Source organism: Capricornis sumatraensis, chromosome 19, assembly GCF_032405125.1.
Source record: "Capricornis sumatraensis isolate serow.1 chromosome 19, serow.2, whole genome shotgun sequence".
Lineage (NCBI taxonomy): Eukaryota > Metazoa > Chordata > Mammalia > Artiodactyla > Bovidae > Capricornis > Capricornis sumatraensis.
The window spans coordinates 592181-731480 of NC_091087.1; positions in this window are offsets into that span (position 1 = coordinate 592181).

Here is a 139300-nt window from a genome sequence, read left to right on the forward strand (position 1 = left end):
GCTCTGCTCAGAGGCCCGATCTGGCAGAGGGCTGGCGTGAGGCTGCTCTGCCCTGGGCGAGTCTTGCCCAGACTTGCCTCGCGGCTAGGCTTCCACTCCAGAAAGGAGCGGGCTGCGCGAGACTGGGAGATGCTACTGGCGCCTTCCTGGCCTCAGCTCCACTCCTGCCTTGCCTTTGCACCTAGTCCCCCGGCGTTCTTGTGGAGGGCTTAGTTGCCGGTGGGTTGCACACTGCCAAGCGCTCCAGCTTGAGGGCTCTAGTAGAGGCAAAGTGAGGGCAACTGAAAGTCTATTCTTACGGTTGCTTGACCGCCCAGACTCAGCACAGCACGGAGAGCACAAGGCTCACAGGGCCTCTGGCAGTGGTCTGCAGCCCCACACACGCGGAGGCTGACTCGGTGAGCGCCCAGAAGGTGCCTGACAGACGTCATTTCCCTAGTGCTCTCCTCCCCAGCAGAGACGTGTGCAGGTGGTTGGGGCCTGCCCCTGCGTGTCTGGGCTCCCGTCCACAGCCCCAGCTCAGGGAAGCAGCTCCTCAGCCAAGACCTGTAGGAGGCGCGGGGCGCCCCCGCCTGGAAGCCTAGTGCACAGCATGAGGGAATCGTGCCTCCTCGGGATAAGAGAAGGCAGCCCTGCTGTGTGCGGCTGCATTCACTGCTTTGGCGGAGCCGAGTGCGCCTCCAGTACGGCAGAGCTCCAGCTCTGCTCAGAGGCCCGATCTGGCAGAGTTGCTGGCGTGAGGCTGCTCTGCCCTGGGCGAGCCTTGCCCAGACTTGCCTCGCGGCTAGGCTTCCAGTCCAGAAAGGAGCGGGCTGCGCGAGACTGGGAGATGCTACTGGCGCCTTCCTGGCCTCAGCACCACTCCTGCCTTACCTTTGCACTTAGTCCTCAGGCGTTCTTGTGGAGGGCTTAGTTGCCGGTGGGTTGCACACTGCCAAGCGCTCCAGCAGAGAGGGCTCTATTAGAGGCAATGGGAGGGCAACTGCAGGGCTCCTCCAGCGGTTGCTTGACCGCCCAAACTCAGCACAGCACGGAGAGCCCAAGGCTCACAGGGCCTCTGGCTGTGGTCTGCAGCCCCACACACGCTGAGGCTGACTCGGTGAGCGCCCAGAAGGTGCCTGACAGACGTCATTTCCCTAGTGCTCTCCTCCCCAGCAGAGCCGTGTGCAGGTGGTTGGGGCCTGGCCCTGCGTGTCTGGGCTCCCGTTCACAGCCCCAGCTCAGGGAAGCAGCTCCTCAGCCAAGACCTGTAGGAGGCGCGGGGCGCCCCCGCCTGGAAGCCTAGTGCACAGCATGAGGGAAGCGAGCCTCCTTGGGAGAAGAGGAGGCAGCCCAGATGCGTGGGGCTGCAATCACTGCTTGGGCGGAGCCGAGTGCGCCTCCAGTACGGCAGAGCTCCAGCTCTGCTCAGAGGCCCGATCTGGCAGAGGGCTGGCGGGAGGCTGCTCTGCCCTGGGCGAGCCTTGCCCAGACTTGCCTCGCGGCTAGGCTTCCAGTCCAGAAAGGAGCGGGCTGCGCGAGACTGGGAGATGCTACTGGCGCCTTCCTGGCCTCAGCTCCACTCCTGCCTTGCCTTTGCACCTAGTCCCCAGGCGTTCTTGTGGAGGGCTTAGTTGCCGGTGGGTTGCACACTGCCAAGCGCTCCAGCTTGAGGGCTCTAGTAGAGGCAAAGTGAGGGCAACTGGAAGTCTATTCTTACGGTTGCTTGACCGCCCAGACTCAGCACAGCACGGAGAGCACAAGGCTCACAGGGCCTCTGGCTGTGGTCTGCAGCCCCACACACTCGGAGGCTGACTCGGTGAGCGCCCAGAAGGTGCCTGACAGACGTCTTTTCCCTAGTGCTCTCCTCCCCAGCAGAGACGTGTGCAGGTGGTTGGGGCCTGCCCCTGCGTGTCTGGGCTCCCGTCCACAGCCCCAGCTCAGGGAAGCAGCTCCTGATCCAAGACCTGTGGGAGGCGCAGGGGGCCCCGACTGGAAGCCTAGTTTCCAGCATGCGGGAAGCGAGCCTCCTCGGGAGAGGAGAAGGCAGCCCTGCTGTTTGCGGCTGCATTCACTGCTTTGGCGGAGCCGAGTGCGCCTCCAGTACGGCAGAGCTCCAGCTCTGCTCAGAGGCCCGATCTGGCAGAGTTGCTGGCGTGAGGCTGCTCTGCCCTGGGCGAGCCTTGCCCAGACTTGCCTCGCGGCTAGGCTTCCAATCCAGGAAGGAGCGGGCTGCGCGAGACTGGGAGATGGTACTGGCTCCTTCCTGGCCTCAGCTCCACTCCTGCCTTGCCTTTGCACCTAGTCCCCAGGCGTTCTTGTGGAGGGCTTAGTTGCCGGTGGGTTGCACACTGCCAAGCGCTCCAGCAGAGAGGGCTCTATTAGAGGCAATGGGAGGGCAACTGCAGGGCTCCTCCAGCGGTTGCTTGACCGCCCAGACTCAGCACAGCACGGAGAGCACAAGGCTCACAGGGCCTCTGGCTGTGGTCTGCAGCCCCACACACGCTGAGGCTGACTCGGTGAGCGCCCAGAAGGTGCCTGACAGACGTCTTTTCCCTAGTGCTCTCCTCCCCAGCAGAGACGTGTGCAGGTGGTTGGGGCCTGCCCCTGCGTGTCTGGGCTCCCGTCCACAGCCCCAGCTCAGGGAAGCAGCTCCTCAGCCAAGACCTGTAGGAGGCGCGGGGCGCCCCGCCTGGAAGCCTTGTGCACAGCAATAGGGAAGCGAGCCTCCTTGGGAGAAGAGGAGGCAGCCCAGATGCGTGGGGCTGCAATCACTGCTTGGGCGGAGCCGAGTGCGCCTCCAGTACGGCAGAGCTCCAGCTCTGCTCAGAGGCCCGATCTGGCAGAGGGCTGGCGTGAGGCTGCTCTGCCCTGGGCGAGCCTTGCCCAGACTTGCCTCGCGGCTAGGCTTCCAGTCCAGAAAGGAGCGGGCTGCGCGAGACTGGGAGATGCTACTGGCGCCTTCCTGGCCTCAGCTCCACTCCTGCCTTGCCTTTGCACCTAGTCCCCAGGCGTTCTTGTGGAGGGCTTAGTTGCCGGTGGGTTGCACACTGCCAAGCGCTCCAGCTTGAGGGCTCTAGTAGAGGCAAAGTGAGGGCAACTGGAAATCTATTCTTACGGTTGCTTGACCGCCCAGACTCAGCACAGCACGGAGAGCACAAGGCTCACAGGGCCCCTGGCTAGGGTCTGCAGCCCCACACAAGCGGAGGCTGACTCGGTGAGCGCCCAGAAGGTGCCTGACAGACGTCATTTCCCGAGTGCTCTCCTCCCCAGCAGAGACGTGTGCAGGTGGTTGGGGCCTGCCCCTGCGTGTCTGGGCTCCCGTCCACAGCCCCAGCTCAGGGAAGCAGCTCCTCAGCCAAGAACTGTAGGAGGCGCGGGGCGCCCCCGCCTGGAAGCCTAGTGCACAGCATGAGGGAAGCGAGCCTCCTTGGGAGAAGAGGAAGCAGCCCAGATGCGTGGGGCTGCAATCACTGCTTGGGCGGAGCCGAGTGCGCCTCCAGTACGGCAGAGCTCCAGCTCTGCTCAGAGGCCCGATCTGGCAGAGGGCTGGCGTGAGGCTGCTCTGCCCTGGGCGAGCCTTGCCCAGACTTGCCTCGCGGCTAGGCTTCCAGTCCAGAAAGGAGCGGGCTGCGCGAGACTGGGAGATGCTACTGGCGCCTTCCTGGCCTCAGCTCCACTCCTGCCTTGCCTTTGCACCTAGTCCCCAGGCGTTCTTGTGGAGGGCTTAGTTGCCGGTGGGTTGCACACTGCCAAGCGCTCCAGCTTGAGGGCTCTAGTAGAGGCAAAGTGAGGGCAACTGGAAGTCTATTCTTATGGTTGCTTGACCGCCCAGACTCAGCACAGCACGGAGAGCACAAGGCTCACAGGGCCCCTGGCTGGGGTCTGCAGCCCCACACACCCAGAGGCTGACTCGGTGAGCGCCCAGAAGGTGCCTGACAGACGTCATTTCCCTAGTGCTCTCCTCCCCAGCAGAGACGTGTGCAGGTGGTTGGGGCCTGCCCCTGCGTGTCTGGGCTCCCGTCCACAGCCCCAGCTCAGGGATGCAGCTCCTGAGCCAAGACCTGAGGAGGGCGCAGGGGGCCCCGCCTGAAAGCTTAGTTTACAGCATGCGGGAAGTGAGCCTCCTCGGGAGAGGAGAAGGCAGCCCTGCTGTTTGCGGCTGCATTCACTGCTTTGGCGGAGCCGAGTGCGCCTCCAGTACGGCAGAGCTCCAGCTCTGCTCAGAGGCCCGATCTGGCAGAGTTGCTGGCGTGAGGCTGCTCTGCCCTGGGCGAGCCTTGCCCAGACTTGCCTCGCGGCTAGGCTTCCAATCCAGGAAGGAGCGGGCTGCGCGAGACTGGGAGATGGTACTGGCTCCTTCCTGGCCTCAGCTCCACTCCTGCCTTGCCTTTGCACCTAGTCCCCAGGCGTTCTTGTGGAGGGCTTAGTTGCCGGTGGGTTGCACACTGCCAAGCGCTCCAGCAGAGAGGGCTCTATTAGAGGCAATGGGAGGGCAACTGCAGGGCTCCTCCAGCGGTTGCTTGACCGCCCAGACTCAGCACAGCACGGAGAGCACAAGGCTCACAGGGCCTCTGGCTGTGGTCTGCAGCCCCACACACGCTGAGGCTGACTCGGTGAGCGCCCAGAAGGTGCCTGACAGACGTCTTTTCCCTAGTGCTCTCCTCCCCAGCAGAGACGTGTGCAGGTGGTTGGGGCCTGCCCCTGCGTGTCTGGGCTCCCGTCCACAGCCCCAGCTCAGGGAAGCAGCTCCTGAGCCAAGACCTGTGGAGGGCGCAGGGGGCCCCGCCTGGAAGCCTAGTTTACAGCATGCGGGATGTGAGCCTCCTCGGGAGAAGAGAAGGCAGCCCTGCTGTGTGCGGCTGCATTCACTGCTTTGGCGGAGCCGAGTGCGCCTCCAGTACGGCAGAGCTCCAGCTCTGCTCACAGGCCCGATCTGGCAGAGTTGCTGGCGTGAGGCTGCACTGCCCTGGGCGAGCCTTGCCCAGACTTGCCTCGCGGCTAGGCTTCCAGTCCAGAAAGGAGCGGGCTGCGCGAGACTGGGAGATGCTACTGGCGCCTTCCTGGCCTCAGCACCACTCCTGCCTTACCTTTGCACCTAGTCCTCAGGCGTTCTTGTGGAGGGCTTAGTTTCCGGTGGGTTGCACACTGCCAAGCGCTCCAGCAGAGAGGGCTCTATTAGAGGCAATGGGAGGGCAACTGCAGGGCTCCTCCAGCGGTTGCTTGACCGCCCAGACTCAGCACAGCACGGAGAGCACAAGGCTCACAGGGCCTCTGGCTGTGGTCTGCAGCCCCACACACGCTGAGGCTGACTCGGTGAGCGCCCAGAAGGTGCCTGACAGACGTCATTTCCCTAGTGCTCTCCACCCCAGCAGAGACGTGTGCAGGTGGTTGTGGCCTGGCCATGCGTGTCTGGGCTCCCGTCCACAGCCCCAGCTCAGGGAAGCAGCTCCTCAGCCAAGACCTGTAGGAGGCGCGGGGCGCCCCCGCCTGGAAGCCTAGTGCACAGCATGAGGGAAGCGAGCCTCCTTGGGAGAAGAGGAGGCAGCCCAGATGCGTGGGGCTGCAATCACTGCTTGGGCGGAGCCGAGTGCGCCTCCAGTACGGCAGAGCTCCAGCTCTGCTCAGAGGCCCGATCTGGCAGAGGGCTGGCGTGAGGCTGCTCTGCCCTGGGCGAGTCTTGCCCAGACTTGCCTCGCGGCTAGGCTTCCACTCCAGAAAGGAGCGGGCTGCGCGAGACTGGGAGATGCTACTGGCGCCTTCCTGGCCTCAGCTCCACTCCTGCCTTGCCTTTGCACCTAGTCCCCCGGCGTTCTTGTGGAGGGCTTAGTTGCCGGTGGGTTGCACACTGCCAAGCGCTCCAGCTTGAGGGCTCTAGTAGAGGCAAAGTGAGGGCAACTGAAAGTCTATTCTTACGGTTGCTTGACCGCCCAGACTCAGCACAGCACGGAGAGCACAAGGCTCACAGGGACTCTGGCAGTGGTCTGCAGCCCCACACACGCGGAGGCTGACTCGGTGAGCGCCCAGAAGGTGCCTGACAGACGTCATTTCCCTAGTGCTCTCCTCCCCAGCAGAGACGTGTGCAGGTGGTTGGGGCCTGCCCCTGCGTGTCTGGGCTCCCGTCCACAGCCCCAGCTCAGGGAAGCAGCTCCTCAGCCAAGACCTCTAGGAGGCGCGGGGCGCCCCCGCCTGGAAGCCTAGTGCACAGCATGAGGGAATCGTGCCTCCTCGGGATAAGAGAAGGCAGCCCTGCTGTGTGCGGCTGCATTCACTGCTTTGGCGGAGCCGAGTGCGCCTCCAGTACGGCAGAGCTCCAGCTCTGCTCAGAGGCCCGATCTGGCAGAGTTGCTGGCGTGAGGCTGCTCTGCCCTGGGCGAGCCTTGCCCAGACTTGCCTCGCGGCTAGGCTTCCAGTCCAGAAAGGAGCGGGCTGCGCGAGACTGGGAGATGCTACTGGCGCCTTCCTGGCCTCAGCACCACTCCTGCCTTACCTTTGCACTTAGTCCTCAGGCGTTCTTGTGGAGGGCTTAGTTGCCGGTGGGTTGCACACTGCCAAGCGCTCCAGCAGAGAGGGCTCTATTAGAGGCAATGGGAGGGCAACTGCAGGGCTTCTCCAGCGGTTGCTTGACCGCCCAAACTCAGCACAGCACGGAGAGCCCAAGGCTCACAGGGCCTCTGGCTGTGGTCTGCAGCCCCACACACGCTGAGGCTGACTCGGTGAGCGCCCAGAAGGTGCCTGACAGACGTCATTTCCCTAGTGCTCTCCTCCCCAGCAGAGACGTGTGCAGGTGTTTGGGGACTGGCCCTGCGTGTCTGGGCTCCCGTTCACAGCCCCAGCTCAGGGAAGCAGCTCCTCAGCCAAGACCTGTAGGAGGCGCGGGGCGCCCCCTCCTGGAAGCCTAGTGCACAGCATGAGGGAAGCGAGCCTCCTTGGGAGAAGAGGAGGCAGCCCAGATGCGTGGGGCTGCAATCACTGCTTGGGCGGAGCCGAGTGCGCCTCCAGTACGGCAGAGCTCCAGCTCTGCTCAGAGGCCCGATCTGGCAGAGGGCTGGCGTGAGGCTGCTCTGCCCTGGGCGAGCCTTGCCCAGACTTGCCTCGCGGCTAGGCTTCCAGTCCAGAAAGGAGCGGGCTGCGCGAGACTGGGAGATGCTACTGGCGCCTTCCTGGCCTCAGCTCCACTCCTGCCTTGCCTTTGCACCTAGTCCCCAGGCGTTCTTGTGGAGGGCTTAGTTGCCGGTGGGTTGCACACTGCCAAGCGCTCCAGCTTGAGGGCTCTAGTAGAGGCAAAGTGAGGGCAACTGGAAGTCTATTCTTACGGTTGCTTGACCGCCCAGACTCAGCACAGCACGGAGAGCACAAGGCTCACAGGGCCCCTGGCTGGGGTCTGCAGCCCCACACACCCGGAGGCTGACTCGGTGAGCGCCCAGAAGGTGCCTGACAGACGTCATTTCCCTAGTGCTCTCCTCCCCAGCAGAGACGTGTGCAGGTGGTTGGGGCCTGCCCCTGCGTGTCTGGGCTCCCGTCCACAGCCCCAGCTCAGGGATGCAGCTCCTGAGCCAAGACCTGAGGAGGGCGCAGGGGGCCCCGCCTGAAAGCCTAGTTTACAGCATGCGGGAAGTGAGCCTCCTCGGGAGAAGAGAAGGCAGCCCTGCTGTGTGCGGCTGCATTCACTGCTTTGGCGGAGCCGAGTGCGCCTCCAGTACGGCAGAGCTCCAGCTCTGCTCAGAGGCCCGATCTGGCAGAGTTGCTGGCGTGAGGCTGCACTGCCCTGGGCGAGCCTTGCCCAGACTTGCCTCGCGGCTAGGCTTCCAGTCCAGAAAGGAGCGGGCTGCGCGAGACTGGGAGATGCTACTGGCGCCTTCCTGGCCTCAGCACCACTCCTGCCTTACCTTTGCACCTAGTCCTCAGGCGTTCTTGTGGAGGGCTTAGTTGCCGGTGGGTTGCACACTGCCAAGCGATCCAGCAGAGAGGGCTCTATTAGAGGCAATGGGAGGGCAACTGCAGGGCTCCTCCAGCGGTTGCTTGACCGCCCAGACTCAGCACAGCACGGAGAGCACAAGGCTCACAGGGCCTCTGGCTGTGGTCTGCAGCCCCACACACGCTGAGGCTGACTCGGTGAGCGCCCAGAAGGTGCTTGACAGACGTCATTTCCCTAGTGCTCTCCTCCCCAGCAGAGACGTGTGCAGGTGGTTGGGGCCTGGCCCTGCGTGTCTGGGCTCCCGTCCACAGCCCCAGCTCAGGGAAGCAGCTCCTCAGCCAAGACCTGTAGGAGGCGCGGGGCGCCCCCGCCTGGAAGCCTAGTGCACAGCATGAGGGAAGCGAGCCTCCTTGGGAGAAGAGGAGGCAGCCCAGATGCGTGGGGCTGCAATCACTGCTTGGGCGGAGCCTAGTGCGCCTCCAGTACGGCAGAGCTCCAGCTCTGCTCAGAGGCCCGATCTGGCAGAGGGCTGGCGTGAGGCTGCTCTGCCCTGGGCGAGCCTTGCCCAGACTTGCCTCGCGGCTAGGCTTCCAGTCCAGAAAGGAGCGGGCTGCGCGAGACTGGGAGATGCTACTGGCGCCTTCCTGGCCTCAGCTCCACTTCTGCCTTGCCTTTGCACCTAGTCCCCAGGCGTTCTTGTGGAGGGCTTAGTTGCCGGTGGGTTGCACACTGCCAAGCGCTCCAGCTTGAGGGCTCTAGTAGAGGCAAAGTGAGGGCAACTGAAAGTCTATTCTTACGGTTGCTTGACCGCCCAGACTCAGCACAGCACGGAGAGCACAAGGCTCACAGGGCCCCTGGCTGGGGTCTGCAGCCCCACACACGCGGAGGCTGACTCGGTGAGTGCCCAGAAGGTGCCTGACCGACGTCATTTCCCTAGTGCTCTCCTCCCAAGCAGAGACGTGTGCAGGTGGTTGGGGCCTGCCCCTGCGTGTCTGGGCTCCCGTCCACAGCCCAGCTCAGGGACGCAGCTCCTCAGCCAAGACCTGTGGGAGGCGAAGGGGGCCCCGCCTGGAAGCCTAGTTTCCAGCATGCGGGAAGCGAGCCTCCTCGGGAGAACAGAAGGCAGCCCTGCTGTGTGCGGCTGCATTCACTGCTTTGGCGGAGCCGAGTGCGCCTCCAGTACGGCAGAGCTCCAGCTCTGCTCAGAGGCCCGATCTGGCAGAGTTGCTGGCGTGAGGCTGCTCTGCCCTGGGCAAGCCTTGCCCAGACTTGCCTCGCGGCTAGGCTTCCAGCCCAGAAAGGAGCGGGCTGCGCGAGACTGGGAGATGCTACTGGCGCCTTCCTGGCCTCAGCACCACTCCTGCCTTACCTTTGCACCTAGTCCTCAGGAGTTCTTGTGGAGGGCTTAGTTGCCGGTGGGTTGCACACTGCCAAGCGCTCCAGCAGAGAGGGCTCTATTAGAGGCAATGGGAGGGCAACTGCAGGGCTCCTCCAGCGGTTGCTTGACCGCCCAGACTCAGCACAGCACGGAGAGCACAAGGCTCACAGGGCCTCTGGCTGTGGTCTGTAGCCCCACACACGCTGAGGCTGACTCGGTGAGCGCCCAGAAGGTGCCTGACAGACGTCATTTCCCTAGTTCTCTCCTCCCCAGCAGAGACGTGTGCAGGTGGTTGGGGCCTGCCCCTGCGTGTCTGGGCTCCCTTCCACAGCCCCAGCTCAGGGAAGCAGCTCCTCAGCCAAGACCTGTAGGAGGCGCGGGGCGCCCCCGCCTGGAAGCCTAGTGCACAGCATGAGGGAAGCGAGCCTCCTTGGGAGAAGAGGAGGCAGCCCAGATGCGTGGGGCTGCAATCACTGCTTGGGTGGAGCCGGGTGCTCCTCCAGTACGGCAGAGCTCCAGCTCTGCTCAGAGGCCCGATCTGGCAGAGGGCTGGCGTGAGGCTGCTCTGCCCTTGGCGAGCCTTGCCCAGACTTGCCTCGCGGCTAGGCTTCCAGTCCAGAAAGGAGCGGGCTGCGCGAGACTGGGAGATGCTACTGGCGCCTTCCTGGCCTCAGCTCCACTCCTGCCTTGCCTTTGCACCTACTCCCCAGGCGTTCTTGTGGAGGGCTTAGTTGCCGGTGGGTTGCACACTGCCAAGCGCTAAAGCAGAGAGGGCTCTATTAGAGGCAATGGGAGGGCAACTGCAGGGCTCCTCCAGCGGTTGCTTGACCGCCCAGACTCAGCACAGCACGGAGAGCACAAGGCTCACAGGGCCTCTGGCTGTGGTCTGCAGCCCCACACACGCTGAGGCTGACTCGGTGAGCGCCCAGAAGGTGCCTGACAGACGTCATTTCCCTAGTGCTCTCCTCCCCAGCAGAGACGTGTGCAGGTGGTTGGGGCCTGGCCCTGCGTGTCTGGGCTCCCGTCCACAGCCCCAGCTCAGGGAAGCAGCTCCTCAGCCAAGACCTGTAGGAGGCGCGGGGCGCCCCCGCCTGGAAGCCTAGTGCACAGCATGAAGGAAGCGAGCCTCCTTAGGAGAAGAGGAGGCAGCCCAGATGCGTGGGGCTGCAATCACTGCTTGGGCGGAGCCGAGTGCGCCTCCAGTACGGCAGAGCTCCAGCTCTGCTCAGAGGCCCGATCTGGCAGAGGGCTGGCGTGAGGCTGCTCTGCCCTGGGCGAGCCTTGCCCAGACTTGCCTCGCGGCTAGGCTTCTAGTCCAGAAAGGAGCGGGCTGCGCGAGACAGGGAGATGCTACTGGCGCCTTCCTGGCCTCAGCTCCACTCCTGCCTTGCCTTTGCACCTAGTCCCCAGGCGTTCTTTTGGAGGGGTTAGTTGCCGGTGGGTTGCACACTGCCAAGCGCTCCAGCTTGAGGGCTCTAGTAGAGGCCAAGTGAGGGCAACTGAAAGTCTAATCTTACGGTTGCTTGACCGCCCAGACTCAGCACAGCACGGAGAGCACAAGGCTCACAGGGCCCCTGGCTGGGGTCTGCAGCCCCACACACGCGGAGGCTGACTCGGTGAGCGCCCAGAAGGTGCCTGACAGACGTCATTTCCCTAGTGCTCTCCTCCCCAGCAGAGACGTGTGCAGGTGGTTGGGGCCTGCCCCTGCGTGTCTGGGCTCCCGACCACAGCCCCAGCTCAGGGAAGCAGCTCCTGAGCCAAGACCTGTGGAGGGCGCAGGGGGCCCCGCCTGGAAGCCTAGTTTACAGCATGCGGGATGTGAGCCTCCTCGGGAGAAGAGAAGGCAGCCCTGCTGTGTGCGGCTGCATTCACTGCTTTGGCGGAGCCGAGTGCGCCTCCAGTACGGCAGAGCTCCAGCTCTGCTCACAGGCCCGATCTGGCAGAGTTGCTGGCGTGAGGCTGCACTGCCCTGGGCGAGCCTTGCCCAGACTTGCCTCGCGGCTAGGCTTCCAGTCCAGAAAGGAGCGGGCTGCGCGAGACTGGGAGATGCTACTGGCGCCTTCCTGGCCTCAGCACCACTCCTGCCTTACCTTTGCACCTAGTCCTCAGGCGTTCTTGTGGAGGGCTTAGTTTCCGGTGGGTTGCACACTGCCAAGCGCTCCAGCAGAGAGGGCTCTATTAGAGGCAATGGGAGGGCAACTGCAGGGCTCCTCCAGCGGTTGCTTGACCGCCCAGACTCAGCACAGCACGGAGAGCACAAGGCTCACAGGGCCTCTGGCTGTGGTCTGCAGCCCCACACACGCTGAGGCTGACTCGGTGAGCGCCCAGAAGGTGCCTGACAGACGTCATTTCCCTAGTGCTCTCCACCCCAGCAGAGACGTGTGCAGGTGGTTGTGGCCTGGCCATGCGTGTCTGGGCTCCCGTCCACAGCCCCAGCTCAGGGAAGCAGCTCCTCAGCCAAGACCTGTAGGAGGCGGGGGGCGCCCCCGCCTGGAAGCCTAGTGCACAGCATGAGGGAAGCGAGCCTCCTTGGGAGAAGAGGAGGCAGCCCAGATGCGTGGGGCTGCAATCACTGCTTGGGCGGAGCCGAGTGCGCCTCCAGTACGGCAGAGCTCCAGCTCTGCTCAGAGGCCCGATCTGGCAGAGGGCTGGCGTGAGGCTGCTCTGCCCTGGGCGAGTCTTGCCCAGACTTGCCTCGCGGCTAGGCTTCCACTCCAGAAAGGAGCGGGCTGCGCGAGACTGGGAGATGCTACTGGCGCCTTCCTGGCCTCAGCTCCACTCCTGCCTTGCCTTTGCACCTAGTCCCCAGGCGTTCTTGTGGAGGGCTTAGTTGCCGGTGGGTTGCACACTGCCAAGCGCTCCAGCTTGAGGGCTCTAGTAGAGGCAAAGTGAGGGCAACTGAAAGTCTATTCTTACTGTTGCTTGACCGCCCAGACTCAGCACAGCACGGAGAGCACAAGGCTCACAGGGCCTCTGGCAGTGGTCTGCAGCCCCACACACGCGGAGGCTGACTCGTTGAGCGCCCAGAAGGTGCCTGACAGACGTCATTTCCCTAGTGCTCTCCTCCCCAGCAGAGACGTGTGCAGGTGGTTGGGGCCTGCCCCTGCGTGTCTGGGCTCCCGTCCACAGCCCCAGCTCAGGGAAGCAGCTCCTCAGCCAAGACCTGTAGGAGGCGCGGGGCGCCCCCGCCTGGAAGCCTAGTGCACAGCATGAGGGAATCGTGCCTCCTCGGGATAAGAGAAGGCAGCCCTGCTGTGTGCGGCTGCATTCACTGCTTTGGCGGAGCCGAGTGCGCCTCCAGTACGGCAGAGCTCCAGCTCTGCTCAGAGGCCCGATCTGGCAGAGTTGCTGGCGTGAGGCTGCTCTGCCCTGGGCGAGCCTTGCCCAGACATGCCTCGCGGCTAGGCTTCCAGTCCAGAAAGGAGCGGGCTGCGCGAGACTGGGAGATGCTACTGGCGCCTTCCTGGCCTCAGCACCACTCCTGCCTTACCTTTGCACTTAGTCCTCAGGCGTTCTTGTGGAGGGCTTAGTTGCCGGTGGGTTGCACACTGCCAAGCGCTCCAGCAGAGAGGGCTCTATTAGAGGCAATGGGAGGGCAACTGCAGGGCTCCTCCAGCGGTTGCTTGACCGCCCAAACTCAGCACAGCACGGAGAGCCCAAGGCTCACAGGGCCTCTGGCTGTGGTCTGCAGCCCCACACACGCTGAGGCTGACTCGGTGAGCGCCCAGAAGGTGCCTGACAGACGTCATTTCCCTAGTGCTCTCCTCCCCAGCAGAGCCGTGTGCAGGTGGTTGGGGCCTGGCCCTGCGTGTCTGGGCTCCCGTTCACAGCCCCAGCTCAGGGAAGCAGCTCCTCAGCCAAGACCTGTAGGAGGCGCGGGGCGCCCCCGCCTGGAAGCCTAGTGCACAGCATGAGGGAAGCGAGCCTCCTTGGGAGAAGAGGAGGCAGCCCAGATGCGTGGGGCTGCAATCACTGCTTGGGCGGAGCCGAGTGCGCCTCCAGTACGGCAGAGCTCCAGCTCTGCTCAGAGGCCCGATCTGGCAGAGGGCTGGCGTGAGGCTGCTCTGCCCTGGGCGAGCCTTGCCCAGACTTGCCTCGCGGCTAGGCTTCCAGTCCAGAAAGGAGCGGGCTGCGCGAGACTGGGAGATGCTACTGGCGCCTTCCTGGCCTCAGCTCCACTCCTGCCTTGCCTTTGCACCTAGTCCCCAGGCGTTCTTGTGGAGGGCTTAGTTGCCGGTGGGTTGCACACTGCCAAGCGCTCCAGCTTGAGGGCTCTAGTAGAGGCAAAGTGAGGGCAACTGAAAGTCTATTCTTACGGTTGCTTGACCGCCCAGACTCAGCACAGCACGGAGAGCACAAGGCTCACAGGGCCTCTGGCTGTGGTCTGCAGCCCCACACACGCGGAGGCTGACTCGGTGAGCGCCCAGAAGGTGCCTGACAGACGTCTTTTCCCTAGTGCTCTCCTCCCCAGCAGAGACGTGTGCAGGTGGTTGGGGCCTGCCCCTGCGTGTCTGGGCTCCCGTCCACAGCCCCAGCTCAGGGAAGCAGCTCCTGATCCAAGACCTGTGGGAGGCGCAGGGGGCCCCGACTGGAAGCCTAGTTTCCAGCATGCGGGAAGCGAGCCTCCTCGGGAGAGGAGAAGGCAGCCCTGCTGTGTGCGGCTGCATTCACTGCTTTGGCGGAGCCGAGTGCGCCTCCAGTACGGCAGAGCTCCAGCTCTGCTCACAGGCCCGATCTGGCAGAGTTGCTGGCGTGAGGCTGCACTGCCCTGGGCGAGCCTTGCCCAGACTTGCCTCGCGGCTAGGCTTCCAGTCCAGAAAGGAGCGGGCTGCGCGAGACTGGGAGATGCTACTGGCGCCTTCCTGGCCTCAGCACCACTCCTGCCTTACCTTTGCACCTAGTCCTCAGGCGTTCTTGTGGAGGGCTTAGTTTCCGGTGGGTTGCACACTGCCAAGCGCTCCAGCAGAGAGGGCTCTATTAGAGGCAATGGGAGGGCAACTGCAGGGCTCCTCCAGCGGTTGCTTGACCGCCCAGACTCAGCACAGCACGGAGAGCACAAGGCTCACAGGGCCTCTGGCTGTGGTCTGCAGCCCCACACACGCTGAGGCTGACTCGGTGAGCGCCCAGAAGGTGCCTGACAGACGTCATTTCCCTAGTGCTCTCCACCCCAGCAGAGACGTGTGCAGGTGGTTGTGGCCTGGCCATGCGTGTCTGGGCTCCCGTCCACAGCCCCAGCTCAGGGAAGCAGCTCCTCAGCCAAGACCTGTAGGAGGCGCGGGGCGCCCCCGCCTGGAAGCCTAGTGCACAGCATGAGGGAAGCGAGCCTCCTTGGGAGAAGAGGAGGCAACCCAGATGCGTGGGGCTGCAATCACTGCTTGGGCGGAGCCGAGTGCGCCTCCAGTACGGCAGAGCTCCAGCTCTGCTCAGAGGCCCGATCTGGCAGAGGGCTGGCGTGAGGCTGCTCTGCCCTGGGCGAGTCTTGCCCAGACTTGCCTCGCGGCTAGGCTTCCACTCCAGAAAGGAGCGGGCTGCGCGAGACTGGGAGATGCTACTGGCGCCTTCCTGGCCTCAGCTCCACTCCTGCCTTGCCTTTGCACCTAGTCCCCCGGCGTTCTTGTGGAGGGCTTAGTTGCCGGTGGGTTGCACACTGCCAAGCGCTCCAGCTTGAGGGCTCTAGTAGAGGCAAAGTGAGGGCAACTGAAAGTCTATTCTTACGGTTGCTTGACCGCCCAGACTCAGCACAGCACGGAGAGCACAAGGCTCACAGGGCCTCTGGCAGTGGTCTGCAGCCCCACACACGCGGAGGCTGACTCGGTGAGCGCCCAGAAGGTGCCTGACAGACGTCATTTCCCTAGTGCTCTCCTCCCCAGCAGAGACGTGTGCAGGTGGTTGGGGCCTGCCCCTGCGTGTCTGGGCTCCCGTCCACAGCCCCAGCTCAGGGAAGCAGCTCCTCAGCCAAGACCTGTAGGAGGCGCGGGGCGCCCCCGCCTGGAAGCCTAGTGCACAGCATGAGGGAATCGTGCCTCCTCGGGATAAGAGAAGGCAGCCCTGCTGTGTGCGGCTGCATTCACTGCTTTGGCGGAGCCGAGTGCGCCTCAAGTACGGCAGAGCTCCAGCTCTGCTCAGAGGCCCGATCTGGCAGAGTTGCTGGCGTGAGGCTGCTCTGCCCTGGGCGAGCCTTGCCCAGACTTGCCTCGCGGCTAGGCTTCCAGTCCAGAAAGGAGCGGGCTGCGCGAGACTGGGAGATGCTACTGGCGCCTTCCTGGCCTCAGCACCACTCCTGCCTTACCTTTGCACTTAGTCCTCAGGCGTTCTTGTGGAGGGCTTAGTTGCCGGTGGGTTGCACACTGCCAAGCGCTCCAGCAGAGAGGGCTCTATTAGAGGCAATGGGAGGGCAACTGCAGGGCTCCTCCAGCGGTTGCTTGACCGCCCAAACTCAGCACAGCACGGAGAGCCCAAGGCTCACAGGGCCTCTGGCTGTGGTCTGCAGCCCCACACACGCTGAGGCTGACTCGGTGAGCGCCCAGAAGGTGCCTGACAGACGTCATTTCCCTAGTGCTCTCCTCCCCAGCAGAGCCGTGTGCAGGTGGTTGGGGCCTGGCCCTGCGTGTCTGGGCTCCCGTTCACAGCCCCAGCTCAGGGAAGCAGCTCCTCAGCCAATACCTGTAGGAGGCGCGGGGCGCCCCCGCCTGGAAGCCTAGTGCACAGCATGAGGGAAGCGAGCCTCCTTGGGAGAAGAGGAGGCAGCCCAGATGCGTGGGGCTGCAATCACTGCTTGGGCGGAGCCGAGTGCGCCTCCAGTACGGCAGAGCTCCAGCTCTGCTCAGAGGCCCGATCTGGCAGAGGGCTGGCGTGAGGCTGCTCTGCCCTGGGCGAGCCTTGCCCAGACTTGCCTCGCGGCTAGGCTTCCAGTCCAGAAAGGAGCGGGCTGCGCGAGACTGGGAGATGCTACTGGCGCCTTCCTGGCCTCAGCTCCACTCCTGCCTTGCCTTTGCACCTAGTCCCCAGGTGTTCTTGTGGAGGGCTTAGTTGCCGGTGGGTTGCACACTGCCAAGCGCTCCAGCTTGAGGGCTCTAGTAGAGGCAAAGTGAGGGCAACTGGAAGTCTATTCTTACGGTTGCTTGACCGCCCAGACTCAGCACAGCACGGAGAGCACAAGGCTCACAGGGCCTCTGGCTGTGGTCTGCAGCCCCACACACGCGGAGGCTGACTCGGTGAGCGCCCAGAAGGTGCCTGACAGACGTCTTTTCCCTAGTGCTCTCCTCCCCAGCAGAGACGTGTGCAGGTGGTTGGGGCCTGCCCCTGCGTGTCTGGGCTCCCGTCCACAGCCCCAGCTCAGGGAAGCAGCTCCTGATCCAAGACCTGTGGGAGGCGCAGGGGGCCCCGACTGGAAGCCTAGTTTCCAGCATGCGGGAAGCGAGCCTCCTCGGGAGAGGAGAAGGCAGCCCTGCTGTTTGCGGCTGCATTCACTGCTTTGGCGGAGCCGAGTGCGCCTCCAGTACGGCAGAGCTCCAGCTCTGCTCAGAGGCCCGATCTGGCAGAGTTGCTGGCGTGAGGCTGCTCTGCCCTGGGCGAGCCTTGCCCAGACTTGCCTCGCGGCTAGGCTTCCAATCCAGGAAGGAGCGGGCTGCGCGAGACTGGGAGATGGTACTGGCTCCTTCCTGGCCTCAGCTCCACTCCTGCCTTGCCTTTGCACCTAGTCCCCAGGCGTTCTTGTGGAGGGCTTAGTTGCCGGTGGGTTGCACACTGCCAAGCGCTCCAGCAGAGAGGGCTCTATTAGAGGCAATGGGAGGGCAACTGCAGGGCTCCTCCAGCGGTTGCTTGACCGCCCAGACTCAGCACAGCACGGAGAGCACAAGGCTCACAGGGCCTCTGGCTGTGGTCTGCAGCCCCACACACGCTGAGGCTGACTCGGTGAGCGCCCAGAAGGTGCCTGACAGACGTCTTTTCCCTAGTGCTCTCCTCCCCAGCAGAGACGTGTGCAGGTGGTTGGGGCCTGCCCCTGCGTGTCTGGGCTCCCGTCCACAGCCCCAGCTCAGGGAAGCAGCTCCTCAGCCAAGACCTGTAGGAGGCGCGGGGCGCCCCGCCTGGAAGCCTTGTGCACAGCAATAGGGAAGCGAGCCTCCTTGGGAGAAGAGGAGGCAGCCCAGATGCGTGGGGCTGCAATCACTGCTTGGGCGGAGCCGAGTGCGCCTCCAGTACGGCAGAGCTCCAGCTCTGCTCAGAGGCCCGATCTGGCAGAGGGCTGGCGTGAGGCTGCTCTGCCCTGGGCGAGCCTTGCCCAGACTTGCCTCGCGGCTAGGCTTCCAGTCCAGAAAGGAGCGGGCTGCGCGAGACTGGGAGATGCTACTGGCGCCTTCCTGGCCTCAGCTCCACTCCTGCCTTGCCTTTGCACCTAGTCCCCAGGCGTTCTTGTGGAGGGCTTAGTTGCCGGTGGGTTGCACACTGCCAAGCGCTCCAGCTTGAGGGCTCTAGTAGAGGCAAAGTGAGGGCAACTGGAAATCTATTCTTACGGTTGCTTGACCGCCCAGACTCAGCACAGCACGGAGAGCACAAGGCTCACAGGGCCCCTGGCTAGGGTCTGCAGCCCCACACAAGTGGAGGCTGACTCGGTGAGCGCCCAGAAGGTGCCTGACAGACGTCATTTCCCGAGTGCTCTCCTCCCCAGCAGAGACGTGTGCAGGTGGTTGGGGCCTGCCCCTGCGTGTCTGGGCTCCCGTCCACAGCCCCAGCTCAGGGAAGCAGCTCCTCAGCCAAGAACTGTAGGAGGCGCGGGGCGCCCCCGCCTGGAAGCCTAGTGCACAGCATGAGGGAAGCGAGCCTCCTTGGGAGAAGAGGAAGCAGCCCAGATGCGTGGGGCTGCAATCACTGCTTGGGCGGAGCCGAGTGCGCCTCCAGTACGGCAGAGCTCCAGCTCTGCTCAGAGGCCCGATCTGGCAGAGGGCTGGCGTGAGGCTGCTCTGCCCTGGGCGAGCCTTGCCCAGACTTGCCTCGCGGCTAGGCTTCCAGTCCAGAAAGGAGCGGGCTGCGCGAGACTGGGAGATGCTACTGGCGCCTTCCTGGCCTCAGCTCCACTCCTGACTTGCCTTTGCACCTAGTCCCCAGGCGTTCTTGTGGAGGGCTTAGTTGCCGGTGGGTTGCACACTGCCAAGCGCTCCAGCTTGAGGGCTCTAGTAGAGGCAAAGTGAGGGCAACTGGAAGTCTATTCTTATGGTTGCTTGACCGCCCAGACTCAGCACAGCACGGAGAGCACAAGGCTCACAGGGCCCCTGGCTGGGGTCTGCAGCCCCACACACCCAGAGGCTGACTCGGTGAGCGCCCAGAAGGTGCCTGACAGACGTCATTTCCCTAGTGCTCTCCTCCCCAGCAGAGACGTGTGCAGGTGGTTGGGGCCTGCCCCTGCGTGTCTGGGCTCCCGTCCACAGCCCCAGCTCAGGGATGCAGCTCCTGAGCCAAGACCTGAGGAGGGCGCAGGGGGCCCCGCCTGAAAGCTTAGTTTACAGCATGCGGGAAGTGAGCCTCCTCGGGAGAGGAGAAGGCAGCCCTGCTGTTTGCGGCTGCATTCACTGCTTTGGCGGAGCCGAGTGCGCCTCCAGTACGGCAGAGCTCCAGCTCTGCTCAGAGGCCCGATCTGGCAGAGTTGCTGGCGTGAGGCTGCTCTGCCCTGGGCGAGCCTTGCCCAGACTTGCCTCGCGGCTAGGCTTCCAATCCAGGAAGGAGCGGGCTGCGCGAGACTGGGAGATGGTACTGGCTCCTTCCTGGCCTCAGCTCCACTCCTGCCTTGCCTTTGCACCTAGTCCCCAGGCGTTCTTGTGGAGGGCTTAGTTGCCGGTGGGTTGCACACTGCCAAGCGCTCCAGCAGAGAGGGCTCTATTAGAGGCAATGGGAGGGCAACTGCAGGGCTCCTCCAGCGGTTGCTTGACCGCCCAGACTCAGCACAGCACGGAGAGCACAAGGCTCACAGGGCCTCTGGCTGTGGTCTGCAGCCCCACACACGCGGAGGCTGACTCGGTGAGCGCCCAGAAGGTGCCTGACAGACGTCTTTTCCCTAGTGCTCTCCTCCCCAGCAGAGACGTGTGCAGGTGGTTGGGGCCTGCCCCTGCGTGTCTGGGCTCCCGTCCACAGCCCCAGCTCAGGGAAGCAGCTCCTGAGCCAAGACCTGTGGAGGGCGCAGGGGGCCCCGCCTGGAAGCCTAGTTTACAGCATGCGGGATGTGAGCCTCCTCGGGAGAAGAGAAGGCAGCCCTGCTGTGTGCGGCTGCATTCACTGCTTTGGCGGAGCCGAGTGCGCCTCCAGTACGGCAGAGCTCCAGCTCTGCTCACAGGCCCGATCTGGCAGAGTTGCTGGCGTGAGGCTGCACTGCCCTGGGCGAGCCTTGCCCAGACTTGCCTCGCGGCTAGGCTTCCAGTCCAGAAAGGAGCGGGCTGCGCGAGACTGGGAGATGCTACTGGCGCCTTCCTGGCCTCAGCACCACTCCTGCCTTACCTTTGCACCTAGTCCTCAGGCGTTCTTGTGGAGGGCTTAGTTTCCGGTGGGTTGCACACTGCCAAGCGCTCCAGCAGAGAGGGCTCTATTAGAGGCAATGGGAGGGCAACTGCAGGGCTCCTCCAGCGGTTGCTTGACCGCCCAGACTCAGCACAGCACGGAGAGCACAAGGCTCACAGGGCCTCTGGCTGTGGTCTGCAGCCCCACACACGCTGAGGCTGACTCGGTGAGCGCCCAGAAGGTGCCTGACAGACGTCATTTCCCTAGTGCTCTCCACCCCAGCAGAGACGTGTGCAGGTGGTTGTGGCCTGGCCATGCGTGTCTGGGCTCCCGTCCACAGCCCCAGCTCAGGGAAGCAGCTCCTCAGCCAAGACCTGTAGGAGGCGCGGGGCGCCCCCGCCTGGAAGCCTAGTGCACAGCATGAGGGAAGCGAGCCTCCTTGGGAGAAGAGGAGGCAGCCCAGATGCGTGGGGCTGCAATCACTGCTTGGGTGGAGCCGGGTGCTCCTCCAGTACGGCAGAGCTCCAGCTCTGCTCAGAGGCCCGATCTGGCAGAGGGCTGGCGTGAGGCTGCTCTGCCCTTGGCGAGCCTTGCCCAGACTTGCCTCGCGGCTAGGCTTCCAGTCCAGAAAGGAGCGGGCTGCGCGAGACTGGGAGATGCTACTGGCGCCTTCCTGGCCTCAGCTCCACTCCTGCCTTGCCTTTGCACCTACTCCCCAGGCGTTCTTGTGGAGGGCTTAGTTGCCGGTGGGTTGCACACTGCCAAGCGCTAAAGCAGAGAGGGCTCTATTAGAGGCAATGGGAGGGCAACTGCAGGGCTCCTCCAGCGGTTGCTTGACCGCCCAGACTCAGCACAGCACGGAGAGCACAAGGCTCACAGGGCCTCTGGCTGTGGTCTGCAGCCCCACACACGCTGAGGCTGACTCGGTGAGCGCCCAGAAGGTGCCTGACAGACGTCATTTCCCTAGTGCTCTCCTCCCCAGCAGAGACGTGTGCAGGTGGTTGGGGCCTGGCCCTGCGTGTCTGGGCTCCCGTCCACAGCCCCAGCTCAGGGAAGCAGCTCCTCAGCCAAGACCTGTAGGAGGCGCGGGGCGCCCCCGCCTGGAAGCCTAGTGCACAGCATGAAGGAAGCGAGCCTCCTTAGGAGAAGAGGAGGCAGCCCAGATGCGTGGGGCTGCAATCACTGCTTGGGCGGAGCCGAGTGCGCCTCCAGTACGGCAGAGCTCCAGCTCTGCTCAGAGGCCCGATCTGGCAGAGGGCTGGCGTGAGGCTGCTCTGCCCTGGGCGAGCCTTGCCCAGACTTGCCTCGCGGCTAGGCTTCTAGTCCAGAAAGGAGCGGGCTGCGCGAGACAGGGAGATGCTACTGGCGCCTTCCTGGCCTCAGCTCCACTCCTGCCTTGCCTTTGCACCTAGTCCCCAGGCGTTCTTTTGGAGGGGTTAGTTGCCGGTGGGTTGCACACTGCCAAGCGCTCCAGCTTGAGGGCTCTAGTAGAGGCCAAGTGATGGCAACTGAAAGTCTAATCTTACGGTTGCTTGACCGCCCAGACTCAGCACAGCACGGAGAGCACAAGGCTCACAGGGCCCCTGGCTGGGGTCTGCAGCCCCACACACGCGGAGGCTGACTCGGTGAGCGCCCAGAAGGTGCCTGACAGACGTCATTTCCCTAGTGCTCTCCTCCCCAGCAGAGACGTGTGCAGGTGGTTGGGGCCTGCCCCTGCGTGTCTGGGCTCCCGACCACAGCCCCAGCTCAGGGAAGCAGCTCCTGAGCCAAGACCTGTGGAGGGCGCAGGGGGCCCCGCCTGGAAGCCTAGTTTACAGCATGCGGGATGTGAGCCTCCTCGGGAGAAGAGAAGGCAGCCCTGCTGTGTGCGGCTGCATTCACTGCTTTGGCGGAGCCGAGTGCGCCTCCAGTACGGCAGAGCTCCAGCTCTGCTCACAGGCCCGATCTGGCAGAGTTGCTGGCGTGAGGCTGCACTGCCCTGGGCGAGCCTTGCCCAGACTTGCCTCGCGGCTAGGCTTCCAGTCCAGAAAGGAGCGGGCTGCGCGAGACTGGGAGATGCTACTGGCGCCTTCCTGGCCTCAGCACCACTCCTGCCTTACCTTTGCACCTAGTCCTCAGGCGTTCTTGTGGAGGGCTTAGTTTCCGGTGGGTTGCACACTGCCAAGCGCTCCAGCAGAGAGGGCTCTATTAGAGGCAATGGGAGGGCAACTGCAGGGCTCCTCCAGCGGTTGCTTGACCGCCCAGACTCAGCACAGCACGGAGAGCACAAGGCTCACAGGGCCTCTGGCTGTGGTCTGCAGCCCCACACACGCTGAGGCTGACTCGGTGAGCGCCCAGAAGGTGCCTGACAGACGTCATTTCCCTAGTGCTCTCCACCCCAGCAGAGACGTGTGCAGGTGGTTGTGGCCTGGCCATGCGTGTCTGGGCTCCCGTCCACAGCCCCAGCTCAGGGAAGCAGCTCCTCAGCCAAGACCTGTAGGAGGCGCGGGGCGCCCCCGCCTGGAAGCCTAGTGCACAGCATGAGGGAAGCGAGCCTCCTTGGGAGAAGAGGAGGCAGCCCAGATGCGTGGGGCTGCAATCACTGCTTGGGCGGAGCCGAGTGCGCCTCCAGTACGGCAGAGCTCCAGCTCTGCTCAGAGGCCCGATCTGGCAGAGGGCTGGCGTGAGGCTGCTCTGCCCTGGGCGAGTCTTGCCCAGACTTGCCTCGCGGCTAGGCTTCCACTCCAGAAAGGAGCGGGCTGCGCGAGACTGGGAGATGCTACTGGCGCCTTCCTGGCCTCAGCTCCACTCCTGCCTTGCCTTTGCACCTAGTCCCCAGGCGTTCTTGTGGAGGGCTTAGTTGCCGGTGGGTTGCACACTGCCAAGCGCTCCAGCTTGAGGGCTCTAGTAGAGGCAAAGTGAGGGCAACTGAAAGTCTATTCTTACGGTTGCTTGACCGCCCAGACTCAGCACAGCACGGAGAGCACAAGGCTCACAGGGCCTCTGGCAGTGGTCTGCAGCCCCACACACGCGGAGGCTGACTCGTTGAGCGCCCAGAAGGTGCCTGACAGACGTCATTTCCCTAGTGCTCTCCTCCCCAGCAGAGACGTGTGCAGGTGGTTGGGGCCTGCCCCTGCGTGTCTGGGCTCCCGTCCACAGCCCCAGCTCAGGGAAGCAGCTCCTCAGCCAAGACCTGTAGGAGGCGCGGGGCGCCCCCGCCTGGAAGCCTAGTGCACAGCATGAGGGAATCGTGCCTCCTCGGGATAAGAGAAGGCAGCCCTGCTGTGTGCGGCTGCATTCACTGCTTTGGCGGAGCCGAGTGCGCCTCCAGTACGGCAGAGCTCCAGCTCTGCTCAGAGGCCCGATCTGGCAGAGTTGCTGGCGTGAGGCTGCTCTGCCCTGGGCGAGCCTTGCCCAGACTTGCCTCGCGGCTAGGCTTCCAGTCCAGAAAGGAGCGGGCTGCGCGAGACTGGGAGATGCTACTGGCGCCTTCCTGGCCTCAGCACCACTCCTGCCTTACCTTTGCACTTAGTCCTCAGGCGTTCTTGTGGAGGGCTTAGTTGCCGGTGGGTTGCACACTGCCAAGCGCTCCAGCAGAGAGGGCTCTATTAGAGGCAATGGGAGGGCAACTGCAGGGCTCCTCCAGCGGTTGCTTGACCGCCCAAACTCAGCACAGCACGGAGAGCCCAAGGCTCACAGGGCCTCTGGCTGTGGTCTGCAGCCCCACACACGCTGAGGCTGACTCGGTGAGCGCCCAGAAGGTGCCTGACAGACGTCATTTCCCTAGTGCTCTCCTCCCCAGCAGAGCCGTGTGCAGGTGGTTGGGGCCTGGCCCTGCGTGTCTGGGCTCCCGTTCACAGCCCCAGCTCAGGGAAGCAGCTCCTCAGCCAAGACCTGTAGGAGGCGCGGGGCGCCCCCGCCTGGAAGCCTAGTGCACAGCATGAGGGAAGCGAGCCTCCTTGGGAGAAGAGGAGGCAGCCCAGATGCGTGGGGCTGCAATCACTGCTTGGGCGGAGCCGAGTGCGCCTCCAGTACGGCAGAGCTCCAGCTCTGCTCAGAGGCCCGATCTGGCAGAGGGCTGGCGTGAGGCTGCTCTGCCCTGGGCGAGCCTTGCCCAGACTTGCCTCGCGGCTAGGCTTCCAGTCCAGAAAGGAGCGGGCTGCGCGAGACTGGGAGATGCTACTGGCGCCTTCCTGGCCTCAGCTCCACTCCTGCCTTGCCTTTGCACCTAGTCCCCAGGCGTTCTTGTGGAGGGCTTAGTTGCCGGTGGGTTGCACACTGCCAAGCGCTCCAGCTTGAGGGCTCTAGTAGAGGCAAAGTGAGGGCAACTGAAAGTCTATTCTTACGGTTGCTTGACCGCCCAGACTCAGCACAGCACGGAGAGCACAAGGCTCACAGGGCCTCTGGCTGTGGTCTGCAGCCCCACACACGCGGAGGCTGACTCGGTGAGCGCCCAGAAGGTGCCTGACAGACGTCTTTTCCCTAGTGCTCTCCTCCCCAGCAGAGACGTGTGCAGGTGGTTGGGGCCTGCCCCTGCGTGTCTGGGCTCCCGTCCACAGCCCCAGCTCAGGGAAGCAGCTCCTGAGCCAAGACCTGTGGAGGGCGCAGGGGGCCCCGCCTGGAAGCCTAGTTTACAGCATGCGGGATGTGAGCCTCCTCGGGAGAAGAGAAGGCAGCCCTGCTGTGTGCGGCTGCATTCACTGCTTTGGCGGAGCCGAGTGCGCCTCCAGTACGGCAGAGCTCCAGCTCTGCTCACAGGCCCGATCTGGCAGAGTTGCTGGCGTGAGGCTGCACTGCCCTGGGCGAGCCTTGCCCAGACTTGCCTCGCGGCTAGGCTTCCAGTCCAGAAAGGAGCGGGCTGCGCGAGACTGGGAGATGCTACTGGCGCCTTCCTGGCCTCAGCACCACTCCTGCCTTACCTTTGCACCTAGTCCTCAGGCGTTCTTGTGGAGGGCTTAGTTTCCGGTGGGTTGCACACTGCCAAGCGCTCCAGCAGAGAGGGCTCTATTAGAGGCAATGGGAGGGCAACTGCAGGGCTCCTCCAGCGGTTGCTTGACCGCCCAGACTCAGCACAGCACGGAGAGCACAAGGCTCACAGGGCCTCTGGCTGTGGTCTGCAGCCCCACACACGCTGAGGCTGACTCGGTGAGCGCCCAGAAGGTGCCTGACAGACGTCATTTCCCTAGTGCTCTCCACCCCAGCAGAGACGTGTGCAGGTGGTTGTGGCCTGGCCATGCGTGTCTGGGCTCCCGTCCACAGCCCCAGCTCAGGGAAGCAGCTCCTCAGCCAAGACCTGTAGGAGGCGCGGGGCGCCCCCGCCTGGAAGCCTAGTGCACAGCATGAGGGAAGCGAGCCTCCTTGGGAGAAGAGGAGGCAGCCCAGATGCGTGGGGCTGCAATCACTGCTTGGGCGGAGCCGAGTGCGCCTCCAGTACGGCAGAGCTCCAGCTCTGCTCAGAGGCCCGATCTGGCAGAGGGCTGGCGTGAGGCTGCTCTGCCCTGGGCGAGTCTTGCCCAGACTTGCCTCGCGGCTAGGCTTCCACTCCAGAAAGGAGCGGGCTGCGCGAGACTGGGAGATGCTACTGGCGCCTTCCTGGCCTCAGCTCCACTCCTGCCTTGCCTTTGCACCTAGTCCCCCGGCGTTCTTGTGGAGGGCTTAGTTGCCGGTGGGTTGCACACTGCCAAGCGCTCCAGCTTGAGGGCTCTAGTAGAGGCAAAGTGAGGGCAACTGAAAGTCTATTCTTACGGTTGCTTGACCGCCCAGACTCAGCACAGCACGGAGAGCACAAGGCTCACAGGGCCTCTGGCAGTGGTCTGCAGCCCCACACACGCGGAGGCTGACTCGGTGAGCGCCCAGAAGGTGCCTGACAGACGTCATTTCCCTAGTGCTCTCCTCCCCAGCAGAGACGTGTGCAGGTGGTTGGGGCCTGCCCCTGCGTGTCTGGGCTCCCGTCCACAGCCCCAGCTCAGGGAAGCAGCTCCTCAGCCAAGACCTGTAGGAGGCGCGGGGCGCCCCCGCCTGGAAGCCTAGTGCACAGCATGAGGGAATCGTGCCTCCTCGGGATAAGAGAAGGCAGCCCTGCTGTGTGCGGCTGCATTCACTGCTTTGGCGGAGCCGAGTGCGCCTCCAGTACGGCAGAGCTCCAGCTCTGCTCAGAGGCCCGATCTGGCAGAGTTGCTGGCGTGAGGCTGCTCTGCCCTGGGCGAGCCTTGCCCAGACTTGCCTCGCGGCTAGGCTTCCAGTCCAGAAAGGAGCGGGCTGCGCGAGACTGGGAGATGCTACTGGCGCCTTCCTGGCCTCAGCACCACTCCTGCCTTACCTTTGCACTTAGTCCTCAGGCGTTCTTGTGGAGGGCTTAGTTGCCGGTGGGTTGCACACTGCCAAGCGCTCCAGCAGAGAGGGCTCTATTAGAGGCAATGGGAGGGCAACTGCAGGGCTCCTCCAGCGGTTGCTTGACCGCCCAAACTCAGCACAGCACGGAGAGCCCAAGGCTCACAGGGCCTCTGGCTGTGGTCTGCAGCCCCACACACGCTGAGGCTGACTCGGTGAGCGCCCAGAAGGTGCCTGACAGACGTCATTTCCCTAGTGCTCTCCTCCCCAGCAGAGCCGTGTGCAGGTGGTTGGGGCCTGGCCCTGCGTGTCTGGGCTCCCGTTCACAGCCCCAGCTCAGGGAAGCAGCTCCTCAGCCAAGACCTGTAGGAGGCGCGGGGCGCCCCCGCCTGGAAGCCTAGTGCACAGCATGAGGGAAGCGAGCCTCCTTGGGAGAAGAGGAGGCAGCCCAGATGCGTGGGGCTGCAATCACTGCTTGGGCGGAGCCGAGTGCGCCTCCAGTACGGCAGAGCTCCAGCTCTGCTCAGAGGCCCGATCTGGCAGAGGGCTGGCGGGAGGCTGCTCTGCCCTGGGCGAGCCTTGCCCAGACTTGCCTCGCGGCTAGGCTTCCAGTCCAGAAAGGAGCGGGCTGCGCGAGACTGGGAGATGCTACTGGCGCCTTCCTGGCCTCAGCTCCACTCCTGCCTTGCCTTTGCACCTAGTCCCCAGGCGTTCTTGTGGAGGGCTTAGTTGCCGGTGGGTTGCACACTGCCAAGCGCTCCAGCTTGAGGGCTCTAGTAGAGGCAAAGTGAGGGCAACTGGAAGTCTATTCTTACGGTTGCTTGACCGCCCAGACTCAGCACAGCACGGAGAGCACAAGGCTCACAGGGCCTCTGGCTGTGGTCTGCAGCCCCACACACTCGGAGGCTGACTCGGTGAGCGCCCAGAAGGTGCCTGACAGACGTCTTTTCCCTAGTGCTCTCCTCCCCAGCAGAGACGTGTGCAGGTGGTTGGGGCCTGCCCCTGCGTGTCTGGGCTCCCGTCCACAGCCCCAGCTCAGGGAAGCAGCTCCTGATCCAAGACCTGTGGGAGGCGCAGGGGGCCCCGACTGGAAGCCTAGTTTCCAACATGCGGGAAGCGAGCCTCCTCGGGAGAGGAGAAGGCAGCCCTGCTGTTTGCGGCTGCATTCACTGCTTTGGCGGAGCCGAGTGTGCCTCCAGTACGGCAGAGCTCCAGCTCTGCTCAGAGGCCCGATCTGGCAGAGTTGCTGGCGTGAGGCTGCTCTGCCCTGGGCGAGCCTTGCCCAGACTTGCCTCGCGGCTAGGCTTCCAATCCAGGAAGGAGCGGGCTGCGCGAGACTGGGAGATGGTACTGGCTCCTTCCTGGCCTCAGCTCCACTCCTGCCTTGCCTTTGCACCTAGTCCCCAGGCGTTCTTGTGGAGGGCTTAGTTGCCGGTGGGTTGCACACTGCCAAGCGCTCCAGCAGAGAGGGCTCTATTAGAGGCAATGGGAGGGCAACTGCAGGGCTCCTCCAGCGGTTGCTTGACCGCCCAGACTCAGCACAGCACGGAGAGCACAAGGCTCACAGGGCCTCTGGCTGTGGTCTGCAGCCCCACACACGCTGAGGCTGACTCGGTGAGCGCCCAGAAGGTGCCTGACAGACGTCTTTTCCCTAGTGCTCTCCTCCCCAGCAGAGACGTGTGCAGGTGGTTGGGGCCTGGCCATGCGTGTCTGGGCTCCCGTCCACAGCCCCAGCTCAGGGAAGCAGCTCCTCAGCCAAGACCTGTAGGAGGCGCGGGGCGCCCCGCCTGGAAGCCTTGTGCACAGCAATAGGGAAGCGAGCCTCCTTGGGAGAAGAGGAGGCAGCCCAGATGCGTGGGGCTGCAATCACTGCTTGGGCGGAGCCGAGTGCGCCTCCAGTACGGCAGAGCTCCAGCTCTGCTCAGAGGCCCGATCTGGCAGAGGGCTGGCGTGAGGCTGCTCTGCACTGGGCGAGCCTTGCCCAGACTTGCCTCGCGGCTAGGCTTCCAGTCCAGAAAGGAGCGGGCTGCGCGAGACTGGGAGATGCTACTGGCGCCTTCCTGGCCTCAGCTCCACTCCTGCCTTGCCTTTGCACCTAGTCCCCAGGCGTTCTTGTGGAGGGCTTAGTTGCCGGTGGGTTGCACACTGCCAAGCGCTCCAGCTTGAGGGCTCTAGTAGAGGCAAAGTGAGGGCAACTGGAAATCTATTCTTACGGTTGCTTGACCGCCCAGACTCAGCACAGCACGGAGAGCACAAGGCTCACAGGGCCCCTGGCTAGGGTCTGCAGCCCCACACAAGCGGAGGCTGACTCGGTGAGCGCCCAGAAGGTGCCTGACAGACGTCATTTCCCGAGTGCTCTCCTCCCCAGCAGAGACGTGTGCAGGTGGTTGGGGCCTGCCCCTGCGTGTCTGGGCTCCCGTCCACAGCCCCAGCTCAGGGAAGCAGCTCCTCAGCCAAGAACTGTAGGAGGCGCGGGGCGCCCCCGCCTGGAAGCCTAGTGCACAGCATGAGGGAAGCGAGCCTCCTTGGGAGAAGAGGAAGCAGCCCAGATGCGTGGGGCTGCAATCACTGCTTGGGCGGAGCCGAGTGCGCCTCCAGTACGGCAGAGCTCCAGCTCTGCTCAGAGGCCCGATCTGGCAGAGGGCTGGCGTGAGGCTGCTCTGCCCTGGGCGAGCCTTGCCCAGACTTGCCTCGCGGCTAGGCTTCCAGTCCAGAAAGGAGCGGGCTGCGCGAGACTGGGAGATGCTACTGGCGCCTTCCTGGCCTCAGCTCCACTCCTGCCTTGCCTTTGCACCTAGTCCCCAGGCGTTCTTGTGGAGGGCTTAGTTGCCGGTGGGTTGCACACTGCCAAGCGCTCCAGCTTGAGGGCTCTAGTAGAGGCAAAGTGAGGGCAACTGGAAGTCTATTCTTATGGTTGCTTGACCGCCCAGACTCAGCACAGCACGGAGAGCACAAGGCTCACAGGGCCCCTGGCTGGGGTCTGCAGCCCCACACACCCAGAGGCTGACTCGGTGAGCGCCCAGAAGGTGCCTGACAGACGTCATTTCCCTAGTGCTCTCCTCCCCATCAGAGACGTGTGCAGGTGGTTGGGGCCTGCCCCTGCGTGTCTGGGCTCCCGTCCACAGCCCCAGCTCAGGGATGCAGCTCTTGAGCCAAGACCTGAGGAGGGCGCAGGGGGCCCCGCCTGAAAGCTTAGTTTACAGCATGCGGGAAGTGAGCCTCCTCGGGAGAGGAGAAGGCAGCCCTGCTGTTTGCGGCTGCATTCACTGCTTTGGCGGAGCCGAGTGCGCCTCCAGTACGGCAGAGCTCCAGCTCTGCTCAGAGGCCCGATCTGGCAGAGTTGCTGGCGTGAGGCTGCTCTGCCCTGGGCGAGCCTTGCCCAGACTTGCCTCGCGGCTAGGCTTCCAATCCAGGAAGGAGCGGGCTGCGCGAGACTGGGAGATGGTACTGGCTCCTTCCTGGCCTCAGCTCCACTCCTGCCTTGCCTTTGCACCTAGTCCCCAGGCGTTCTTGTGGAGGGCTTAGTTGCCGGTGGGTTGCACACTGCCAAGCGCTCCAGCAGAGAGGGCTCTATTAGAGGCAATGGGAGGGCAACTGCAGGGCTCCTCCAGCGGTTGCTTGACCGCCCAGACTCAGCACAGCACGGAGAGCACAAGGCTCACAGGGCCTCTGGCTGTGGTCTGCAGCCCCACACACGCTGAGGCTGACTCGGTGAGCGCCCAGAAGGTGCCTGACAGACGTCTTTTCCCTAGTGCTCTCCTCCCCAGCAGAGACGTGTGCAGGTGGTTGGGGCCTGCCCCTGCGTGTCTGGGCTCCCGTCCACAGCCCCAGCTCAGGGAAGCAGCTCCTGAGCCAAGACCTGTGGAGGGCGCAGGGGGCCCCGCCTGGAAGCCTAGTTTACAGCATGCGGGATGTGAGCCTCCTCGGGAGAAGAGAAGGCAGCCCTGCTGTGTGCGGCTGCATTCACTGCTTTGGCGGAGCCGAGTGCGCCTCCAGTACGGCAGAGCTCCAGCTCTGCTCACAGGCCCGATCTGGCAGAGTTGCTGGCGTGAGGCTGCACTGCCCTGGGCGAGCCTTGCCCAGACTTGCCTCGCGGCTAGGCTTCCAGTCCAGAAAGGAGCGGGCTGCGCGAGACTGGGAGATGCTACTGGCGCCTTCCTGGCCTCAGCACCACTCCTGCCTTACCTTTGCACCTAGTCCTCAGGCGTTCTTGTGGAGGGCTTAGTTTCCGGTGGGTTGCACACTGCCAAGCGCTCCAGCAGAGAGGGCTCTATTAGAGGCAATGGGAGGGCAACTGCAGGGCTCCTCCAGCGGTTGCTTGACCGCCCAGACTCAGCACAGCACGGAGAGCACAAGGCTCACAGGGCCTCTGGCTGTGGTCTGCAGCCCCACACACGCTGAGGCTGACTCGGTGAGCGCCCAGAAGGTGCCTGACAGACGTCATTTCCCTAGTGCTCTCCACCCCAGCAGAGACGTGTGCAGGTGGTTGTGGCCTGGCCATGCGTGTCTGGGCTCCCGTCCACAGCCCCAGCTCAGGGAAGCAGCTCCTCAGCCAAGACCTGTAGGAGGCGCGGGGCGCCCCCGCCTGGAAGCCTAGTGCACAGCATGAGGGAAGCGAGCCTCCTTGGGAGAAGAGGAGGCAGCCCAGATGCGTGGGGCTGCAATCACTGCTTGGGCGGAGCCGAGTGCGCCTCCAGTACGGCAGAGCTCCAGCTCTGCTCAGAGGCCCGATCTGGCAGAGGGCTGGCGTGAGGCTGCTCTGCCCTGGGCGAGTCTTGCCCAGACTTGCCTCGCGGCTAGGCTTCCACTCCAGAAAGGAGCGGGCTGCGCGAGACTGGGAGATGCTACTGGCGCCTTCCTGGCCTCAGCTCCACTCCTGCCTTGCCTTTGCACCTAGTCCCCCGGCGTTCTTGTGGAGGGCTTAGTTGCCGGTGGGTTGCACACTGCCAAGCGCTCCAGCTTGAGGGCTCTAGTAGAGGCAAAGTGAGGGCAACTGGAAGTCTATTCTTATGGTTGCTTGACCGCCCAGACTCAGCACAGCACGGAGAGCACAAGGCTCACAGGGCCCCTGGCTGGGGTCTGCAGCCCCACACACCCAGAGGCTGACTCGGTGAGCGCCCAGAAGGTGCCTGACAGACGTCATTTCCCTAGTGCTCTCCTCCCCAGCAGAGACGTGTGCAGGTGGTTGGGGCCTGCCCCTGGGTGTCTGGGCTCCCGTCCACAGCAACAGCTCAGGGATGCAGCTCCTGAGCCAAGACCTGAGGAGGGCGCAGGGGGGCCCGCCTGAAAGCTTAGTTTACAGCATGCGGGAAGTGAGCCTCCTCGGGAGAAGAGAAGGCAGCCCTGCTGTGTGCGGCTGCATTCACTGCTATGGCGGAGCCGAGTGCACCTCCAGTACGGCAGAGCTCCAGCTCTGCTCAGAGGCCCGATCTGGCAGAGTTGCTGGCGTGAGGCTGCACTGCCCTGGGCGAGCCTTGCCCAGACTTGCCTCGCGGCTAGGCTTCCAGTCCAGAAAGGAGCGGGCTGCGCGAGACTGGGAGATGCTACTGGCGCCTTCCTGGCCTCAGCACCACTCCTGCCTTACCTTTGCACCTAGTCCTCAGGCGTTCTTGTGGAGGGCTTAGTTGCCGGTGGGTTGCACACTGCCAAGCGCTCCAGCACAGAGGGCTCTATTAGAGGCAATGGGAGGGCAACTGCAGGGCTCCTCCAGCGGTTGCTTGACCGCCCAGACTCAGCACAGCACGGAGAGCACAAGGCTCACAGGGCCTCTGGCTGTGGTCTGCAGCCCCACACACGCTGAGGCTGACTCGGTGAGCGCCCAGAAGGTGCCTGACAGACGTCTTTTCCCTAGTGCTCTCCTCCCCAGCAGAGACGTGTGCAGGTGGTTGGGGCCTGGCCCTGCGTGTCTGGGCTCCCGTCCACAGCCCCAGCTCAGGGAAGCAGCTCCTCTGCCAAGATCTGTAGGAGGCGCGGGGCGCCCCCGCCTGGAAGCCATGTGCACAGCATGAGGGAAGCGAGCCTCCTTGGGAGAAGAGGAGGCAGCCCAGATGCGTGGGGCTGCAATCACTGCTTGGGCGGAGCCGAGTGCGCCTCCAGTACGGCAGAGCTCCAGCTCTGCTCAGAGGCCCGATCTGGCAGAGTGCTGGCGAGAGGATGCTTTGCCCTGGGCGAGCCTTGCCCAGACTTGCCTCGCGGCTAGGCTTCCAGTCCAGAAAGGAGCGGGCTGCGCGAGACTGGGAGATGCTACTGGCGCCTTCCTGGCCTCAGCTCCACTCCTGCCTTGCCTTTGCACCTAGTCCCCAGGCGTTCTTGTGGAGGGCTTAGTTGCCGGTGGGTTGCACACTGCCAAGCGCTCCAGCTTGAGGGCTCTAGTAGAGGCAAAGTGAGGGCAACTGGAAGTCTATTCTTATGGTTGCTTGACCGCCCAGACTCAGCACAGCACGGAGAGCACAAGGCTCACAGGGCCCCTGGCTGGGGTCTGCAGCCCCACACACCCAGAGGCTGACTCGGTGAGCGCCCAGAAGGTGCCTGACAGACGTCATTTCCCTAGTGCTCTCCTCCCCAGCAGAGACGTGTGCAGGTGGTTGGGGCCTGCCCCTGCGTGTCTGGGCTCCCGTCCACAGCCCCAGCTCAGGGATGCAGCTCTTGAGCCAAGACCTGAGGAGGGCGCAGGGGGCCCCGCCTGAAAGCTTAGTTTACAGCATGCGGGAAGTGAGCCTCCTCGGGAGAGGAGAAGGCAGCCCTGCTGTTTGCGGCTGCATTCACTGCTTTGGCGGAGCCGAGTGCGCCTCCAGTACGGCAGAGCTCCAGCTCTGCTCAGAGGCCCGATCTGGCAGAGTTGCTGGCGTGAGGCTGCTCTGCCCTGGGCGAGCCTTGCCCAGACTTGCCTCGCGGCTAGGCTTCCAATCCAGGAAGGAGCGGGCTGCGCGAGACTGGGAGATGGTACTGGCTCCTTCCTGGCCTCAGCTCCACTCCTGCCTTGCCTTTGCACCTAGTCCCCAGGCGTTCTTGTGGAGGGCTTAGTTGCCGGTGGGTTGCACACTGCCAAGCGCTCCAGCAGAGAGGGCTCTATTAGAGGCAATGGGAGGGCAACTGCAGGGCTCCTCCAGCGGTTGCTTGACCGCCCAGACTCAGCACAGCACGGAGAGCACAAGGCTCACAGGGCCTCTGGCTGTGGTCTGCAGCCCCACACACGCTGAGGCTGACTCGGTGAGCGCCCAGAAGGTGCCTGACAGACGTCTTTTCCCTAGTGCTCTCCTCCCCAGCAGAGACGTGTGCAGGTGGTTGGGGCCTGCCCCTGCGTGTCTGGGCTCCCGTCCACAGCCCCAGCTCAGGGAAGCAGCTCCTGAGCCAAGACCTGTGGAGGGCGCAGGGGGCCCCGCCTGGAAGCCTAGTTTACAGCATGCGGGATGTGAGCCTCCTCGGGAGAAGAGAAGGCAGCCCTGCTGTGTGCGGCTGCATTCACTGCTTTGGCGGAGCCGAGTGCGCCTCCAGTACGGCAGAGCTCCAGCTCTGCTCACAGGCCCGATCTGGCAGAGTTGCTGGCGTGAGGCTGCACTGCCCTGGGCGAGCCTTGCCCAGACTTGCCTCGCGGCTAGGCTTCCAGTCCAGAAAGGAGCGGGCTGCGCGAGACTGGGAGATGCTACTGGCGCCTTCCTGGCCTCAGCACCACTCCTGCCTTACCTTTGCACCTAGTCCTCAGGCGTTCTTGTGGAGGGCTTAGTTTCCGGTGGGTTGCACACTGCCAAGCGCTCCAGCAGAGAGGGCTCTATTAGAGGCAATGGGAGGGCAACTGCAGGGCTCCTCCAGCGGTTGCTTGACCGCCCAGACTCAGCACAGCACGGAGAGCACAAGGCTCACAGGGCCTCTGGCTGTGGTCTGCAGCCCCACACACGCTGAGGCTGACTCGGTGAGCGCCCAGAAGGTGCCTGACAGACGTCATTTCCCTAGTGCTCTCCACCCCAGCAGAGACGTGTGCAGGTGGTTGTGGCCTGGCCATGCGTGTCTGGGCTCCCGTCCACAGCCCCAGCTCAGGGAAGCAGCTCCTCAGCCAAGACCTGTAGGAGGCGCGGGGCGCCCCCGCCTGGAAGCCTAGTGCACAGCATGAGGGAAGCGAGCCTCCTTGGGAGAAGAGGAGGCAGCCCAGATGCGTGGGGCTGCAATCACTGCTTGGGCGGAGCCGAGTGCGCCTCCAGTACGGCAGAGCTCCAGCTCTGCTCAGAGGCCCGATCTGGCAGAGGGCTGGCGTGAGGCTGCTCTGCCCTGGGCGAGTCTTGCCCAGACTTGCCTCGCGGCTAGGCTTCCACTCCAGAAAGGAGCGGGCTGCGCGAGACTGGGAGATGCTACTGGCGCCTTCCTGGCCTCAGCTCCACTCCTGCCTTGCCTTTGCACCTAGTCCCCCGGCGTTCTTGTGGAGGGCTTAGTTGCCGGTGGGTTGCACACTGCCAAGCGCTCCAGCTTGAGGGCTCTAGTAGAGGCAAAGTGAGGGCAACTGGAAGTCTATTCTTATGGTTGCTTGACCGCCCAGACTCAGCACAGCACGGAGAGCACAAGGCTCACAGGGCCCCTGGCTGGGGTCTGCAGCCCCACACACCCAGAGGCTGACTCGGTGAGCGCCCAGAAGGTGCCTGACAGACGTCATTTCCCTAGTGCTCTCCTCCCCAGCAGAGACGTGTGCAGGTGGTTGGGGCCTGCCCCTGGGTGTCTGGGCTCCCGTCCACAGCAACAGCTCAGGGATGCAGCTCCTGAGCCAAGACCTGAGGAGGGCGCAGGGGGGCCCGCCTGAAAGCTTAGTTTACAGCATGCGGGAAGTGAGCCTCCTCGGGAGAAGAGAAGGCAGCCCTGCTGTGTGCGGCTGCATTCACTGCTATGGCGGAGCCGAGTGCACCTCCAGTACGGCAGAGCTCCAGCTCTGCTCAGAGGCCCGATCTGGCAGAGTTGCTGGCGTGAGGCTGCACTGCCCTGGGCGAGCCTTGCCCAGACTTGCCTCGCGGCTAGGCTTCCAGTCCAGAAAGGAGCGGGCTGCGCGAGACTGGGAGATGCTACTGGCGCCTTCCTGGCCTCAGCACCACTCCTGCCTTACCTTTGCACCTAGTCCTCAGGCGTTCTTGTGGAGGGCTTAGTTGCCGGTGGGTTGCACACTGCCAAGCGCTCCAGCACAGAGGGCTCTATTAGAGGCAATGGGAGGGCAACTGCAGGGCTCCTCCAGCGGTTGCTTGACCGCCCAGACTCAGCACAGCACGGAGAGCACAAGGCTCACAGGGCCTCTGGCTGTGGTCTGCAGCCCCACACACGCTGAGGCTGACTCGGTGAGCGCCCAGAAGGTGCCTGACAGACGTCTTTTCCCTAGTGCTCTCCTCCCCAGCAGAGACGTGTGCAGGTGGTTGGGGCCTGGCCCTGCGTGTCTGGGCTCCCGTCCACAGCCCCAGCTCAGGGAAGCAGCTCCTCTGCCAAGATCTGTAGGAGGCGCGGGGCGCCCCCGCCTGGAAGCCATGTGCACAGCATGAGGGAAGCGAGCCTCCTTGGGAGAAGAGGAGGCAGCCCAGATGCGTGGGGCTGCAATCACTGCTTGGGCGGAGCCGAGTGCGCCTCCAGTACGGCAGAGCTCCAGCTCTGCTCAGAGGCCCGATCTGGCAGAGTGCTGGCGAGAGGATGCTTTGCCCTGGGCGAGCCTTGCCCAGACTTGCCTCGCGGCTAGGCTTCCAGTCCAGAAAGGAGCGGGCTGCGCGAGACTGGGAGATGCTACTGGCGCCTTCCTGGCCTCAGCTCCACTCCTACCTTGCCTTTGCACCTAGTCCCCAGGCGTTCTCGTGGAGGGCTTAGTTGCCGGTGGGTTGCACACTGCCAAGCGCTCCAGCTTGAGGGCTCTAGTAGAGGCAAAGTGAGGGCAACTGGAAATCTATTCTTACGGTTGCTTGACCGCCCAGACTCAGCACAGCACGGAGAGCACAAGGCTCACAGGGCCCCTGGCTAGGGTCTGTAGCCCCACACAAGCGGAGGCTGACTCGGTGAGCGCCCAGAAGGTGCCTGACAGACGTCATTTCCCTAGTGCTCTCCTCCCCAGCAGAGACGTGTGCAGGTGGTTGGGGCCTGCCCCTGCGTGTCTGGGCTCCCGTCCACAGCCCCAGCTCAGGGAAGCAGCTCCTCAGCCAAGACCTGTGGAGGGGGCAGGGGGCCCCGCCTGGAAGCCTAGTTTACAGCATGCGGGAAGCGAGCCTCCTCGGGAGAAGAGAAGGCAGCCCTGATGTGTGCGGCTGCATTTACTGCTTTGGCGGAGCCGAGTGCGCCTCCAGTACGGCAGAGCTCCAGCTCTGCTCAGAGGCCCGATCTGGCAGACTTGCTGGCGTGAGGCTGCTCTGCCATGGGCGAGCCTTGCCCAAACTTTCCTCGCGGCTAGGCTTCCAGTCCAGAAAGGAGCGGCTGCGCGAGACTGGGAGATGCTACTGGCGCCTTCCTGGCCTCAGCTCCACTCCTGCCTTGCCTTTGCACCTAGTCCCCAGGCGTTCTTGTGTAGGGCTTAGTTGCCAGTGGGTTGCACACTGCCAAGCGCTCCAGCTTGAGGGCTCTAGTAGAGGCAAAGTGAGGGCAACTGAAAGTCTATTCTTACGGTTGCTTGACCGCCCAGACTTAGCACAGCACGGAGAGCACAAGGCTCACAGGGCCTCTGGCTGTGGTCTGTAGCCCCACACACGCTGAGGCTGACTCGGTGAGCGCCGAGAAGGTGCCTGACAGACGTCTTTTCCCTAGTGCTCTCCTCCCCAGCATAGACGTGTGCAGGTGGTTGGGTCCTGGCCCTGCGTGTCTGGGCTCCCGTCCACAGCCCCAGCTCAGGGAAGCAGCTCCTCAGCCAAGACCTGTAGGAGGGGCGGGGCGCCCCCGCCTGGAAGCCTTGTGCACAGCATGAGGGAAGCGAGCCTCCTTGGGAGAAGAGGAGGCAGCCCAGATGCGTGGGGCTGCAATCACTGCTTGGGCGGAGCCGAGTGCGCCTCCAGTACGGCAGAGCTCCAGCTCTGCTCAGAGGCCCGATCTGGCAGAGTGCTGGCGTGAGGCTGCTCTGCCCTGGGCGAGCCTTGCCCAGACTTGCCTCGCGGCTAGGCTTCCAGTCCAGAAAGGAGCGGGCTGCGCGAGACTGGGAGATGCTACTGGCGCCTTCCTGGCCTCAGCTCCACTCCTGCCTTGCCTTTGCACCTACTCCCCAGGCGTTCTTGTGGAAGGCTTAGTTGCCGGTGGGTTGCACACTGCCAAGCGCTCCAGCTTGAGGGCTCTAGTAGAGGCAAAGTGAGGGCAACTGGAAATCTATTCTTACGGTTGCTTGACCGCCCAGACTCAGCACAGCACGGAGAGCACAAGGCTCACAGGGCCCCTGGCTAGGGTCTGTAGCCCCACACAAGCGGAGGCTGACTCGGTGAGCGCCCAGAAGGTGCCTGACAGACGTCATTTCCCTAGTGCTCTCCTCCCCAGCAGAGACGTGTGCAGGTGGTTGGGGCCTGCCCCTGCGTGTCTGGGCTCCCGTCCACAGCCCCAGCTCAGGGAAGCAGCTCCTCAGCCAAGACCTGTGGAGGGCGCAGGGGGCCCCGCCTGGAAGCCTAGTTTCCAGCATGCGGGAAGCGAGCCTCCTCGGGAGAAGAGAAGGCAGCCCTGATGTGTGCGGCTGCATTCACTGCTTTGGCGGAGCCGAGTGCGCCTCCAGTACGGCAGAGCTCCAGCTCTGCTCAGTGGCCCGATCTGGCAGACTTGCTGGCGTGAGGCTGCTCTGCCATGGGCGAGCCTTGCCCAAACTTTCCTCGCGGCTAGGCTTCCAGTCCAGAAAGGAGCGGCTGCGCGAGACTGGGAGATGCTACTGGCGCCTTCCTGGCCTCAGCTCCACTCCTGCCTTGCCTTTGCACCTAGTCCCCAGGCGTTCTTGTGTAGGGCTTAGTTGCCAGTGGGTTGCACACTGCCAAGCGCTCCAGCTTGAGGGCTCTAGTAGAGGCAAAGTGAGGGCAACTGAAAGTCTATTCTTACGGTTGCTTGACCGCCCAGACTCAGCACAGCACGGAGAGCACAAGGCTCACAGGGCCTCTGGCTGTGGTCTGCAGCCCCACACACGCTGAGGCTGACTCGGTGAGCGCCCAGAAGGTGCCTGACAGACGTCTTTTCCCTAGTGCTCTCCTCCCCAGCATAGACGTGTGCAGGTGGTTGGGTCCTGGCCCTGCGTGTCTGGGCTCCCGTCCACAGCCCCAGCTCAGGGAAGCAGCTCCTCAGCCAAGACCTGTAGGAGGGGCGGGGCGCCCCCGCCTGGAAGCCTTGTGCACAGCATGAGGGAAGCGAGCCTCCTTGGGAGAAGAGGAGGCAGCCCAGATGCGTGGGGCTGCAATCACTGCTTGGGCGGAGCCGAGTGCGCCTCCAGTACGGCAGAGCTCCAGCTCTGCTCAGAGGCCCGATCTGGCAGAGTGCTGGCGTGAGGCTGCTCTGCCCTGGGCGAGCCTTGCCCAGACTTGCCTCGCGGCTAGGCTTCCAGTCCAAAAAAGAGTGGGCTGCGCGAGACTGGGAGATGCTACTGGCGCCTTCCTGGCCTCAGCTCCACTCCTGCCTTGCCTTTGCACCTAGTCCCCAGGCGTTCTTGTGGAGGGCTTAGTTGCCGGTGGGTTGCACACTGCCAAGCGCTCCAGCTTGAGGGCTCTAGTAGAGGCAAAGTGAGGGCAACTGAAAGTCTATTCTTACGGTTGCTTGACCGCCCAGACTCAGCACAGCACGGAGAGCACAAGGCTCACAGGGCCTCTGGCTGTGGTCTGCAGCCCCACACACGCGGAGGCTGACTCGGTGAGCGCCCAGAAGGTGCCTGACAGACGTCTTTTCCCTAGTGCTCTCCTCCCCAGCAGAGACGTGTGCAGGTGGTTGGGGCCTGCCCCTGCGTGTCTGGCCTCCCGTACACAGCCCCAGCGCAGGGAAGCAGCTCCTCAGCCAAGACCTGTAGGAGGCGCGGGGCGCCCCCGCCTGGAAGCCTTGTGCACAGCATGAGGGAAGCGAGCCTCCTTGGGAGAAGAGGATGCAGCCCAGATGCCTGGGGCTGCAATCACTGCTTGGGCGGAGCCGATTGCGCCTCCAGTACGGCAGAGCTCCAGCTCTGCTCAGAGGCCCGATCTGGCAGAGGGCTGGCGTGAGGCTGCTCTGCCCTGGGCGAGCCTTGCCCAGACTTGCCTCGCGGCTAGGCTTCCAGTCCAGAAAGGAGCGGGCTGCGCGAGACTGGGAGATGCTACTGGCGCCTTCCTGGCCTCAGCTCCACTCCTGCCTTGCCTTTGCACCTAGTCCCCAGGCGTTCTTGTGGAGGGCTTAGTTGCCTGTGGGTTGTACACTGCCAAGCGCTCCAGCTTGAGGGCTCTAGTAGAGGCAAAGTGAGGGCAACTGGAAGTCTATTCTTATGGTTGCTTGACCGCCCAGACTCAGCACAGCACGGAGAGCACAAGGCTCACGGGGCCCCTGGCTGGGGTCTGCAGCCCCACACACGTGGAGGCTGACTCGGTGAGCGCCCAGAAGGTGCCTGACAGACGTCATTTCCCTAGTGCTCTCCTCCCCAGCAGAGACGTGTGCAGGTGGTTGGGGCCTGCCCCTGCGTGTCTGGGCTCCCGTCCACAGCCCCAGCTCAGGGAAGCAGCTCCTGAGCCAAGACCTGTGGAGGGCGCAGGAGGCCCCGCCTGGAAGCCTAGGTTACAGCATGCGGGAAGTCAGCCTCCTCGGGAGAAGAGAAGGCAGCCCTGCTGTGTGCGGCTGCATTCACTGCTTTGGCGGAGCCGAGTGCGCCTCCAGTACGGCAGAGCTCCAGCTCTGCTCAGAGGCCCGATCTGGCAGAGTTGCTGGCGTGAGGCTGCTCTGCCCTGGGCGAGCCTTGCCCAGACTTGCCTCGCGGCTAGGCTTGCAGTCCAGAAAGGAGCGGGCTGCGCGAGACTGGGAGATGCTACTGGCGCCGTCCTGGCCTCAGCACCACTCCTGCCTTACCTTTGCACCTAGTCCTCAGGCGTTCTTGTGGAGGGCTTAGTTGCCAGTGGGTTGCACACTGCCAAGCGCTCCAGCAGAGAGGCCTCTATTAGAAGCAATGGGAGGGCAACTGCAGGGCTCCTCCAGCGGTTGCTTGACCGCCCAGACTCAGCACAGCACGGAGAGCACAAGGCTCACAGGGCCTCTGGCTGTGGTCTGCAGCCCCACACACGCTGAGGCTGACTCAGTGAGCGCCCAGAAGGTGCCTGACAGACGTCATTTCCCTAGTGCTCTCCTCCCCAGCAGAGACGTGTGCAGGTGGTTGGGGCCTGGCCCTGCGTGTCTGGGCTCCCGTCCACAGCCCCAGCTCAGGGAAGCAGCTCCTCAGCCAAGACCTGTAGGAGGCGGGGGGCGCCCCCGCCTGGAAGCCTAGTGCACAGCATGAGGGAAGCGAGCCTCCTTGGGAGAAGAGGAGGCAGCCCAGATGCGTGGGGCTGCAATCACTGCTTGGGCGGAGCCGAGTGCGCCTCCAGTACGGCAGAGCTCCAGCTCTGCTCAGAGGCCCGATCTGGCAGAGGGCTGGCGTGAGGCTGCTCTGCCCTGGGCGAGCCTTGCCCAGACTTGCCTCGCGGCTAGGCTTCTAGTCCAGAAAGGAGCGGGCTGCGCGAGACTGGGAGATGCTACTGGCGCCTTCCTGGCCTCAGCTCCACTCCTGCCTTGCCTTTGCACCTAGTCCCCAGGCGTTCTTGTGGAGGGCTTAGTTGCCGGTGGGTTGCACACTGCCAAGCGCTCCAGCTTGAGGGCTCTAGTAGAGGCAAAGTGAGGGCAACTGGAAGTCTATTCTTATGGTTGCTTGACCGCCCAGACTCAGCACAGCACGGAGAGCACAAGGCTCACAGGGCCCCTGGCTGGGGTCTGCAGCCCCACACACGCGGAGGCTGACTCGGTGAGCGCCCAGAAGGTGCCTGACAGACGTCATTTGCCTAGTGCTCTCCTCCCCAGCAGAGACGTGTGCAGGTGGTTGGGGCCTGCCCCTGCGTGTCTGGGCTCCCGTCCACAGCCCCAGCTCAGGGAAGCAGCTCCTGAGCCAAGACCTGTGGAGGGCGCAGGGGGCCCCGCCTGGAAGCCTAGTTTACAGCATGCGGGAAGTGAGCCTCCTCGGGAGAAGAGAAGGCAGCCCTGCTGTGTGCGGCTGCATTCACTGCTTTGGCGGAGCCGAGTGCGCCTCCAGTACGGCAGAGCTCCAGCTCTGCTCAGAGGCCCGATCTGGCAGAGTTGCTGGCGTTAGGCTGCTCTGCCCTGGGCAAGCCTTGCCCAGACTTGCCTCGCGGCTAGGCTTCCAGTCCAGAAAGGAGCGGGCTGCGCGAGACTGGGAGATGCTACTGGCGCCTTCCTGGCCTCAGCACCACTCCTGCCTTACCTTTGCACCTAGTCCTCAGGCGTTCTTGTGGAGGGCTTAGTTGCCGGTGGGTTGCACACTGCCAAGCGCTCCAGCACAGAGGGCTCTATTAGAGGCAATGGGAGGGCAACTGCAGGGCTCCTCCAGCGGTTGCTTGACCGCCCAGACTCAGCACAGCACGGAGAGCACAAGGCTCACAGGGCCTCTGGCTGTGGTCTGCAGCCCCACACACGCTGAGGCTGACTCGGTGAGCGCCCAGAAGGTGCCTGACAGACGTCTTTTCCCTAGTGCTCTCCTCCCCAGCATAGACGTGTGCAGGTGGTTGGTTCCTGGCCCTGCGTGTCTGGGCTCCCGTCCACAGCCCCAGCTCAGGGAAGCAGCTCCTCAGCCAAGACCTGTAGGAGGGACGGGGCGCCCCCGCCTGGAAGTCTTGTGCACAGCATGAGGGAAGCGAGCCTCCTTGGGAGAAGAGGAGGCAGCCCAGATGCGTGGGGCTGCAATCACTGCTTGGGCGGAGCCGAGTGCGCCTCCAGTACGGCAGAGCTCCAGCTCTGCTCAGAGGCCCGATCTGGCAGAGGGCTGGCGTGAGGCTGCTCTGCCCTGGGCGAGCCTTGCCCAGACTTGCCTCGCGGCTAGGCTTCCAGTCCAGAAAGGAGCGGGCTGCGCGAGACTGGGAGATGCTACTGGCGCCTTCCTGGCCTCAGCTCCACTCCTGCCTTGCCTTTGCACCTAGTCCCCAGGCGTTCTTGTGGAGGGCTTAGTTGCCTGTGGGTTGTACACTGCCAAGCGCTCCAGCTTGAGGGCTCTAGTAGAGGCAAAGTGAGGGCAACTGGAAGTCTATTCTTATGGTTGCTTGACCGCCCAGACTCAGCACAGCACGGAGAGCACAAGGCTCACGGGGCCCCTGGCTGGGGTCTGCAGCCCCACACACGCGGAGGCTGACTCGGTGAGCGCCCAGAAGGTGCCTGACAGACGTCATTTCCCTAGTGCTCTCCTCCCCAGCAGAGACGTGTGCAGGTGGTTGGGGCCTGCCCCTGCGTGTCTGGGCTCCCGTCCACAGCCCCAGCTCAGGGAAGCAGCTCCTGAGCCAAGACCTGTGGAGGGCGCAGGAGGCCCCGCCTGGAAGCCTAGGTTACAGCATGCGGGAAGTCAGCCTCCTCGGGAGAAGAGAAGGCAGCCCTGCTGTGTGCGGCTGCATTCACTGCTTTGGCGGAGCCGAGTGCGCCTCCAGTACGGCAGAGCTCCAGCTCTGCTCAGAGGCCCGATCTGGCAGAGTTGCTGGCGTGAGGCTGCTCTGCCCTGGGCGAGCCTTGCCCAGACTTGCCTCGCGGCTAGGCTTCCAGTCCAGAAAGGAGCGGGCTGCGCGAGACTGGGAGATGCTACTGGCGCCGTCCTGGCCTCAGCACCACTCCTGCCTTACCTTTGCACCTAGTCCTCAGGCGTTCTTGTGGAGGGCTTAGTTGCCAGTGGGTTGCACACTGCCAAGCGCTCCAGCAGAGAGGCCTCTATTAGAAGCAATGGGAGGGCAACTGCAGGGCTCCTCCAGCGGTTGCTTGACCGCCCAGACTCAGCACAGCACGGAGAGCACAAGGCTCACAGGGCCTCTGGCTGTGGTCTGCAGCCCCACACACGCTGAGGCTGACTCAGTGAGCGCCCAGAAGGTGCCTGACAGACGTCATTTCCCTAGTGCTCTCCTCCCCAGCAGAGACGTGTGCAGGTGGTTGGGGCCTGGCCCTGCGTGTCTGGGCTCCCGTCCACAGCCCCAGCTCAGGGAAGCAGCTCCTCAGCCAAGACCTGTAGGAGGCGGGGGGCGCCCCCGCCTGGAAGCCTAGTGCACAGCATGAGGGAAGCGAGCCTCCTTGGGAGAAGAGGAGGCAGCCCAGATGCGTGGGGCTGCAATCACTGCTTGGGCGGAGCCGAGTGCGCCTCCAGTACGGCAGAGCTCCAGCTCTGCTCAGAGGCCCGATCTGGCAGAGGGCTGGCGTGAGGCTGCTCTGCCCTGGGCGAGCCTTGCCCAGACTTGCCTCGCGGCTAGGCTTCTAGTCCAGAAAGGAGCGGGCTGCGCGAGACTGGGAGATGCTACTGGCGCCTTCCTGGCCTCAGCTCCACTCCTGCCTTGCCTTTGCACCTAGTCCCCAGGCGTTCTTGTGGAGGGCTTAGTTGCCGGTGGGTTGCACACTGCCAAGCGCTCCAGCTTGAGGGCTCTAGTAGAGGCAAAGTGAGGGCAACTGGAAGTCTATTCTTATGGTTGCTTGACCGCCCAGACTCAGCACAGCACGGAGAGCACAAGGCTCACGGGGCCCCTGGCTGGGGTCTGCAGCCCCACACACGCGGAGGCTGACTCGGTGAGCGCCCAGAAGGTGCCTGACAGACGTCATTTGCCTAGTGCTCTCCTCCCCAGCAGAGACGTGTGCAGGTGGTTGGGGCCTGCCCCTGCGTGTCTGGGCTCCCGTCCACAGCCCCAGCTCAGGGAAGCAGCTCCTGAGCCAAGACCTGTGGAGGGCGCAGGGGGCCCCGCCTGGAAGCCTAGTTTACAGCATGCGGGAAGTGAGCCTCCTCGGGAGAAGAGAAGGCAGCCCTGCTGTGTGCAGCTGCATTCACTGCTTTGGCGGAGCCGAGTGCGCCTCCAGTACGGCAGAGCTCCAGCTCTGCTCAGAGGCCCGATCTGGCAGAGTTGCTGGCGTTAGGCTGCTCTGCCCTGGGCAAGCCTTGCCCAGACTTGCCTCGCGGCTAGGCTTCCAGTCCAGAAAGGAGCGGGCTGCGCGAGACTGGGAGATGCTACTGGCGCCTTCCTGGCCTCAGCACCACTCCTGCCTTACCTTTGCACCTAGTCCTCAGGCGTTCTTGTGGAGGGCTTAGTTGCCGGTGGGTTGCACACTGCCAAGCGCTCCAGCACAGAGGGCTCTATTAGAGGCAATGGGAGGGCAACTGCAGGGCTCCTCCAGCGGTTGCTTGACCGCCCAGACTCAGCACAGCACGGAGAGCACAAGGCTCACAGGGCCTCTGGCTGTGGTCTGCAGCCCCACACACGCTGAGGCTGACTCGGTGAGCGCCCAGAAGGTGCCTGACAGACGTCTTTTCCCTAGTGCTCTCCTCCCCAGCAGAGACGTGTGCAGGTGGTTGGGGCCTGGCCCTGCGTGTCTGGGCTCCCGTCCACAGCCCCAGCTCAGGGAAGCAGCTCCTCTGCCAAGATCTGTAGGAGGCGCGGGGCGCCCCCGCCTGGAAGCCATGTGCACAGCATGAGGGAAGCGAGCCTCCTTGGGAGAAGAGGAGGCAGCCCAGATGCGTGGGGCTGCAATCACTGCTTGGGCGGAGCCGAGTGCGCCTCCAGTACGGCAGAGCTCCAGCTCTGCTCAGAGGCCCGATCTGGCAGAGTGCTGGCGTGAGGATGCTTTGCCCTGGGCGAGCCTTGCCCAGACTTGCCTCGCGGCTAGGCTTCCAGTCCAGAAAGGAGCGGGCTGCGCGAGACTGGGAGATGCTACTGGCGCCTTCCTGGCCTCAGCTCCACTCCTGCCTTGCCTTTGCACCTAGTCCCCAGGCGTTCTTGTGGAGGGCTTAGTTGCCGGTGGGTTGCACACTGCCAAGCGCTCCAGCTTGAGGGCTCTAGTAGAGGCAAAGTGAGGGCAACTGGAAATCTATTCTTACGGTTGCTTGACCGCCCAGACTCAGCACAGCACGGAGAGCACAAGGCTCACAGGGCCCCTGGCTAGGGTCTGTAGCCCCACACAAGCGGAGGCTGACTCGGTGAGCGCCCAGAAGGTGCCTGACAGACGTCATTTCCCTAGTGCTCTCCTCCCCAGCAGAGACGTGTGCAGGTGGTTGGGGCCTGCCCCTGCGTGTCTGGGCTCCCGTCCACAGCCCCAGCTCAGGGAAGCAGCTCCTCAGCCAAGACCTGTGGAGGGCGCAGGGGGCCCCGCCTGGAAGCCTAGTTTACAGCATGCGGGAAGCGAGCCTCCTCGGGAGAAGAGAAGGCAGCCCTGATGTGTGCGGCTGCATTCACTGCTTTGGCGGAGCCGAGTGCGCCTCCAGTACGGCAGAGCTCCAGCTCTGCTCAGAGGCCTGATCTGGCAGACTTGCTGGCGTGAGGCTGCTCTGCCATGGGCGAGCCTTGCCCAAACTTTCCTCGCGGCTAGGCTTCCAGTCCAGAAAGGAGCGGCTGCGCGAGACTGGGAGATGCTACTGGCGCCTTCCTGGCCTCAGCTCCACTCCTGCCTTGCCTTTGCACCTAGTCCCCAGGCGTTCTTGTGTAGGGCTTAGTTGCCAGTGGGTTGCACACTGCCAAGCGCTCCAGCTTGAGGGCTCTAGTAGAGGCAAAGTGAGGGCAACTGAAAGTCTATTCTTACGGTTGCTTGACCGCCCAGACTCAGCACAGCACGGAGAGCACAAGGCTCACAGGGCCTCTGGCTGTGGTCTGCAGCCCCACACACGCTGAGGCTGACTCGGTGAGCGCCCAGAAGGTGCCTGACAGACGTCTTTTCCCTAGTGCTCTCCTCCCCAGCATAGACGTGTGCAGGTGGTTGGTTCCTGGCCCTGCGTGTCTGGGCTCCCGTCCACAGCCCCAGCTCAGGGAAGCAGCTCCTCAGCCAAGACCTGTAGGAGGGACGGGGCGCCCCCGCCTGGAAGCCTTGTGCACAGCATGAGGGAAGCGAGCCTCCTTGGGAGAAGAGGAGGCAGCCCAGATGCGTGGGGCTGCAATCACTGCTTGGGCGGAGCCGAGTGCGCCTCCAGTACGGCAGAGCTCCAGCTCTGCTCAGAGCCCCGATCTGGCAGAGTGCTGGCGTGAGGCTGCTCTGCCCTGGGCGAGCCTTGCCCAGACTTGCCTCGCGGCTAGGCTTCCAGTCCAAAAAATAGTGGGCTGCGCGAGACTGGGAGATGCTACTGGCGCCTTCCTGGCCTCAGCTCCACTCCTGCCTTGCCTTTGCACCTAGTCCCCAGGCGTTCTTGTGGAGGGCTTAGTTGCCGGTGGGTTGCACACTGCCAAGCGCTCCAGCTTGAGGGCTCTAGTAGAGGCAAAGTGAGGGCAACTGAAAGTCTATTCTTACGGTTGCTTGACCGCCCAGACTCAGCACAGCACGGAGAGCACAAGGCTCACAGGGCCTCTGGCTGTGGTCTGCAACCCCACACACGCGGAGGCTGACTCGGTGAGCGCCCAGAAGGTGCCTGACAGACGTCTTTTCCCTAGTGCTCTCCTCCCCAGCAGAGACGTGTGCAGGTGGTTGGGGCCTGCCCCTGCGTGTCTGGGCTCCCGTCCACAGCCCCAGCTCAGGGAAGCAGCTCCTCAGCCAAGACCTGTAGGAGGCGCGGGGCGCCCCCGCCTGGAAGCCTTGTGCACAGCATGAGGGAAGCGAGCCTCCTTGGGAGAAGAGGAAGCAGCCCAGATGCGTGGGGCTGCAATCACTGCTTGGGCGGAGCCGAGTGCGCCTCCAGTACGGCAGAGCTCCAGCTCTGCTCAGAGGCCCGATCTGGCAGAGGGCTGGCGTGAGGCTGCTCTGCCCTGGGCGAGCCTTGCCCAGACTTGCCTCGCGGCTAGGCTTCCAGTCCAGAAAGGAGCGGGCTGCGCGAGACTGGGAGATGCTACTGGCGCCTTCCTGGCCTCAGCTCCACTCCTGCCTTGCCTTTGCACCTAGTCCCCAGGCGTTCTTGTGGAGGGCTTAGTTGCCTGTGGGTTGTACACTGCCAAGCGCTCCAGCTTGAGGGCTCTAGTAGAGGCAAAGTGAGGGCAACTGGAAGTCTATTCTTATGGTTGCTTGACCGCCCAGACTCAGCACAGCACGGAGAGCACAAGGCTCACGGGGCCCCTGGCTGGGGTCTGCAGCCCCACACACGCGGAGGCTGACTCGGTGAGCGCCCAGAAGGTGCCTGACAGACGTCATTTCCCTAGTGCTCTCCTCCCCAGCAGAGACGTGTGCAGGTGGTTGGGGCCTGCCCCTGCGTGTCTGGGCTCCCGTCCACAGCCCCAGCTCAGGGAAGCAGCTCCTGAGCCAAGACCTGTGGAGGGCGCAGGGGGCCCCGCCTGGAAGCCTAGTTTACAGCATGCGGGAAGTCAGCCTCCTCGGGAGAAGAGAAGGCAGCCCTGCTGTGTGCGGCTGCATTCACTGCTTTGGCGGAGCCGAGTGCGCCTCCAGTACGGCAGAGCTCCAGCTCTGCTCAGAGGCCCGATCTGGCAGAGTTGCTGGCGTGAGGCTGCTCTGCCCTGGGCGAGCCTTGCCCAGACTTGCCTCGCGGCTAGGCTTCCAGTCCAGAAAGGAGCGGGCTGCGCGAGACTGGGAGATGCTACTGGCGCCGTCCTGGCCTCAGCACCACTCCTGCCTTACCTTTGCACCTAGTCCTCAGGCGTTCTTGTGGAGGGCTTAGTTGCCAGTGGGTTGCACACTGCCAAGCGCTCCAGCAGAGAGGCCTCTATTAGAAGCAATGGGAGGGCAACTGCAGGGCTCCTCCAGCGGTTGCTTGACCGCCCAGACTCAGCACAGCACGGAGAGCACAAGGCTCACAGGGCCTCTGGCTGTGGTCTGCAGCCCCACACACGCTGAGGCTGACTCAGTGAGCGCCCAGAAGGTGCCTGACAGACGTCATTTCCCTAGTGCTCTCCTCCCCAGCAGAGACGTGTGCAGGTGGTTCGGGCCTGGCCCTGCGTGTCTGGGCTCCCGTCCACAGCCCCAGCTCAGGGAAGCAGCTCCTCAGCCAAGACCTGTAGGAGGCGGGGGGCGCCCCCGCCTGGAAGCCTAGTGCACAGCATGAGGGAAGCGAGCCTCCTTGGGAGAAGAGGAGGCAGCCCAGATGCGTGGGGCAGCAATCACTGCTTGGGCGGAGCCGAGTGCGCCTCCAGTACGGCAGAGCTCCAGCTCTGCTCAGAGGCCCGATCTGGCAGAGGGCTGGCGTGAGGCTGCTCTGCCCTGGGCGAGCCTTGCCCAGACTTGCCTCGCGGCTAGGCTTCTAGTCCAGAAAGGAGCGGGCTGCGCGAGACTGGGAGATGCTACTGGCGCCTTCCTGGCCTCAGCTCCACTCCTGCCTTGCCTTTGCACCTAGTCCCCAGGCGTTCTTGTGTAGGGCTTAGTTGCCGGTGGGTTGCACACTGCCTAGCGCTCCAGCTTGAGGGCTCTAGTAGAGGCAAAGCGAGGGCAACTGAAAGTCTATTCTTACGGTTGCTTGACCGCCCAGACTCAGCACAGCACAGAGAGCACAAGGCTCACAGGGCCTCTGGCTGTGGTCTGCAGCCCCACACACGCGGAGGCTGACTCGGTGAGCGCCCAGAAGGTGCCTGACAGACGTCTTTTCCCTAGTGCTCTCCTCCCCAGCAGAGAGGTGTGCAGGTGGTTGGGGCCTGCCCCTGCGTGTCTGGGCTCCCGTCCACAGCCCCAGCTCAGGGAAGCAGCTCCTCAGCCAAGACCTGTAGGAGGCGCGGGGCGCCCCCGCCTGGAAGCCTTGTGCACAGCATGCGGGAAGCGAGCCTCCTTGGGAGAAGAGGAAGCAGCCCAGATGCGTGGGGCTGCAATCACTGCTTGGGCGGAGCCGAGTGCGCCTCCAGTACGGCAGAGCTCCAGCTCTGCTCAGAGGCCCGATCTGGCAGAGGGCTGGCGTGAGGCTGCTCTGCCCTGGGCGAGCCTTGCCCAGAATTGCCTCGCGGCTAGGCTTCCAGTCCAGAAAGGAGCGGGCTGCGCGAGACTGGGAGATGCTACTGGCGCCTTCCTGGCCTCAGCTCCACTCCTGCCTTGCCTTTGCACCTAGTCCCCAGGCGTTCTTGTGAAGGGCTTAGTTGCCAGTGGGTTGCACACTGCCAAGCGCTCCAGCTTGAGGGCTCTAGTAGAGGCAAAGTGAGGGCAACTGGAAGTCTATTCTTATGGTTGCTTGACCGCCCAGACTCAGCACAGCACGGAGAGCACAAGGCTCACAGGGCCCCTGGCTGGGGTCTGCAGCCCCACACACGCTGAGTCTGACTCGGTGATCGCCCAGAAGGTGCCTGACAGACGTCATTTCCCTAGTGCTCTCCTCCCCAGCAGAGACGTGTGCAGTTGGTTGGGGCCTGCCCCTGCGTGTCTGGGCTCCAGTCCACAGCCCCAGCTCAGGGAAGCAGCTCCTCAGCCAAGACCTGTAGGAGGCGCGGGGCGCCCCCTCCTGGAAGCCTAGTGCACAGCATGAGGGAAGCGAGCCTCCTTGGGAGAAGAGGAGGCAGCCCAGATGCGTGGGGCTGCAATCACTGCTTGGGCGGAGCCGAGTGCGCCTCCAGTACGGCAGAGCTCCAGCTCTGCTCAGAGGCCCGATCTGGCAGAGGGCTGGCGTGAGGCTGCTCTGCCCTGGGCGAGCCTTGCCCAGACTTGCCTCGCGGCTAGGCTTCCAGTCCAGAAAGGAGCGGGCTGCGCGAGACTGGGAGATGCTACTGGCGCCTTCCTGGCCTCAGCTCCACTCCTGCCTTGCCTTTGCACCTAGTCCCAAGGCGTTCTTGTGGAGGGCTTAGTTGCCGGTGGGTTGCACACTGCCAAGCGCTCCAGCTTGAGGGCTCTAGTAGACGCAAAGTGAGGGCAACTGGAAGTCTATTCTTACGGTTGCTTGACCACCCAGACTCAGCACAGCACGGAGAGCACAAGGCTCACAGGGCCTCTGGCTGTGGTCTGCAGCCCCACACACGCGGAGGCTGACTCGGTGAGCGCCCAGAAGGTGCCTGACAGACGTCTTTTCCCTAGTGCTCTCCTCCCCAGCAGAGACGTGTGCAGGTGGTTGGGGCCTGCCCCTGCGTGTCTGGGCTCCCGTCCACAGCCCCAGCTCAGGGAAGCAGCTCCTGATCCAAGACCTGTGGGAGGCGCAGGGGGCCCCGACTGGAAGCCTAGTTTCCAGCATGCGGGAAGCGAGCCTCCTCGGGAGAGGAGAAGGCAGCCCTGCTGTGTGCGGCTGCATTCACTGCTTTGGCGGAGCCGAGTGCGCCTCCAGTACGGCAGAGCTCCAGCTCTGCTCAGAGGCCCGATCTGGCAGAGTTGCTGGCGTGAGGCTGCTCTGCCCTGGGCGAGCCTTGCCCAGACTTGCCTCGCGGCTAGGCTTCCAATCCAGGAAGGAGCGGGCTGCGCGAGACTGGGAGATGGTACTGGCTCCTTCCTGGCCTCAGCTCCACTCCTGCCTTGCCTTTGCACCTAGTCCCCAGGCGTTCTTGTGGAGGGCTTAGTTGCCGGTGGGGTGCACACTGCCAAGCGCTCCAGCAGAGAGGGCTCTATTAGAGGCAATGGGAGGGCAACTGCAGGGCTCCTCCAGCGGTTGCTTGACCGCCCAGACTCAGCACAGCACGGAGAGCACAAGGCTCACAGGGCCTCTGGCTGTGGTCTGCAGCCCCACACACGCTGAGGCTGACTCGGTGAGCGCCCAGAAGGTGCCTGACAGACGTCTTTTCCCTAGTGCTCTCCTCCCCAGCAGAGACGTGTGCAGGTGGTTGGGGCCTGCCCCTGCGTGTCTGGGCTCCCGTCCACAACCCCAGCTCAGGGAAGCAGCTCCTCAGCCAAGACCTGTAGGAGGCGCGGGGCGCCCCGCCTGTAAGCCTTGTGCACAGCAATAGGGAAGCGAGCCTCCTTGGGAGAAGAGGAGGCAGCCCAGATGCGTGGGGCTGCAATCACTGCTTGGGCGGAGCCGAGTGCGCCTCCAGTACGGCAGAGCTCCAGCTCTGCTCAGAGGCCCGATCTGGCAGAGGGCTGGCGTGAGGCTGCTCTGCCCTGGGCGAGCCTTGCCCAGACTTGCCTCGCGGCTAGGCTTCCAGTCCAGAAAGGAGCGGGCTGCGCGAGACTGGGAGATGCTACTGGCGCCTTCCTGGCCTCAGCTCCACTCCTGCCTTGCCTTTGCACCTAGTCCCCAGGCGTTCTTGTGGAGGGCTTAGTTGCCGGTGGGTTGCACACTGCCAAGCGCTCCAGCTTGAGGGCTCTAGTAGAGGCAAAGTGAGGGCAACTGAAAGTCTATTCTTACGGTTGCTTGACCGCCCAGACTCAGCACAGCACGGAGAGCACAAGGCTCACAGGGCCTCTGGCAGTGGTCTGCAGCCCCACACACGCGGAGGCTGACTCGGTGAGCGCCCAGAAGGTGCCTGACAGACGTCATTTCCCTAGTGCTCTCCTCCCCAGCAGAGACGTGTGCAGGTGGTTGGGGCCTGCCCTTGCGTGTCTGGGCTCCCGTCCACAGCCACAGCTCAGGGAAGCAGCTCCTCAGCCAAGATCTGTAGGAGGCGCGGGGCGCCCCCGCCTGGAAGCCTAGTGCACAGCATGAGGGAATCGTGCCTCCTCGGGATAAGAGAAGGCAGCCCTGCTGTGTGCGGCTGCATTCACTGCTTTGGCGGAGCCGAGTGCGCCTCCAGTACGGCAGAGCTCCAGCTCTGCTCAGAGGCCCGATCTGGCAGAGTTGCTGGCGTGAGGCTGCTCTGCCCTGGGCGAGCCTTGCCCAGACTTGCCTCGCGGCTATGCTTCCAGTCCAGAAAGGAGCGGGCTGCGCGAGACTGGGAGATGCTACTGGCGCCTTCCTGGCCTCAGCACCACTCCTGCCTTACCTTTGCACTTAGTCCTCAGGCGTTCTTGTGGAGGGCTTAGTTGCCGGTGGGTTGCACACTGCCAAGCGCTCCAGCAGAGAGGGCTCTATTAGAGGCAATGGGAGGGCAACTGCAGGGCTTCTCCAGCGGTTGCTTGACCGCCCAAACTCAGCACAGCACGGAGAGCCCAAGGCTCACAGGGCCTCTGGCTGTGGTCTGCAGCCCCACACACGCTGAGGCTGACTCGGTGAGCGCCCAGAAGGTGCCTGACAGACGTCATTTCCCTAGTGCTCTCCTCCCCAGCAGAGACGTGTGCAGGTGGTTGGGGACTGGCCCTGCGTGTCTGGGCTCCCGTTCACAGCCCCAGCTCAGGGAAGCAGCTCCTCAGCCAAGACCTGTAGGAGGCGCGGGGCGCCCCCTCCTGGAAGCCTAGTGCACAGCATGAGGGAAGCGAGCCTCCTTGGGAGAAGAGGAGGCAGCCCAGATGCGTGGGGCTGCAATCACTGCTTGGGCGGAGCCGAGTGCGCCTCCAGTACGGCAGAGCTCCAGCTCTGCTCAGAGGCCCGATCTGGCAGAGGGCTGGCGTGAGGCTGCTCTGCCATGGGCGAGCCTTGCCCAGACTTGCCTCGCGGCTAGGCTTCCAGTCCAGAAAGGAGCGGGCTGCGCGAGACTGGGAGATGCTACTGGCGCCTTCCTGGCCTCAGCTCCACTCCTGCCTTGCCTTTGCACCTAGTCCCCAGGCGTTCTTGTGGAGGGCTTAGTTGCCGGTGGGTTGCACACTGCCAAGCGCTCCAGCTTGAGGGCTCTAGTAGAGGCAAAGTGAGGGCAACTGGAAGTCTATTCTTACGGTTGCTTGACCGCCCAGACTCAGCACAGCACGGAGAGCACAAGGCTCACAGGGCCCCTGGCTGGGGTCTGCAGCCCCACACACCCGGAGGCTGACTCGGTGAGCGCCCAGAAGGTGCCTGACAGACGTCATTTCCCTAGTGCTCTCCTCCCCAGCAGAGACGTGTGCAGGTGGTTGGGGCCTGCCCCTGCGTGTCTGGGCTCCCGTCCACAGCCCCAGCTCAGGGATGCAGCTCCTGAGCCAAGACCTGAGGAGGGCGCAGGGGGCCCCGCCTGAAAGCCTAGTTTACAGCATGCGGGAAGTGAGCCTCCTCGGGAGAAGAGAAGGCAGCCCTGCTGTGTGCGGCTGCATTCACTGCTTTGGCGGAGCCGAGTGCGCCTCCAGTACGGCAGAGCTCCAGCTCTGCTCAGAGGCCCGATCTGGCAGAGTTGCTGGCGTGAGGCTGCACTGCCCTGGGCGAGCCTTGCCCAGACTTGCCTCGCGGCTAGGCTTCCAGTCCAGAAAGGAGCGGGCTGCGCGAGACTGGGAGATGCTACTGGCGCCTTCCTGGCCTCAGCACCACTCCTGCCTTACCTTTGCACCTAGTCCTCAGGCGTTCTTGTGGAGGGCTTAGTTGCCGGTGGGTTGCACACTGCCAAGCGATCCAGCAGAGAGGGCTCTATTAGAGGCAATGGGAGGGCAACTGCAGGGCTCCTCCAGCGGTTGCTTGACCGCCCAGACTCAGCACAGCACGGAGAGCACAAGGCTCACAGGGCCTCTGGCTGTGGTCTGCAGCCCCACACACGCTGAGGCTGACTCGGTGAGCGCCCAGAAGGTGCTTGACAGACGTCATTTCCCTAGTGCTCTCCTCCCCAGCAGAGACGTGTGCAGGTGGTTGGGGCCTGGCCCTGCGTGTCTGGGCTCCCGTCCACAGCCCCAGCTCAGGGAAGCAGATCCTCAGCCAAGACCTGTAGGAGGCGCGGGGCGCCCCCGCCTGGAAGCCTAGTGCACAGCATGAGGGAAGCGAGCCTCCTTGGGAGAAGAGGAGGCAGCCCAGATGCGTGGGGCTGCAATCACTGCTTGGGCGGAGCCTAGTGCGCCTCCAGTACGGCAGAGCTCCAGCTCTGCTCAGAGGCCCGATCTGGCAGAGGGCTGGCGTGAGGCTGCTCTGCCCTGGGCGAGCCTTGCCCAGACTTGCCTCGCGGCTAGGCTTCCAGTCCAGAAAGGAGCGGGCTGCGCGAGACTGGGAGATGCTACTGGCGCCTTCCTGGCCTCAGCTCCACTTCTGCCTTGCCTTTGCACCTAGTCCCCAGGCGTTCTTGTGGAGGGCTTAGTTGCCGGTGGGTTGCACACTGCCAAGCGCTCCAGCTTGAGGGCTCTAGTAGAGGCAAAGTGAGGGCAACTGAAAGTCTATTCTTACGGTTGCTTGACCGCCCAGACTCAGCACAGCACGGAGAGCACAAGGCTCACAGGGCCCCTGGCTGGGGTCTGCAGCCCCACACACGCGGAGGCTGACTCGGTGAGTGCCCAGAAGGTGCCTGACCGACGTCATTTCCCTAGTGCTCTCCTCCCAAGCAGAGACGTGTGCAGGTGGTTGGGGCCTGCCCCTGCGTGTCTGGGCTCCCGTCCACAGCCCAGCTCAGGGACGCAGCTCCTCAGCCAAGACCTGTGGGAGGCGAAGGGGGCCCCGCCTGGAAGCCTAGTTTCCAGCATGCGGGAAGCGAGCCTCCTCGGGAGAACAGAAGGCAGCCCTGCTGTGTGCGGCTGCATTCACTGCTTTGGCGGAGCCGAGTGCGCCTCCAGTACGGCAGAGCTCCAGCTCTGCTCAGAGGCCCGATCTGGCAGAGTTGCTGGCGTGAGGCTGCTCTGCCCTGGGCAAGCCTTGCCCAGACTTGCCTCGCGGCTAGGCTTCCAGCCCAGAAAGGAGCGGGCTGCGCGAGACTGGGAGATGCTACTGGCGCCTTCCTGGCCTCAGCACCACTCCTGCCTTACCTTTGCACCTAGTCCTCAGGCGTTCTTGTGGAGGGCTTAGTTGCCGGTGGGTTGCACACTGCCAAGCGCTCCAGCAGAGAGGGCTCTATTAGAGGCAATGGGAGGGCAACTGCAGGGCTCCTCCAGCGGTTGCTTGACCGCCCAGACTCAGCACAGCACGGAGAGCACAAGGCTCACAGGGCCTCTGGCTGTGGTCTGTAGCCCCACACACGCTGAGGCTGACTCGGTGAGCGCCCAGAAGGTGCCTGACAGACGTCATTTCCCTAGTGCTCTCCTCCCCAGCAGAGACGTGTGCAGGTGGTTGGGGCCTGCCCCTGCGTGTCTGGGCTCCCTTCCACAGCCCCAGCTCAGGGAAGCAGCTCCTCAGCCAAGACCTGTAGGAGGCGCGGGGCGCCCCCGCCTGGAAGCCTAGTGCACAGCATGAGGGAAGCGAGCCTCCTTGGGAGAAGAGGAGGCAGCCCAGATGCGTGGGGCTGCAATCACTGCTTGGGTGGAGCCGGGTGCTCCTCCAGTACGGCAGAGCTCCAGCTCTGCTCAGAGGCCCGATCTGGCAGAGGGCTGGCGTGAGGCTGCTCTGCCCTTGGCGAGCCTTGCCCAGACTTGCCTCGCGGCTAGGCTTCCAGTCCAGAAAGGAGCGGGCTGCGCGAGACTGGGAGATGCTACTGGCGCCTTCCTGGCCTCAGCTCCACTCCTGCCTTGCCTTTGCACCTACTCCCCAGGCGTTCTTGTGGAGGGCTTAGTTGCCGGTGGGTTGCACACTGCCAAGCGCTCCAGCTTGAGGGCTCTAGTAGAGGCAAAGTGAGGGCAACTGAAAGTCTATTCTTACGGTTGCTTGACCGCCCAGACTCAGCACAGCACGGAGAGCACAAGGCTCACAGGGCCTCTGGCAGTGGTCTGCAGCCCCACACACGCGGAGGCTGATTCGTTGAGCGCCCAGAAGGTGCCTGACAGACGTCATTTCCCTAGTGCTCTCCTCCCTAGCAGAGACGTGTGCAGGTGGTTGGGGCCTGCCCCTGCGTGTCTGGGCTCCCGTCCACAGCCCCAGCTCAGGGAAGCAGCTCCTCAGCCAAGACCTGTAGGAGGCGCGGGGCGCCCCCGCCTGGAAGCCTAGTGCACAGCATGAGGGAATCGTGCCTCCTCGGGATAAGAGAAGGCAGCCCTGCTGTGTGCGGCTGCATTCACTGCTTTGGCGGAGCCGAGTGCGCCTCCAGTACGGCAGAGCTCCAGCTCTGCTCAGAGGCCCGATCTGGCAGAGTTGCTGGCGTGAGGCTGCTCTGCCCTGGGCGAGCCTTGCCCAGACTTGCCTCGCGGTTAGGCTTCCAGTCCAGAAAGGAGCGGGCTGCGCGAGACTGGGAGATGCTACTGGCGCCTTCCTGGCCTCAGCACCACTCCTGCCTTACCTTTGCACTTAGTCCTCAGGCGTTCTTGTGGAGGGCTTAGTTGCCGGTGGGTTGCACACTGCCAAGCGCTCCAGCAGAGAGGGCTCTATTAGAGGCAATGGGAGGGCAACTGCAGGGCTCCTCCAGCGGTTGCTTGACCGCCCAAACTCAGCACAGCACGGAGAGCCCAAGGCTCACAGGGCCTCTGGCTGTGGTCTGCAGCCCCACACACGCTGAGGCTGACTCGGTGAGCGCCCAGAAGGTGCCTGACAGACGTCATTTCCCTAGTGCTCTCCTCCCCAGCAGAGCCGTGTGCAGGTGGTTGGGGCCCGGCCCTGCGTGTCTGGGCTCCCGTTCACAGCCCCAGCTCAGGGAAGCAGCTCCTCAGCCAAGACCTGTAGGAGGCGCGGGGCGCCCCCGCCTGGAAGCCTAGTGCACAGCATGAGGGAAGCGAGCCTCCTTGGGAGAAGAGGAGGCAGCCCAGATGCGTGGGGCTGCAATCACTGCTTGGGCGGAGCCGAGTGCGCCTCCAGTACGGCAGAGCTCCAGCTCTGCTCAGAGGCCCGATCTGGCAGAGGGCTGGCGTGAGGCTGCTCTGCCCTGGGCGAGCCTTGCCCAGACTTGCCTCGCGGCTAGGCTTCCAGTCCAGAAAGGAGCGGGCTGCGCGAGACTGGGAGATGCTACTGGCGCCTTCCTGGCCTCAGCTCCACTCCTGCCTTTCCTTTGCACCTAGTCCCCAGGCGTTCTTGTGGAGGGCTTAGTTGCCGGTGGGTTGCACACTGCCAAGCGCTCCAGCTTGAGGGCTCTAGTAGAGGCAAAGTGAGGGCAACTGAAAGTCTATTCTTACGGTTGCTTGACCGCCCAGACTCAGCACAGCACGGAGAGCACAAGGCTCACAGGGCCTGTGGCTGTGGTCTGCAGCCCCACACACGCGGAGGCTGACTCGGTGAGCGCCCAGAAGGTGCCTGACAGACGTCTTTTCCCTAGTGCTCTCCTCCCCAGCAGAGACGTGTGCAGGTGGTTGGGGCCTGCCCCTGCGTGTCTGGGCTCCCGTCCACAGCCCCAGCTCAGGGAAGCAGCTCCTGATCCAAGACCTGTGGGAGGCGCAGGGGGCCCCGACTGGAAGCCTAGTTTCCAGCATGCGGGAAGCGAGCCTCCTCGGGAGAGGAGAAGGCAGCCCTGCTGTTTGCGGCTGCATTCACTGCTTTGGCGGAGCCGAGTGCGCCTCCAGTACGGCAGAGCTCCAGCTCTGCTCAGAGGCCCGATCTGGCAGAGTTGCTGGCGTGAGGCTGCTCTGCCCTGGGCGAGCCTTGCCCAGACTTGCCTCGCGGCTAGGCTTCCAATCCAGGAAGGAGCGGGCTGCGCGAGACTGGGAGATGGCACTGGCTCCTTCCTGGCCTCAGCTCCACTCCTGCCTTGCCTTTGCACCTAGTCCCCAGGCGTTCTTGTGGAGGGCTTAGTTGCCGGTGGGTTGCACACTGCCAAGCGCTCCAGCAGAGAGGGCTCTATTAGAGGCAATGGGAGGGCAACTGCAGGGCTCCTCCAGCGGTTGCTTGACCGCCCAGACTCAGCACAGCACGGAGAGCACAAGGCTCACAGGGCCTCTGGCTGTGGTCTGCAGCCCCACACACGCTGAGGCTGACTCGGTGAGCGCCCAGAAGGTGCCTGACAGACGTCTTTTCCCTAGTGCTCTCCTCCCCAGCAGAGACGTGTGCAGGTGGTTGGGGCCTGCCCCTGCGTGTCTGGGCTCCCGTCCACAGCCCCAGCTCAGGGAAGCAGCTCCTCAGCCAAGACCTGTAGGAGGCGCGGGGCGCCCCGCCTGGAAGCCTTGTGCACAGCATGAGGGAAGCGAGCCTCCTTGGGAGAAGAGGAGGCAGCCCAGATGAGTGGGGCTGCAATCACTGCTTGGGCGGAGCCGAGTGCGCCTCCAGTACGGCAGAGCTCCAGCTCTGCTCAGAGGCCCGATCTGGCAGAGGGCTGGCGTGAGGCTGCTCTGCCCTGGGCGAGCCTTGCCCAGACTTGCCTCGCGGCTAGGCTTCCAGTCCAGAAAGGAGCGGGCTGCGCGAGACTGGGAGATGCTACTGGCGCCTTCCTGGCCTCAGCTCCACTCCTGCCTTGCCTTTGCACCTAGTCCCCAGGCGTTCTTGTGGAGGGCTTAGTTGCCGGTGGGTTGCACACTGCCAAGCGCTCCAGCTTGAGGGCTCTAGTAGAGGCAAAGTGAGGGCAACTGGAAATCTATTCTTACGGTTGCTTGACCGCCCAGACTCAGCACAGCACGGAGAGCACAAGGCTCACAGGGCCCCTGGCTAGGGTCTGCAGCCCCACACAAGCGGAGGCTGACTCGGTGAGCGCCCAGAAGGTGCCTGACAGACGTCATTTCCCGAGTGCTCTCCTCCCCAGCAGAGACGTGTGCAGGTGGTTGGGGCCTGCCCCTGCGTGTCTGGGCTCCCGTCCACAGCCCCAGCTCAGGGAAGCAGCTCCTCAGCCAAGAACTGTAGGAGGCGCGGGGCGCCCCCGCCTGGAAGCCTAGTGCACAGCATGAGGGAAGCGAGCCTCCTTGGGAGAAGAGGAAGCAGCCCAGATGCGTGGGGCTGCAATCACTGCTTGGGCGGAGCCGAGTGCGCCTCCAGTACGGCAGAGCTCCAGCTCTGCTCAGAGGCCCGATCTGGCAGAGGGCTGGCGTGAGGCTGCTCTGCCCTGGGCGAGCCTTGCCCAGACTTGCCTCGCGGCTAGGCTTCCAGTCCAGAAAGGAGCGGGCTGCGCGAGACTGGGAGATGCTACTGGCGCCTTCCTGGCCTCAGCTCCACTCCTGCCTTGCCTTTGCACCTAGTCCCCAGGCGTTCTTGTGGAGGGCTTAGTTGCCGGTGGGTTGCACACTGCCAAGCGCTCCAGCTTGAGGGCTCTAGTAGAGGCAAAGTGAGGGCAACTGGAAGTCTATTCTTATGGTTGCTTGACCGCCCAGACTCAGCACAGCACGGAGAGCACAAGGCTCACAGGGCCCCTGGCTGGGGTCTGCAGCCCCACACACCCAGAGGCTGACTCGGTGAGCGCCCAGAAGGTGCCTGACAGACGTCATTTCCCTAGTGCTCTCCTCCCCAGCAGAGACGTGTGCAGGTGGTTGGGGCCTGCCCCTGCGTGTCTGGGCTCCCGTCCACAGCCCCAGCTCAGGGATGCAGCTCCTGAGCCAAGACCTGAGGAGGGCGCAGGGGGCCCCGCCTGAAAGCTTAGTTTACAGCATGCGGGAAGTGAGCCTCCTCGGGAGAGGAGAAGGCAGCCCTGCTGTTTGCGGCTGCATTCACTGCTTTGGCGGAGCCGAGTGCGCCTCCAGTACGGCAGAGCTCCAGCTCTGCTCAGAGGCCCGATCTGGCAGAGTTGCTGGCGTGAGGCTGCTCTGCCCTGGGCGAGCCTTGCCCAGACTTGCCTCGCGGCTAGGCTTCCAATCCAGGAAGGAGCGGGCTGCGCGAGACTGGGAGATGCTACTGGCTCCTTCCTGGCCTCAGCTCCACTCCTGCCTTGCCTTTGCACCTAGTCCCCAGGCGTTCTTGTGGAGGGCTTAGTTGCCGGTGGGTTGCACACTGCCAAGCGCTCCAGCAGAGAGGGCTCTATTAGAGGCAATGGGAGGGCAACTGCAGGGCTCCTCCAGCGGTTGCTTGACCGCCCAGACTCAGCACAGCACGGAGAGCACAAGGCTCACAGGGCCTCTGGCTGTGGTCTGCAGCCCCACACACGCTGAGGCTGACTCGGTGAGCGCCCAGAAGGTGCCTGACAGACGTCTTTTCCCTAGTGCTCTCCTCCCCAGCAGAGACGTGTGCAGGTGGTTGGGGCCTGCCCCTGCGTGTCTGGGCTCCCGTCCACAGCCCCAGCTCAGGGAAGCAGCTCCTCAGCCAAGACCTGTAGGAGGCGCGGGGCGCCCCGCCTGGAAGCCTTGTGCACAGCAATAGGGAAGCGAGCCTCCTTGGGAGAAGAGGAGGCAGCCCAGATGCGTGGGGCTGCAATCACTGCTTGGGCGGAGCCGAGTGCGCCTCCAGTACGGCAGAGCTCCAGCTCTGCTCAGAGGCCCGATCTGGCAGAGGGCTGGCGTGAGGCTGCTCTGCCCTGGGCGAGCCTTGCCCAGACTTGCCTCGCGGCTAGGCTTCCAGTCCAGAAAGGAGCGGGCTGCGCGAGACTGGGAGATGCTACTGGCGCCTTCCTGGCCTCAGCTCCACTCCTGCCTTGCCTTTGCACCTAGTCCCCAGGCGTTCTTGTGGAGGGCTTAGTTGCCGGTGGGTTGCACACTGCCAAGCGCTCCAGCTTGAGGGCTCTAGTAGAGGCAAAGTGAGGGCAACTGGAAATCTATTCTTACGGTTGCTTGACCGCCCAGACTCAGCACAGCACGGAGAGCACAAGGCTCACAGGGCCCCTGGCTAGGGTCTGCAGCCCCACACAAGCGGAGGCTGACTCGGTGAGCGCCCAGAAGGTGCCTGACAGACGTCATTTCCCGAGTGCTCTCCTCCCCAGCAGAGACGTGTGCAGGTGGTTGGGGCCTGCCCCTGCGTGTCTGGGCTCCCGTCCACAGCCCCAGCTCAGGAAAGCAGCTCCTCAGCCAAGAACTGTAGGAGGCGCGGGGCGCCCCCGCCTGGAAGCCTAGTGCACAGCATGAGGGAAGCGAGCCTCCTTGGGAGAAGAGGAAGCAGCCCAGATGCGTGGGGCTGCAATCACTGCTTGGGCGGAGCCGAGTGCGCCTCCAGTACGGCAGAGCTCCAGCTCTGCTCAGAGGCCCGATCTGGCAGAGGGCTGGCGTGAGGCTGCTCTGCCCTGGGCGAGCCTTGCCCAGACTTGCCTCGCGGCTAGGCTTCCAGTCCAGAAAGGAGCGGGCTGCGCGAGACTGGGAGATGCTACTGGCGCCTTCCTGGCCTCAGCTCCACTCCTGCCTTGCCTTTGCACCTAGTCTCCAGGCGTTCTTGTGGAGGGCTTAGTTGCCGGTGGGTTGCACACTGCCAAGCGCTCCAGCTTGAGGGCTCTAGTAGAGGCAAAGTGAGGGCAACTGGAAGTCTATTCTTATGGTTGCTTGACCGCCCAGACTCAGCACAGCACGGAGAGCACAAGGCTCACAGGGCCCCTGGCTGGGGTCTGCAGCCCCACACACCCAGAGGCTGACTCGGTGAGCGCCCAGAAGGTGCCTGACAGACGTCATTTCCCTAGTGCTCTCCTCCCCAGCAGAGACGTGTGCAGGTGGTTGGGGCCTGCCCCTGCGTGTCTGGGCTCCCGTCCACAGCCCCAGCTCAGGGATGCAGCTCCTGAGCCAAGACCTGAGGAGGGCGCAGGGGGCCCCGCCTGAAAGCTTAGTTTACAGCATGCGGGAAGTGAGCCTCCTCGGGAGAAGAGAAGGCAGCCCTGCTGTGTGCGGCTGCATTCACTGCTATGGCGGAGCCGAGTGCACCTCCAGTACGGCAGAGCTCCAGCTCTGCTCAGAGGCCCGATCTGGCAGAGTTGCTGGCGTGAGGCTGCACTGCCCTGGGCGAGCCTTGCCCAGACTTGCCTCGCGGCTAGGCTTCCAGTCCAGAAAGGAGCGGGCTGCGCGAGACTGGGAGATGCTACTGGCGCCTTCCTGGCCTCAGCACCACTCCTGCCTTACCTTTGCACCTAGTCCTCAGGCGTTCTTGTGGAGGGCTTAGTTGCCGGTGGGTTGCACACTGCCAAGCGATCCAGCAGAGAGGGCTCTATTAGAGGCAATGGGAGGGCAACTGCAGGGCTCCTCCAGCGGTTGCTTGACCGCCCAGACTCAGCACAGCACGGAGAGCACAAGGCTCACAGGGCCTCTGGCTGTGGTCTGCAGCCCCACACACGCTGAGGCTGACTCGGTGAGCGCCCAGAAGGTGCTTGACAGACGTCATTTCCCTAGTGCTCTCCTCCCCAGCAGAGACGTGTGCAGGTGGTTGGGGCCTGGCCCTGCGTGTCTGGGCTCCCGTCCACAGCCCCAGCTCAGGGAAGCAGCTCCTCAGCCAAGACCTGTAGGAGGCGCGGGGCGCCCCCGCCTGGAAGCCTAGTGCACAGCATGAGGGAAGCGAGCCTCCTTGGGAGAAGAGGAAGCAGCCCAGATGCGTGGGGCTGCAATCACTGCTTGGGCGGAGCCGAGTGCGCCTCCAGTACGGCAGAGCTCCAGCTCTGCTCAGAGGCCCGATCTGGCAGAGGGCTGGCGTGAGGCTGCTCTGCCCTGGGCGAGCCTTGCCCAGACTTGCCTCGCGGCTAGGCTTCCAGTCCAGAAAGGAGCGGGCTGCGCGAGACTGGGAGATGCTACTGGCGCCTTCCTGGCCTCAGCTCCACTCCTGCCTTGCCTTTGCACCTAGTCCCCAGGCGTTCTTGTGGAGGGCTTAGTTGCCGGTGGGTTGCACACTGCCAAGCGCTCCAGCTTGAGGGCTCTAGTAGAGGCAAAGTGAGGGCAACTGGAAATCTATTCTTACGGTTGCTTGACCGCCCAGACTCAGCACAGCACGGAGAGCACAAGGCTCACAGGGCCCCTGGCTAGGGTCTGCAGCCCCACACAAGCGGAGGCTGACTCGGTGAGCGCCCAGAAGGTGCCTGACAGACGTCATTTCCCGAGTGCTCTCCTCCCCAGCAGAGACGTGTGCAGGTGGTTGGGGCCTGCCCCTGCGTGTCTGGGCTCCCGTCCACAGCCCCAGCTCAGGGAAGCAGCTCCTCAGCCAAGAACTGTAGGAGGCGCGGGGCGCCCCCGCCTGGAAGCCTAGTGCACAGCATGAGGGAAGCGAGCCTCCTTGGGAGAAGAGGAAGCAGCCCAGATGCGTGGGGCTGCAATCACTGCTTGGGCGGAGCCGAGTGCGCCTCCAGTACGGCAGAGCTCCAGCTCTGCTCAGAGGCCCGATCTGGCAGAGGGCTGGCGTGAGGCTGCTCTGCCCTGGGCGAGCCTTGCCCAGACTTGCCTCGCGGCTAGGCTTCCAGTCCAGAAAGGAGCGGGCTGCGCGAGACTGGGAGATGCTACTGGCGCCTTCCTGGCCTCAGCTCCACTCCTGCCTTGCCTTTGCACCTAGTCCCCAGGCGTTCTTGTGGAGGGCTTAGTTGCCGGTGGGTTGCACACTGCCAAGCGCTCCAGCTTGAGGGCTCTAGTAGAGGCAAAGTGAGGGCAACTGGAAGTCTATTCTTATGGTTGCTTGACCGCCCAGACTCAGCACAGCACGGAGAGCACAAGGCTCACAGGGCCCCTGGCTGGGGTCTGCAGCCCCACACACCCAGAGGCTGACTCGGTGAGCGCCCAGAAGGTGCCTGACAGACGTCATTTCCCTAGTGCTCTCCTCCCCATCAGAGACGTGTGCAGGTGGTTGGGGCCTGCCCCTGCGTGTCTGGGCTCCCGTCCACAGCCCCAGCTCAGGGATGCAGCTCCTGAGCCAAGACCTGAGGAGGGCGCAGGGGGCCCCGCCTGAAAGCTTAGTTTACAGCATGCGGGAAGTGAGCCTCCTCGGGAGAGGAGAAGGCAGCCCTGCTGTTTGCGGCTGCATTCACTGCTTTGGCGGAGCCGAGTGCGCCTCCAGTACGGCAGAGCTCCAGCTCTGCTCAGAGGCCCGATCTGGCAGAGTTGCTGGCGTGAGGCTGCTCTGCCCTGGGCGAGCCTTGCCCAGACTTGCCTCGCGGCTAGGCTTCCAATCCAGGAAGGAGCGGGCTGCGCGAGACTGGGAGATGCTACTGGCTCCTTCCTGGCCTCAGCTCCACTCCTGCCTTGCCTTTGCACCTAGTCCCCAGGCGTTCTTGTGGAGGGCTTAGTTGCCGGTGGGTTGCACACTGCCAAGCGCTCCAGCAGAGAGGGCTCTATTAGAGGCAATGGGAGGGCAACTGCAGGGCTCCTCCAGCGGTTGCTTGACCGCCCAGACTCAGCACAGCACGGAGAGCACAAGGCTCACAGGGCCTCTGGCTGTGGTCTGCAGCCCCACACACGCTGAGGCTGACTCGGTGAGCGCCCAGAAGGTGCCTGACAGACGTCTTTTCCCTAGTGCTCTCCTCCCCAGCAGAGACGTGTGCAGGTGGTTGGGGCCTGCCCCTGCGTGTCTGGGCTCCCGTCCACAGCCCCAGCTCAGGGAAGCAGCTCCTCAGCCAAGACCTGTAGGAGGCGCGGGGCGCCCCGCCTGGAAGCCTTGTGCACAGCAATAGGGAAGCGAGCCTCCTTGGGAGAAGAGGAGGCAGCCCAGATGCGTGGGGCTGCAATCACTGCTTGGGCGGAGCCGAGTGCGCCTCCAGTACGGCAGAGCTCCAGCTCTGCTCAGAGGCCCGATCTGGCAGAGGGCTGGCGTGAGGCTGCTCTGCCCTGGGCGAGCCTTGCCCAGACTTGCCTCGCGGCTAGGCTTCCAGTCCAGAAAGGAGCGGGCTGCGCGAGACTGGGAGATGCTACTGGCGCCTTCCTGGCCTCAGCTCCACTCCTGCCTTGCCTTTGCACCTAGTCCCCAGGCGTTCTTGTGGAGGGCTTAGTTGCCGGTGGGTTGCACACTGCCAAGCGCTCCAGCTTGAGGGCTCTAGTAGAGGCAAAGTGAGGGCAACTGGAAATCTATTCTTACGGTTGCTTGACCGCCCAGACTCAGCACAGCACGGAGAGCACAAGGCTCACAGGGCCCCTGGCTAGGGTCTGCAGCCCCACACAAGCGGAGGCTGACTCGGTGAGCGCCCAGAAGGTGCCTGACAGACGTCATTTCCCGAGTGCTCTCCTCCCCAGCAGAGACGTGTGCAGGTGGTTGGGGCCTGCCCCTGCGTGTCTGGGCTCCCGTCCACAGCCCCAGCTCAGGAAAGCAGCTCCTCAGCCAAGAACTGTAGGAGGCGCGGGGCGCCCCCGCCTGGAAGCCTAGTGCACAGCATGAGGGAAGCGAGCCTCCTTGGGAGAAGAGGAAGCAGCCCAGATGCGTGGGGCTGCAATCACTGCTTGGGCGGAGCCGAGTGCGCCTCCAGTACGGCAGAGCTCCAGCTCTGCTCAGAGGCCCGATCTGGCAGAGGGCTGGCGTGAGGCTGCTCTGCCCTGGGCGAGCCTTGCCCAGACTTGCCTCGCGGCTAGGCTTCCAGTCCAGAAAGGAGCGGGCTGCGCGAGACTGGGAGATGCTACTGGCGCCTTCCTGGCCTCAGCTCCACTCCTGCCTTGCCTTTGCACCTAGTCTCCAGGCGTTCTTGTGGAGGGCTTAGTTGCCGGTGGGTTGCACACTGCCAAGCGCTCCAGCTTGAGGGCTCTAGTAGAGGCAAAGTGAGGGCAACTGGAAGTCTATTCTTATGGTTGCTTGACCGCCCAGACTCAGCACAGCACGGAGAGCACAAGGCTCACAGGGCCCCTGGCTGGGGTCTGCAGCCCCACACACCCAGAGGCTGACTCGGTGAGCGCCCAGAAGGTGCCTGACAGACGTCATTTCCCTAGTGCTCTCCTCCCCAGCAGAGACGTGTGCAGGTGGTTGGGGCCTGCCCCTGCGTGTCTGGGCTCCCGTCCACAGCCCCAGCTCAGGGATGCAGCTCCTGAGCCAAGACCTGAGGAGGGCGCAGGGGGCCCCGCCTGAAAGCTTAGTTTACAGCATGCGGGAAGTGAGCCTCCTCGGGAGAAGAGAAGGCAGCCCTGCTGTGTGCGGCTGCATTCACTGCTATGGCGGAGCCGAGTGCACCTCCAGTACGGCAGAGCTCCAGCTCTGCTCAGAGGCCCGATCTGGCAGAGTTGCTGGCGTGAGGCTGCACTGCCCTGGGCGAGCCTTGCCCAGACTTGCCTCGCGGCTAGGCTTCCAGTCCAGAAAGGAGCGGGCTGCGCGAGACTGGGAGATGCTACTGGCGCCTTCCTGGCCTCAGCACCACTCCTGCCTTATCTTTGCACCTAGTCCTCAGGCGTTCTTGTGGAGGGCTTAGTTGCCGGTGGGTTGCACACTGCCAAGCGATCCAGCAGAGAGGGCTCTATTAGAGGCAATGGGAGGGCAACTGCAGGGCTCCTCCAGCGGTTGCTTGACCGCCCAGACTCAGCACAGCACGGAGAGCACAAGGCTCACAGGGCCTCTGGCTGTGGTCTGCAGCCCCACACACGCTGAGGCTGACTCGGTGAGCGCCCAGAAGGTGCTTGACAGACGTCATTTCCCTAGTGCTCTCCTCCCCAGCAGAGACGTGTGCAGGTGGTTGGGGCCTGGCCCTGCGTGTCTGGGCTCCCGTCCACAGCCCCAGCTCAGGGAAGCAGCTCCTCAGCCAAGACCTGTAGGAGGCGCGGGGCGCCCCCGCCTGGAAGCCTAGTGCACAGCATGAGGGAAGCGAGCCTCCTTGGGAGAAGAGGAGGCAGCCCAGATGCGTGGGGCTGCAATCACTGCTTGGGCGGAGCCTAGTGCGCCTCCAGTACGGCAGAGCTCCAGCTCTGCTCAGAGGCCCGATCTGGCAGAGGGCTGGCGTGAGGCTGCTCTGCCCTGGGCGAGCCTTGCCCAGACTTGCCTCGCGGCTAGGCTTCTATTCCAGAAAGGAGCGGGCTGCGCGAGACTGGGAGATGCTACTGGCGCCTTCCTGGCCTCAGCTCCACTTCTGCCTTGCCTTTGCACCTAGTCCCCAGGCGTTCTTGTGGAGGGCTTAGTTGCCGGTGGGTTGCACACTGCCAAGCGCTCCAGCTTGAGGGCTCTAGTAGAGGCAAAGTGAGGGCAACTGAAAGTCTATTCTTACGGTTGCTTGACCGCCCAGACTCAGCACAGCACGGAGAGCACAAGGCTCACAGGGCCCCTGGCTGGGGTCTGCAGCCCCACACACGCGGAGGCTGACTCGGTGAGCGCCCAGAAGGTGCCTGACCGACGTCATTTCCCTAGTGCTCTCCTCCCAAGCAGAGACGTGTGCAGGTGGTTGGGGCCTGCCCCTGCGTGTCTGGGCTCCCGTCCACAGCCCAGCTCAGGGACGCAGCTCCTGAGCCAAGACCTGTGGGAGGCGAAGGGGACCCCGCCTGGAAGCCTAGTTTCCAGCATGCAGGAAGCGAGCCTCCTCGGGAGAACAGAAGGCAGCCCTGCTGTGTGCGGCTGCATTCACTGCTTTGGCGGAGCCGAGTGCGCCTCCAGTACGGCAGAGCTCCAGCTCTGCTCAGAGGCCCGATCTGGCAGAGTTGCTGGCGTGAGGCTGCTCTGCCATGGGCGAGCCTTGCCCAAATTTGCCTCGCGGCTAGGCTTCCAGTCCAGAAAGGAGCGGGCTGCGCGAGACTGGGAGATGCTACTGGCGCCTTCCTGGCCTCAGCTCCACTCTTGCCTTGCCTTTGCACCTAGTCCCCAGGCGTTCTTGTGTAGGGCTTAGTTGCCGGTGGGTTGCACACTGCCAAGCGCTCCAGCTTGAGGGCTCTAATAGAGGCAAAGTGAGGGCAACTGAAAGTCTATTCTTAACTTTGCTTGACCGCCCAGACTCAGCACAGCACGGAGAGCACAAGGCTCACAGGGCCTCTGGCTGTGGTCTGCAGCCCCACACACGCTGAGGCTGACTCGGTGAGCGCCCAGAGGGTGCTTGACAGACGTCATTTCCCTAGTGCTCTCCTCCCCAGCAGAGACGTGTGCAGGTGGTTGGGGCCTGGCCCTGCGTGTCTGGGCTCCCGTCCACAGCCCCAGCTCAGGGAAGCAGCTCCTCAGCCAAGACCTGTAGGAGGCGCGGGGCGCCCCCGCCTGGAAGCCTAGTGCACAGAATGAGGGAAGCGAGCCTCCTTGGGAGAAGAGGAGGCAGCCCAGATGCGTGGGGCTGCAATCACTGCTTGGGCGGAGCCTAGTGCGCCTCCAGTACGGCAGAGCTCCAGCTCTGCTCAGAGGCCCGATCTGGCAGAGGGCTGGCGTGAGGCTGCTCTGCCCTGGGCGAGCCTTGCCCAGACTTGCCTCGCGGCTAGGCTTCTATTCCAGAAAGGAGCGGGCTGCGCGAGACTGGGAGATGCTACTGGCGCCTTCCTGGCCTCAGCTCCACTCTTGCCTTGCCTTTGCACCTAGTCCCCAGGCGTTCTTGTGTAGGGCTTAGTTGCCGGTGGGTTGCACACTGCCAAGCGCTCCAGCTTGAGGGCTCTAATAGAGGCAAAGTGAGGGCAACTGAAAGTCTATTCTTAAGGTTGCTTGACCGCCCAGACTCAGCACAGCACGGAGAACACAAGGCTCACAGGGCCTCTGGCTGCGGTCTGCACCCCACACAAGCGGAGGCTGACTCGGTGAGCGCCCAGAAGGTGCCTGACAGACGTCTTTTCCCTAGTGCTCTCCTCCCCAGCAGAGACGTGTGCAGGTGGTTGGGGCCTGCCCCTGCGTGTCTGGGCTCCCGTCCACAGCCCCAGCTCAGGGAAGCAGCTCCTCAGCCAAGACCTGTAGGAGGCGCGGGGCGCCCCCGCCTGGAAGCCTTGTGCACAGCATGAGGGAAGCGAGCCTCCTTGGGAGAAGAGGAAGCAGCCCAGATGCGTGGGGCTGCAATGACTGCTTGGGCGGAGCCGAGTGCGCCTCCAGTACGGCAGAGCTCCAGCTCTGCTCAGAGGCCCGATCTGGCAGAGGGCTGGCGTGAGGCTGCTCTGCCCTGGGCGAGCCTTGCCCAGACTTGCCTCGCGGCTAGGCTTCCAGTCCAGAAAGGAGCGGGCTGCGCGAGACTGGGAGATGCTACTGGCGCCTTCCTGGCCTCAGCTCCACTCCTGCCTTGCCTTTGCACCTAGTCCCCAGGCGTTCTTGTGGAGGGCTTAGTTGCCGGTGGGTTGCACACTGCCAAGCGCTCCAGCTTGAGGGCTCTAGTAGAGGCAAAGTGAGGGCAACTGGAAGTCTATTCTTATGGTTGCTTGACCGCCCAGACTCAGCACAGCACGGAGAGCACAAGGCTCACAGGGCCCCTGGCTGGGGTCTGCAGCCCCACACACGCGGAGGCTGACTCGGTGAGCGCCCAGAAGGTGCCTGACAGACGTCATTTGCCTAGTGCTCTCCTCCCCAGTAGAGACGTGTGCAGGTGGTTGGGGCCTGCCCCTGCGTGTCTGGGCTCCCGTCCACAGCCCCAGCTCAGGGAAGCAGCTCCTGAGCCAAGACCTGTGGAGGGCGCAGGGGGCCCCGCCTGGAAGCCTAGTTTACAGCATGCGGGAAGTGAGCCTCCTCGGGAGAAGAGAAGGCAGCCCTGCTGTGTGCGGCTGCATTCACTGCTTTGGCGGAGCCGAGTGCGCCTCCAGTACGGCAGAGCTCCAGCTCTGCTCAGAGGCCCGATCTAGCAGAGTTGCTGGCGTGAGGCTGCTCTGCCCTGGGCAAGCCTTGCCCAGACTTGCCTCGCGGCTAGGCTTCCAGTCCAGAAAGGAGCGGGCTGCGCGAGACTGGGAGATGCTACTGGCGCCTTCCTGGCCTCAGCACCACTCCTGCCTTACCTTTGCACCTAGTCCTCAGGCGTTCTTGTGGAGGGCTTAGTTGCCGGTGGGTTGCACACTGCCAAGCGCTCCAGCACAGAGGGCTCTATTAGAGGCAATGGGAGGGCAACTGCAGGGCTCCTCCAGCGGTTGCTTGACCGCCCAGACTCAGCACAGCACGGAGAGCACAAGGCTCACAGGGCCTCTGGCTGTGGTCTGCAGCCCCACACACGCTGAGGCTGACTCGGTGAGCGCCCAGAAGGTGCCTGACAGACGTCTTTTCCCTAGTGCTCTCCTCCCCAGCATAGACGTGTGCAGGTGGTTGGGTCCTGGCCCTGCGTGTCTGGGCTCCCGTCCACAGCCCCAGCTCAGGGAAGCAGCTCCTCAGCCAAGACCTGTAGGAGGGGCGGGGCGCCCCCGCCTGGAAGCCTTGTGCACAGCATGAGGGAAGCGAGCCTCCTTGGGAGAAGAGGAGGCAGCCCAGATGCGTGGGGCTGCAATCACTGCTTGGGCGGAGCCGAGTGCGCCTCCAGTACGGCAGAGCTCCAGCTCTGCTCAGAGGCCCGATCTGGCAGAGTGCTGGCGTGAGGCTGCTCTGCCCTGGGCGAGCCTTGCCCAGACTTGCCTCGCGGCTAGGCTTCCAGTCCAGAAAGGAGCGGGCTGCGCGAGACTGGGAGATGCTACTGGCGCCTTCCTGGCCTCAGCTCCACTCCTGCCTTGCCTTTGCACCTAGTCCCCAGGCGTTCTTGTGGAGGGCTTAGTTGCCGGTGGGTTGCACACTGCCAAGCGCTCCAGCTTGAGGGCTCTAGTAGAGGCAAAGTGAGGGCAACTGGAAATCTATTCTTACGGTTGCTTGACCGCCCAGACTCAGCACAGCACGGAGAGCACAAGGCTCACAGGGCCCCTGGCTAGGGTCTGTAGCCCCACACAAGCGGAGGCTGACTCGGTGAGCGCCCAGAAGGTGCCTGACAGACGTCATTTCCCTAGTGCTCTCCTCCCCAGCAGAGACGTGTGCAGGTGGTTGGGGCCTGCCCCTGCGTGTCTGGGCTCCCGTCCACAGCCCCAGCTCAGGGAAGCAGCTCCTCAGCCAAGACCTGTGGAGGGCGCAGGGGGCCCCGCCTGGAAGCCTAGTTTACAGCATGCGGGAAGCGAGCCTCCTCGGGAGAAGAGAAGGCAGCCCTGATGTGTGCGGCTGCATTCACTGCTTTGGCGGAGCCGAGTGCGCCTCCAGTACGGCAGAGCTCCAGCTCTGCTCAGAGGCCCGATCTGGCAGACTTGCTGGCGTGAGGCTGCTCTGCCATGGGCGAGCCTTGCCCAAACTTTCCTCGCGGCTAGGCTTCCAGTCCAGAAAGGAGCGGCTGCGCGAGACTGGGAGATGCTACTGGCGCCTTCCTGGCCTCAGCTCCACTCCTCCCTTGCCTTTGCACCTAGTCCTCAGGCGTTCTTGTGTAGGGCTTAGTTGCCAGTGGGTTGCACACTGCCAAGCGCTCCAGCTTGAGGGCTCTAGTAGAGGCAAAGTGAGGGCAACTGAAAGTCTATTCTTACGGTTGCTTGACCGCCCAGACTCAGCACAGCACGGAGAGCACAAGGCTCACAGGGCCTCTGGCTGTGGTCTGCAGCCCCACACACGCTGAGGCTGACTCGGTGAGCGCCCAGAAGGTGCCTGACAGACGTCTTTTCCCTAGTGCTCTCCTCCCCAGCATAGACGTGTGCAGGTGGTTGGGTCCTGGCCCTGCGTGTCTGGGCTCCCGTCCACAGCCCCAGCTCATGGAAGCAGCTCCTCAGCCAAGACCTTTAGGAGGGGCGGGGCGCCCCCGCCTGGAAGCCTTGTGCACAGCATGAGGGAAGCGAGCCTCCTTGGGAGAAGAGGAGGCAGCCCAGATGCGTGGGGCTGCAATCACTGCTTGGGCGGAGCCGAGTGCGCCTCCAGTACGGCAGAGCTCCAGCTCTGCTCAGAGGCCCGATCTGGCAGAGTGCTGGCGTGAGGCTGCTCTGCCCTGGGCGAGCCTTGCCCAGACTTGCCTCGCGGCTAGGCTTCCAGTCCAAAAAAGAGTGGGCTGCGCGAGACTGGGAGATGCTACTGGCGCCTTCCTGGCCTCAGCTCCACTCCTGCCTTGCCTTTGCACCTAGTCCCCAGGCGTTCTTGTGGAGGGCTTAGTTGCCGGTGGGTTGCACACTGCCAAGCGCTCCAGCTTGAGGGCTCTAGTAGAGGCAAAGTGAGGGCAACTGAAAGTCTATTCTTACGGTTGCTTGACCGCCCAGACTCAGCACAGCACGGAGAGCACAAGGCTCACAGGGCCTCTGGCTGTGGTCTGCAGCCCCACACACGCGGAGGCTGACTCGGTGAGCGCCCAGAAGGTGCCTGACAGACGTCTTTTCCCTAGTGCTCTCCTCCCCAGCAGAGACGTGTGCAGGTGGTTGGGGCCTGCCCCTGCGTGTCTGGGCTCCCGTCCACAGCCCCAGCTCAGGGAAGCAGCTCCTGAGCCAAGACCTGTGGAGGGCGCAGGAGGCCCCGCCTGGAAGCCTAGGTTACAGCATGCGGGAAGTCAGCCTCCTCGGGAGAAGAGAAGGCAGCCCTGCTGTGTGCGGCTGCATTCACTGCTTTGGCGGAGCCGAGTGCGCCTCCAGTACGGCAGAGCTCCAGCTCTGCTCAGAGGCCCGATCTGGCAGAGTTGCTGGCGTGAGGCTGCTCTGCCCTGGGCGAGCCTTGCCCAGACTTGCCTCGCGGCTAGGCTTCCAGTCCAGAAAGGAGCGGGCTGCGCGAGACTGGGAGATGCTACTGGCGCCGTCCTGGCCTCAGCACCACTCCTGCCTTACCTTTGCACCTAGTCCTCAGGCGTTCTTGTGGAGGGCTTAGTTGCCAGTGGGTTGCACACTGCCAAGCGCTCCAGCAGAGAGGCCTCTATTAGAAGCAATGGGAGGGCAACTGCAGGGCTCCTCCAGCGGTTGCTTGACCGCCCAGACTCAGCACAGCACGGAGAGCACAAGGCTCACAGGGCCTCTGGCTGTGGTCTGCAGCCCCACACACGCTGAGGCTGACTCAGTGAGCGCCCAGAAGGTGCCTGACAGACGTCATTTCCCTAGTGCTCTCCTCCCCAGCAGAGACGTGTGCAGGTGGTTGGGGCCTGGCCCTGCGTGTCTGGGCTCCCGTCCACAGCTCCAGCTCATGGAAGCAGCTCCTCAGCCAAGACCTGTAGGAGGCGGGGGGCGCCCCCGCCTGGAAGCCTAGTGCACAGCATGAGGGAAGCGAGCCTCCTTGGGAGAAGAGGAGGCAGCCCAGATGCGTGGGGCTGCAATCACTGCTTGGGCGGAGCCGAGTGCGCCTCCAGTACGGCAGAGCTCCAGCTCTGCTCAGAGGCCCGATCTGGCAGAGGGCTGGCGTGAGGCTGCTCTGCCCTGGGCGAGCCTTGCCCAGACTTGCCTCGCGGCTAGGCTTCTAGTCCAGAAAGGAGCGGGCTGCGCGAGACTGGGAGATGCTACTGGCGCCTTCCTGGCCTCAGCTCCACTCCTGCCTTGCCTTTGCACCTAGTCCCCAGGCGTTCTTGTGGAGGGCTTAGTTGCCGGTGGGTTGCACACTGCCAAGCGCTCCAGCTTGAGGGCTCTAGTAGAGGCAAAGTGAGGGCAACTGGAAGTCTATTCTTATGGTTGCTTGACCGCCCAGACTCAGCACAGCACGGAGAGCACAAGGCTCACAGGGCCCCTGGCTGGGGTCTGCAGCCCCACACACGCGGAGGCTGACTCGGTGAGCGCCCAGAAGGTGCCTGACAGACGTCATTTGCCTAGTGCTCTCCTCCCCAGCAGAGACGTGTGCAGGTGGTTGGGGCCTGCCCCTGCGTGTCTGGGCTCCCGTCCACAGCCCCAGCTCAGGGAAGCAGCTCCTGAGCCAAGACCTGTGGAGGGCGCAGGGGGCCCCGCCTGGAAGCCTAGTTTACAGCATGCGGGAAGTGAGCCTCCTCGGGAGAAGAGAAGGCAGACCTGCTGTGTGCGGCTGCATTCACTGCTTTGGCGGAGCCGAGTGCGCCTCCAGTACGGCAGAGCTCCAGCTCTGCTCAGAGGCCCGATCTGGCAGAGTTGCTGGCGTTAGGCTGCTCTGCCCTGGGCAAGCCTTGCCCAGACTTGCCTCGCGGCTAGGCTTCCAGTCCAGAAAGGAGCGGGCTGGGCGAGACTGGGAGATGCTACTGGCGCCTTCCTGGCCTCAGCACCACTCCTGCCTTACCTTTGCACCTAGTCCTCAGGCGTTCTTGTGGAGGGCTTAGTTGCCGGTGGGTTGCACACTGCCAAGCGCTCCAGCACAGAGGGCTCTATTAGAGGCAATGGGAGGGCAACTGCAGGGCTCCTCCAGCGGTTGCTTGACCGCCCAGACTCAGCACAGCACGGAGAGCACAAGGCTCACAGGGCCTCTGGCTGTGGTCTGCAGCCCCACACACGCTGAGGCTGACTCGGTGAGCGCCCAGAAGGTGCCTGACAGACGTCTTTTCCCTAGTGCTCTCCTCCCCAGCAGAGACGTGTGCAGGTGGTTGGGGCCTGGCCCTGCGTGTCTGGGCTCCCGTCCACAGCCCCAGCTCAGGGAAGCAGCTCCTCTGCCAAGATCTGTAGGAGGCGCGGGGCGCCCCCGCCTGGAAGCCATGTGCACAGCATGAGGGAAGCGAGCCTCCTTGGGAGAAGAGGAGGCAGCCCAGATGCGTGGGGCTGCAATCACTGCTTGGGCGGAGCCGAGTGCGCCTCCAGTACGGCAGAGCTCCAGCTCTGCTCAGAGGCCCGATCTGGCAGAGTGCTGGCGTGAGGATGCTTTGCCCTGGGCGAGCCTTGCCCAGACTTGCCTCGCGGCTAGGCTTCCAGTCCAGAAAGGAGCGGGCTGCGCGAGACTGGGAGATGCTACTGGCGCCTTCCTGGCCTCAGCTCCACTCCTGCCTTGCCTTTGCACCTAGTCCCCAGGCGTTCTTGTGGAGGGCTTAGTTGCCGGTGGGTTGCACACTGCCAAGCGCTCCAGCTTGAGGGCTCTAGTAGAGGCAAAGTGAGGGCAACTGGAAATCTATTCTTACGGTTGCTTGACCGCCCAGACTCAGCACAGCACGGAGAGCACAAGGCTCACAGGGCCCCTGGCTAGGGTCTGTAGCCCCACACAAGCGGAGGCTGACTCGGTGAGCGCCCAGAAGGTGCCTGACAGACGTCATTTCCCTAGTGCTCTCCTCCCCAGCAGAGACGTGTGCAGGTGGTTGGGGCCTGCCCCTGCGTGTCTGGGCTCCCGTCCACAGCCCCAGCTCAGGGAAGCAGCTCCTCAGCCAAGACCTGTGGAGGGCGCAGGGGGCCCCGCCTGGAAGCCTAGTTTACAGCATGCGGGAAGCGAGCCTCCTCGGGAGAAGAGAAGGCAGCCCTGATGTGTGCGGCTGCATTCACTGCTTTGGCGGAGCCGAGTGCGCCTCCAGTACGGCAGAGCTCCAGCTCTGCTCAGAGGCCCGATCTGGCAGACTTGCTGGCGTGAGGCTGCTCTGCCATGGGCGAGCCTTGCCCAAACTTTCCTCGCGGCTAGGCTTCCAGTCCAGAAAGGAGCGGCTGCGCGAGACTGGGAGATGCTACTGGCGCCTTCCTGGCCTCAGCTCCACTCCTGCCTTGCCTTTGCACCTAGTCCCCAGGCGTTCTTGTGTAGGGCTTAGTTGCCAGTGGGTTGCACACTGCCAAGCGCTCCAGCTTGAGGGCTCTAGTAGAGGCAAAGTGAGGGCAACTGAAAGTCTATTCTTACGGTTGCTTGACCGCCCAGACTCAGCACAGCACGGAGAGCACAAGGCTCACAGGGCCTCTGGCTGTGGTCTGCAGCCCCACACACGCTGAGGCTGACTCGGTGAGCGCCCAGAAGGTGCCTGACAGACGTCTTTTCCCTAGTGCTCTCCTCCCCAGCATAGACGTGTGCAGGTGGTTGGTTCCTGGCCCTGCGTGTCTGGGCTCCCGTCCACAGCCCCAGCTCAGGGAAGCAGCTCCTCAGCCAAGACCTGTAGGAGGGACGGGGCGCCCCCGCCTGGAAGCCTTGTGCACAGCATGAGGGAAGCGAGCCTCCTTGGGAGAAGAGGAGGCAGCCCAGATGCGTGGGGCTGCAATCACTGCTTGGGCGGAGCCGAGTGCGCCTCCAGTACGGCAGAGCTCCAGCTCTGCTCAGAGGCCCGATCTGGCAGAGTGCTGGCGTGAGGCTGCTCTGCCCTGCGCGAGCCTTGCCCAGACTTGCCTCGCGGCTAGGCTTCCAGTCCAAAAAAGAGTGGGCTGCGCGAGACTGGGAGATGCTACTGGCGCCTTCCTGGCCTCAGCTCCACTCCTGCCTTGCCTTTGCACCTAGTCCCCAGGCGTTCTTGTGGAGGGCTTAGTTGCCGGTGGGTTGCACACTGCCAAGCGCTCCAGCTTGAGGGCTCTAGTAGAGGCAAAGTGAGGGCAACTGAAAGTCTATTCTTACGGTTGCTTGACCGCCCAGACTCAGCACAGCACGGAGAGCACAAGGCTCACAGGGCCTCTGGCTGTGGTCTGCAACCCCACACACGCGGAGGCTGACTCGGTGAGCGCCCAGAAGGTGCCTGACAGACGTCTTTTCCCTAGTGCTCTCCTCCCCAGCAGAGACGTGTGCAGGTGGTTGGGGCCTGCCCCTGCGTGTCTGGGCTCCCGTCCACAGCCCCAGCTCAGGGAAGCAGCTCCTCAGCCAAGACCTGTAGGAGGCGCGGGGCGCCCCCGCCTGGAAGCCTTGTGCACAGCATGAGGGAAGCGAGCCTCCTTGGGAGAAGAGGAAGCAGCCCAGATGCCTGGGGCTGCAATCACTGCTTGGGCGGAGCCGAGTGCGCCTCCAGTACGGCAGAGCTCCAGCTCTGCTTAGAGGCCCGATCTGGCAGAGTTGCTGGCGTGAGGCTGCTCTGCCATGGGCGAGCCTTGCCCAAACTTGCCTCGCGGCTAGGCTTCCAGTCCAGAAAGGAGCGGGCTGCGCGAGACTGGGAGATGCTACTGGCGCCTTCCTGGCCTCAGCTCCACTCCTGCCTTGCCTTTGCACCTAGTCCCCAGGCGTTCTTGTGGAGGGCTTAGTTGCCGGTGGGTTGCACACTGCCAAGCGCTCCAGCTTGAGGGCTCTAGTAGAGGCAAAGTGAGGGCAACTGGAAGTCTATTCTTATGGTTGCTTGACCGCCCAGACTCAGCACAGCACGGAGAGCACAAGGCTCACAGGGCCCCTGGCTGGGGTCTGCAGCCCCACACACGCGGAGGCTGACTCGGTGAGCGCCCAGAAGGTGCCTGACAGACGTCATTTCCCTAGTGCTCTCCTCATCAGCAAAGACGTGTGCAGGTGGTTGGGGCCTGCCCCTGCGTGTCTGGGCTCCCGTCCACAGCCCCAGCTCAGGGAAGCAGCTCCTGAGCCAAGACCTGTGGGAGGCGCAGGGGGCCCCGCCTGGAAGCCTAGTTTCCAGCATGCGGGAAGCGAGCCTCCTCGGGAGAAGAGAAGGCAGTCCTGCTGTGTGCGGCTGCATTCACTGCTTTGGCGGAGCCGAGTGCGCCTCCAGTACGGCAGAGCTCCAGCTCTGCTCAGAGGCCCGATCTGGCAGAGTTGCTGGCGTGAGGCTGCTCTGCCATGTGCGAGTCTTGCCCAGACTTGCCTCGCGGCTAGGCTTCCAGTCCAGAAAGGAGCGGGCTGCCCGAGACTGGGAGATGCTACTGGCGCCTTCCTGGCCTCAGCACCACTCCTGCCTTGCCTTTGCACCTAGTCCCCAGGCGTTCTTGTGTAGGGCTTAGTTACCGGTGGGTTGCACACTGCCAAGCGCTCCAGCAGAGAGGGCTCTATTAGAGGCAATGGGAGGGCAACTGCAGGGCTCCTCCAGCGGTTGCTTGACCGCCCAGACTCAGCACAGCACGGAGAGCACAAGGCTCACAGGGCCTCTGGCTGTGGTCTGCAGCCCCACACACGCGGAGGCTGACTCGGTGAGCGCCCAGAAGGTGCCTGACAGACGTCTTTTCCCTAGTGCTCTCCTCCCCAGCAGAGACGTGTGCAGGTGGTTGGGGCCTGCCCCTGCGTGTCTGGGCTCCCGTCCACAGCCTCAGCTCAGGGAAGCAGCTCCTCAGCCAAGACCTGTAGGAGGCGCGGGGCGCCCCCGCCTGGAAGCCTTGTGCACAGCATGAGGGAAGCGAACCTCCTTGGGAGAAGAGGAAGCAGCCCAGATGCGTGGGGCTGCAATCACTGCTTTGGCGGAGCCGAGTGCGCCTCCAGTACGGCAGAGCTCCAGCTCTGCTCATAGGCCCGATATGGCAGAGGGTTGGCGTGAGGCTGCTCTGCCATGGGCGAGCCTTGCCCAGACTTGCCTCGCGGCTAGGCTTCCAGTCCAGAAAGGAGCGGGCTGCGCGAGACTGGGAGATGCTACTGGCGCCTTCCTGGCCTCAGCTCCACTCCTGCCTTGCCTTTGGACCTAGTCCCCAGGCGTTCTTGTGGAGGGCTTAGTTGCCGGTGGGTTGCACACTGCCAAGCGCTCCAGCTTGAGGGCTCTAGTAGAGGCAAAGTGAGGGCAACTGGAAGTCTATTCTTATGGTTGCTTGACCGCCCAGACTCAGCACAGCACGGAGAGCACAAGGCTCACAGGGCCCCTGGCTGGGGTCTGCAGCCCCACACACGCGGAGGCTGACTCGGTGAGCCCCCAGAAGGTGCCTGACAGACGTCATGTCCCTAGTGCTCTCCTCCCCAGCAGAGACGTGTGCAGGTGGTTTGGGCCTGCCCCTGCGTGTCTGGGCTCCCGTCCACAGCCCCAGCTCAGGGAAGCAGCTCCTGAGCCAAGACCTGTGGGAGGTGCAGTGGGCCCCGCCTGGAAGCCTAGTTTACAGCATGCGGGAAGCAAGCCTCCTCGGGAGAAGAGAAGGCAGCCCTGCTGAGTGCGGATGCATTCACTGCTTTGGCGGAGCTGAGTTCGCCTCCAGTACGGCAGAGCTCCAGCTCTGCTCAGAGGCCCGATCTGGCAGAGTTGCTGGCGTGAGGCTATTCGGCCCTGGGCGAGCCTTGCCCAGACTTGCCTCGCGGCTAGGCTTCCAGTCCAGGAAGGAGCAGGCTGTGCGAGACTGGGAGATGCTACTGGCGCTTTCCTGGCCTCAGCTCCACTCCTGCCTTGCCTTTGCACCTCATTCCCAGGCGTTCTTTTGGAGGGCTTAGTTGCCGGTGGGTTGCACACCGTCAAGCGCTCCAGCTAGAGGGCTCTATTAGAGGCAAAGTGAGGGCAACTGGAAGTCTATTCTTACGGTTGCTTGACCGCCCAGACTCAGCACAGCACGGAGAGCACAAGGCTCACAGGGCCCCTGGCTGGGGTCTGCAGTCCCACACACGCGGAGGCTGACTCGGTGAGCGCCCAGAAGGTGCCTGACAGACGTCATTTCCCTAGTGCTCTCCTCCCCAGCAGAGACGTGTGCAGGTGGTTGGGGCCTGCCCCTGCGTGTCTGGGCTCCCGTCCACAGCCCCAGCTCAGGGAAGCAGCTCCTGAGCCAAGACCTGTGGGAGGCGCAGGGGGCGCCGCCTGGAAGCCTAGTTTACAGCATGCGGGAAGCGAGCCCCCTCGGGAGAAGAGAAGGCAGCCCTGCTGTGTGAGGCTGCATTCACTGCTTTGGCGGAGCCCAGTGTGTCTCCAGTACGGCAGATATCCAGCTCTGCTCAGAGGCCCGATCTGGCAGAGTGCTGGCGTGAGGCTGCTCTGCCCTGGGCGAGCCTTGCCCAGACTTACCTCGAGGCTCGGCTTCCAGTCCAGAAAGGAGCGGGCTGCGCGAGACTGGGAGATGCTTCTGGCGCCTTCCTGGCCTCAGCTCCACTCCTGCCTTGCCTTTGCACCTAGTCCCCAGGCGTTCTTGTGGAGGGCTTAGTTGCCGGTGGGTTGCACACTTCCAAGAGCTCCAGCTTGAGGGCTCTATTAGAGGCAAAGTGAGGGCAACTGGAAGTCTATTCTTACGGTTGCTTGACCGCCCAGACTCAGCACAGCACGGAGAACACAAGGCTCTCAGGGTCCCTGGCTGGGGTCTACAGACCCACACACGCGGAGGCTGACTCGGTGAGCGCCCAGAAAGTGCCTGATAGACGTCATTTCCCTAGTGCTCTCCTCCCCAGCAGAGACGTGTGCAGGTGGTTGAGTCTTGGCCCTGTGTGTCTGGGCTCCCGTCCACAGCCCCAGCTCAGGGAAGCAGCTCCTGAGCCAAGACCTGTGGGAGGTGCAGGGGCCCCGCCTGGAAGACTAGTTTACAGAATGCGGGAAGCGAGTCTCCTCGAGAAAAGAGGAGCCAGCCCAGCTGCGTGCGGCTGCAATCACTGCTTTGGCGGAGCCGAGTGCCCCTCCAGTACGGCAGAGCTCCAGCTCTGCTCAGAGGCCCGATCTGGCAGAGTTGCTGGCGTGAGGCTGCTCTGCCCAGGCCGAGCTTTGTCCAGAATTGCCTCGCGGCTAGGCTTCCAGTCCAGGAAGGAGCAGGCTGTGCGAGACTGAGAGATGCTACTGGCGCCTTCCTGGCCTCAGCTCCACTCCTGCCTTGCCTTTGCACCTAGTCCCCAGGCGTTCTTGTGAAAGGCTAAGTTGCCGGTGGGTTGAACACTGCCAAGCGCTCCAGCCGTGAAGGCTCTATTACAGGCAAAGGGAGGGCTACTGCAAGTCGCCTCTTGCGTTTGCTTGACCGCCCAGACTCAGCACAGCACGGCAAGTACAAGGCTCACAGGGCCCCTGGCTGGGGTCTGCAGCCCCACACACTGGAGGGGAACTCCGGGGACGCCCAGAAGGTGCCTGACAGACGTCATTTCCCTAGTGCTCTCCTCCCCAGCAGAGACATGTGCAGGTGGTTGGGGCCTGCCCCTGCGTGTCTGGGCTCCCGTCCACAGCCTCAGCTCAGGGAAGCAGCTCCTGAGTCAAGACCTGTGGGAGGCGCGGGGGGCCCCACCTGGAAGCCTAGTTTACAGCATGTGGGAAGCGAGCCTCCTCTGGAGAAGAGAAGGCAGCCTGGCTGCGTGCGGCGGCATTCACTGCTTTGGCGGAGCCGAGTGCGCCTCCAGTACGGCCTAGCTCCAGCTGTGCGCAGAGGCCCGATCTGGCAGTGTTGCTGGCGTGAGGCTGCTCTGCCCTGGGCGAGCCTTGCCCAGACTTGCCTCACTTTAGGCTTCCAGTCCAGATAGGAGCGGGCTGAGTGAGACTGGGAGATACTACTAGCGCCTTCGTGGCCTCAGCTCCACTCCTGCCTTGCCTTTGCACCTAGTCCCCAGGCGTTCTTGTGAAAGGCGTAGTTGCCAGTGGGTTGCACACTGCCAAGCGCTCCAGCAGTGAGGGCTCTATTAGAGGCAATGGGAGGGCAACTGCAGGGCTCCTCCAGCGGTTGCTTGACCGCCCAGACTCAGCACAGCACGGAGAGCACAAGGCTCACAGGGCCCCTGGCTGGGGTCTGCAGTCCCACACACGCGGAGGCTGACTCGGTGAGCGCCCAGAAGGTGCCTGACAGACGTCATTTCCCTAGTGCTCTCCTCCCCAGCAGAGACGTGTGCAGGTGGTTGGGGCCTGCCCCTGCGTGTCTGGGCTCCCGTCCACAGCCCCAGCTCAGGGAAGCAGCTCCTGAGGCAAGACCTGTGGGAGGCGCAGGGGCCCCGCCTGGAAGCCTAGATTACAGCATGTGGGAAGCGAGCCTCCTCGGGAGAAGAGAAGGCAGCCCTGCTGTGTGCGGCTGCATTCACTGCTTTGTTGGAGCCGAGTTCGCCTCCAGTACGGCAGAGCTCCAGCTCTGCTCAGAGGCCCGATCTGGCAGAGTTGCTGGCGTGAGGCTGCTCTGCCCTGAGCGAGCCTTGCCGAGACTTGCCTCGCGGCTAGGCTTCCAGTCCAGGAAGGAGCAGGCTGCGCGAGACTGGGAGATGCTACTGGCGCCTTCCTGGCCTCAGCTCCACTCCTGCCTTGCCTTTGAACCTAGTGCCCAGGCGTTCTTGTGGAGGGCTTAGTTGCCGGTGGGTTGCACACTGCCAAGAGCTCCAGCAGTGAGGGCTCTATTAGAGGCAATGGGAGGGCAACTGCAGGGCTCCTCCAGCCGTTGCTTGACCGCCCAGACTCAGCACAGCACGGAGAGCACAAGGCTCACAGGGCCCCTGGCTGGGGTCTGCAGCCCCACACACGCGGAGGCTGACTCGGTGAGCGCCCAGAAGGTGCCTGACAGACGTCATTTCCCTAGTGCTCTCCTCCCCAGCAGAGACGTGTGCAGGTGGTTGGGGCCTTCCCCTGCGTGTCTGGGTTCCGTCCACAGCCCCAGCTCAGGGAAGCAGCTCCTCAGCCAAGACCTGTAGGAGGCGCGGGGCGCCCCCGCCTGGAAGCCTCGTGCACAGCATGCGGGAAGCGAGCCTCCTTGGGAGAAGAGTAGGCAGCCCAGATGCGTGGGGCTGCAATCACTGCTTGGGCGGAGCCGCCTGCGCCTCCAGTACGGCAGAGCTCCAGTTCTGCTCAGAGGCCCGATCTGGCAGAGTTGCTGGCGTGAGGCTGCTCTGCCCTGGGCGACCCTTGCCCAGACTTGCCTCGCGGCTAGGCTTCCAGTCCAGGAAGGAGCAGGCTGCGCGAGACTGGGAGATGCGAATGGCGCCTTCCTGACCTCAGCTCCACTCCTGCCTTGCCTTTGCACCTTGTCCCCAGGCGTTCTTGTGGAGGGCTTAGTTGCCGGTGGGTTGCACACTGCCAAGAGCTCGAGCAGTGAGGGCTCTATTAGAGGCAATGAAAGGGCAACTGCAGGGCTCCTACAGCCGTTGCTTGACCGCCCAGACTCAGCACAGCACGGAGAGCACAAGGCTCACAGGGCCCCTGGCTGTGGTCTGCAGTCCCACACACGTGGAAGCTGACTTGGTGAGCGCCCAGAAAGTGCCTGACAGACGTCATTTCCCTAGGGCTCTCCTCCCCAGCAGAGACATGTGCAGGTGGTTGGGGCCTGCCCCTGCGTGTCTGTGCTCCCGTCAACAGCCCCAGCTCAGGGAAGCAGCTCCTCAGCCAAGACCTGTAGGAGGCGCGGGGCGCCCCCGCCTGGAAGCCTAGTGCACAGCATGCGGGAAGCGAGCCTCCTTGGGAGAAGAGGAGGCAGCCCAGATGCGTGGGGCTGCAATCACTGCTTGGGCGGAGCCGAGTGCGCCTCCAGTACGGCAGAGCTCCAGCTCTGCTCAGAGGCCCGATCTGGCAGAGTGCTTGTGTGAGGCTGCTCTGCCCTGGGCGAGCCTTGCCCAGACTTGCCTCGCGGCTAGGATTCCAGTCCAGAAAGGAGCGGGCTGCACGAGACTGGGAGATGCTACTGGCGCCTTCCTGGCCTCAGCTCCACTCCTGACTTGCCTTTGCACCTAGTCCCCAGGCGTTCTTGTGGAGGGCTTAGTTGCCGGGGGATTGCACACTGCCAAGCGCTCCAGCTTGAGGGCTCTATTAGAGGCAAAGTGAGGGCAACTGGAAGTCTATTCTTACGGTTGCTTGACCGCCCAGACTCAGCACAGCACGGAGAGCACAAGGCTCACAGGGCCCCTGGCTGGGGTCTGCAGCCCCACACACGCGGAGGCTGACTCGGTGAGCGCCCAGAAGGTGCCTGACAGACGTCATGTCCCTAGTGCTCTCCTCCCCAGCAGAGACGTGTGGAGGTGGTTTGGGCCTGCCCCTGCGTGTCTGGGCTCCCGTCCACAGCCCCAGCTCAGGGAAGCAGCTCCTGAGCCAAGACCTGTGGGAGGTGCAGTGGGCCCCGCCTGGAAGCCTAGTTTACAGCATGCGGGAAGCGAGCCTCCTCGGGAGAAGAGAAGGCAGCCCTGCTGAGTGCGGATGCATTCACTGCTTTGGCGGAGCTGAGTGCGCCTCCAGTACGGCAGAGCTCCAGCTCTGCTCAGAGGCCCGATCTGGCAGAGTTGCTGGCGTGAGGCTATTCGGCCCTGGGCGAGCCTTGCCCAGACTTGCCTCGCGGCTAGGCTTCCAGTCCAGGAAGGAGCAGGCTGCGCGAGACTGGGAGATGCTACGGGCGCCTTCCTGACCTCAGCTCCACTCCTGCCTTGCCTTTGCACCTTGTCCCCAGGCGTTCTTGTGGAGGGCTTAGTTGCCGGTGGGTTGCACACTGCCAAGCGCTCCAGCCGTGAAGGCTCTATTACAGGCAAAGGGAGGGCTACTGCAAGTCGCCTCTTGCGTTTGCTTGACCGCCCAGACTCAGCACAGCACGGCAAGTACAATGCTCACAGGGCCCCTGGCTGGGGTCTGCAGCCCCACACACCGGAGGGGAACTCCGGGGACGCCCAGAAGGTGCCTGACAGACGTCATTTCCCTAGTGCTCTCCTCCCCAGCAGAGACATGTGCAGGTGGTTGGGGCCTGCCCCTGCGTGTCTGGGCTCCCGTCCACAGCCTCAGCTCAGGGAAGCAGCTCCTGAGTCAAGACCTGTGGGAGGCGCGGGGGGCCCCACCTGGAAGCCTAGTTTACAGTATGTGGGAAGCGAGCCTCCTCTGGAGAAGAGAAGGCAGCCTGGCTGCGTGCGGCGGCATTCACTGCTTTGGTGGAGCCGAGTGCGCCTCCAGTACGGCCTAGCTCCAGCTGTGTGCAGAGGCCCGATCTGGCAGTGTTGCTGGCGTGAGGCTGCTCTGCCCTGGGCGAGCCTTGCCCAGACTTGCCTCACTTTAGGCTTCCAGTCCAGATAGGAGCGGGCTGAGTGAGACTGGGAGATGCTACTAGCGCCTTCGTGGCCTCAGCTCCACTCCTGCCTTGCCTTTGCACCTAGTCCCCAGGCGTTCTTGTGAAAGGCGTAGTTGCCAGTGGGTTGCACACTGCCAAGCGCTCCAGCAGTGAGGGATCTATTAGAGGCAATGGGAGGGCAACTGCAGGGCTCGTCCAGCGGTTGCTTGACCGCCCAGACTCAGCACAGCACGGAGAGCACAAGGCTCACAGGGCCCCTGGCTGGGGTCTGCAGTCCCACACACACGGAGGCTGACTCGGTGAGCGCCCAGAAGGTGCCTGACAGACGTCATTTCCCTAGTGCTCTCCTCCCCAGCGGAGACGTGTGAAGGTGGTTGGGGCCTGCCCCTGCGTGTCTGGGTTCCGTCCACAGCCCCAGCTCATGGAAGCAGCTCCTCAGCCAAGACCTGTAGGAGGCGCGGGGCGCCCCCGCCTTGAAGCCTCGTGCACAGCATGCGGGAAGCGAGCCTCCTTGGGAGAATAGGAGGCAGCCCAGATGCGTGGGGCTGCAATCACTGCTTGGGCGGAGCCGAGTGCGCCTCCAGTACGGCAGAGCTCCAGCTCTGCTCAGAGGCCCGATCTGGCAGAGTTGCTGGCGTGAGGCTGCTCTGCCCTGGGCGAGCCTTGCCCAGACTTGCCTCGCGGCTAGGCTACCAGTCCAGAAAAGAGCGGGCTGCGCGAGACTGGGAGATGCTACTGGCGCCTTCCTGGCCTCAGCTCCACTCCTGCCTTGCCTTTGCACCTAGTCCCCAGGCGTTCTTGTGGAGGGCTTAGTTGCCGGTGGGTTGCACACTGCCAAGCGCTCCAGCAGTGAGGGCTCTATTAGAGGCAAAGGGAGGGCAACTGCAAGTCTCTTGCGGTTGCTTGACCGCCCAGACTCAGCACAGCACGGAGAGCACAAGGCTCACAGGGCTCCTGGCTGGGGTCTGCAGCCCCACACACCAGAGGCGAACTTCGGGATCGCCCAGAAGGTGCCTGACTGTCGTCATTTCCCTCGTGCTCTCCTCCCCAGAAGAGAGGTGTGCAGGTGGTTGGGGCCTGCACTTGCGTCTCTGTGCTCCTGCCCACAACCCAGCTCATGGGATGCAGACCCTAAGCCAAACCTGCAGGAGGCGAGGGTCGGCTCGCCTGGAAGCGGAGTGCACAGCATGTGGGGTATCGAGCCTCCTCGGAGGTAGATGAGACAGCATAGCCGCGTGGCGCTACAAGCCCTGGTTGGTCAGAGTCAAGTGCTCCTCCTCTAGGGCATAGCTCCAGGTCTGCTCAGAGGCCCGATCTGGCAGAGTTCCTGGAGCGAGGCTGCTCTGCCCTGGGCGAGCCTTTCCGAGACGTGCCTCGCTGCTAGGCTCTTGCCCATGAAGGAGCAGGCTGTGCGAGGCTGGTATTTCCCACGGGCACCTTCCTTGCCTCAGCTCTGATCCTGCCTTGCCTTTGCAGGTAGGCCCCAAGCGTCCTTGGGGAGGAGTTAGGGGCCGGTGGGTTCCACATTGCCACGGGCTAGAGCAGTGAGAGCTCTGTCAGAGGGAATGGAAGGGCAACTGCTTGGCTCCTTCAGTTGTTGCTTGGCTGCCCAGACATGTGCCGCACGGAGAGCACCATACACCCAGGGCCCCTGGCTGGGATCTGCAGTCCCCAGACTCGGAGACTCACTCCGTGGGCGCCCTGCAGGTGCCTGACAGATGTATATTCCCTAGCGCTCTTGTCCCCAGCAGAGACGTGTGCAGGTGGTTGGGGCCTGCCCCTGCGTGTCTGGGCTCCCGCCCACAGCCCCAGCTCAGGGGAAGCAGCCCCTGAGGTAAAACCTGTAGGAGAAGCAGGAGGCCCCTCCCTGGAAGCCAAGTGCGCAGCATGAGGGGAAACAAGCCTCCTCGGGGGAAATGAGGCAGCCCAACCACGTGCAGCTGCAAGCCCAGTTTGGGCGGAGTCGAGTGCGCCTCCACTACTGCAGAGCTTCAGCTCTGCTCAGAGGCCCGATCTGGCAGAGTTCCTGGCGTGAGGCTGCTCTGCTCTGGGCGAGCGTTGCCCAGACTTGCCTCGCTGCTAATGTTAGTTCCCAGGAAGGAGCAGGCTGCGCGAGGCTCGGAGACACCACTGGCGCCTTCCTGGCCTCAGCTCCGCTCCTGCCTTGCCTTTGCACCTAGGCCGCAGGCGTCCTTGTGGAGGTTTTAGGGGCTGGTGTGTTTCACACTGTCAAGGGCTCCAGCAGTGAGAGCTCTGTTCGAGGGAAGGGAAGGGTATATTTGGAGTACAATCCTTTATCAGATATGAGGCCCACACCCTCAGCCTGAACCCTCACCCCGAACCCTTACCCTCACCCTCACCCTCACCCTGATCCCTCACGCCTCACCCCTCACCCTAACAAGTTGGGGGGCTCTTCCCCAAACTCTAACCTTAACCCTACTGCCGGGGTCCAGCCCCGGTGGATCCAGGGTGATTTGAAGTTGGGGGCGGAGCCGGCGTCTTTAGAAAAATACATATTTAATCACAGATATAGAGAGATTAGAAATGGTTAGTGCAGTAGGAAGATTAGTGAAGAAAAGGAGGCTGAATAACTTAGATTACATGGAATAGCATCCATGCTCCAGATGGGAATTCAGCCAGAAAAATGGGAGCAAGAAAGAAGTGACATGGGGGAATCAGTCTTTCCGGAAACTGATCCGATTTCTTTATTTTTGGGTTTGCTTATATACCTTTTGTTACACATAGGGATGAATACAGAGTCACGTGGGGGTCAGCAGTCCTGACCTTTATCAAAATCAGGTGCTTCACATAAATGTATAAAAAAGGTCTTAGGGATACTACATCATCTTCTGGCCATGAGTGAGACCTGCTGACATTTTATGATCCTTTCTTTCTGATAACCAAAAAACTTATTTTTTCCAAGTGTGTTTTTTCTCAAACCAGGCACCACCCTCCAAATAAAGCTGCATTCCTATAGGGTGTGGGTGTAGTGAGTTACAATCAAGAAAGGAATTTACTTAACCCAAGGTTAACAGGATTCATCTTAAAGGTTAATACTTATTTCTCCTATATGTTAGTTATATTCATTAGAAGGGTAGGGAACATGGAGATTTAGCAGCAAACATCAGCCCAACAAATGAAAATCCTTTCACCAATGCTCCCCTTAAGATCTATTTAGTCTTAAGATATGATAAAGTTACATTCTTACATAGCAAGGATACAGTGATTTGTAGCAAAGTCCAGTGGTCTATTACAAAAGAGAAAATCCATTAGCTAAAAAGTCTAGTATTGCTAACATCAAAAACTACTGTATTTCCTTTTCTATATTCCAAATACATTGATTAATATATTCCCAAGTGCCTAAGGATATGGAGGCCTGGCGGCAATCATTGACTCAACAAGAAGAAAAAGCCCTATGCTAATTAAGACTCTCCAAAACTCTGTGCTGTTTATGGTTAAGAGGTAGTAAACAATCATGTGGCAGGAGTATGGATAATCCTGTCACACAAGCTAGTCTGTCAGCAGAGAGGTTTGACCTGAGACATCCTTGTCCCACCCAGAGCAGGGAATTAGCAGCAATTATTGACACAACAAATGAAAAAACCCTTCACCAATATAATTCCTAACCAACCCATTATACTAATAATTTCTAACTCCCCAAAATAATTTGCCTTTAGTAAGTCTAAAACATCTCGTGCCTCTCAGATTGGGAGGCTGTAAATCACATGTGGCTGGACTAACCTAAACAGGTGGGCTAGATAACCTTCAGAGCAGTCCGGAAGCTGAAACACTCTTGTCACGCCCAAGAATTTTTATTGCCTTGGAGTTGCAGGTTTACTCCTTCTCCGAGAGAAACGGTTATTGGGGAGAGCCCCCTGTAAAGTCAGAGGTGTAGGTGAGAGCATAAAACAGAGTCTGGTTTTGGGGTAGATGCTCAGGAACAGGGGGTTTCCTGAGGCTTGATCACGCCTTTGCATATGCCAAGCCTTCTTCCTCATGACCTTTGCCATGGGCGGAGTTCCTCACGCTGGCCCCCGACACCCTATCCACATCCTAAACCTAACCCACATCATAGTCACGCCCTCAACCCTATACTTACCCTTGAAGCACGTACCCGCCTCATCTTCATTTTTGACACTTCCCATGCATAACAAAAGACAAGGTCGTAATGTTTCAAACATGGATCCAAGACCCATTATCCACATAAAAAGAATATACATACTCTGATCACATCATTTAAATCTCTTGCATCACCAAAATACCTCTCCACCACGTATCCAATCGCCATTGATGGATCACATCTATCTCATACATTTCATAACTTAGCAATCAAATACGCAGCAGTAATCTGGGTAATTATATACACAAGATATATTTATACCATAAATATTTCAACACATTCCACTTTCTACGATGAATTCAATCTTCACAAAAGTAGGATGAACAGCACCTGTTTCCACTAGGATCCATATCATTGCACAAAGTGACAGTGAGCGTGAAAATCTTAATGATGACCACCAGTAAGAAGGTCAGCACGGTTGATATCACAGATTTTTCAGTGTTCCAATACAAGTTCTACCCAAATCCATAAGGAGAGACGTACGCATAGGAAACTACACATTGAAAGCAAGTCTATTGAGATAAATATTGGACATCAATTGTGTGAATCTTTAAGGCATAACTGCAGACATTCTTCAGACATTCTTCAAATTCATAAAATGACAACAAAGTATGGCTATGTACAATCCATTCGGTTTTATAAACCACTCATGAATAACCTCACAAGCCATTGAAAACCAGATGACAATTTCAAATAGCTTTGATCTACAAACAAGGCTGTAAGACAGAAAGTCAAAATCGAAATACATGAAGTAAATCCTCAATAGACAGGAAAACATCCCATGGTAGTGAAGTCAATTAACATTAGTTATTAGGGCTTTCATGCACAGACTCATTTCCGATCGATGTGATCTCAATTCATATTTGGCAAAATATACGAAAGCTGATCTTAACAGTCATATTATTTTTCTTTGTACCCCTAAAAAGAAAAATGAACATGAAACACTAAATTAAACTTGGAGACTCACATTTCCCAATCGGTATACAAAGCAACGGCATGTCAAACTTTCTAATTCACATATGCATTTAAATGAAATTGGATGAAATACCCCTAAATTAACACATACTTCTATGCCCAATGTTTCACAAGGCAGAAAACACTCAATGAATGAAACTGAGAGGGTAACAGCCAGGAAGGCCAGGGGTCTCCAAAGGGAGGAAACGGGGTGCAAGTGTCAGACAGTTGTTATCTGTCACTTCCCAGGCAGGAGGAAACAAGCTGTTCTCTTTCTTCCCCTTCTCGATACAAATTTAAAAAGAGGTTTTCTCTTACAATTCTGTGTTGCTATAATGACACCTGGTTCCACCTGAACTTCACTTTTCTCATACTTTGAGCTGACCAAGGCATTTTTCTTATGGAAAGGTTTGCCTTAAGCTATGTGAATGTACTATGTATTTACCCTAGACTCTATCTTCAAGGAGGTTCTGCCTAAAGGCTCAGAACTGACTTGACAAACCAATTAGCTTTACTCATACATGGTTCTCCTGATCTATGTGAATGAAGCTATCTATTTGCTCATATCAATCATTTTATGGCCCAGGATGACTGACCTGGAGCCACGGTCATCTCCATATATCTTGTGGGTGAGGGGTCTGCTGCCATTCCTTTCTCTAATGAGTAGACTGCTAGTAGCTAGATAACATGCAGCTAAAGATGAGTAGGGGGCACTCTTTCTGCCCCCTTCTGATGTCTATGTCAGAAGCTTTCTCTCTTTTATACTTTCATAAAACGTTGCGACACAAAAGCTCTGAGTGATCAAGCCTCATCACTGGCCCCGGGTTGAATTCTTCCTCTAAGGAGCCCAAGAATTCAAGCATCTTTCATGGTTAGACAACAACCTTTAAAAACAATGGTCTTTTCAAAAAAAAATGATGATAAGTGATGAGTATGCAGATGTCTACGAATGAAATGGGACCCATATGTCAAACCACATAAAAATATATCTTCCCTCAACATACATATAACACAATCAGGCCTTCATATGCATCGATTCGCCAACTATCAACTCATACAAATATGGATGTAAAATATCACAATACATTCCAAAGTTGAAAAGTGATGGATATTGACTTTCGCCCGCTGGTGATTCTTTTTATGTCATCTCCATTATATTAGCTATGACAATGAAGCATGTGCTGTGCTAAGTCACTTACATTGTGTCCAACTCTTTGGGATCATATGGACTAGGCCCCACCAGGCTCCTCTCTCCATGAGATTCTCTAGGCAAGGATACTGGAGTGGGTTGCCATGCTCTCCCTCAGGAGATCTTCCTGCCCCAGGGATCGAATCCATATCTCCTATGTCTCCTGCATGGGTATGTTCCGCATGTTCTTTACCACTAGAACCACCTGGGAAGCCCCAAGACACATGAACATCAGTGGATTTGGGGATCCACGGGCCATATACAGAACCATTCCTCCAACAAAACTGAAGAATGACTTTAAAATCTCAAACAAAACATGAGTGTATGTGTTCACAAACTTCACGGAGCAAGGGTTTCTTCGATCTGAAAACTGGCATCGATGAAGGATTGTGTGAAGAATGCTTCCAAGTCTATTTGGCAAACACAACCTAAGTTGGCTATATTTAGTCCTCAGATGAATGGAATGTCATGAGTACTGGTCGTTTCAAATAAGTAGCATGTGAAGCTGTTTACACTTATTGGGATGCGTGGTAGGCCACATTCACACATTTCAGTAGCATTGGTGCCAAAACGATACATTTCTCAGGGGAAGCTTCTACATGGACTCTTGGGATCAGAGCTCTAACTCATACACACATGCTTTTCCTTTTAAAATGATCCTGCATGATACGCAAACAAAACACTGGATGAACACCTAGACGGTGAGCTCTGTACTAAATGATTTTAAAGCCAGTAGATGGAATGAGCTCATGAGGAAGACTACAAACGAGTCATCTTCTTCAACTTGGTCAAACTGCTCATAGTCATACAGGTGAATGAAAAGTTGAGCCTGTTGTCATTCAATCTGTTTAAAAGAAATAGAATAATACAACAAATTAGTAAATCTTATTTTCTTAATAAACATTGTATGATTTCTGCACAGCTTTGTTACTGGCATGAATAGAATATCTACAATAATAATTTGTCACAGTGAAATGGATTCACATTCGCTATCGAGTCACATCTATAATTGATGCCATAGCTGTTTGATACTATTGCTTGAATGAATGCAACTTATGTGACTTCACAAACTACAAACACGACTAACATAATAGCTATTATAAAACCTTGAGTGACATGAGCGTGAAGACGTAGTAGAGTTGCTCTCAAGAATAATGATACTATTATTCACTGCAGCCATAGTACTGGAATCTGTACATTCACACCCCTGCAAAAGAGACGGAAAGGATAGAATAATAATAAAGGAACTTCATAACTATATTCCTACTGTAAACATTCACCACGACGTTTTCTTTTAAACTGACTCTCATATTTGGTCTACTGTAACCTCTTCTGTGTTCATTTTATGCTAAACGTATTGCTAACAGTAAAATTACCATATGAGCTCTAATTAATTTTTTTTTACTTGCAAAGCTAGTGATAGAACCAAAGGCCAATATCTACATCAAACAGGAGGAACGGAATGGAAACTGTAAACAATTTTATGGAATAACATTTCCGTGCTCCTACTCAGTCAAACAGACATTCAAAAGGATGTGATTTTTCTGACAGTTTATTTCGGAAACTTGGAAGTGGATGACTGCAAACAATAAAACGAATAATATATTGATACATAATATTAATAATATACACTGGGTCATTCTTTTTTCTGTTCTGCCACAGCTAACTGACTGGAAGTCAGTTGTCGTAACTACTACTAACATAAGACCCTCACCGATAAGTGAAGATATATAGGAAAATCCATAATAGATCCAAAACCCATCAAAGATAGAATGGTAATAAAAAATACAGTGACAGTTTAGTTGGTATAAGAAACAGGATGATTATGAAAGCAAAGCCAACAATCATGGATAGGCCATGGAAGCCCGTGGCTGTCACGAGTGTTGACTTGGATCCTTCATCTCAGGTTGTTAAAAGTGCATGGTAAAATCCAGAGGTTTGCAGCAGTGGTAACCTCCTGAACAGACTGAAATAAACAGGGTTTCCAGAATATCCTGACGATTTCCATCTACTAGGCTGTGGTGAGCTCAAGCAATACATACTCCAGAGGACAGAAGACAGACAGGTTGGGAACACGTCTACTGCACTTAGGGAGAAAGGGAATGTTGCTACTCAGCCTAGTCCAAGTGTAGAAGCAACACCTCGGTGATTCGACCTTTAAAGACTCGATACATATGAGAACGACTGGTATGAAGAAACCTTCAGAAGTGCCTTCTCAGACCTCCTCCCATCATAAGCACAAGCATAATGAAAACACTGAGTTTTCATGGTCTCACGCAAAATTAGACTCACTTATGACTTTGCTTTGAGAAGAGTTGAACTACTCATTGTTAAAGAGAAATGATCCTTTCTTCTCTGAAGATCTGTGAATCATTCATAGGGTGTGGTGAATAAACTACTTACGGATCTAATACATAAAAATGCAATAGGCTAAGCACAGAGATGTTTTTCTCCCTTTCTCAAAGGACGGAACATTTTGTATTTGCACTGATTTTATGTCTTGACTTCATGTACAATTATACAGTGATTTTTTTAGTTGACATACAATAGGACTAAAAATATTGATATAATACTAATAACTCATGTTGGTATGTGTGGTTGTCACATAGGATTCACAGGAGATTTAAATTCACAGTTGTCAATGTAAAGGATGAATGCTATTTAGCTTCTTCGTGAATCTAGACCACGAATGAAGAGTTTTCCTCAACATATTTCACTGAGGGAAATACAAGGATGATAGGCATAATACTATGCTTCGACTCATGGATATCTAAGCATTGCTCACAATACAGATCTGATTTTCGAAATCAGGGTTCTTTCAGTGTCCTTGAACAGCATTTGTTTTTCTGTATACAGAAGAAAAAAACTCCTGAGTATCCAACTTGTTCACATAAAACATGTGTATGAATTGTTACCTTCCTGAAACAGGGATCAAACCCACATCACTTCCACCTCCTGCACTGGTAGGCAGATTATTTATTTATCAACTGCGCCACCTGGGAATCGACATACATTTCAAGGACCACTGCCATCAGCTTCTACTGTTCATGACCAAAGTAGGAGAAACAACATTGGAAGAAGTACTCAAAAGGGTACTCATAGGAAGTACTCATAAGTCAAGGAACTGTTATACTGGGTACTCTCGTTATTACTCGGACAAGTCAGTTCCTCCGATGATGATGGGTATAACTGAAAAATTACTACAAATGCATGGGATGCGATGTCTACATGATAAATGTGTTCCTCTTACACTATTGCTTCAGGGATGCCTACTCCAGCATGAAGGACTGCACTTCAAGGGACGCCTGCTATTCCAGCTCAAGCAACAGATAGTGAAGTGCAGATCATTGTCCTTTGTTGAAAATAATCAGCAGTTTGTCAACATAGGGAACATGCCGGAGGAACCCTCGGGATGGAACTCTGAAAACAGGTTGGGCCCTCTTTTTGCCAAGCCCTGCGATAAAATACAAATCAGAAAAAGAAAAATAGCATCGGTTTGGTCAGGACTTCCTCATCTTTTCTTTCTCGGTAGCAGGAAGCAGACATTGAGGCCAGAGGACGACAGGGTTTCATTGTGAACTAACGTTGGGTGGGGTGGAAGCTCATCTCTCTAGTAAGAATGTGGCTCAATAAAACGGAATTTCATTCGCTTCATGGACATAGAGTTCTACAATCCTTCATTAAGGAATTCAATGAGTTATATTTCCTTCTACCTTCACAATCTCTTGGTTTACAAGAATGTCAATTGCTAGTCCAGCACTTATACGATGAGCGTTACAGGTAGTATTAGTGTATAAACGAGGAGGAGCAATGGCAGGAAGTTTACTTATTCTCTGTTTGAATTCTTGATTTTTTATATAATTTTTTATAACATCCTTACAGATGTGGATATTTTAGTGACATGTATAAATACACGTTGAGTAGTGCTATGATAACTCATAGTGTTGGCACAATAAATATCATGCTTACTATGTGCTTTTCATATATTCCTTTTGAGATTCTCTTCCATGATACATTATCAAAAGATATTTAATAGTTTCCTAAACTGTACAGTAGGTCCTTGTGGCTTCTTTTATATATAGGAATGTATTTGTTAATAATTCAAACAAAAACTGGTACACAGATATTCACAGTTACATTCACAATAGCTCAAAGGTAGAACTCATTCAAGTGTCCGTTGGTGGGAGACTGAATATGCCACACAAGGTATATTCAGAAGCATGAACGGTATTCCACCATACAAAAAAGTACATGAAATGGTGCTGCCACTCTGCAAGACATTACAGAAATGACTCCAAAAGGAACACATGGAATAAATACATAGTTTGATTCCAATTCATGCTATGTACCCAAAAGGATTGGGAAAGGGGGCTGAAAAAATGGATACTTCTTCAGTCATACTGACAACAGCATGATTCACACTGGCAAACAAACAGAAGTAATCTAAGTGTCCATGGCAACCAATTCCATAAACAAACTGTGGTATACCCACAATGGAATCTGATTCGGCCCTTCAAAGTCAGTAATTCTGACAATGCGACAATGTGGACAAACCTTATGGTCATTAGATTCAGTGAAATAAACCAGACCAAGAAAAAGACAAACGTTCTGTGATTCCACTCATATGAGATATCCAAACGAGTCAAATCTGTCAGAAATAGCAGAAAGTGATTCCGACCGATCAAAGAGAGTTCATGTTTCATGGACCTCAGTTTCCCTTGGAAAAACTGACTTCCCGTGATATCTCCAAAACCAATTAGACAAATAACTGGAAGCTATATCCAGTCAAATGAACGTAGACGTAATGTTACAGTGTACACCAAACTCACTCAAACTTCTCAACAGACAAAAGGCAAAACTGTATCTATGGTACTTCAGCTTAGCTTAAAACTGTATCTACAGTACCTCACTTCTGCTTTTAAAATGTAATAACAGCAACAACACACTAAAGTCTATCCAAAAAAGGATATAAAACATATATCACCTCAACTTTAAACCATTAGAAATTTAAACTGTGAAAAACCTTATTCACAAAACTTAAACACAAGCCACAGGAAAATATATTGATAAAATACATATCTGATAAAGGATTGTACTCTAAATATACCAAAAAATCTAGAACAATCTGGTAAACAATGTATACACCTAAACACCTGGCCTACAGAAATATCAAGATAGTAAATAAGCCTATCAAAAAGACTCAAAATCACATATCATGAGGAAATGACAAACTAAAATAACAGGGAGGTAGCACTGCACACCTATTAGATCCAGTAAACTCAAAAAAGGGGGTAGGGCACAGCTTCTCCGGCGGCTCAGTGGTGAAGAATCTGCCTGACAATGCAAGACACGCTAGTTCGATCCCTTACCCCAGAAGATCCCACATGCCACAGAGAAACATAGCTGGATTTTTCCACAGCTAAACAAGGCTCACCTGTGATCTGAATACTACATGTCTAGCACTTACTAAACAGCTTTGAAAACATGTCCAGAAAAAAAGTATCACATGATTATATACAACATCTCTACTTGTAATAACTAAACACTTTCAAAGATCAGGATGTCTTCAGTAGATGACAGTGTAAACAAATGGGGATACATCCGAAGTGAAGGGGAGCAAATGCTACCACAAAATATACCACCTCAGCATGAGAATTAGTTGGACCCAATTAACTTTTATTGTTTAGAGGACACATGATCGTCTCTGAAACCCAAGTTCAAGACAGCTCTTCTGCGAGTCACATTTACCACAGAAATCTCATTTCAAAGGAATCCTCTCTATATGCCAGATAGAAGGATGAGACACAGTCTTTTGAAACTCTTTTTTCTTTTCTATCCATAGGGAAAGCTAAGCCATAAATCTGCACAACAACCATACCCTTCCTTTCCTTTGGTTGTATTTTTTAAATATTTGTTTCTTTTTTAATTTGCCTGCACCAGGTCAACCTTCATTGAGGCAAGCCAGATATTTAGCTACAGCATGCAAATTCTCCACTGTGGCATGGGAGATCTAGTTCTTGGATCAGGGAATGAACCTGGGCCTCCTTCTTTGGGAGTGTCCAGTCTCAGCCACTGGACCACCAGGAAGTGCCTGTTTTGTTTTTAGATGAAGGTGGAATCTAAGGTGATATCTTGGGCCATTTCAGTCACTGACTCAGTTTCCTGAGTTTCTCCAAAGCACGCAAAAGGTGCACATTATTAAACTGGTTTGCAAAACAAGAAAAGGTTGTCTGCTACAACACTGTATGCTTACAAATATCTAAACGGTAAATGGCATATTATTTATTTTTAATTACTATGGGGGGAGAAAGAATGCAGGATTCATACATGTTACAACAGGAAGAAATATTAAAACCATCTTCAGTGAAAAAAAATCCATATAGGAAAGGCCACCCAGAACCCTTATTCACCATGTCTGCTTTCAATCCATCAAGTTTGTCCAAATAACTGAAAATCTCGGTAACACTCTAAATAACGAAAAAAGGATGAAGATGGAAACAAAAGATATACTCATACACTTGAACAATTGCTAAAAGTGGAAGCGGGGCTGTGGATTACATTATAATGTAGATACCATATGATTTCCTGATTTTGGAGATTATGTGCTGGTTCTGCAGAAGGTACCCATTTTGGATAAAACACAGAGAGTATTTTAGATGATGTGGCAAATGCTAGCACTTGTTCCCATTGCTAGGCATTTTCTGTACATTTTAAATGACTGGAAAGTATACTAGGTTTCAAAACAACCATGCCAATACCACAAAAGACATTTAGAGTAGACAGGCAGGAAAATTTCTTACACAGGCCAAGACTTACCCAGACGAAGTTCAAGGGAAGCTGCGATGCTCACTGCCCTTGAAGGAGTCCACGTGGAATGAAGAAGTACTGTGGGAAGTCTATTAGTAACCACCATGTCTTGGGTCCTCTGGATGACCTACTGCAGGAGAAACAGATTTGACAGATAAAATGTTCCACATAACTTCACAAAAAGTTGTTAGACTACATTCAGTAAAGCTGAATCATTTCGGATCAATTTACAATCCTATAAAATACTACCATTTACAGTCCAAAAATCACTTGCATTTCTATACACTAATAACAATCAGAAAAAAAAATTAAGAAAATCCCACTTAAATAAAACATCTAGCAACAAACTTAATCAAGAACATGAAAGACCAGTAGTCAGAAAACTAGAAAGCACTGATAAAGAAACCAAAGAAAACACAAATACACAGAAAATTATCCCACGCTCATGCACTGGAACAATGAGGAATTAAAAGGTCCATTCCAACCAAAGTCATCAACAAATACAGTGACTGCAATCACAAAATAATATTCGATGGCATTTTTCACAGAAATAGAAATAGTCCTAATATTAGACTGCTAATGTTGAACAGGACCTTAAATGGCCAAAAAGACTCTGAGAAAGAGGAACACAGCTGGAGGCATCTTCCTATCCCTCTTCAAACTACATCACGGAGCTGGAGTGACCACCACAGTGAGGAACTGGCAGGAACACAGACACATGGACTCCAGGAGAGAAGAGAGAGCCCAGAAACGAACCCACGTGTACATGGTCAATTCCTGAAAATCAAACCAGGAACGAGCGAAGAGGAAAGGACAGTCTTCTCAAGAAACAGTGACAGGAAAACGGCCACCTACACGGAAGAACATCAGTGTTCATCCTCTACATCATCTAACGCAAATCTAACTAAAAACCCACCGTTTTGCACATGGAGCTCTTTCCCCCTGAGTCCTCTGAGATGGACCTCCAGTCAGCCCTCAGCTGGACACAAGAAACGTCTACTCCGTCCTCATTTTTCGCTCTGGCAGCGCCTCCCTGCTGGTGGGCACTGAGGCAACCCTGCTCCTCTCAGCCTGGATGCAGCCCTGTTATCCAGAAGCCTGAGCCCTGATGGTCCTGAGGAGACAAAGCTCCCGCCAGCTGCTCACGGAGCAGAGTCTAAAGGCAAAGCGTCCTGTGCCCGCGGGTCAGAAGGGGGTTTGGCGCCCCCTGCGGGCCACAAGAGAAGAGCGGGCAGCCCGGCACTCACAGACCTCAGAGGGCTCACCCAGAAGCAGCTCTGCTGCGGGCACTCAGACTGGAAGCCCAAACTGAAATGGAGCAGAATAGCCCCATGACCCTCCGCAAAACATGGCTAAGGAACAATCAGAGCCTGTATGGAATGCAGCCATAAAAAGGAACACATTTGAGTCTGTTCTAATAAAGGGGAGGGAGTCAGTCAAAGAGAGAAAAACATGGAATCTAGAAGGATGGTACTGACGAGTCTGTTCACAGAGCAGCAATGGAGATCCAGACATGGAGAACAGACTTACAGACGAGGGTGGGGAACAAGAAGGAGAGGGTGAGATGAATGGAGAGCGCAGCATGGATGCAGGTACACCAACATTTGTAAATAGACAACCAATGGGAATTTGCTGTATGATTCAGGGAACTCAAACTGGGGCTCTGTAGTGACCTAGAGAGGTGGGAATGGGTGTGAAGTGGGAGGGAGATTCAAGAGCAAGAGGACATAGGTACACCTAATGTGGATGCATGACAAATCAAACCAATATTGTAAAGCAATGATCAATCAACTAAAAAGTAATAACTCTTTAAAAAAATATGAACATAAACACAAACTTTGCAACAAGGTAACTCCATTTTAAAAACTATAGAAATTTTAGAAAACTACAAAAGTTCTACATGAACTTTGGTCTGGTGATCAGGTCTAACATACACACAAAAAGGTAACTTACCAAATTATGAATATAAATTATTTAAAACATTGCCTTTTATCATTTCATACATTTACCCTGTGGAGGACCTTACTCGAGAGAACCAAAAACAAACGGTTAAATGAACCACAGACCACCCACCCTGGCCAGGCGACAGAGAAAAGAAAACACTTGCAGGAGTCATCTTACAACAGGAGGTCCTGGGAAGGAACAAGGAACGAACAAGCTACCACCAAGCAGAATTCTGGAGAGGTCAGGTGATGGGAGGCTCCAGTTCAGAGGTCCTACCAACCTCCCAGGATCCACTTCGCTGGAATCCATCTCGGCTGAGTGGTGGGTGTGCCCCCAAGAAGGATCCCAATTCAGAATGCCTGGCAAGAGACAAACCAGAAATGAACCCAATGACCATAAAACCTGAGACTGTGAGCCACGTGACAGAGTGGTTCTCTCCGTTTCCCTCACCCTCCTGCCCTCCACCCCGGCAGCCCTTCCCAAGAAAGCCTCTCGCTTGGACAGCACTCCTCTCCTCAGACAACTCATTGCCCAGTGTCAGACAAGAACTCACTCTCAAGCCCTGGAAGGGATCCCCCTTCCTTCATCAAAAGCAATATCCAGGAGAAAATATCTTCAAAACGCTATCTTGTAGAGAAGGAAATGGCAATGGCAGCCGCTCCAGTACCATTGCCTGGAGAATCCCATGGACAGAGGAGCCTGGTAGGCTGCAACCCCGGGGTCACTAAGAGTCGGACACGACTTCACTGAGTGACTTCACTTTCACTTTTCACTTTCCTGCACTGGAGAAGGACATGGCAACCCGCTCCAGGGTTCTGGCCTGGAGAATCCCGGGGACAGAGGAGCCTGGTAGGCTGCTGTCTATGGGGTCACGCACAGTCAGGCACGACTGAAGCGACACAGCAGCAGCAGCAGAGAAGGAAATGGCACCACCTGCAGTACTCTGGTCTCAGAAATTCCAGGGACAGAGGAGCTTGGTGGGTACAGTCCAAAAGCAGGGCATTTCTGATGGCAGGAAACAGTCCCAGGGAAGCTGAGGTGCTCACCAAAGGCCCCAGAGCTTTGGATAGCACACCAGAGCTGTGGCTGAGGATTCCCAGCTGCCATGCCTCTTGATCCTGGCCTCTTTCACTAGATACATGTGTGGAAAATGAGAATCTAAAATATGCCCTGGTGGTTCCATAGTAAAGAATCCACCTGCCAGTGCTGGAGATGCATGTGCGATCCCTAGGATGGGAAGATCCCACATCCAATGGAGTCTGTGTGCCACAACTGCCGAGCCTGTGCTCTAGATCCTGGAAGCCACGATGCTGAGTTCACATGCTGCAGCCACTGAAGCCCGTGAGCCTGTGCCCCTCAACAAGAGGAGACACTGCAGTGAGAAGCCTGCAAACCACTAGTTATGGCCCATGCTCACCAAAACTAGAGAAAAGCCCACACACAAAGATGCAACACAGCCAACAATAAATAAAACTCTTTTCCTAAAAAAAGGCATATCTGACAAAGAAACTGTACTCGAATTGTCCAAGAACACTAGAGCAAACAAGCCCATTCATAATTGGTAGCGACTGAAATAGACACCTGGCCACTGAGGGTATACAGATAGTAAACTATCATACAAAAACATCCTCAAGATACTGGTGCCATGCACGCAGAGCCCCCTTTGAAAGACAATCTGACAGTTTTTTTTCAGTAACCACGTGGGACAAGCACTGAATTCTGTGTATGACAAGCGGTGGAAGCCAGGTATCTTACCATTGGAATGCAAAGTTACAGATAAACAAAAGGAAACGTTACAATGTCCATGTCGTGGTGGCTCGGGCTGGAGACATCATCACAAATTACCTTTAGCTGAATATGTTCAAAGGTGAGCTGGAATACATGTATATATATATCCATGTATTGTCAGCTGAGCATATTGAGCTCCTACATGTATGTTTTAAATATCATTCTCTAATAAAAGGGAACAGAAAACATCTCCGATGGCCCGGTGGTAAAGAATCTGCCTACCGATGCAGGGAACACGGGTTCAATCCCTGTGTAGAAGATTCCACACGCCCACGGACAACGAAGCCTTTGAACAACTCTTGAAGTTTGCATGCTCCAGAGCCCAAGTTCTGCAAACAGAGAAAGCACTGCAATGAGAAGCCATGGCACAGCAACTAGAGGGTTGCCTCTGCTCACTACAACTAGACAAACTAGCAATAAAGACCCAGCACAGTCAAAAATAATGTAATGTTAAAAAAAGGGACAGTTCTTTGAAGAAATGACTGAGACTAGGGGTGAGACTGTAAAAATATGAGCCAGGGTCATCTTAAATTATGAGAAATTAAAGAAATTAAAGACAACTATCAAGCTGTCCAAACTGATAAAAATGAACGATGACACAGTGTTATCTGTATACACCAGCAAATAACAATCTGAAAAGGAAGTTAAACAAACAATTCCCTTTCAATCATGTCAACATTAATAAAAGACTTTGCTATGGACAGAATGAGGATGACAAGACTGGCACACTGCAAATGATACATGATTGCTGAAAAATACCCTAAAGACATGGACAGATACTCCATAGCGATGAGAAGACTTCAGTTGGCAATACCGTGGAATGCATCTTCAATCTGAAATGAAGATTCAATATGAATTACAAAAGGCTGAAAGGTGGTTGCTAAACCACAAAAGATGCCAGCATTCTTGGCCTCCAGAGGAGAATTCCATCCAGGGCAAGTGACGAAGCTTGATGGCTCAGAGGTTTTCTGTTATAAAGTTTTATTAAAGTATAAAAGAGATCGAGAGAGCTGCTGACGTAGACATTAAAAGGGGGAAGAAAGAGGACCCCCTGCTAGTCTTTAGCCAGATGTTATACAGCCACTAGCAGTCTGCTAATGAAAGAAAGACAATGTCTCAGAGAATGGCACCAGGCCCCTCACCCACAGCATGCATTGAGATAACACTGGCAGCAGATGAGTCGTCCCAGGCCATAAAATGATGGACATGAATCTTGAAGAAAGGCAGATTTCCAAGCAAATATATAGTTTCATTCACATAGATTAAGAGAACAAGGTATGAGTAAACATACTGGTTTGTCAAGTCGTTTCTGAGCCTTTAGGGGGAACTGACCTGAAGACAGAGCCTTGGGTAAATAGTACATTAACATAACTTAAGACAAACATTTCCATACCTTAAGACAAACATTTCCATAAGAAAAAGGCATTGCTTAGTTCAAGGTTTGAGAAAAGTTAAATTCAGGTGGAGCCAGGAGTTGTCATGGCAACACAGAATTTTCCGAGAAACCTCCTTTTAAATTTGTATCAAGATGGAGAAAAAAAAATGCAACACTGTTTTGTCTCCTCCTGCCTCTTAAGAGAGAGAAAAAAACGTCTGACACTTGCAGTCTATTTTCTCTGTCTGGAGACCCCTGGCCTTCCTGCCTGGTATCCTCTCCAGGCCTTTAGGAAGCAATACACTAAGCTGCTTGGGAAAACCGCGCGGGTCTGAGCTTTATGCAAAGGGGTAAAGCGGTAAAACCGTTGGCCCCAAAGGCAAGGCTTTTCTGCGACCGCCATGTTAGTCGGCTCCGAGACTGCAAACAAAGAGGGCAGAATACATGGTTCCCTGCTCCGCCGAGTCCGAGTTCCCTTACCTGTGGTCCACAGCCCTCCGCTCTGCTCGCTGGCTGCCGATCGACGGGGACCCAGGAGCCCACGAAACGAGCATTCCCAGCTGCGATGGCGAGCCCTGAGAGCACAACCGGGAAGCCCTGGCCCCGACGCGCCGCCATGGTCATCCCGCCCCAGACCCGCTCACGTGAGCCGCGCTCCTGACCAGCCGCCCAGGTTCGCCCCGCCCCCGACGCGCGCACGGGGCGCCCCGCCCCCACGCCCCCTTCCAGGACGGGCCGGCGGGACCGCGACTGCCTCCAGGTGAAACACAGGACAAGCAAATCCACCCCACCGAGACAATCCAAGCTTTTTCTCAGCTGATCTGTCTATGATTTTGGGATAAAACTATGACTACAGAAAGCAAAGATGACCTAGGACAGCCATGATATTCTACAGAACCAGACCCTGGCGGGCAGAGGCTTGAAGAGGGCCCGGGAGCGCTGTCAGCAACAGGAAACGTCTGTAGCGTAGCGGTTAGGCAGGCTGGGGAGCAGGCAGACTGTGGCCTGTAAGTCAGGAGGTCAAGTCTCCAACGTTACCCTTTTGCTCTTAGGGGGCGGGGGACTGCAAGAGGCGGGGCTTAGACTAGAAAAGTTTATTTTTATTTTAGAGGTTTATTGTTATGTTTAGGGTTAGGGTTCGGGCAACCCCCCCACTTGTTAGGGTTCAGGTTCGGGTTCGGGGTTAGGGTTAGAATTCGGGGACCCCCCTCTTCTTATAGTTTGGATTTGGGTTAGGGTTCAGGTTCAGAGTTCGGGTTCGGGGAATCCCCTCTCTTCTTAGGGTTTGGATTCGGGTTCGGGTTAGAGTTCAGGGTTCGGGTTTGCAGTACGCGGTTCGTGTTTGGGGTTTGGAGTTCAGGGTTTGGGGTTAGGGCTTCGCGGTTCTAGTTTGGGGTTTGGGGTTCCGATTAGGGGTTCAAGGTCCAGCATAGGGGCTTGGGATTTGGGGTTCGGGTGAGGGGTTCGCGGTTCGGGTTTGGGATTTGAGGATCGGGTTAAGGGTTTGGGGTTTGGGGTTTGGGGATCAGGTTAGGGGTTCTTGGTTTGGGTTAGGGGTTCACAGTTCGGGTTTGGGGTTTGAGGTTAGGGTTGGGGGTTTGGGGTTTGTGGTTTGGGTTGGGGGTTTGGGATTGGGGTTAAGGGTTTTGGGTTTGGGATTCGGGTTAGGGGTTTGGGGTTTGGGCTTCGCGGTTTGGGTTTGGGGTTTGGGGTTTGGGTTAGGGGTTCGCGGTTAGGGTTTGGGGTTTGGGGTTCGCGGTTTCGGTTTGGGGTTTGGGTTAGGGGTTCGCGGTTAGGGTTTGGGGTTTGGGGTTCGGGTTAGGGGTTCTCAGTTCGGGTTAGGGGTTCGCGGTTTAGGGGTTTGGGGTTTGGAGTTTGGGATTTGGGTCAGGGGTTCGCGATTTGGGGTTCCTGTTATGGGTTTGGGATTTGGGTTCAGGGTTGGGGTTTGGGGGTTTTGGGATTTGGGTTTGGGGTTCGGGGATTGGGGTTCGAGGTTCCGATTAGGGGTTCAGTATGTGAGGTTTGTGTTTCGGGGGTCGAGATTTGAGGTTTGGGGTTTGGGGTTCGGGGGTTTGGGTTCATGGTTTGGGGTTGGGGGTGTGAGGTGCAGTTTAGAGTTTCGCTGTTCGGGTTAGGAGTTAGGGGTTGGCGGTTTGGGGTTTGGCTTAGGGGTTTGGGGTGTGCGGTTTGGGGTTTGAGGTTTGGGGTTCCGGTTAGGGGTTTGGGGTTTGGGGTTCGGGTTAGGGGTTTGGAGTTTGGGTTTGGAGGTTTGGGTTTTGGGGGTTGGGTTTCGGGTTTTAGGGTTCAGTTTCGGTGTTCGCGGTTGGGCTTTGGGGTTCAGGTTAGGGGTTTGCGATTGGGGTTAGGGGTTTGGGTTTGGGTTCGGGGTGTGGGGTGTGGGGTACAGGTTAGGGGTTTTGGTTCAGGGTTTAGGGTTCGGTTTAGGGGTTTGCGGTTCCAGTAAGGGATTAGGGCTGTGCGGTTTGGGTTTGGGTTTAGGTTTGGGGTTCGGGTTAGCGGTTTGGGGTTCGGGGTTTGGGTTCTGGATTTGGGGTTAGGGGTTCGAGTTATGGATTCGGGGTTTGGGCTACGTGGATCAGTGTTTGCGGTTTGGGGTATGGGGGTCAGGGTTTGGGTTTGGGGTTTGGGGCTCGGGTTAGGGTTCGGGTTCGGGTTAGGGTTAGGGGTTCACGGTTCGGTTTAGGGGTTTGGGGTTCCCGGTTCGGGGTTTGGGGTTTGCAGTTGGGATAGGGGTTCGGATTCAGGGTATGGGGTTTGGGGTTCGGGTTCCATGTTTGGGGTATGTGGTTCGGGGTTTGGGGTACGTGGTTCATTGTTTGGGGTATGGGGTTCCGGTTAGGGTTTTGCAGTTTGGACTTTGGGGTATGAGTTAGGAGTTTGGGGTCAAGGGTTTAGGTTTTGGGGTTTCGATTCAGTTTAGAGGTTAGCGCTTTGGGTTTGGCATCAGGCTTTGGGGTTTGGGGTTTGGGGCTCAAGGTTCGGGATTCATGGATTGGGGTTCGGTTTAGGGGTTCGCTGATCAGGTTAGGGGTTAGTGATTGGGGTTGGTGTTTTAAGGTAGGGGTTTGCAGTTCAGGTTATGGGTTAGGGGTTTGGTGCTTGGTTTTCGGGTTTGGATTAGGGGTTCAGCTAGGGGTTTGGGTTAGGGGATCCTGATTCAGGTTGGAAGTTCGGTCCTTGGGGTTCGAGATTTGGATTCGGTATAAGGGTTGGGGTACACGGTTTGGTGTTTGGGTTAGGGGTTTGGGGTTCGGAGTTTGGGGTTTCTGGTTCTGACTATGGGCTTGGGGTTTGGGGTATGGGGTTCGGCTGAGGGTTAGAGGTTCGCGCTTTGGGGTTTTGCTTTAGAGAATGGACTTTGGGTTTGGGATTTAGGGGTCGGTGTTTGGGTTCGGGGTTGGGTTAGGGTTCAGGTTCACGGTTTGGAGACTGGAGCTCGGGATTCGGTTTCTGGGTTCGGGATATAGGGTTTTGAAGTCAGGGTGGAGTTCGTGGTTTGGACTCGCGGTTAGGGGATAGTGAGTGACACATGGCCAAGGGATCCAGCAATACGAGCTCTGTCAGAGGGAAGGGAAGGGCAACTGCAGGGCTTCTCCAGCTGTAGCTTGGCCTCCCAGACTCAGCACAGCGCGGGGAGCACAAGATTCCCAGGGCCCCTGGCTGCAGTCTGCAGCCCCACACACCGGGGACTGAATCCGTGAGCGCCCAGAAGGTGGCTGACAGACGTAGTTTCCCTAGCGCTCTCCTCCCCAGCAGAGACGTGTGCAGGTGGTTGGGGCCTGCCCCTGCGTGTCTGGGCTCCCGTCCACAGCCCCAGCTCAGGGAATCAGGCTCTGAGCCAAGACCTGTAGGAGGCGCAGGGCTACCCCGCCTGGAAGCCTAGTGCACAGCATGCGAGAAGAGAGCCTCCTTGGGAGAAGAGGAGGCAGTCCAGATGCGTGCGGCTGCAATCACTGCTTGGGCGGAGACGAGTGCGCCTCCAATACTGCATAGCTCCAGCTCTGCTCAGAGGCCTGATCTGGCAGAGTGCTGGCGTGAGGCTGCTCTGCCCTGGGCGAGCCTTGCCCAGACTTGCCTCGAGGCTAGGCTTCCAGTCCAGAAAGGAGCGGGCTGCGCGAGACAGGGAGATGCTACCGGCGCCTTCCTGGCCTCAGCACCACTCCTGCCTTGCCTTTGCACCTAGTCCCCCGGCGTTCTTGTGGAGGGCTTAGTTGCCGTTGGGTTGCACACTGCCAAGCGCTCCAGCAGTGAGGGCTCTATTAGAGGCAAAGTGAGGGCAACTGGAAGTCTATTCTTACGGTTGCTTGACCGCCCAGACTCAGCACAGCACGGAGAGCACAAGGCTCACAGGGCCCCTAGTTGGGGTCTGCAGCCCCACACACGCGGAGGCTGACTCGGTGAGCGCCCAGAAGGTGCCTGACAGACGTCATTTCCCTAGTGCTCTCCTCCCAGGCAGAGACGTGTGCAGGTGGTTGGGGCCTGCCCCGGCGTGTCTGGGCTCCCGTCCACAGCCCCAGCTCAGGGAAGCAGCTCCTGAGCCAAGACCTGTGGGAGGCGCAGAGAGCGCCGCCTGGAAGCCTTGTTTACAGCATGCGGGAAGCGAGCCTCCTCGGGAGAAGAGGAGGCAGCCCTGCTGTGTGCGGCTGCATTCACTGCTTTGGCGGAGCCGAGTGCGCCTCCAGGACGGCCGAGCTCCAGCTCTGCTCAGAGACCCGATCTGGCAGAGTTGCTGGCCTGAGGCTGCTCTGCCCTGGGCGAGCCTTGCCCAGACTTGCCTCTCGGCTAGGCTTCCAGTCCAGGAAGGAGCAGGCTGCGCGATACTGGGAGATGCTACTGGCGCCTTCCTGGCCTAAGCTCCACTCCTGCTTTGCCTTTGCACCTAGTCCCCAGGCGTTCTTGTGGAGGGCTTAGTTGCCGGTGGGTTGCACACTGCCAAGCGCTCCAGCAGTGAAGGCTCTATTAGAGGCAAAGGGAGGGCAACTGCAAGTCTCTTGCGGTTGCTTGACCGCCCAGACTCAGCACAGCACGGAGAGCACAAGGCTCACAGGGCCCCTGGCTGGGGTCTGCAGCCCCACACACCAGAGGCGAACTTCGGGAGCGCCCAGAAGGTGCCTGAGTGTCGTCATTTCCCTCGTGATGTCCTCCCCAGAAGAGAATTGTGCAGGTGGTTGGGGCCTGCACTTGCGTCTCTGAGCTCCTGCCCACAACCCAGCTCAGGGGATGCAGACCCTAAGCCAAACCTGCAGGAGGCGAGGGTCGGCTCGCCTGGAAGTGGAGTGCACAGCATGTCGGGAATCGAGCCTCCTCGGAGGTAGATGAGACAGCATAGCCGCGTGGCGCTACAAGCCCTGGTTGGTCAGAGTCAAGTGCTCCTCCTCTAGGGCATAGCTCCAGGTCTGCTCAGAGGCCCGATCTGGCAGAGTTCCTGGAGCGAGGCTGCTCTGCCCTGGGCGAGCCTTTCCGAGACCTGCCTCGCTGCTAGGCTCTTGCCCATGAAGGAGCAGGCTGTGCGAGGCTGGTATATCCCACGGGCACCTTCCTTGCCTCAGCTCTGATCCTGCCTTGCCTTTGCAGGTAGGCCCCAAGTGTCCTTGGGGAGGAGTTAGGTGCCGGTGGGTTCCACATTGCCACGGGCTAGAGCAGTGAGAGCTCTGTCAGAGGGAATGGAAGGGCAACTGCTTGGCTCCTTCAGTTGTTGCTTGGCTGCCCAGACATGTGCCGCACGGAGAGCACCATACACCCAGGGCCCCTGGCTGGGATCTGCAGTCCCCAGACTCGGAGACTCACTCCGTGGGCGCCCTGCAGGTGCCTGACAGATGTATATTCCCTAGCGCTCTCGTCCCCAGCAGAGACGTGTGCAGGTGGTTGGGGCCTGCCCCTGCGTGTCTGGGCTCCCGCCCACAGCCCCAGCTCAGGGGAAGCAGCCCCTGAGGTAAGACCTGTAGGAGAAGCAGGAGGCCCCTGCCTGGAAGCCACGTGCGCAGCATGAGGGGAAACGAGCCTCCTCGGGGGAAATGAGGCAGCCCAACCGCGTGCAGCTGCAAGCCCTGTTTGGGCGGAGTCGAGTGCGCCTCCACTACTGCAGAGCTTCAGCTCTGCTCAGAGGCCCGATCTGGCAGAGTTCCTGGCGTGAGGCTGCTCTGCTCTGGGCGAGCGTTGCCCAGACTTGCCTCGCTGCTAATGTTAGTTCCCAGGAAGGAGCAGGCTGCGCGAGGCTCGGAGACACCACTGGCGCCTTCCTGGCCTCAGCTCCGCTCCTGCCTTGCCTTTGCACCTAGGCCGCAGGCGTCCTTGTGGAGGTTTTAGGGGCTGGTGTGTTTCACACTGCCAAGGGCTCCAGCAGTGAGAGCTCTGTTCGAGGGAAGGGAAGGATATATTTGGAGTACAATCCTTTATCAGATATGAGGCCCACACCCTCAGCCTGAACCCTCACCCCGAACCCTTACCCTCACCCACACCCTGACCCTGAACCCTCACGCCTCACCCCTCACCCTAACAAGTTGGGGGGCTCTTCCCCAAACTCTAACCTTAACCCTACTGCCGGGGTCCAGCCCCAGTGGATCCAGGGTGATTTGAAGTTGGGGGCGGAGCCGGCGTCTTTAGAAAAATACATATTTAATCACAGATATAGAGAGATTAGAAATGGTTAATGCAGTAGGAAGATTAGTGGAGAAAAGGAGGCTGAATAACTTAGATTACGTGGAATAGCATCCATGCTCCAGATGGGAATTCAGCCAGAAAAATGGGAGCAAGAAAGAAGTGACATGGGGGAATCAGTCTTTCCGGAAACTGATCCGATTTCTTTATTTTTGGGTTTGCTTATATACCTTTTGTTACACATAGGGATGAATACAGAGTCACGTGGGGGTCAGCAGTCCTGACCTTTATCAAAATCAGGTGCTTCACATAAATGTATAAAAAAGGTCTTAGGGATACTACATCATCTTCTGGCCATGAGTGAGACCTGCTGACATTTTATGATCCTTTCTTTCTGATAACCAAAAAACTTATTTTTTCCAAGTGTGTTTTTTCTCAAACCAGGCACCACCCTCCAAATAAAGCTGCATTCCTATAGGGTGTGGGTGTAGTGAGTTACAATCAAGAAAGGAATTTACTTAACCCAAGGTTAACAGGATTCATCTTAAAGGTTAATACTTATTTCTCCTATATGTTAGTTATATTCATTAGAAGGGTAGGGAACATGGAGATTTAGCAGCAAACATCAGCCCAACAAATGAAAATCCTTTCACCAATGCTCCCCTTAAGATCTATTTAGTCTTAAGATATGATAAAGTTACATTCTTACATAGCAAGGATACAGTGATTTGTAGCAAAGTCCAGTGGTCTATTACAAAAGAGAAAATCCATTAGCTAAAAAGTCTAGTATTGCTAACATCAAAAACTACTGTATTTCCTTTTCTATATTCCAAATACATTGATTAATATATTCCCAAGTGCCTAAGGATATGGGGGCCTGGCGGCAATCATTGACTCAACAAGAAGAAAAAGCCCTATGCTAATTAAGACTCTCCAAAACTCTGTGCTGTTTATGGTTAAGAGGTAGTAAACAATCATGTGGCAGGAGTATGGATAATCCTGTCACACAAGCTAGTCTGTCAGCAGAGAGGTTTGACCTGAGACATCCTTGTCCCACCCAGAGCAGGGAATTAGCAGCAATTATTGACACAACAAATGAAAAAACCCTTCACCAATATAATTCCTAACCAACCCATTATACTAATAATTTCTAACTCCCCAAAATAATTTGCCTTTAGTAAGTCTAAAACATCTCGTGCCTCTCAGATTGGGAGGCTGTAAATCACATGTGGCTGGACTAACCTAAACAGGTGGGCTAGATAACCTTCAGAGCAGTCCGGAAGCTGAAACACTCTTGTCACGCCCAAGAATTTTTATTGCCTTGGAGCTGCAGGTTTACTCCTTCTCCGAGAGAAACGGTTATTGGGGAGAGCCCCCTGTAAAGTCAGAGGTGTAGGTGAGAGCATAAAACAGAGTCTGGTTTTGGGGTAGATGCTCAGGAACAGGGGGTTTCCTGAGGCTTGATCACGCCTTTGCATATGCCAAGCCTTCTTCCTCATGACCTTTGCCATGGGCGGAGTTCCTCACGCTGGCCCCCGACACCCTATCCACATCCTAAACCTAACCCACATCATAGTCACGCCCTCAACCCTATACTTACCCTTGAAGCACGTACCCGCCTCATCTTCATTTTTGACACTTCCCATGCATAACAAAAGACAAGGTCGTAATGTTTCAAACATGGATCCAAGACCCATTATCCACATAAAAAGAATATACATACTCTGATCACATCATTTAAATCTCTTGCATCACCAAAATACCTCTCCACCACGTATCCAATCGCCATTGATGGATCACATCTATCTCATACATTTCATAACTTAGCAATCAAATACGCAGCAGTAATCTGGGTAATTATATACACAAGATATATTTATACCATAAATATTTCAACACATTCCACTTTCTACGATGAATTCAATCTTCACAAAAGTAGGATGAACAGCACCTGTTTCCACTAGGATCCATATCATTGCACAAAGTGACAGTGAGCGTGAAAATCTTAATGATGACCACCAGTAAGAAGGTCAGCACGGTTGATATCACAGATTTTTCAGTGTTCCAATACAAGTTCTACCCAAATCCATAAGGAGAGACGTACGCATAGGAAACTACACATTGAAAGCAAGTCTATTGAGATAAATATTGGACATCAATTGTGTGAATCTTTAAGGCATAACTGCAGACATTCTTCAGACATTCTTCAAATTCATAAAATGACAACAAAGTATGGCTATGTACAATCCATTCGGTTTTATAAACCACTCATGAATAACCTCACAAGCCATTGAAAACCAGATGACAATTTCAAATAGCTTTGATCTACAAACAAGGCTGTAAGACAGAAAGTCAAAATCGAAATACATGAAGTAAATCCTCAATAGACAGGAAAACATCCCATGGTAGTGAAGTCAATTAACATTAGTTATTAGGGCTTTCATGCACAGACTCATTTCCGATCGATGTGATCTCAATTCATATTTGGCAAAATATACGAAAGCTGATCTTAACAGTCATATTATTTTTCTTTGTACCCCTAAAAAGAAAAATGAACATGAAACACTAAATTAAACTTGGAGACTCACATTTCCCAATCGGTATACAAAGCAACGGCATGTCAAACTTTCTAATTCACATATGCATTTAAATGAAATTGGATGAAATACCCCTAAATTAACACATACTTCTATGCCCAATGTTTCACAAGGCAGAAAACACTCAATGAATGAAACTGAGAGGGTAACAGCCAGGAAGGCCAGGGGTCTCCAAAGGGAGGAAACGGGGTGCAAGTGTCAGACAGTTGTTATCTGTCACTTCCCAGGCAGGAGGAAACAAGCTGTTCTCTTTCTTCCCCTTCTCGATACAAATTTAAAAAGAGGTTTTCTCTTACAATTCTGTGTTGCTATAATGACACCTGGTTCCACCTGAACTTCACTTTTCTCATACTTTGAGCTGACCAAGGCATTTTTCTTATGGAAAGGTTTGCCTTAAGCTATGTGAATGTACTATGTATTTACCCTAGACTCTATCTTCAAGGAGGTTCTGCCTAAAGGCTCAGAACTGACTTGACAAACCAATTAGCTTTACTCATACATGGTTCTCCTGATCTATGTGAATGAAGCTATCTATTTGCTCATATCAATCATTTTATGGCCCAGGATGACTGACCTGGTGCCACGGTCATCTCCATATATCTTGTGGGTGAGGGGTCTGCTGCCATTCCTTTCTCTAATGAGTTGACTGCTAGTAGCTAGATAACATGCAGCTAAAGATGAGTAGGGGGCACTCTTTCTGCCCCCTTCTGATGTCTATGTCAGAAGCTTTCTCTCTTTTATACTTTCATAAAACGTTGCGACACAAAAGCTCTGAGTGATCAAGCCTCATCACTGGCCCCAGGTTGAATTCTTCCTCTAAGGAGCCCAAGAATTCAAGCATCTTTCCCGGTTAGACAACAACCTTTAAAAACAATGGTCTTTTCAAAAAAAAATGATGATAAGTGATGAGTATGCAGATGTCTACGAATGAAATGGGACCCATATGTCAAACCACATAAAAATATATCTTCCCTCAACATACATATAACACAATCAGGCCTTCATATGCATCGATTCGCCAACTATCAACTCATACAAATATGGATGTAAAATATCACAATACATTCCAAAGTTGAAAAGTGATGGATATTGACTTTCGCCCGCTGGTGATTCTTTTTATGTCATCTCCATTATATTAGCTATGACAATGAAGCATGTGCTGTGCTAAGTCACTTACATTGTGTCCAACTCTTTGGGATCATATGGACTAGGCCCCACCAGGCTCCTCTCTCCATGAGATTCTCTAGGCAAGGATACTGGAGTGGGTTGCCATGCTCTCCCTCAGGAGATCTTCCTGCCCCAGGGATCGAATCCATATCTCCTATGTCTCCTGCATGGGTATGTTCCGCATGTTCTTTACCACTAGAACCACCTGGGAAGCCCCAAGACACATGAACATCAGTGGATTTGGGGATCCACGGGCCATATACAGAACCATTCCTCCAACAAAACTGAAGAATGACTTTAAAATCTCAAACAAAACATGAGTGTATGTGTTCACAAACTTCACGGAGCAAGGGTTTCTTCGATCTGAAAACTGGCATCGATGAAGGATTGTGTGAAGAATGCTTCCAAGTCTATTTGGCAAACACAACCTAAGTTGGCTATATTTAGTCCTCAGATGAATGGAATGTCATGAGTACTGGTCGTTTCAAATAAGTAGCATGTGAAGCTGTTTACACTTATTGGGATGCGTGGTAGGCCACATTCACACATTTCAGTAGCATTGGTGCCAAAACGATACATTTCTCAGGGGAAGCTTCTACATGGACTCTTGGGATCAGAGCTCTAACTCATACACACATGCTTTTCCTTTTAAAATGATCCTGCATGATACGCAAACAAAACACTGGATGAACACCTAGACGGTGAGCTCTGTACTAAATGATTTTAAAGCCAGTAGATGGAATGAGCTCATGAGGAAGACTACAAACGAGTCATCTTCTTCAACTTGGTCAAACTGCTCATAGTCATACAGGTGAATGAAAAGTTGAGCCTGTTGTCATTCAATCTGTTTAAAAGAAATAGAATAATACAACAAATTAGTAAATCTTATTTTCTTAATAAACATTGTATGATTTCTGCACAGCTTTGTTACTGGCATGAATAGAATATCTACAATAATAATTTGTCACAGTGAAATGGATTCACATTCGCTATCGAGTCACATCTATAATTGATGCCATAGCTGTTTGATACTATTGCTTGAATGAATGCAACTTATGTGACTTCACAAACTACAAACACGACTAACATAATAGCTATTATAAAACCTTGAGTGACATGAGCGTGAAGACGTAGTAGAGTTGCTCTCAAGAATAATGATACTATTATTCACTGCAGCCATAGTACTGGAATCTGTACATTCACACCCCTGCAAAAGAGACGGAAAGGATAGAATAATAATAAAGGAACTTCATAACTATATTCCTACTGTAACCATTCAACACGACGTTTTCTTTTAAACTGACTCTCATATTTGGTCTACTGTAACCTCTTCTGTGTTCATTTTATGCTAAACTTATTGCTAACAGTAAAATTACCATATGAGCTCTAATTAATTTTTTTTTACTTGCAAAGCTAGTGATAGAACCAAAGGCCAATATCTACATCAAACAGGAGGAACAGAATGGAAACTGTAAACAATTTTATGGAATAACATTTCCGTGCTCCTACTCAGTCAAACAGACATTCAAAAGGATGTGATTTTTCTGACAGTTTATTTCGGAAACTTGGAAGTGGATGACTGCAAACAATAAAACGAATAATATATTGATACATAATATTAATAATATACACTGGGTCATTCTTTTTTCTGTTCTGCCACAGCTAACTGACTGGAAGTCAGTTGTCGTAACTACTACTAACATAAGACCCTCACCGATAAGTGAAGATATATAGGAAAATCCATAATAGATCCAAAAACCATCAAAGATAGAATGGTAATAAAAAAATACAGTGACAGTTTAGTTGGTATAAGAAACAGGATGATTATGAAAGCAAAGCCAACAATCATGGATAGGCCATGGAAGCCCGTGGCTGTCACGAGTGTTGACTTGGATCCTTCATCTCAGGTTGTTAAAAGTGCATGGTAAAATCCAGAGGTTTGCAGCAGTGGTAACCTCCTGAACAGACTGAAATAAACAGGGTTTCCAGAATAGCCTGACGATTTCCATCTACTAGGCTGTGGTGAGCTCAAGCAATACATACTCCAGAGGACAGAAGACAGACAGGTTGGGAACACGTCTACTGCACTTAGGGAGAAAGGGAATGTTGCTACTCAGCCTAGTCCAAGTGTAGAAGCAACACCTCGGTGATTCGACCTTTAAAGACTCGATACATATGAGAACGACTGGTATGAAGAAACCTTCAGAAGTGCCTTCTCAGACCTCCTCCCATCATAAGCACAAGCATAATGAAAACACTGAGTTTTCATGGTCTCACGCAAAATTAGACTCACTTATGACTTTGCTTTGAGAAGAGTTGAACTACTCATTGTTAAAGAGAAATGATCCTTTCTTCTCTGAAGATCTGTGAATCATTCATAGGGTGTGGTGAATAAACTACTTATGGATCTAATACATAAAAATGCAATAGGCTAAGCACAGAGATGTTTTTCTCCCTTTCTCAAAGGACGGAACATTTTGTATTTGCACTGATTTTATGTCTTGACTTCATGTACAATTATACAGTGATTTTTTTAGTTGACATACAATAGGACTAAAAATATTGATAGAATACTAATAACTCATGTTGGTATGTGTGGTTGTCACATAGGATTCACAGGAGATTTAAATTCACAGTTGTCAATGTAAAGGATGAATGCTATTTAGCTTCTTCGTGAATCTAGACCATGAATGAAGAGTTTTCCTCAACATATTTCACTGAGGGAAATACAAGGATGATAGGCATAATACTATGCTTCGACTCATGGATATCTAAGCATTGCTCACAATACAGATCTGATTTTCGAAATCAGGGTTCTTTCAGTGTCCTTGAACAGCATTTGTTTTTCTGTATACAGAAGAAAAAAACTCCTGAGTATCAAACTTGTTCACATAAAACATGTGTATGAATTGTTACCTTCCTGAAACAGGGATCAAACCCACATCACTTCCACCTCCTGCACTGGTAGGCAGATTATTTATTTATCAACTGCGCCACCTGGGAATCGACATACATTTCAAGGACCACTGCCATCAGCTTCTACTGTTCATGACCAAAGTAGGAGAAACAACATTGGAAGAAGTACTCAAAAGGGTACTCATAGGAAGTACTCGTAAGTCAAGGAACTGTTATACTGGGTACTCTCGTTATTACTCGGACAAGTCAGTTCCTCCGATGATGATGGCTATAACTGAAAAATTACTACAAATGCATGGGATGCGATGTCTACATGATAAATGTGTTCCTCTTACACTATTGCTTCAGGGATGCCTACTCCAGCATGAAGGACTGCACTTCAAGGGACGCCTGCTATTCCAGCTCAAGCAACAGATAGTGAAGTGCAGATCATTGTCCTTTGTTGAAAATAATCAGCAGTTTGTCAACACAGGGAACATGCCGGAGGAACCCTCGGGATGGAACTCTAAAATCAGGTTGGGCCCTCTTTTTGCCAAGCCCTGCGATAAAATACAAATCAGAAAAAGAAAAATAGCATCGGTTTGGTCAGGACTTCCTCATCTTTTCTTTCTCGGTAGCAGGAAGCAGACATTGAGGCCAGAGGACGGCAGGGTTTCATTGTGAACTAACGTTGGGTGGGGTGGAAGCTCATCTCTCTAGTAAGAATGTGGCTCAATAAAACGGAATTTCATTCGCTTCATGGACATAGAGTTCTACAATCCTTCATTAAGGAATTCAATAAGTTATATTTCCTTCTACCTTCACAATCTCTTGGTTTACAAGAATGTCAATTGCTAGTCCAGCACTTATACGATAAGCGTTACAGGTAGTATTAGTGTATAAACGAGGAGGAGCAATGGCAGGAAGTTTACTTATTCTCTGTTTGAATTCTTGATTTTTTATATAATTTTTTATAACATCCTTACAGATGTGGATATTTTAGTGACATGTATAAATACACGTTGAGTAGTGCTATGATAACTCATAGTGTTGGCACAATAAATATCATGCTTACTATGTGCTTTTCATATATTCCTTTTGAGATTCTCTTCCATTATACATTATCAAAAGATATTTAATAGTTTCCTAAACTGTACAGTAGGTCCTTGTGGCTTCTTTTATATATAGGAATGTATTTGTTAATAATTCAAACAAAAACTGGTACACAGATATTCACAGTGACATTCACAATAGCTCAAAGGTAGAACTCATTCAAGTGTCCGTTGGTGGGAGACTGAATATGCCACACAAGGTATATTCAGAAGCTTGAACGGTATTCCACCGTACAAAAAAGTACATGAAATGGTGCTGCCACTCTGCAAGACATTACAGAAATGACTCCAAAAGGAACACATGGAATAAATACATAGTTTGATTCCAATTCATGCTATGTACCCAAAAGGATTGGGAAAGGGGGCTGAAAAAATGGATACTTCTTCAGTCATACTGACAACAGCATGATTCACACTGGCAAACAAACAGAAGTAATCTAAGTGTCCATGGCAACCAATTCCATAAACAAACTGTGGTATACCCACAATGGAATCTGATTCGGCCCTTCAAAGTCAGTAATTCTGACAATGCGACAATGTGGACAAACCTTATGGTCATTAGATTCAGTGAAATAAACCAGACCAAGAAAAAGACAAACGTTCTGTGATTCCACTCATATGAGATATCCAAACGAGTCAAATCTGTCAGAAATAGCAGAAAGTGATTCCGACCGATCAAAGAGAGTTCATGTTTCATGGACCTCAGTTTCCCTTGGAAAAACTGACTTCCCGTGATATCTCCAAAACCAATTAGACAAATAATTGGAAGCTATATCCAGTCAAATGAACGTAGACGTAATGTTACAGTGTACACCAAACTCACTCAAACTTCTCAACAGACAAAAGGCAAAACTGTATCTATGGTACTTCAGCTTAGCTTAAAACTGTATCTACAGTACCTCACTTCTGCTTTTAAAATGTAATAACAGCAACAACACACTAAAGTCTATCCAAAAAAGGATATAAAACATATATCACCTCAACTTTAAACCATTAGAAATTTAAACTGTGAAAAACCTTATTCACAAAACTTAAACACAAGCCACAGGAAAATATATTGATAAAATACATATCTGATAAAGGATTGTACTCTAAATATACCAAAAAATCTAGAACAATCTGGTAAACAATGTATACACCTAAACACCTGGCCTACAGAAATATCAAGATAGTAAATAAGCCTATCAAAAAGACTCAAAATCACATATCATGAGGAAATGACAAACTAAAATAACAGGGAGGTAGCACTGCACACCTATTAGATCCAGTAAACTCAAAAAAGGGGGTAGGGCACAGCTTCTCCGGCGGCTCAGTGGTGAAGAATCTGCCTGACAATGCAAGACACGCTAGTTCGATCCCTTACCCCAGAAGATCCCACATGCCACAGAGAAACATAGCTGGATTTTTCCACAGCTAAACAAGGCTCACCTGTGATCTGAATACTACATGTCTAGCACTTACTAAACAGCTTTGAAAACATGTCCAGAAAAAAAGTATCACATGATTATATACAACATCTCTACTTGTAATAACTAAACACTTTCAAAGATCAGGATGTCTTCAGTAGATGACAGTGTAAACAAATGGGGATACATCCGAAGTGAAGGGGAGCAAATGCTACCACAAAATATACCACCTCAGCATGAGAATTAGTTGGACCCAATTAACTTTTATTGTTTAGAGGACACATGATCGTCTCTGAAACCCAAGTTCAAGACAGCTCTTCTGTGAGTCACATTTACCACAGAAATCTCATTTCAAAGGAATCCTCTCTATATGCCAGATAGAAGGATGAGACACAGTCTTTTGAAACTCTTTTTTCTTTTCTATCCATAGGGAAAGCTAAGCCATAAATCTGCACAACAACCATACCCTTCCTTTCCTTTGGTTGTATTTTTTAAATATTTGTTTCTTTTTTAATTTGCCTGCACCAGGTCAACCTTCATTGAGGCAAGCCAGATATTTAGCTACAGCATGCAAATTCTCCACTGTGGCATGGGAGATCTAGTTCTTGGATCAGGGAATGAACCTGGGCCTCCTTCTTTGGGAGTGTCCAGTCTCAGCCACTGGACCACCAGGAAGTGCCTGTTTTGTTTTTAGATGAAGGTGGAATCTAAGGTGATATCTTGGGCCATTTCAGTCACTGACTCAGTTTCCTGAGTTTCTCCAAAGCACGCAAAAGGTGCACATTATTAAACTGGTTTGCAAAACAAGAAAAGGTTGTCTGCTACAACACTGTATGCTTACAAATATCTAAACGGTAAATGGCATATTATTTATTTTCAATTACTATGGGGGGAGAAAGAATGCAGGATTCATACATGTTACAACAGGAAGAAATATTAAAACCATCTTCAGTGAAAAAAAATCCATATAGGAAAGGCCACCCAGAACCCTTATTCACCATGTCTGCTTTCAATCCATCAAGTTTGTCCAAATAACTGAAAATCTCAGTAACACTCTAAATAACGAAAAAAGGATGAAGATGGAAACAAAAGATATACTCATACACTTGAACAATTGCTAAAAGTGGAAGCGGGGCTGTGGATTACATTATAATGTAGATACCATATGATTTCCTGATTTTGGAGATTATGTGCTGGTTCTGCAGAAGGTACCCATTTTGGATAAAACACAGAGAGTATTTTAGATGATGTGGCAAATGCTAGCACTTGTTCCCATTGCTAGGCATTTTCTGTACATTTTAAATGACTGGAAAGTATACTAGGTTTCAAAACAACCATGCCAATACCACAAAAGACATTTAGAGTAGACAGGCAGGAAACTTTCTTACACAGGCCAAGACTTACCCAGACGAAGTTCAAGGGAAGCTGCGATGCTCACTGCCCTTGAAGGAGTCCACGTGGAATGAAGAAGTACTGTGGGAAGTCTATTAGTAACCACCATGTCTTGGGTCCTCTGGATGACCTACTGCAGGAGAAACAGATTTGACAGATAAAATGTTCCACATAACTTCACAAAAAGTTGTTAGACTACATTCAGTAAAGCTGAATCATTTCGGATCAATTTACAATCCTATAAAATACTACCATTTACAGTCCAAAAATCACTTGCATTTCTATACACTAATAACAATCAGAAAAAAAAAATTAAGAAAATCCCACTTAAATAAAACATCTAGCAACAAACTTAATCAAGAACATGAAAGACCAGTAGTCAGAAAACTAGAAAGCACTCATAAAGAAACCAAAGAAAACACAAATACACAGAAAATTATCCCACGCTCATGCACTGGAACAATGAGGAATTAAAAGGTCCATTCCAACCAAAGTCATCAACAAATACAGTGACTGCAATCACAAAATAATATTCGATGGCATTTTTCACAGAAATAGAAATAGTCCTAATATTAGACTGCTAATGTTGAACAGGACCTTAAATGGCCAAAAAGACTCTGAGAAAGGGGAACACAGCTGGAGGCATCTTCCTATCCCTCTTCAAACTACATCACGGAGCTGGAGTGACCACCACAGTGAGGAACTGGCAGGAACACAGACACATGGACTCCAGGAGAGAAGAGAGAGGCCAGAAACGAACCCACGTGTACATGGTCAATTCCTGAAAATCAAACCAGGAACGAGCAAAGAGGAAAGGACAGTCTTCTCAAGAAACAGTGACAGGAAAACGGCCACCTACACGGAAGAACATCAGTGTTCATCCTCTACATCATCTAACGCAAATCTAACTAAAAACCCACCGTTTTGCACACGGAGCTCTTTCCCCCTGAGTCCTCTGAGATGGACCTCCAGTCAGCCCTCAGCTGGACACAAGAAACGTCTACTCCATCCTCATTTTTCGCTCTGGCAGCGCCTCCCTGCTGGTGGGCACTGAGGCAACCCTGCTCCTCTCAGCCTGGATGCAGCCCTGTTATCCAGAAGCCTGAGCCCTGATGGTCCTGAGGAGACAAAGCTCCCGCCAGCTGCTCACGGAGCAGAGTCTAAAGGCAAAGCGTCCTGTGCCCGCGGGTCAGAGGGGGGTTTGGCGCCCCCTGCGGGCCACAAGAGAAGAGCGGGCAGCCCGGCGCTCACAGACCTCAGAGGGCTCACCCAGAAGCAGCTCTGCTGCGAGCACTCAGACTGGAAGCCCAAACTGAAATGGAGCAGAATAGCCCCATGACCCTCCGCAAAACATGGCTAAGGAACAATCAGAGCCTGTATGGAATGCAGCCATAAAAAGGAACACATTTGAGTCTGTTCTAATAAAGGGGAGGGAGTCAGTCAAAGAGAGAAAAACATGGAATCTAGAAGGATGGTACTGACGAGTCTGTTCACAGAGCAGCAATGGAGATCCAGACATGGAGAACAGATTTACAGACGAGGGTGGGGAACAAGAGGGAGAGGGTGAGATGAATGGAGAGCGCAGCATGGATGCAGGTACACCAACATTTGTAAATAGACAACCAATGGGAATTTGCTGTATGATTCAGGGAACTCAAACTGGGGCTCTGTAGTGACCTAGAGAGGTGGGAATGGGTGTGAAGTGGGAGGGAGATTCAAGAGCAAGAGGACATAGGTACACCTAATGTGGATGCATGACAAATCAAACCAATATTGTAAAGCAATGATCAATCAACTAAAAAGTAATAACTCTTTAAAAAAATATGAACATAAACACAAACTTTGCAACAAGGTAACTCCATTTTAAAAACTATAGAAATTTTAGAAAACTACAAAAGTTCTACATGAACTTTGGTCTGGTGATCAGGTCTAACATACACACAAAAAGGCAACTTACCAAATTATGAATATAAATTATTTAAAACATTGCCTTTTATCATTTCATACATTTACCCTGTGGAGGACCTTACTCGAGAGAACCAAAAACAAACGGTTAAATGAACCACGGACCACCCACCCTGGCCAGGTGACAGAGAAAAGAAAACACTTGCAGGAGTCATCTTACAACAGGAGGTCCTGGGAAGGAACAAGGAACGAACAAGCTACCACCAAGCAGAATTCTGGAGAGGTCAGGTGATGGGAGGCTCCAGTTCAGAGGTCCTACCAACCTCCCAGGATCCACTTCGCTGGAATCCATCTCGGCTGAGTGGTGGGTGTGCCCCCAAGAAGGATCCCAATTCAGAATGCCTGGCAAGAGACAAACCAGAAATGAACCCAATGACCATAAAACCTGAGACTGTGAGCCACGTGACAGAGTGGTTCTCTCCGTTTCCCTCACCCTCCTGCCCTCCACCCCGGCAGCCCTTCCCAATAAAGCCTCTCGCTTGGACAGCACTCCTCTCCTCAGACAACTCATTGCCCAGTGTCAGACAAGAACTCACTCTCAAGCCCTGGAAGGGATCCCCCTTCCTTCATCAAAAGCAATATCCAGGAGAAAATATCTTCAAAACGCTATCTTGTAGAGAAGGAAATGGCAATGGCAGCCGCTCCAGTACCATTGCCTGGAGAATCCCATGGACAGAGGAGCCTGGTAGGCTGCAACCCCGGGGTCACTAAGAGTCGGACACGACTTCACTGAGTGACTTCACTTTCACTTTTCACTTTCCTGCACTGGAGAAGGACATGGCAGCCCACTCCAGGGTTCTGGCCTGGAGAATCCCGGGGACAGAGGAGCCTGGTAGGCTGCTGTCTATGGGGTCACGCACAGTCAGGCACGACTGAAGCGACACAGCAGCAGCAGCAGAGAAGGAAATGGCACCACCTGCAGTACTCTGGTCTCAGAAATTCCAGGGACAGAGGAGCTTGGTGGGTACAGTCCAAAAGCAGGGCATTTCTGATGGCAGGAAACAGTCCCAGGGAAGCTGAGGTGCTCACCAAAGGCCCCAGAGCTTTGGATAGCACACCAGAGCTGTGGCTGAGGATTCCCAGCTGCCATGCCTCTTGATCCTGGCCTCTTTCACTAGATACATGTGTGGAAAATGAGAATCTAAAATATGCCCTGGTGGTTCCATAGTAAAGAATCCACCTGCCAGTGCTGGAGATGCATGTGCGATCCCTAGGATGGGAAGATCCCACATCCAATGGAGTCTGTGTGCCACAACTGCCGAGCCTGTGCTCTAGATCCTGGAAGCCACGATGCTGAGTTCACATGCTGCAGCCACTGAAGCCCGTGAGCCTGTGCCCCTCAACAAGAGGAGACACTGCAGTGAGAAGCCTGCAAACCACTAGTTATGGCCCATGCTCACCAAAACTAGAGAAAAGCCCACACACAAAGATGCAACACAGCCAACAATAAATAAAACTCTTTTCCTAAAAAAAGGCATATCTGACAAAGAAACTGTACTCGAATTGTCCAAGAACACTAGAGCAAACAAGCCCATTCATAATTGGTAGCGACTGAAATAGACACCTGGCCACTGAGGGTATACAGATAGTAAACTATCATACAAAAACATCCTCAAGATACTGGTGCCATGCACGCAGAGCCCCCTTTGAAAGACAATCTGACAGTTTTTTTTCAGTAACCACGTGGGACAAGCACTGAATTCTGTGTATGACAAGCGGTGGAAGCCAGGTATCTTACCATTGGAATGCAAAGTTACAGATAAACAAAAGGAAACGTTACAATGTCCATGTCGTGGTGGATCGGGCTGGAGACATCATCACAAATTACCTTTAACTGAATATGTTCAAAGGTGAGCTGGAATACATGTATATATATATCCATGTATTGTCAGCTGAGCATATTGAGCTCCTACATGTATGTTTTAAATATCATTCTCTAATAAAAGGGAACAGAAAACATCTCCGATGGCCCGGTGGTAAAGAATCTGCCTACCGATGCAGGGAACACGGGTTCAATCCCTGTGTAGAAGATTCCACACGCCCACGGACAACGAAGCCTTTGAACAACTCTTGAAGTTTGCATGCTCCAGAGCCCAAGTTCTGCAAACAGAGAAAGCACTGCAATGAGAAGCCATGGCACAGCAACTAGAGGGTTGCCTCTGCTCACTACAACTAGACAAACTAGCAATAAAGACCCAGCACAGTCAAAAATAATGTAATGTTAAAAAAAGGGACAGTTCTTTGAAGAAATGACTGAGACTAGGGGTGAGACTGTAAAAATATGAGCCAGGGTCATCTTAAATTATGAGAAATTAAAGAAATTAAAGACAACTATCAAGCTGTCCAAACTGATAAAAATGAACGATGACACAGTGTTATCTGTATACACCAGCAAATAACAATCTGAAAAGGAAGTTAAACAAACAATTCCCTTTCAATCATGTCAACATTAATAAAAGACTTTGCTATGGACAGAATGAGGATGACAAGACTGGCACACTGCAAATGATACATGATTGCTGAAAAATACCCTAAAGACATGGACAGATACTCCATAGCGATGAGAAGACTTCAGTTGGCAATACCGTGGAATGCATCTTCAATCTGAAATGAAGATTCAATATGAATTACAAAAGGCTGAAAGGTGGTTGCTAAACCACAAAAGATGCCAGCATTCTTGGCCTCCAGAGGAGAATTCAATCCAGGGCAAGTGACGAAGCTTGATGGCTCAGAGGTTTTCTGTTATAAAGTTTTATTAAAGTATAAAAGAGATCGAGAGAGCTGCTGACGTAGACATTAAAAGGGGGAAGAAAGAGGACCCCCTGCTAGTCTTTAGCCAGATGTTATACAGCCACTAGCATGAAAGAAAAGACAATGTCTCAGAGAATGGCACCAGGCCCCTCACCCACAGCATGCATTGAGATAACACTGGCAGCAGATGAGTCGTCCCAGGCCATAAAATGATGGACATGAATCTTGAAGAAAGGCAGATTTCCAAGCAAATATATAGTTTCATTCACATAGATTAAGAGAACAAGGTATGAGTAAACATACTGGTTTGTCAAGTCGTTTCTGAGCCTTTAGGGGGAACTGACCTGAAGACAGAGCCTTGGGTAAATAGTACATTAACATAACTTAAGACAAACATTTCCATACCTTAAGACAAACATTTCCATAAGAAAAAGGCATTGCTTAGTTCAAGGTTTGAGAAAAGTTAAATTCAGGTGGAGCCAGGAGTTGTCATGGCAACACAGAATTTTCCGAGAAACCTCCTTTTACATTTGTATCAAGATGGAGAAAAAAAAATGCAACACTGTTTTGTCTCCTCCTGCCTCTTAAGAGAGAGAAAAAAACGTCTGACACTTGCAGTCTATTTTCTCTGTCTGGAGACCCCTGGCCTTCCTGCCTGGTATCCGCTCCAGGCCTTTAGGAAGCAATACACTAAGCTGCTTGGGAAAACCGCGCGGGTCTGAGCTTTATGCAAAGGGGTAAAGCGGTAAAACCGTTGGCCCCAAAGGCGAGGCTTTTCTGCGACCGCCATGTTAGTCGGCTCCGAGACTGCAAACAAAGAGGGCAGAATACATGGTTCCCTGCTCCGCCGAGTCCGAGTTCCCTTACCTGTGGTCCACAGCCCTCCGCTCTGCTCGCTGGCTGCGGATCGACGGGGACCCAGGAGCCCACGAAACGAGCATTCCCAGCTGCGATGGCGAGCCCTGAGAGCACAACCGGGAAGCCCTGGCCCCGACGCGCCGCCATGGTCATCCCGCCCCAGACCCGCTCACGTGAGCCGCGCTCCTGACCAGCCGCCCAGGTTCGCCCCGCCCCCGACGCGCGCACGGGGCGCCCCGCCCCCACGCCCCCTTCCAGGACGGGCCGGCGGGACCGCGACTGCCTCCAGGTGAAACACAGGACAAGCAAATCCACCCCACCGAGACAATCCAAGCTTTTTCTCAGCTGATCTGTCTATGATTTTGGGATAAAACTATGACTACAGAAAGCAAAGATGACCTAGGACAGCCATGATATTCTACAGAACCAGACCCTGGCGGGCAGAGGCTTGAAGAGGGCCCGGGAGCGCTGTCAGCAACAGGAAACGTCTGTAGCGTAGCGGTTAGGCAGGCTGGGGAGCAGGCAGACTGTGGCCTGTAAGTCAGGAGGTCAAGTCTCCAACGTTACCCTTTTGCTCTTAGGGGGCGGGGGACCGCAAGAGGCGGGGCTTAGACTAGAAAAGTTTATTTTTATTTTAGAGGTTTATTGTTATGTTTAGGGTTAGGGTTCGGGCAACCCCCCCACTTGTTAGGGTTCAGGTTCGGGTTCGGGGTTAGGGTTAGAATTCGGGGACCCCCCTCTTCTTATAGTTTGGATTTGGGTTAGGGTTCAGGTTCAGAGTTCGGGTTCGGGGAATCCCCTCTCTTCTTAGGGTTTGGATTCGGGTTCGGGTTAGAGTTCAGGGTTCGGGTTTGCAGTACGCGGTTCGTGTTTGGGGTTTGGAGTTCAGGGTTTGGGGTTAGGGCTTCGCGGTTCTAGTTTGGGGTTTGGGGTTCCGATTAGGGGTTCAAGGTCCAGCATAGGGGCTTGGGATTTGGGGTTCGGGTGAGGGGTTCGCGGTTCGGGTTTGGGATTTGAGGATCGGGTTAAGGGTTTGGGGTTTGGGGTTTGGGGATCAGGTTAGGGGTTCTTGGTTTGGGTTAGGGGTTCACAGTTCGGGTTTGGGGTTTGAGGTTAGGGTTAGGGGTTTGGGGTTTGTGGTTTGGGTTGGGGGTTTGGGATTGGGGTTAAGGGTTTTGGGTTTGGGATTCGGGTTAGGGGTTTGGGGTTTGGGCTTCGCGGTTTGGGTTTGGGGTTTGGGGTTTGGGTTAGGGTTTCGCGGTTAGGGTTTGGGGTTTGGGGTTCGCGGTTTCGGTTTGGGGTTTGGGTTAGGGGTTCGCGGTTAGGGTTTGGGGTTTGGGGTTCGGGTTAGGGGTTCTCAGTTCGGGTTAGGGGTTCGCGGTTTAGGGGTTTGGGGTTTGGAGTTTGGGATTTGGGTCAGGGGTTCGCGATTTGGGGTTCCTGTTATGGGTTTGGGATTTGGGTTCAGGGTTGGGGTTTGGGGGTTTTGGGATTTGGGTTTGGGGTTCGGGGATTGGGGTTCGAGGTTCCGATTAGGGGTTCAGTATGTGAGGTTTGTGTTTCGGGGGTCGAGATTTGAGGTTTGGGGTTTGGGGTTCGGGGGTTTGGGTTCATGGTTTGGGGTTGGGGGTGTGAGGTGCAGTTTAGAGTTTCGCTGTTCGGGTTAGGAGTTAGGGGTTGGCGGTTTGGGGTTTGGCTTAGGGGTTTGGGGTGTGCGGTTTGGGGTTTGAGGTTTGGGGTTCCGGTTAGGGGTTTGGGGTTTGGGGTTCGGGTTAGGGGTTTGGAGTTTGGGTTTGGAGGTTTGGGTTTTGGGGGTTGGGTTTCGGGTTTTAGGGTTCAGTTTCGGTGTTCGCGGTTGGGCTTTGGGGTTCAGGTTAGGGGTTTGCGATTGGGGTTAGGGGTTTGGGTTTGGGTTCGGGGTGTGGGGTGTGGGGTACAGGTTAGGGGTTTTGGTTCAGGGTTTAGGGTTCGGTTTAGGGGTTTGCGGTTCCAGTAAGGGATTAGGGCTGTGCGGTTTGGGTTTGGGTTTAGGTTTGGGGTTCGGGTTAGCGGTTTGGGGTTCGGGGTTTGGGTTCTGGATTTGGGGTTCGGGGTTCGAGTTATGGATTCGGGGTTTGGGCTACGTGGATCAGTGTTTGCGGTTTGGGGTATGGGGGTCGGGGTTTGGGTTTGGGGTTTGGGGCTCGGGTTAGGGTTCGGGTTCGGGTTAGGGTTAGGGGTTCACGGTTCGGTTTAGGGGTTTGGGGTTCCCGGTTCGGGGTTTGGGGTTTGCAGTTGGGATAGGGGTTCGGATTCAGGGTATGGGGTTTGGGGTTCGGGTTCCATGTTTGGGGTATGTGGTTCGGGGTTTGGGGTACGTGGTTCATTGTTTGGGGTATGGGGTTCCGGTTAGGGTTTTGCAGTTTGGACTTTGGGGTATGAGTTAGGAGTTTGGGGTCAAGGGTTTAGGTTTTGGGGTTTCGATTCAGTTTAGAGGTTAGCGCTTTGGGTTTGGCATCAGGCTTTGGGGTTTGGGGTTTGGGGCTCAAGGTTCGGGATTCATGGATTGGGGTTCGGTTTAGGGGTTCGCTGATCAGGTTAGGGGTTAGTGATTGGGGTTGGTGTTTTAAGGTAGGGGTTTGCAGTTCAGGTTATGGGTTAGGGGTTTGGTGCTTGGTTTTCGGGTTTGGATTAGGGGTTCAGTTAGGGGTTTGGGTTAGGGGATCCTGATTCAGGTTGGAAGTTCGGTCCTTGGGGTTCGAGATTTGGATTCGGTATAAGGGTTGGGGTACACGGTTGGTGTTTGGGTTAGGGGTTTGGGGTTCGGAGTTTGGGGTTTCTGGTTCTGACTATGGGCTTGGGGTTTGGGGTATGGGGTTCGGCTGAGGGTTAGAGGTTCGCGCTTTGGGGTTTTGCTTTAGAGAATGGACTTTGGGTTTGGGATTTAGGGGTCGGTGTTTGGGTTCGGGGTTGGGTTAGGGTTCAGGTTCACGGTTTGGAGACTGGAGCTCGGGATTCGGTTTCTGGGTTCGGGATATAGGGTTTTGAAGTCAGGGTGGAGTTCGTGGTTTGGACTCGCGGTTAGGGGATAGTGAGTGACACATGGCCAAGGGATCCAGCAATACGAGCTCTGTCAGAGGGAAGGGAAGGGCAACTGCAGGGCTTCTCCAGCTGTAGCTTGGCCTCCCAGACTCAGCACAGCACGGAGAGCACAAGATTCCCAGAGCCCCTGGCTGCAGTCTGCAGCCCCACACACCGGGGGCTGAATCCGTGAGCGCCCAGAAGGTGGCTGACAGACGTAGTTTCCCTAGCGCTCTCCTCCCCAGCAGAGACGTGTGCAGGTGGTTGGGGCCTGCCCCTGCGTGTCTGGGCTCCCGTCCACAGCCCCAGCTCAGGGAATCAGGCCCTGAGCCAAGACCTGTAGGAGGCGCAGGGCTACCCCGCCTGGAAGCCTAGTGCACAGCATGCGAGAAGAGAGCCTCCTTGGGAGAAGAGGAGGCAGCCCAGATGCGTGCGGCTGCAATCACTGCTTGGGCGGAGACGAGTGCGCCTCCAATACTGCATAGCTCCAGCTCTTCTAGGAGGCCCGATCTGGCAAGTTGCTGGCGTGAGTCTGCTCTGCCTTGGGCGAGCCTTGCCCAGACTTGCCGCGGTAGGCTTCCAGTCCAGGAAGGAGCAGGCTGCGCGAGTTGGGAGATGCTACTGGCGCCTTCCTGGCCTCAGCTCCACTCCTGCCTTGCCTTTGCACCTAGTCCCCAGGCGTTCTTGTGGAGGGCTTAGTTGCCGGTGGGTTGCACACTGCGAAGCGCTCCAGCAGTGAGGGCTCTATTAGAGGCAATGAAGGGCAACTGCAGGGCTCCTCCAGCGGTTGCTTGACCGCCAGACTCAGCACAGCACGGAGAACACAAGGCTCACAGGGCCCCTGGCTTGGGTCTGCAGCCCCACACACGCGGAGGCTGACTCGGTGAGCGCCCAGAAGGTGCCTGACAGACGTCATTTCCCTAGTGCTCTCCTCCCCAGCAGAGACTTGTGCAGGTGGTTGGGGCCTGCCCCTGCGTGTCTGGGCTCCTGTCCACAGCCCCAGCTCAGGGAAGCAGCTCCTCAGCCAAGAACTGTAGGACGCGCGGGACGCCCCCGCCTGGAAGCCTAGTGCACAGCATGCGGGAAGCGAGCCTCCTTGGGAGAAGAGGAGGCAGCCCAGATGCGTGCGGCTGCAATCACTGCTTTGGTGGAGCCGAGTGCACCTCCAGTACGGCAGCGCTCCAGCTCTGCTCAGAGGCCCGATCTGGCAGAGTGCTGGCGTGAGGCTGCTCTGCCCTGGGCGAGCCTTGCCCAGACTTGCCTCGTGGCTAGGCTTCTAGTCCAGAAAGGAGCGGGCTGTTCGAGACTGGGAGATGCTACTGGCGCCTTCCTGGCGTCAGCTCCACTCATGCCTTGCCTTTGCACCTAGTCCCCAGGAGTTTTTGTGGAGGGCTTAGTTGCCAGTGGGTTGCACACTGCCAAGTGCTCCAGCTTGAGGGTTCTATTAGAGGCAAAGTGAGGGCAACTGGAAGTCTATTCTTACGGTTACTTGCCCGCGCAGACTCAGCACAGTACGGAGAGCACAAGGCTCACAGGGCCCCTGGCTGGGGTCTGCAGCCCCACACACGCGGAGGCTGACTCGGTGAGCGCCCAGAAGGTGCCTGACAGACGTCATTTCCCTAGTGCTCTCCTCCCCAGCAGAGACGTGTGCAGGTGGTTGGGGCCTGCACCTGCGTGTCTGGGCTCCCGTCCACAGCCCCAGCTCAGGGAAGCAGCTCCTGAGCCAAAACCTGTGGGAGGCGCAGGGGGCCCCGCCTGGAAGCCTAGTTTACAGCAAGCGGGAAGCGAGCCTCCTCGGGATAAGAGAAGGCAGCCCTGCTGTTTGCGGCTGCATTCACTGCTTTGGCGGAGTCGAGTGCCCCTCCATTACGGCAGAGCTCCAGCTCTGCTCAGAGGCCCGATCTGGCAGAGTTGCTGGCGTGAGGCTGCTCTGCCATGGGCGAGCCTTGCCTAGACTTGCCTCGTGGCTAGGCTTCCAGTCCAGGAAGGAGCAGGCTGCGCGAGACTGGGAGATGCTCCTGGCGCCTTCCTGGCCTCAGCTCCACTCATGCCTTGCCTTTGCACCTAGTCCCCAGGCGTTCTTGTGGAGGGCTTAGTTGCCGGTTTGTTGCACACTGCCAAGCGCTCCATCAGTGAGGGCTCTATTAGAGGCAATGGGAGAGCAACTGCAGGGCTCCACCAGCGGTTGCTTGACCGCCCAGACTCAGCACAGCACGGAGAACACAAGGCTCACAGGGCCCCTGGCTGGGGTCTGCAGCCCCACACACGCGGAGGTTGACTCGGTGAGCGCCCAGAAGGTGCCTGACAGACGTCATTTCCCTAGTGCTCTCCTCCCCAGCAGAGACGTGTGCAGGTGGTTGGGGCCTGCCCCTGCGTGTCTGGGCTCCCGTCCACAGCCCCAGCTCAGGGAAGCAGCTCCTCAGCCAAGAACGATAGGACGCGCGGGGCGCCCCCGCCTGGAAGCCTAGTGCACAGCATGCGGGAAGCGAGCCTCCTTGGGAGAAGAGGAGGCAGCCCAGATGCGTTGGGCTGCAATCACTGCTTGGGCGGAGCCGAGTGCGCCTCCAGTACGGCAGAGCTCTAGCTCTGCTCAGAGGCCCGATCTGGCAGAGTGCTGGCCTGAGGCTGCTCTGCCCTGGGCGAGCATTGCCCAGACTTGCCTCGCGGCTAGGCTTCCAGTCCAGAATGGAGCGGGCTGCGCGAGAGTGAGAGATGCTACTGGCGCCTTCCTGGCCTCAGCTCCACTCCTGCCTTGCCTTTGCACCTAGTCCCCAGGCGTTCTTGTGGAGGGCTTAGTTGCCGGTGGGTTGCACACTGCCAAGCGCTCCAGCTTGAGGGCTCTATTAGAGGCATTGGGAGGGCAACTGGAAGTCTATTCTTACGGATGCTTGACCGCCCAGACTCAGCACAGCACGGAGAGCACAAGGCTCACAGGGCCCCTGGCTGGGGTCTGCAGCCCCACACACTCGGAGGCTGACTCGGTGAGCGCCCAGAAGGTGCCTGACAGACGTCATTTCCCTAGTGCTCTCCTCCCCAGCAGAGACGTGTGCAGGTGGTTGGGGCCTGCCCTTGCGTGTCTGGGCTCCTGTCCACAGCCCCAGCTCAAGGAAGCAGCTCCTGAGCAAAGACCTGTAGGAGGCGCGGGGCCCCCCCGCCGGGAAGCCTAGTTTACAGCATGCCGGAAGCGAGCCTCCTCAGTACAAGAGAAGGCAGCCCAGCTGCGAGCGGCTGCAATCAGTACTTTGGCGGAGCCGAGTGCTCCTCCAGTATGGCAGAGCTCCAGCACTGCTCAGAGGCCCGATCTGGCAGAGTTGCTGGCGTGAGGCTGCTCTGCCCTGGGCGAGCCTTGCCCAGACTTGCCTCGCACATAGGCTTCCAGTCCAGAGAGGAGCAGGCTGCGCGAGACTGGGAGATGCTACTGGCGCCTTCCTGGCCTCAGCTCCACTCCTGCCTTGCCTTTGCACCTAGTCCCCAGGCGTTCCTGTGGAGGGCTTAGTTGCCGGTGGGTTGCACACTGCCAAGCGCTCCAGCAGTGAGGGCTCTATTAGAGGCAAAGGGAGGGCAACTGCAAGTTTCCTCTTGCGGTTGCTTAACCACCCAGACTCAGCACAGCACGGAGAGCCCAAGGCTCACAGGGCCCCTGGCTGGGGTCTGCAGCCCCACACACGCGGATACTGACTCGGTGAGCGCCCAGATGGTGCCTGACAGACGACATTTCCCTAGTGCACTCCTCCCCAGCAGAGACGTGTGCAGGTGGTTGGGGCCTGCCCTTAAGTGTCTGGACTCCCTTCCACAGCCCCAGCTCAGGGAAGCAGCTCCTCAGCTAAGACCTGTAGGGGGCGCGGGGCGCCCCCGCCGGGAAGCCTAGTTTACAGCATGCCGGAAGCGAGCCTCCTCAGTACAAGAGAAGGCAGCCCAACTGCGTGCGGATGCAATCAGTACTTTGGCGGAGCCGAGTGCCCCTCCAGTTCGGCAGAGCTCCAGCTCTGCTCAAAGGCCCGATCTCTCATAGTTGCTGGCGTGAGCCTCCTGTGCCCTGGGCGAGCCTTGCCCAGACTTGCCTCGCGTTAGACTTCCAGTCCGGAAAGGAGCGGGCTGCGCGAGACTTGGAGATGCTACTGGCGCCTTCCTGGCCTCAGCTCCACTCCTGCCTTGCCTTTGTACCTAGTCCCCAGGCGTTCTTGTGGAGGGCTTAGTTGCCGGTGGGTTGCACACTGCCAAGCGCTCCAGCAGTGAGGGCTCTATCAGAGGCAAATGGAGGGCTACTGCAAGTCGCCTCTTGCGTTTGCTTGACCGCCCAGACTCAGCACAGCACGGAAAGCACAAGGCTCACAGGGCCCCTGGCTGGGGTCTGCAGCCCCACACACCGGAGGCGAACTCCGGGAGCTCCCAGAAGGTGCCTGAAAGACGTCATTTCCCTAGTGCTCTCCTCCCCAGCAGAGACGTGTGCAGGTGGTTGGGGCCTGCCCCTGCGTGTCTGGGCTCCCGTCCACAGCCCCAGCTCAGGGAAGCAGCTCCTGAGCCAAGACCTGTGGGAGGCGCAGGGAGCGCCGCCTGGAAGCCTAGTTTACAGCATGCGGGAAGCGAGCCTCCTCGGGAGAAGAGGAGGCAGCCCTGCTGTGTGCGGCTGCATTTACTGCTTTGGCGGAGCCGAGTGCGCCTCCAGGACGGCCGAGCTCCAGCTCTGCTCAGAGACCCGATCTGGCAGAGTTGCTGGCCTGAGGCTGCTCTGCCCTGGGCGAGCCTTGCCTAGACTTGCCTCGCGGCTAGGCTTCCAGTCCAGGAAGGAGCAGGCTGCGCGAGACTGGGAGATGCTCCTGGCGCCTTCCTGGCCTCAGCTCCACTCCTGCCTTGCCTTTGCACCTAGTCCCCAGGCGTTCTTGTGAAGGGCTTAGTTGCCGGTGGGTTGCACACTGCCAAGCGCTCCAGCAGTGAGGGCTCTATTAGAGGCAATGGGAGGGCAACTGCAGGGCTCCTCCAGCGGTTGCTTGACCGCCCAGACTCAGCACAGCACGGAGAGCACAAGGCTCACAGGGCCCCTGGCTGGAGTGTGCAGTCCAACACAAGCGGAGGCTGACTCGGTGAGCGCCCAGAAGGTGCCTGAGTGCCGTCATTTCCCTAGTGCTCTCCTCCCAGGCAGAGACGTGTGCAGGTGGTTGGGGCCTGCTCCTGCGTTTCTGAGCTCCCGTCCACAGCCCCAGCTCAGGGAAGCAGCTCCTGAGCCAAAACCTGTGGGAGGCACAGGGGGTCCCGCCTAGAATCCTAGTTTACAGCATGCGGGAAGTGAGCCTCCTCCGGAGAAGAGAATGCAGCCCTGCTGTGTGCGGCTGCATTCACTGCTTTGGCAGAGCCGAGTGCGCCTCCAGTACGGCAAAGCTCCAGCTCTGCTAAGAGGACCGATCTGGCAGTGTTGCTGGCGTGAGGCTGCTCTGCCCAGGGCAAGTTTGCCCAGACTTGCCTTGCGGCTAGGCTTCCAGTCCAGGAAGGAGCAGGCTGCGCGAGACAGGGAGATGCTACTGGCGCCTTCCTGGCCTCAGCTCCACTCCTGCCTTGCCTTTGCACCTAGTCCCCAGGCGTTCTTGTGGAGGGCTTAGTTGCCGGTGGGTTGCACACTGCCAAGCGCTCCAGCAGTGAGGACTCTATTAGAGGTAATGGGAGGGCAACTGCAGGGCTCCTCCAGCGGTTGCTTGACCGCCCAGACTCAGCACAGCATGGAGAGCACAAGGCTCACAGGGCCCCTGGCTGGGGTCTGCAGCCCCACACACGTGGAGGCTGACTCGGGGAGCGCCTAGAAGGTGCCTGACAGACGTCATTTCCCTAGGCTCCCCACCCCAGCAGAGAAATGTGCAGGTGGTTTGGGCCTGCCCCTGCGTGTCTGGGCTCCCGTCCACAGCCCCAGCTCAGGGAAGCAGCTCCTCAACCAAGACCTGAAGGAGGCGCGCGGCGCCCCCGCCTGGAAGCCTAGTGCACAGCATGCGGGAAGCGACCCTCCTTGGGACAAGAGGAGGCAGCCCAGATGCGTGCGGCTGCAATCACTGCTTGGGCGGAGCCGAGAGCACCTCCAGTACGGCAGAGCTCCAGCTCCGCTCAGAAGCCTGATCTGGCAGAGTTGCTGGCGTGAGGCTGCTTTGTCCTGGGCGAGCCTTGCCCAGATTGCCTTGTGGCTAGGCTTCCAGTCCAGGAAGGAGCAGGCTGCGCGAGACTGGGAGATGCTCCTGGCGCCTTCCTGGCCTCAGCTCCACTCCTGCCTTGCCTTTGCACCTAGTCCCCAGGCGTTCTTGTGGAGGGCTTAGTTGCCTGTGGGTTGCACACTGCCAATGCTCCAGCTTGAGGGCTCTATTAGAGGCAAAGTGAGGGCAACTGGAAGTCTATTCTTACTATTGCTTTACCGCCCAGACTCAGCAAAGCACGGAGAGCACAAGGCTCACAGGGCCCCTGGCTGGGGTCTGCAGCCCCACACACGTGGAGGCTGACTCGGTGAGCGCCCAGAAACTGCCTGACAGACGTCATTTCCCTAGTGTTCTCCTCCCCAGCAGAGACGTGTGCAGGTGGTTGGGGCCTGCCCCTGTGTCTGGGCTCCCGTCCACAGCCCCAGCTCAGGGAAGCAGCTCCTGAGCCAAGACCTGTGGGAGGAGCAGGGGGCTCCGCCTGGAAGCCTTGTTTACAGCATGCGGGAAGCGAGTCTCCTCGGGAGAAGAGGAGCCAGCCCAGCTGCGTGCGGCTGCAATCACTGCTTTGGCGGAGCCGAGTGCGCCTCCAGTAGGGCAGAGATCCAGCTCTGCTCAGAGGCCCGATCTGGCAGAGTTGCTGGCGTGAGGCTGCTCTGTCCAGGGCGAGCTTTGCCCAGACATGCCTCGCGGCTAGGCTTCCAGTCCAGGAAGGAGCAGGCTGCGCGAGACTGGGAGATGCTACTGGCGCCTTCCTGGCCTCAGCTTCACTCCTGCCTTGCCTTTGCACCTAGTCCCCAGGCGTTCTTGTGAAAGGCTTAGTTGCCGGTGGGTTGCACACTGCCAAGCGCTTCAGCCGTGAGGGCTCTATTAGAGGCAAAGGGAGGATACTGCAAGTCACCTCTTGCGTTTGCTTGACCGCCCAGAATCAGCACAGCACGGAAAGTACAAGGCTCACAGGGCCCCTGGCTGGGGTCTGCAGCCCCACACATGCGGAGGCTAACTCAATTAGCGCGCAGAAGGTGCCTGACAGACGTCATTTCCCTAGTGCTCTCCTCCCCAGCAGAGACGTGTGTAGGTGGTTGGGGCCTGCCCCTGCGTGTCTGGGCTCCAGTCCACAGCCCCAGCTCAGGGAGGCAGCTCCGAAGCCAAGACATGTGGGAGGCGCAGGGGGCCCTTCCTGGCAGCCTAGTTTCCAGCATGCGGGAAGCGAGCCTACTCGGGAGAAGAGAAGGCAGCTCTGCTGCGTGTGGCTGCATTCACTGCTTTGGCGGAGCAGAGTGCGCCTCCAGTACGGCAGAGCTCCAGCTCTGCTCAGAGGCCCGATCTGGCAGAGCTGCTGGCGTGAGGCTGCTCTGTCCTGGGCGAGCCTTGCTCAGACTTGCCTCGCACATAGGCTTCCAGTCCAGGAAGGAGCGGGCTGCACGAGACTGGGAGAGGCTGCTGGCGCCTTCCTGGACTCAGCTCCACTCCTGCCTTGCCTTTGCACCTAGTTCCCAGGCGTTCCTGTGGAGGGCTTAGTTGCCGGTGGGTTGCACACTGCCAAGCGCTCCAGCAGTGAGGGCTCTATTAGAGGCAATGGGAGGGCAACTGCAGGGCTCCTCCAGCGGCTGCTTGACCGCCCAGACTCAGCACAGCACGGATAGCACAAGGCTCACAGGGCCCCTGGCTGGGGTCTGCAGCCCCGCACACGGGGAGGGCGAGTCGGTGAGCGCGCAGAAGGTGCCTGACAGACGTCATTTCCCTAGTGCTCTCTTCCCCATCAGAGACGTGTGCAAGTGGTTGGGGCCTGCCCCTGCGTGTCTGGGCTCCTGTCCACAGCCCCAGCTCAGGGAAGCAGCTCCTGAGCCAAGACCTGTTGGAGGCGCAGGGGGCCCCGCCAGGAAGACTAGTTTACAGCATGCGGGAAGCGAGACTCCTCGGGAGAAGAGGAGCCAGCCCGGCTGCGTGCGGCTGCAATCAATACATTGGCGGAGCCGAGTGCCCCTCCAGTACGGCAGTGCTCCAGCTCTGCTCAGAGGCCCGATCTGGCAGAGTTGCTTGCGTGAGGCTGCTCTGCCCTGGGCGAGGATTGCCCAGACTTGCCTCGTGGCTAGGCTTCCAGTCCAGGAAGGAGCAGGCTGCGTGAGACTGGGAGATGCTACTGGCGCCTTCCTGGCCTCAGCTCCACTCCTGCCTTGCCTTTGCACCTAGTCCCCAGGCGTTCTTGTGGAGGGCTTAGTTGCCGGTGGGTTGCACACTGCCAAGCGCTCCAGCAGTGAGGGCTCTATTAGAGGCAATGGGAGGGCAAATGCAGGGCTCCTCCAGCGATTGCTTGACCGCCCAGACAGCACAGCACGGAGAGCCCAAGGCTCACAGGGCCCCTGGCTGGGGTCTGCAGCCCCACACACCGGAGGGGAATTCCGGGAGCGCCCAGAAGGTGCCAGACAGACGTCATTTTCCTAGTGCTCTCCTCCCCAGCAGAGTCGTGTGCAGGTGGTTGTGGCCTGCCCTTGAGTGTCTGGACTCCCTTCCACAGCCCCAGCTCAGGGAAGCAGCTCCTCAGCTAAGACCTGTAGGAGGCGCGGGGCGCCCCCGCCGGGAAGCCTAGTTTACAGCATGCCGGAAGCGAGCCTCCTCAGTACAAGAGAAGGCAGCCCAGCTGCCTGCGGATGCAATCAGTACTTTGGCGGAGCCGAGAGCCCCTCCAGTACGGCAGAGCTCCAGCTCTGCTTAAAGGCCCGATCTCTCATAGTTGCTGGCGTGAGCCTCCTGTGCCCTGGGCGAGCCTTGCCCAGACTTGCCTCGCGTTAGGCTTCCAGTCCAGAAAGGAGCGGGCTGCGCGAGACTGGGAGATGCTACTGGTGCCTTCCTGGCCTCAGCTCCACTCCTGCCTTGCCTTTGCACCTAGTCCCCAGGCGTTCTTGTGGAGGGCTTAGTTGCCTGTGGGTTGCACACTGCTAAGCGCTCCAACAGTGAGGGCTCTATCAGAGGCAAAGGGAGGGCTACTGCAAGTCGCCTCTTGCGTTTGCTTGACCGCCCAGAATCAGCAGAGCACGGAAAGCACAAGGCTCACAGGGTCCCTGGCTGGGGTCTGCAGCCCCACACACCTGAGGGGAACTTCGGGAGCGCCCAGAAGGTGCCTGACAGACGTCATTTCCCTAGTGCTCTCCTCCCCAGCAGAGACGTGTGCAGGTGGTTTGGACCTGCCCCTGCGTGTCTGGGCTCCCGTCCACAGCCCCAGCTCAGGGAAGCAGCTCCTCAGCCAAGACCTGTAGGAGGCGTGGGGCGCCCCCGCCTGGAAGCCTAGTGCAAAGCATGTGGGAAGCGAGCCTCCTTGGGAGAAGAGGAGGCAGCCCAGATGCGTGCGGCTGCAATCACTGCTTGGGCGGAGCCGAGTGCGCCTCCAGTACGAGAGAGCTCCACCTCTGCTCAGAGTCCCGATCTGGCAGAGTTGCTGGCCTGAGGCTGCTCTGCCCTGGGCGAGCCTTGCCCAGACTTGCCTCGCGGTAGGCTTCCAGTCCAGGAAGGAGAAGGCTGCGCGAGACTGGGAGATGTTACTGGCGCCTTCCTGGCCTCAGCTCCACTCCTGCCTTGCCTTTGCACCTAGTCCCCAGGCGTTCTTGTGGAGGGCTTAGTTGCCGGTGGGTTGCACACTGCCAAGCGCTCCAGCAGTGAGGGCTCTATTAGACGTAATTGGAGGGCAACTGCAGGGCTCCTCCAGCGGTTGCTTGACCGACCAGACTCAGTACAGCACGGACAGCACAAGGCTCACAGGGCCCCTGGCTGGGGTCTGCAGCCCCACACACGCGGAGGCTGACTCGGTGAGCGCCCAGAAGGTGCCTGACAGACGTCATTTCCCTAGTGCTCTCCTCCCCAGCAGAGACGTGTGCAGGTGGTTTGGGCCTGCCCCTGCGTGTCTGGGCTCCCGACCACAGCCCCAGCTCAGGGAAGCAGCTCCTCAGCCAAGACCTGTAGGAGGCGCGGGGCGCCCCCGCCTGGAAGCCTAGTGCACAGCATGCGGGAAGCGAGCCTCCTTGGGAGAAGAGGAGGCAGCCCAGATGCGTTGGGCTGCAATCACTGCTTGGGCGGAGCCGAGTGTGCCTCCAGTACGGCAGAGCTCCAGCTCTGCTCAGAGGCCCGATCTGGCAGAGTGCTGGCGTGAGGCTGCTCTGCCCTGGGCGAGCCTTGCCCAGACTTGCCTCGCGGCTAGGCTTCCAGTCCAGAAAGGAGCGGGCTGCGCGAGACTGGGAGATGCTACTGGCACCTTCCTGGCCTCAGCTCCACTCCTGCCTTGCCTTTGCACCTAGTCCCCAGGTGTTCTTGTGGAGGGCTTAGTTGCCGGTGGGTTGCACACTGCCAAGCGCTCCAGCAGTGAGGGCTCTATTAGAGGCAATGGGAGGGCAACTGCAGGGCACCTCCAGCGGTTGCTTGACCGCCCAGACTCAGCACAGCACGGAGAGCACAAGGCTCACAGGGCCACTGGCTGGGGTCTGCAGCCCCACACACGCGGAGGCTAACTCAGTTAGCGCCCAGAAGGTGCCTGACAGACGTCATTTCCCTAGTCCTCTCCTCCCCAGCAGAGACGTGTGCAGGTGGTTGGGGCCTGCCCTTGAGTGTCTGGACTCCCTTCCACAGCCCCAGCTCAGGGAAGCAGCTCCTCAGCTAAGACCTGTAGGAGGCGCGGGGCGCCCCCGCCGGGAAGCCTAGTTTACAGCATGTCGGAAGCGAGCCTCCTCAGTACAAGAGAAGGCAGCCCAGCTGCGTGCGGATGCAATCAGTACTTTGGCGAAGCCGAGTGCCCCTCCAGTACGGCAGAGCTCCAGCTCTGCTCAAAGGACCGATCTCTCATAGTTGCTGGCGTGAGCCTCCTGTGCCCTGGGCGAGCCTTGCCCAGACTTGCCTCGCGTTAGGCTTCCAGTCCAGAAAGGAGAGGGCTGCGCGATACTGGGAGATGCTACTGGCGCCTTCCTGGCCTCAGCTCCACTCCTGCCTTGCCTTTGCACCTAGTCCCCAGGCGTTCTTGTGGAGGGCTTAGTTGCCGGTGGGTTGCACATTGCCAAGCGCTCCAGCAGTGAGGGCTCTATCAGAGGCAAAGGGAGGGCTACTGCAAGTCGCCTCTTGCGTTTGCTTGAC